The 144,179-nt window shown below is 40.3% G+C and overlaps 1 protein-coding gene across 2 annotated transcripts; it reads left to right on the top strand.

Annotated features, from left to right (window-relative positions):
• Window positions 1–52,261: 52,261 nt before the first annotated feature.
• Window positions 52,262–130,565, top strand: LOC134340611 (MAGUK p55 subfamily member 3-like). Of its 2 annotated transcripts, XM_063038053.1 has the most exons (20): window positions 52,262–52,362; window positions 72,400–72,492; window positions 79,648–79,766; window positions 80,154–80,231; window positions 83,410–83,490; window positions 85,566–85,703; window positions 87,942–88,023; window positions 90,725–90,810; window positions 94,282–94,356; window positions 96,290–96,331; window positions 99,909–100,105; window positions 101,548–101,612; window positions 102,581–102,601; window positions 104,623–104,664; window positions 109,982–110,143; window positions 110,492–110,572; window positions 114,550–114,643; window positions 116,453–116,561; window positions 124,220–124,348; window positions 126,313–130,565. In XM_063038053.1, exons 2-20 carry the CDS (start codon window positions 72,468–72,470, stop codon window positions 126,490–126,492), a joined length of 1,806 nt encoding a protein of 601 aa, XP_062894123.1. In that variant the 5' UTR covers window positions 52,262–52,362; window positions 72,400–72,467; the 3' UTR covers window positions 126,493–130,565. The 2 variants fall into 2 exon arrangements, with proteins under 2 accessions (XP_062894123.1, XP_062894124.1); XM_063038054.1 differs by lacking the exon at window positions 96,290–96,331.
• Window positions 130,566–144,179: the final 13,614 nt, after the last annotated feature.

Below are 144,179 nucleotides of genomic sequence, written 5' to 3'. Positions count from 1 at the left end.
GCATCTTTGCTGTCCAGATGTTCCAGGGTTGTGTGAACTGCCAATGAGATGGTATCTGCTGTAGACCTGTTGCCTCGGTAGCCAAATTGGAGCAGATCCAAGTCGCCACTCAGACAGGATCTGATATGTTTCAACACCAGCTTCTCAAAACACCTCATCACTGCGGATGTAAGTGCCACTGGGCGATAGTCATTTAGACAGGTTACCACACTCTTCTAGGGCACTGGTATGATTGAAGCCTGCATGAAGCCGGTGGGTACCACACACTGCCAGAGCGGGAGGTTGAAGATATCTGGGAGTACACCAACTAGTTAGTCAGCACATTTCTTCAGTACTCGGCCAGCTACTCCATCTGGACTGGGTGCTTTCCTTGGATTCACTCTCTTGAAGGCAGCCCACACATCACCTTCAGATACTGAGACCAAAGGATCATCGGGAGACATGGGGATATATGATGGTTGTGCCCTGTTCTGGTGGTCAAAGTGAGCATAGAAGGCATTGAGCTCATCTGGAAGTGAAGCTCTGCTGTCTCCTATGTCACAAGATTTAACCTTGTAAGAGGTTATGGCATTCAAACCCTGCCAAAGCTGTCAAACATCCCTCGTTGATTCCAGTTTAGTCTGGGATCTCCACTTTGCTCATGAGATGGCTTTCTGGAGATCATACCTACACCTTTTGCAACATTCTTGATCTCCAGACCTGAATGCCTCTGATCTGGCTCTTAGCAGGTTCCAGGGATTCTGATTACCGAAAACCCTGAACGATTTTGTGGGGACACACTCATCCACAGCATTTTTAATAAAGTCTGTAACGACCCTGGTGTAGTCACTCAGGCCGTCGGATGAGCTCTTGAACACAGCCCAGTCCACTGACTCAAGGCAATCTTGTAAACGTTCCTCAGCCTCCTGTGACCATCTCTTGGTTGCCTTGATCTCTGGAGCCTTGCTGTTTAGGCTCTGTCTGTATGCAGGTGGTAGGAGTACAGCCAGGAGATCCGACTTGCCAAAACGCGGTCTCAGGAAGGCATTCCTTATCATGGTGTAACAGTGGTCTAATCTGTTGGGACCTCTAGTGCAACAGGTTACGTGCTGGTGATAATTGGGTAGGGTTTTCACCAAACTGGCCTGGTTAAACTCACTGACTATAGTTTGAAATGCATCAGGATGAGCTGATTTTTTCCTGCAGACAACATCGTGCAATTTCACGAGCGCTTGCTTATAATCAGCCGCTGGTGGTATATAAACTGTGGTCAGAACTCCCGAGACCAAAAGAATGGTCTATATTTAATCATTAGTTGTTCTCAGTCAGGGAAACAAGAGGTCAACATAAACCCCACATCTGAACACCAATGAGAATTGACTAAAAAGCATACACCTATTTCCTTACCAGAGTTCACAGATTGATCTATTTTGAAAATCGTAAAACCTTCTGGTCGTATCCCTGCATCCAGTGTGTTCGCTGTTAGTCAAGTCTCAATGCAACAAACAATTGAGATCTCCTCATCTGCCCCTGATACAACAGCCTTGCCCTGAGATCGTCGATCTTATTCACCAGCGAACGGACATTCACTAACAAGTTGCTGGGTAGAGGAGGCCTCGTCCCTCTGTGCTTCAGGCTAGTTCGAATACCACCTCTCCTGCTGCATTTTCAGCACTGAACAGCTCTGCTGGAGCTCATGACGTCTGCTCCCTATTCGATTGTCAGTCATGAGATCTGGAGATCTGAAGATCATTGATGTAATTTTGTAGCCCATTGTTAAGAGGAAGTTTACAGTTTGCAGCAAAAGTAATTCAAAAGGATTATATTTAAGAGGAAAACAGGTACAATTTTTTGCAGCCTACAGAGAGTCGCCAATGTATGCTAGTGCCATCTTGCCCTTAATTATGGTGATGACTTATCTACATGCGCCATAATGTACAAGTGCAGTATGATGTGGAGTTAAAAAAACAATCAGGCCAACTAAAACCCAATGATGTAAAGAAACACACAAACAACACAAACACACCCACACATAGAGAAAGAGAGAGAGAGAGAGAGAGAGAGATGATGATGAGTGAGAAAGAGGGAAGAGGGAATGGAGAGGAGATGGAGAAAAAGAAACAGAAAGAGATAGGAAAATGAAAGAAATAAAACAAGTAAGGTAGTGATAGGCAGACATAGACAGAATGTCAATGAAGAGACAAAGGTCCTGAAGGCTTCTTGTGGACAGCTGTTGATGCTCAAGTAACATCATTAGCTAAAGAAGGCTTTGAGGTGCAAGGCAAATTCTTAACCATTGAATGGTTCTCCATCACACTTCAACATGTCAAATGAAATTTTAAAAAAATAGAAAATAACTGAGAACTTTTGGCACACCATTTCCCTTAGAAGACAAGAGACATTGTATATTTAGTCAAAAAGGAAAAGGAAGCATTCGTGTAAGGTTTAGGGTTGGGGTTAGGATCAATCATACAAGCCCTTGAGGAGTATAAAGGAAGCAGGAAAGAACTTAAAGAAGGAATTAAGATGGCTAAAGGTGTTCATGAAATGTTCTTGGCAAGCAGGATCAAGGAGAATCTAATGCATTTTAAATATATATTCAGAAAAAAATTGGAGCAAGGGAAAGGGATTGTAGAGCCAGAGGAAATGGCCAAAATCCTAAATTAGTACTTCTTGTTGGTATTCGCCAAGAAGAAGGACACTTCACCTAGAATATTGTGAACAGTATTTTTGCCATAATCCAGAAAGGAATATAGTAGCATTGGAGACAAACCAAAGAAGATTTACCAAGATAATATCTGGATGAGAGGATTGTCCTATCAAGAAATGGTTGACAGTCTGGTTCTGTATTCCTTGGAGTTTAGATGAAAGAGGGGTGACTTTGTTCAAGCATAAAAACACTTTTGACATCTTGACAGGGTGGACATTGACATTTTCGTGAGTCTCCCACTATTGAGAGCAAAGGGACATACAGTAGCTACAAAATAAGGGAGTGATCATTTATATCTGAGATGCATGGAAACGTCTTCTCTCAGAGGGTGGTGAATTTTGGAGCTTTCTACCTGTAGGGTGGCAGAAGCCAGATCGTTAGATATATTTAAGACGGAGATAGAAAATATTTGAAAGATCGAGTGTTATGGAGAGGAGTTGAGGCCAGTTTAAATTAACCAGGATTATATTGAAAGGTTCATGAGGCCCAGTAGGCTACTCCTGCTCTTATTTTGTTTGATTCTTATGTTCTGTGATTGGAGAGATTGGAGATACTGTATGTAGTGGAATCTTTTAGTAAGGGGCAGCAGATGGCTTTTCCTTTGTTTCAAAGTTCAAGAAGTTGGATGCACAAATCTCCTCAGCAAGAGCTACCCACCCCAAACTTAAAAATCAGTCTGAGACTTTTAAAGCCAGTTCTCCTAATGGACTCAAATTTTTAGTGTATGTGATGAAAGTGAAATAGGTGTATGGGGTATAATGGTGAATATTGGCCCTCTTCCAAAACATTAATATTGAATATGAAGAATGTGTGAATAAAGCTAATTAAAAACAATGTTAATTATTAAAATGTGGATGTCTCATTGGAACATAATTTTCATGCTTCACAGTACACCATCTGCTGTAAACCTTCATATACTGCTGCAGTTTATTCTGACAACAGCTCATTATCAGCTTTCAGTGAAATACAAATATCACACAAAAAACACAGTAACAAATGCCAGATTGGGAATAGTACCGCAATATTAACTGTATGCCAAATCCATATCCATTATTGAACATTTTTTCTTGATGTGAACATTTAATGGATCAATCATAAATGTCCAAAATACCACAGATGCTAGAAAAGAAATAAAAATGCTGGAAGAGCTCAGTGGGGTTTGTGCAGGGAGGAACAGAGTTAAATGTTTCAGGTCAATTACCTTTCAGCAAGAAACAAATGCAATGACTTTTGCTCATCTTATTCACTGATAGACATTAAGGGGTAATTCAATTGTGATGTTTAAGATGTTATAACATTTGATGGGCAAAATATAAAAAGCTTACCTGTAAATGGTAGTACACTCTTATACAACATGTTATATCATTTTAATGGAGGCAGTGTCATAATCATATTAGATTAAATTGTTTTATCAGCAATGTTTAAATACGGTTCTTCATAAAATCTGCAACAAATTCCTTTAACGTACATTACCTGGTGTAGACTGGAAGACAACATTGGGTAAAATGCTTGAAAATGTGGCCCGCAATAAATTTCATTGAGTCTTAAAGAAGAAAAGGGAGGTGGGGGTGTGGTGCTATTTGAAGAAAGAATTCCAGGGTTTTATGCCTGAGGCAGGCTAGAGGAGGCTACTGGAATGGAGAGGGTTGCAAGGACATCAGAGGGAAAGCTGAGGTCAATGACACTACAGCTGTGGGCTCATCACCAACAATGTTGAGACGGCCTGCAGAGAGGAGGTGGAAGAGCTTGAGGCCTAGTGACAGGCAAATAGCCTCTTCCTTAATGTCAACAAGGCGAAGGAGATGGTTATCGACTTCAGGAGAACTTGCACCACTCATAACCCCCTTTACATTGGCAGCATAGTAATGGAAACTGCAAACTTCGGGAAGTGCACACACAACTTCCCATCGTCCCAGAACACATGCTACGCAGTCAGGAAAGCTCACCAATGCTTCTACTTTCCGAGGAGGCTGCAGGGAGCTGGACTATGCACATCTACACTCACGTTATTCTACAGATGTGCAGGAGAGAGCATCCTAACAAGCTGCATTGTTGCATGGTATGGAAACAGCACTGTGGGGAACTGGAATGCTCTACAACGGGTACCCAAAACTGCCCAATGCATCAACTACTCACCATCAAGGACATATATATGGAAATGTGCCAGAAAAGGGCCAGTAACATCATGAAGGATCCTACACACCCTGCTCATGGACTGTTTGTCCCATTCCCATTAGGGAGGAGGCTACGTACATAACATCTGCACCAGAGCCACCAGACGCAAAAACAGTTACTTTCCCCAAGCAGAAAAGCTGATCAACACCTCTACTCACTAACTCCACCACTACTATATTATTTCCTGTCAGTCATCTTATGTAAAGCCTAGCGTCACTTTATGGACATACAATCAATCTATCTATAGAAGCTATTGGCCTGAAACGTCGACTGCACCTCTTCCTATAGATGCTGCTTGGCCTGCTGCGTTCACCAGCAACTTTGATGTATGTTGCTTGAATTTCCAGCATCTGCAGAATTCCTGTTGTTTTTTTATATATTTATATTTATTGTGTGTTTATTACTATTATTATTGTGCTCTTTATCTTTTGTATTTTTTGGGCTGCATCAGATCCAGAGTAACAATTATTTTGTTCTCCTTACACTTGTGTACAGGAAATGTCATTAAATATTAAACAATCAAACAATCGATTACAGGCCCAGGGCCAAAGATGGGTCATGAAATCAACAGAATGAGCGTAGCTTAAGGAATCTGTCGTCCACTGCGACTATTTTCAAACTGAACTCCTACTGCACAAACTTCTGTAATCGGAGAACTAATTAATTAACAAAGACAAAATTTTGTAATGGAGACTAGGAATCAATATGCTCAGTATTTTTTATGTATCAGTTAGAATGTTAGCCATTAATGGTAACTAAATTCAAACACATTCAATGGTGCTTTGGACTCTGAGTGCAAGATAGATTTGGAAACAGTAAGTAATCCATTTGCTCTGGTGTAGATTCAAGTGAGAACACAAGGGGATTTGTTTATCAACTCTTATCTTGCATTGTGAGTGGCAGCTAACAGGTATGTAAAATCGGTCCCTCAGATTTATTCTGCCACTCTGCAGAGACATAATGGATTCAACTCTTAATGCACTGCAATGGACCAAACCTCAAGACAGCAATTTGTGCAGAGCCTTGCACTACTTCAAATCCTTGCTAAATAAAGTACTTCTGAGGTATAGTCATTGCAGCAAAGTACAAATCACAGTGAAAGAACAAGGAACTTCAACATCACAGTCAATAACAAGATTATCTGTCTGAGTTACAGCGACTAAAGGATAAGTATTTTCAGGCCATTGGGAAGAACTTCTTTGCTATTTGTTGAATAATGTTATGAAGGTTAAGATTAAGATTAATTTATCACGTGTACATTGAAACAATGAAACATGTAGTGAAATGCATCATTTCATATCAACAACCAACACAGTCCAAGGGTGAACTGGGGGGCGGGGCAGCCCGCAAGTGTCGCTATGCTTCCACCGCCAACGTAGCATGCCCGCAACTTACTAACCATAACCCGTATGTTTTAGAATGTGGGAGAGAACCAGAGCAGCCAGAGGAAACCCACATGCTTACGGGAAGAATGTATAAACTCCTTACAGAGAGCGGTGAGAATTGAACCCCAGTCACTGGTGCTGTAAAGCGTTATGCTAATTGATAAGCTACCGTGCCTATTGGACCTTTTACAGATGTACAAGAGGACCCATTTTAATTTCTTCATCTCAGGACAACTCTGGAGGTGCCTGACTGATCTGCTTTGGGCTCTACAGCAGAACAGTAACTCATAACTTTCTGGTTTAGTAGTAAAGCTGCCACCAGTGAGCCAAGGTGAACATACCAGACAGCATCAACTCCAAAAGAATTTCAGATTACATCCTTGTAGAAACTTCTACGTGTGCAATCAACATTTAACTGTTTAATAGACAGGCTGTAAAATGAACATTAAAGTTAAAGCAATTACTAAATCCCCAAAACAATAATGGAACATATTTAAGATATTCTGTTATTAGATCCTTCACTGATGTGAGGCTAACAGGTCAGGTCTTTCTCTATCTTCCCCCGCCTCCTCTCTTAAATGTGGTTAATACTTGCCCTCATCAAATCCATAGGAGCAATTCCAAAATCTATAGAACTCCTGAAGATGGTAACCAAAACATTCACTATCTCTAAATCCATCACTTTCAAAACTCTAGGATGTAATCAATCAGATCCTTGGGTTTTGTCAGCTTGAAAACTCACTAACTTTGCTAGTACTACTTTCTGAATAATATTTACAATATTTTCTTCAGATCCTTATTCTTGTTAGACCTTTACTCTCTAACTAGACAGGTTTATGCGCCTTCCCTGAAAACATAAAGTAATCATTGAGTTCTATTCCCCATTAAGAATTCTATCACTGTAACAAACCCACACTTACTCTTGGTAATTTATTCCATTTTATACACCTATAAAATCTTTCATATTTTTAATGTTTTTCCCCTACTTACGCTACCGTTCTAGCTTGTCTTTTTTTAAAATCAACTTCTTGGCCTTCTTTTGCTGAGAATCAAAAAGCTCCCAATCCACAGACCTGCTATTAATTCTGTCAAATTTACAAATTTCTTACTTGGATTTAACACTATGTTTAATTTCTCATCTCCATCATTGATGAATTGTTTGTTCAAAAAGAACAACTTGCATTCAAAAACTCGTCTTTAAAACTGTAAAATTTCAAGTTCAAGCTTAATTATCATTCAATCATACATTTGTACATAAATATTGCTAAACGAACCAGCATCCCTCTGTGGCCAAGGTGAAAAACACGTTACACACAGCATACTACACATAGCACATAGCACAAATAGCTCATATAATTATGAATTCAGAAAAACATAACAGTCACAAAGGAAAAAAATATAGCCCAAGACCCTGAGTGGCATGACTGGCTTGGCATGGTAAGTTGTCCTGGTCTAGCTTGTTCTTCCACCAAGTGAACGCTGGAGGGCAGCACCGAGCAAAAACCAGAGGGCAACACTGACAGGTATGTCATAAAACTAAACTTTAAAAAAATCTACAGATGATGGAAATCTGTAAAAAGACAGAAAATACTGGAAAAACTCAGCATGTCAACATGATCTGTGCAGAGTTACACACACAAAACGCTGGAAGAACTCAGCAAGTCAGTCAGCATCTAGGGGTAATGAAACCGATGGATTGCTCGATTGGGAGTCTGTATGGACCTAGTGGGCTGAACAGCTTCCTCAAGTGCTGTAATAAATAAATCACTATTTGTAGGAGGTTGCAGAAGCCATTTGGAATACATTGTTCCAATCTCTAGTTCACACACTAATTATAAGTAATTTCAAAAGTAAAGTCAAAAATAAAGCATCAATGAACAGTCCAGTCAAGCAATATTACATTTGCCTAGATTCAGCAGTGACCTGTAGTTCTAGAGAACAGTCATTCATTTCAACAGTGTTTCTGCTATTTTTTTGGGGGGATAATTACATGTTACATTTTACTTCTGTTCAATGCTTTAATCCTGCGTGTACATGATAGATCCTCCTTTAAATTCAAGATCTTTAAATAGTTCCCAAGGTTGAGAAACACCCAGAGGAAATCTCACTGCAACCTTGTCTCCAGCTGCAGTCGCCATTACCAGCTGAATATTAAATGTGATTTGCAGAACCACATTTAACATTTCATTTTCCTCTATTAAAAAAAACACAAAAAGTACCCAGATAGTTTCTAATCACATTTGACTCATGCAAACTCTTTAACTTTGGGAATAATGAGCAAGGCACTAAAAACTGATTTGCACATGAGAACCTTCAGAACCCTCTAGTCACCCGCTCAGCTCTTCAACATACGGAGTGATAGCTCAGGCAAGTGCAACGATGCAGAATAGGAGGGTGAAACAGTGTTGCAGTGGTTGTAAAGAACTGGATGATACATGGACAATGCAATATTTAAACACAACACACACACGCAACGCTGGAGGAAATCAGCAGGTCAGGCAGCAACTATGGAGAGTAATAAACAGTCAAACAAGCTTTTCAAAAATAAAAAAATCTGACTTTACACAAAATTTTTAAGAGCATTGAGAGATAAAGTATGCATCCATAGAATAAACATTCAAGATTGCTGTAGTTTTCAATAAAATATTTAGTATTCTTTGTATTCAATGATGGAACATGTGGTAAGTTTACTAATACAATAAAATGTAACATTTATTGTGCTCTTAAATATATAGCAAGGTGTAGGTGCCATTGTATAATCGAACAATAGAATGTACTGTTCCATTTAAATTGCGCAACATTTACAGAAAAATTAGCAAATACATGACCTTAAATAGAAAGGGGAAGGGGGAGGGAAAAATATTACCAGGAAGAGAAGACAATTTTGGAGGCTACCTAGACAGAATATTAGGTTTTGCACCTCCACCCAGAGGGTAGTCTCAATCTGGCAGAAGAGGAGGCCATTGACTGACATGTTGGAATGGGAATCGGGATAGGAATTAAAATGGTTGTCCACCGGGAAATTCCGCTTTCGGCAGATGGAGCGGAGGTGCCCGACAAAGTGGTCCCCCAATTTATGTCAGGTTTCACCAATGTAGAAGAGGCCGCATCGGGAGCACTGGATACAACAGATGACCCCAGCAGATTTGCAGGTGAAGTTTTGCCTCATCTGGAAGAAATGTTTGCGGACCTGAATGGAGGTAAGGGAGGATGAATAAGCAGGTGTAGCATTTCTATTGCTTGAAGAGATATGTGCCAGGAGGGAGATTAGTGAGGAGGGATGAAAGGGCAAGAGAATTATGGAGAGAGCAATCCCTGTGGAAAGCAGACAGTGAGGGTGGGGAGGTAAAGATGTGTTGGTGGTGGGGTCCCATTGAAGATGGCAGAAGTTGCAGACAACAATGTGTTGGATGCAGAGGTTCATAGAGTGGTAGGTGAGGACAAGAAGAACTTTATCCCTGTTAAGGCAGCGGGAAGATGGGGTGAGCATGGATGTCCCGGAAAAGAAGGAGATGCAGGTGAGGATAGCATCAATAGTGGAGGAAGGGAAATTCCATTCTTTGAAGAAAGAGGACACCTCAAATGTCCTGGAAAGGAAAGCCACATCCTGGGAACAGATGCAGTGGAGACAAAGGAACTGAGGAAAGGGAAAATCATTTTTACAGGAGACAGGGTGGAAAGCGGTATAGTCAAGATAACTGGGAATCTGTCGGTTTATGAAAGATCTTGGTCGACAACTTGTCTCCAGAGATTGAGATAGAGAGATCAAGAAAGAGGAGAGAGGTGTCAGAAATGGACCAAGTGAATTTAAGGGCAGGGTGGAGGTTGGAGGCAAAATTGGTGAAATTGATGAGCTCAGCATGGGTGATGAAGCAGCATCAATGCAGTCGTCAATGTAGAGCAGAAAGTGTAGGGGAGCATTACTGGGGAAGGCTTGGAACTGTTTTACGTAGCCAACAAAGAGACAGGCATAGCTGGGGCCTATGTGGGTACCCATGGCTACCCCTCCAGTCTGGAGAAATTGGGAGGAGCCAAAGGAGAAATTGTTGAGGGTGAAGACCAGTTCTGCCAGATGGAAGAGGGAGGTAGTGGAAGGGAACTGGTTGGTTCTTTTATTGAGAAAGTGAAGAACTTTAAGGCCTTCTTGATTGGGGATAGAAATGTATAGGGACTAGACATCCAAGGTGAACACGAGATGGTCAGGGCCAGGGAAGTGAAAGCTAGTGAGGTGATTGAGAGCATAAGTGTCGTGGACGTACACTCATCAATTTCATCAACTTTGCCCCTGACTTCCACCCTGCCCTTAAATTCATTTGGTTCATTTCTGACATCTCCCTCCCAATCTCTCTGTCTCCATCTCTGAAGACAAACTGTCGACTGACATCTTTTATAAACCAACCGATTTTCACAGCTATCTTGATTATATCTCTTCCCACTCTGTCTTCTGTAAAGATGCTATTCTCTTTTCTCAGTTCCTTCGTCTCCGCTATATCTGTTCCCAAATGAGGCTTTCCCTGAGAGATATCCTCCTTCTTCAAAGAACGGGATTTCCCTTCCTCCACTTTTGATGCTGCCCTCACCTGAATCTTCTCCATTTCCTGACATCTGCACTCACTCCATCTTTCCACTGCCTCAAAAGTGATAGTGTTCCTCTGGTCCTTACCTGCCACCCCATAACCTTCCACATCCAACACATCATCCTCTGCAACTTCTACCATCTTCACTGGGATCCTACCACAAAATACATCTTTAATTCTCCCCCTCTTTCTGCTTTCCACAGGAATTGCTCCATCCACAACTCCCTTGTCCATTTGTCCCTCCCTACTAATCTCCCTCCCTGCGGATCTGCTGAGGTCGTCAATTGTGTCTGGTGCGCCCAATGCGGCCTCCTCTACATTGGAGAAGCCCACCTTAAATTGCAGGACTACTTTGTCTGGCCTCTTACCTCTTCTCACCTGCTTATCACCTACCCCTGGTGCCCATTCTGCTTCCCCTCCTCCTATGGTCCACTCTCCTCTCCTATTAGATTCCTTCCTCTCCAGCCCTTTACCTTTCCCACCCACCTAGCTTCAACTATCACCTTCTACCAATCCTGCTTTCCCTCCCCCCACCTTTTTATTCTGGCATCTTTCCCCTTTCTTTCCGGTCCTGAAAAAGGGTCTCGCCTGAAACGTCAACTGTTTCCATAGATATTTCCTGATCTGCTGAGTTCCTCCAGCATCTTGGGCATGTTACCATGGTTAAAAGTCTTCCAAGGTCACAATGCTCAGTTTCTTGTTGTTTATTCGTCAGCCAATTTTTTTATGGCACCACTTTCAAAATATTGATTGACCTCTCAGTCATTTAATAATAACTCACAACACAAAAAGCTGGTGATTTCTTTGTATCATAGACTAATTCCATTATCTTATGGCAGTGTATCAATTCTGCCTCCAATTTCCAATTTATGTGTTCAAGTACAATCATTTGTCACCTTCAGGGGTAATATTAAGACAAAGTGTTTTGTGTACTTTGGGTATCAGTGTTGGCTATGAGTTAGCTCTCTGAACTCCGTTTTTTTTCATCAGCATTCAGAGAGGCGGGACTGCGCAGGCGTGTGACGTCGGGTAGTGAAGCACCGGAAGATTTAAAAGGAACACAGCCTTATACAGTGGGCAGCGTCATTTATGGGCTACGGAGTGAGCCGGGAGCAGAGTTAAGGCTTAAGGGCTTTGGCTCAACAGGTTTAGGCGGAAACGGGCGAGGCGAGGAAGGTTTGGTATTCATTTTTTGCTGTTATTTGAGGAGAGGGGTAAGTATGAGCGTGAGAGCAGTTTGTTGTTCTCGATGTCGGATGTGGGAGGTCCTGGAGTCTGCCAGCCTCCCAGACGTCCACATCTGCTCCAGGTGCGCCGAGATGCAGCTCCTAAGGGACCGCGTTAGGGAACTGGAGCTGCAGCTCGATGACCTTCGTCTGGTCAGGGAGAGTGAGGAGTTGATAGAGAGGAGTTATAGGCAGGTGGTCACACCGGAGCCACGGGAGGCAGACAAGTGGGTTATGGTTAGGAGGGGGAAGGGGAAGGGTCAGGTACTAGAGAATACCCCAGTGGCTGAGCCCTTTGACAATAGGTACTCCTGTTTGAGAACTGTTGGTGGGGACAGCTTACCTGGGGGAAGCAACAGTGGCCATGCCTCCGGCACAGAGTCCGGCCCTGTGGCTCAGAAGGGTAGGGAAGGGAAGAGGAGGGCAGTAGTAATAGGGGACTCGATAGTTAGGGGGTCAGATAGGTGATTCTGTGGATGCAGTCAGGAGACCCGGATGGTAGTTTTCCTCTCTGGTGCCAGGGTCCGGGATGTTTCTGATCGCGTCCAAGATATCCTGAAGTGGGAGGGAGAGGAGCCAGAGGTCGTGGTACATATAGGTACCAATGACATAGGTAGGAAAAGGGAAGAGGTCCTTAAAGGAGAATATAGGGAGTTAGGAAGGAAGTTGAGAGAAAGGACCGCAAAGGTAGTAATCTCGGGATTACTGCCTGCGCCATGCGACAGTGAGAGTAGGAATGCGATGAGGTGGAGGATAAATGCGTGGCTGAGGGATTGGAGAAGGGGTCAAGGATTCAAGTTTTTGGATCATTGGGACCTCTTTTGGCGCAGGTGTGACCTGTACAAAAAGGACAATATTTTCCTATATGAATCCTAGGGGGACCAATATCCTGGCAGGGAGATTTGCGAAGGCTACTGAGGAGACTTTAAACTAGAATGGTTGGGGGGGTGGGAATCAAATTGAGGAGACTAGGAGAGAGGAGGTCAGTTCACAAATAGAGAAAGCTAGTAGACAGTGTGTGAGGGAGGATAGGCAGGGGACAGAGATCTAGAGCACTCAGACCAAAGATGTAGGGGAGAAGGAAGAAAAAGATAACAAAGTTGTTTGTTCCATTGAGGATAAACAAAGAGTAAGAGGTGGAGAGTTTCTTAAATGCATCTATTTTAATGCTAGGAGCATTGTAATAAAGATGGATGAGCTTAGAGTATGGATTGATACCTGGAAATATGATGTTGTAGCTATTAGTGAAACGTAGTTGCAGGAGGGGTGTGATTGGTAACTAAATATTCTAGGATTTCGTTGCTTCAGGTGTGATAGAATAGGAGGGGCAAGGGGGGAGGTGTTGCATTGCTTGTCAGAGAAAATATAACAGCGGTGCTCTGGCAGGATAGATTAGAGGACTCATCTAGGGAGGCTATTTGGGTGGAATTGAGGAATGGGAAAGGAGTAGTGATGCTTATAGGGGTGTATTATAGACCACCTAATGGGGACCGAGAACTGGAGGAGCAAATTTGTAAGGAGATAGCAGATATTTGTAGTAAGCACAAGGTTGTGATTGTGGGAGATTTTAATTTTCCGCACATAGAATGGGAAGCCCATTCTTTAAAAGGGCTGGATGGTTTGGAGTTTGTCAAATGTGTGCAAGATAGTTTTTTGCAACAATACATAGAGGTACCAACTAGAGAAGGGGCAGTGTTGGATCTCCTGTTAGGGAATGAGATAGGGCAGGTGATGGAGGTATGCGTTGGGGAGCACTTCAGGTCCAGTGGTCACAATACCATTAGTTTCAATATAATTATGGAGAAGGATAGGACTGGACCCAGGGTTGAGATTTTTGATTGGAGAAAGGCTAACTTTGAGGAGATGCGAAAGGATTTAGAAGGAGTGGATTGGGACAATTTGTTTTATGGGAAGGATGTAATAGAGAAATGGAGGTCATTTAAAGGTGAAATTTTGAGGCTACAGGATCTTTATGTTCCTGTTAGGTTGAAAGGAAAGGTTAAAAGTTTGAGAGAGCCATGGTTTTCAAGGGATATTGGAAACTTGGTTTGGAAAAAGAGAGGGATCTACAATAAATATAGGCAGCTTGGAGTAAAGGAGGTGCTCGAGGAATATAAAGAATGTAAAAAGAATCTTAAGAAAGAAATTAGAAAAGCTAGAAGCAGATATGAGGCTGCTTTGGCAAGTAAGGTGAAAATAAATCCAAAGGGTTTCTACAGTTATATTAATAGCAAAAGGATAGTGAGGGATAAAATTGGTCCCTTAGAGAATCAGAGTGGACAGCTATGTGCGGAGCCAAAAGAGATGGGGGAGATTTTGAACAATTTCTTTCCTTCAGTATTCACCCAGGAGAAGGATATTGAATTGTGTAAGGTAAAGGAAACAAGAAGGGTAGTTATGGAAAGTATGACGATTAAAGAAGAGGAAGTACTGGTGCTTTTATGGAATATAAAAGTGGATAAGTCTCCAGGTCTGGACAGGATATTCCTTAGGACCTTGAGTGAAGTTAGTGCGGAAATAACAGGAGCTCTGACAGAAATATTTCAAATGTCATTAGAAACGAGGATAGTGCCGGAGGATTGGCGTATTGCTCATGTTGTTCCATTGTTTAAAAAGGGTTCTAAGAGTAAACCTAGCAATTATAGGCCTGTGAGTGTGACGTCAGTGGTGGGTAAATTGATGGAAAGTATTCTTAGAGATAGTATATATAATTATCTGGATACACAAGGTCTGATTAGGAACAGTCAACATGGATTTGTGTGTGCAAGGTCATGTTTGACAAATCTTATTGAATTTTTTGATGAGGTTACTAGGAAAGTTGATGAGGGTAAAGCGGTGGATGTTGTCTATATGGACTTCAGTAAGGCCTTTGACAAGGTTCCACACGGAAGGTTAGTTAGGAAGGTTCAATTGTTAGGCATTAATATCAAAGTAGTAAAATGGATTCAGCAGTGGCTGGATGGGAGATGCCAGAGAGTAGTGGTGGATAACTGTGTGTCAGATTGGAGGACGGTGTCTAGTGGTGTGCCTCAGGGATCTGTACTGGGTCCAATGATGTTTGTCATATATATTAATGATCTGGATGATGGGGTGGTATATTGGATTAGTAAGTATGCAGATGATACTAAGATAGGTGGAGTTGTGGATAATGAAGTAGGTTTTCAAAGCTTGCAGAGAGATTTAGACCACTTAGAAGAGTGGGCTGAAAGATGGCAGATGGAGTTTAATACTGATAAGTGTGAGGTGCTACATTTTGGTAGGACTAATCAAAATAGGACATACATGGTAAATGATAGGGCATTGAAGAATGCAGTAGAACAGAGGGATCTAGGAATAATGGTGATTAGTTCCCTGAAGGTGGAATCTCGTGGACGGGGTGGTGAAGAAAGCTTTTGGTATGCTGGCCTTTATAAATCAGAACATTGAGTATAGGAGTTGGGATGTAATGTTGAAATTGTATAAGGCATTGGTGAGGCCAAATTTGGAGTATTGTGTACAGTTCTGGTCACTGAATTATAGGAAAGATGTCAATAAAATTGAGAGAGTACAGAGGAGGTTTACTAAAATGTTGCCTGGGTTTCATCTCCTAAGTTACAGAGAAAGGTTGAACAAGTTAGGTCTTTATTCTTTGGAGCGTAGAAGGTTGAGGGGGGACTTGATAGAGGTATTTAAAATTGTGAGGGGGATAGGTAGAGTTGACGTGGATAGGCTTTTTCCATTGAGAATGGGGGAGATTCAAACAAGAGGACATGAGTTGAGAGTTAAAGGGCAAAAGTTTAGGGGTAACATGAGGGGGAACTTCTTTACTCAGAGAGTGGTAGCTGTGTGGAACGAGCTTCCAGCAGAAGTGGTTGAGGCAGGTTCGATGTTGTCGTTTAAAGTTAAATTGGAAAGATATATAGACAGGAAAGGCATGGAGGGTTATGGGGTGAGTGCAGGTCTGTGGGACTAGGTGAGAGTAAGAGTTCAGCACGGACTATAAGGGCCGAGATGGCCTGTTTCCGTGTTGTAATTGTTATATGATTATATGGTTAGATTAAGTTAAGACAGTCATAGTTCTTGTGTTAGTGAGGGTTTAGCTCTGATTCCTCACCCAGTCTTATTGTCCCTGCATCAGGAAACTAAGTGTTCCTCAAATGCAACGAATAGGAAAGACTATCTAATGTGTACTGTTACAAAACATACCAAGATTGCATTACAAGCTTTCAGCACGGTTTTATTTAGCATATCTCATATTTTCTCAACACGGTGAAAAACATAAAAGGCCATTCGGCCCATCAAGTCTCTTGGGCCATTTTCATCCGTTCCCATTCCACCACTTACTTTCCCTTTCACATGCCCACTGACTCTCCTCTCAACTGGGGCAGCTCATGTATGTCAATGGGCAAGGAAACCAGGGTACGAGGAGGAGACCCACACAATCTCCCTGCAAGCTATACACAGACCCCATTCAGATGTGCACAATGCACTGAGACTGTTGGTCATAGGATTAAAGATTAAAGATTAAAGTCTGTCACGAGCCTTGTGACTTATCAGGCCAGTGCTTATGCCGGTTTCCATGGCGTGAAGCGACTGAGACTCCCCCCCGGATAGGACGCCAGTCTATCATGAGGTTAACCCGCAGCATTTTTGCCAGTAGCCATTCTCAACTGGGTAGACTGGAGCATTGTGTGGTTCAGTGCCTTGCTCAAGGACACACACGCTGCCCCGGCCGAGGCTCGAACCCATGACCTTCAGATCGCTAGTCCAACGCCCTAACCATGCACCAGAGTACTGAGATGATTGTGTCTTGCCACACATTCCTGTGTGTGGCAAGGCACAATCATTTCAGTACTCTGACAGATCACAACAATTGCAAAGGACCATATGCACATGAGGAATGTAATTGATTATATATGTATACACATAAAATCAAATAAGTAATGCAAAAAAAGAGAGGCAAAAAGGTACTGAGGTAGTGTTCATGTGTTCATTGTCCATTCATAAATCTGATGGTGGAGGGGAGAACAGAAGAAGTTGCTCCTGAAATATTGAGTGTGTGTCTTCAGGCTCCAGTACCATCTCCTTGATGGTAGCAATGAGAGGAAAGCATGTCCTAGGATAGTAGTCACCAACTTTTTTAAACCCAAGATCCCCTATCTTGACCTCAGTGAAAGGCAAGATCTACCTACTAAATCGTTTAGAGAAAAAACAGCTCAGATTGTACTTCCAATTTGAGGCCTATTATTTGGGCGAATTGTATTTGAATTACACAAAATACCTTTGTCAAACTTTCAAATTAATTCAAACAAGAAAACACGGTAACTAGCATATCAAACAGGCCATAGCTATCTTTCTTTAAGAATATTACATACTTCACACGTTTAATTCTAAGTTTCATTATTTAATTTTATTTCAACACGAAAAATAAATGAATAAAAATTGACTGTTGCACTCAGTGTGATGACTGGGCTGAATACTCTGCTAGTTCCCTGAAATTTGGCTCATAACTACAGACAGCCAGTCTGAGACAGTCTGTGAGGTGTAGGGTTGCCAACTGTCCCGTATTCCCCCTGCTAAGGTAGAACGTTCCTATGAAACCTTTCGTGCTGAAATGCTTTACACCGAAGAAGCAATTACCATTAATTTATATGGAAAAAAATTTTGAGCTTTCCCAGACCCAAAAAAATAACCTACCAAATAACACATAAAACCTGAAATAACACTAACATATAGTAAAAGCAGGAATGATATGATAAATACACAGCCTACATAAAGTTGAAATAATGAAGATTAAGCCAAGACCGATTCGTAGGGTAAAAAAAAAATTGGCACGTACGCGCATGTGCACAGAGGTGCCTGCGCAAGGCTTCATGGTCATGGTAGTCTTTCTCGGGGTAAACACAAATGTCCTGGGATTTGACTGCTACTTTTGTCCCTTATTTGGAAGTGAGAAAGTTGGCAACCCTAGTGAGGTGTCTGTCAGTAAGTCAGCTCTTGTTCTTAGATGTAATAATTTTCATCTGTGAAAATGCATTTTCATATAGATAAGTAGACCCGAAGTAGGCACTGACTTCTATTGCTATAAACCAACGCACACACCGCACATTGCTCGACCCCATCAGTAGTAATTGCCACCAGTTTATGAATGGGGTTGTCATTTTCACTGACTTTTTTTTAACTCATTGTAAATATCCTCACCTCTCGTTCTTTCCTTTAATTGCAAAAGAGTGAGGAAGTCCTCCTTTATTGTAAAATCCTGGAAAGCCATTCTGACAAATACAAGAAGCTGAGCTGTTTGCATTACATCCAGGGATTCATCGAACTGTAGTGAAAAATATCCATGTCCTCTGACAGTGACTCTACCCTCCTTGTCACTGTTGCAGGGCCAAGCGGTGTATTACGTATTGCAGTTGTGATGCCATTTTTGTTTTTAAAATCATTAAAAACAGTCTCTGCGGTAATGACCATTGCTTCCTTGAATAAATCGCCATCTGTAAAAGGCTTCTTGTGTTTAGCCAAAAGGTGACTTACACGAAATGATGCTTCAATAGCAGCCTTATTTTGAACAGCATGTTTTGTGGAAAACGATTGCTGGGCCTTCAACCCCGATTTCAGCTCAACTTTCCAGGCACGAATTGCGCTCTTTGGGGGGTAGGTGTCTTTAAATTCCTGGTGGTTGGTGTTGTGGTGCCGCTCCAGATTCCCTCTTTTAGTCAGTGCTTGCGTTTGGTGGCACAACATACATACACACTTGTCTTTCACCAAGGTAAATAGAAATTCCTCTTCCCATTCTGGATGGAATTTGTATGTTTTCGCCTTCTTTCGTGGAGCCTCCGCCATGCTATCAGGATATCACGAGCGATTGCCGATCGCATCGCCTCTGATCTGGGCCGACATTTACATGCTGGGCGGCACTTAATTAATTAGCTTGTTTATTTCCGCTTTTTTTCTTAAAAATTTGCTGTGTGCATCCTGACTATCACTGCACCACTGCATGCTTCGCGGCCCGGAGGTTGGGGACACTGCAGTGTATTGATGTTTGCGACAGTCTGTACTCTTATCTAACCTGATTGGTCACTTTGATGCAACCCAGGCTACGCTGAGAATGCGGTGCATGGTGGGGGAACTACACACATGCGCACTGGGCAGAAAGAACGGAACTAAACCCCCGCAACCCAGAAACAATCTCTCTTTACAAACAGCTTTATAGCGAAAGTATTGCTATATTACCATTATCCTAATTAGCATTACTTTTATAATGCTCACATTACAACTGTATTTGTGTATTTATTTTTAATTTTTCTTTGGGATCTACTGGGAAAGTCTCAAAGATCGACCGGTCGATCGCGATCGATGGGTTGGTGACCCCTATCCTAGGAGATCGGGATCCTTAATGATGGATACTGCCTTTTTGAGGCGTTGCCTTTTGAAGGTGTCTTCAATGCTGGGGAGACTAGTACTCATGATGGAGCAGGCTGAGTTTACAACTTTCTGCAGCTTTTTCGGGTGGCCCCTCCATGCCAGTACCACGTCCTCCATTGGGCATTGTAAATGTGACAGTAAATGGATGTGGGAAGTTTCACAGAATGTGTATTTGATTGTGATAACATCACGTCTCGGATCACAAATGGGCTCTAGGGTTTTTAAGCAAGAAACATACGTGATAGAAAAGTCATGAATAAACCTAACTTCCCATCGGAGTATGTATTCGTGCACTTTTTCCAGTCTTTCCAGTTTACTGCATTAAGTTACAATGAAATATATATCTGTGTAACAAAATCATATGAATTTGAATATTACATGTAATCACAGGATTTCTTTAGTCTCACAATTATTCACCACTGTCTAGAATTTCATCTCTGTTCAATGGCACTAAATATAATATTTATTCATGTTAGTGAACTGCACACTGTCTTTAAAGTGTGTTGTAGTCGTTGAATTAAGGTAGAACATACTAAATAACCATGTGGTGTGTTTATTGCTTATGTTCTTAGTAATATTTTTTATTTGTACAGTTTGTCTTTTTTTGCACTTTAGTCATTTGTCAGTCTTTGTCTGTTTAGCAGCCAGAGAACTGGAAATGAATACCAATGAATTGATCCACTTGACTCGAAACAGGAGTGCGTGGGCCATGGCAGTCAAAGCTCAAACTGGGCACGGAACCTGATGATGATGATAATGTCTGTTTATGCTTAGCTTTTGTAAGTTCTGTAGTTTTTTTCTTGTAAATGCCTGCAAGGATATGAATCTCAAGATATTATATCATAACATATACTGTGCATACTCTGATAATAAATTTACTTTGAACTTTGCTAGTGATGAGTATCTTGGCAAACAGTTTTTAGAACAGTGGAACCTTTGTCCCCATTAATTGCACTAATTTTCAGATCATTCTCCAGAGATGTCTTCAAATGTTGCTGGAACCTAACTTGCTTAGAAGCATTCCCCAGGTGCTTGGGACAAAACTTTACCATACCTTTGGAGAAAACATCCAAGTAATGTCCTATTCTAATTTGAAAACTTCTGCCTTTAGGAATTGGAACCATGTACAAAAATGACCAGCTCTCTTGAATTAGATTCCATTGAACACCCCTCCTCCCTCTATTTTCAAAGTGAAAAACAAACTTCCTTAAACTTTCCTTTAACTTAAAGTTCTTCATACTTAGAAAATTCTTGATTCTTTCATGAATAACAACATCTTAAATGTTACAAGGATTAGAATACTGACAGCATATAATATTGTTTTGGTATGATTTGTCACACCACACATTAGATAGACATTCCTATCCATTACATCTGAGGAATACTTAGTTTTCTGATGCAATGACAAGAAGACTGGGTGAGGAACCAGAGCCTAAACACTCCTTAGCTAATTAAGTCAATATTTTTGAAATGTTATCCCTGTCCTAATGTAGGAAAAACTGCAGTCCATTTGTACATGTCAAGGTCATGTGTGGTGGATAGATAAACTGTTCCTGTGTTGACTGAGAGATAAACACTGATTAGTGCTTCAGGGCAAACATTCCCGCTCCTTCAAAATAGTCACAAGATCTTTTATCTACCTAAAAGAGCAAAAAGTTTGCACAAGTGACAGCAGCACTCTCAGGATTAAGGAGGAATGTCAGCCTAAATTTTCTGCTCAAGTCTCTAGAGTGGAACCATCGACTGACTGCCTCCAATGCTGGAGTGCTACCAGAGTCAAGATTTATGTCTCTGTTTTACTGAAATGTTTGTAAAGGGCATATCCCTCATTCCCAAGTCAGTATTATTAATACCGATTTGGGAATGGGGAAAGCAGTGCATATATTCCGGAGAGCTGTTCATACTAATTTTAATGAGAATTAATGACAAAGCCAAAACGTTATAGAGGAGACAACCAGAGAAATTATTCTTGACTGCAGATACCTTACATTTGTGTCCCAAGTATTAAATAAAACTGAAAATAATTTTTAAAAAGGACTTGCTGTCTGAGAAACTCTAATCATTGTACAATGTGTACATATTCTACACAATAACATTTTGTTGATTAACTGATCCCTTTATGGTGAGGGGGAAGAATTATGAGGAACTTGAGAGGTAATTAAATAAGAGGGTGGTATGGAATGAGCTTCCAGAGGAAGGTACATTAACAAGCTTTCATAGATGGACAGGTACATGGATAGGAAAGGTTGAAAAGGATGTGGGTAAATAGGAATAACTTAGATGGGCGTCTGGTCAGTATGGACCAGTTGGGCTGAAGGGCCTGTTTCCAAGCTGTTTAACTCTGTGGCTCTATGACTCTATAAATATTATACTTTATACTTTATTGTCGCCAAACAATTGATACTAGAACGTACAATCATCACAGCGATATTTGATTCTGTGCTTCCCGCACCTGGATTACAAATCGATAGTAAATATGAAAAATTTAAGTTATAAATCATAAATAGAAAATAGAAAAATGGAAAGTAAGGTAGTGCAAAAAAACCGAGAGGCAGGTCCGGATATTTGGAGGGTACGGCCCAGATTCGGGTCAGGATCCGTTCAGCAGTCTTATCACAGTTGGAAAGAAGCTGTCCCCAAATCTGGCCATACGAGTCTTCAAGCTCCTGAGCCTTCTCCCAGAGGGATGAGGGACGAAAAGTGTGTTGGCTGGGTGGGTCGTGTCCTTGATTATCTTGGCAGCACTGCTCCGACAGCGTGCGGTGTAAAGTGAGGAAATTCCTGCATTGAACTTGATTCTATAATTTTGCTCCCAAGTCCTCAGTGCTTCGTACCTGCTAACGCAAGGGCCTGCCAGTTTACAATGGTATTCAACAATGTGCACCAAGTACCTATAAGCCCCTTCTACAAAATTCATTTCTGTATGTGCGGCCAGGAAGGGAGCAGCAGCTCATTCACATTTACGAAGCCCTTTACAACCAATGAGCAGCTTTGCTGGTGAAACACAAAGGAGCCCCATCTGAGCAGGCCCCAGGCTGTAGATCCTGCTTCTGGGAAACTACAGCAGACAGGTGCCCTTTAAGCTAAGCCCAAGACCATCACCTGCATCTCATCATGTGTCCAATGCCTGCCAGTAGTATCGCAGCCCTTCCTGATGCTGTGATCCCTTTCCATGTCCCAATACCCTTTACCTTGCTTCATTACTGAGACTTAGCCCAGTCCCCATATCCTGAAGGGGCAAGGCCTATTCTGCTGTAAATAATGCTCAGGCCCTCAAACCCGATAACATTCTACAGGAATAAAGTCCCTCACACTAAACATTCATCGGTTTGCTGTATATTTAAAGGCCATCCTCAGGACTAAAATATTTATACAGTTGGCCATTATATCAGTCCAGATGAAAGTTCTCAGCCTGAAATGCCAACCATCCATTTCCCTCCATTTGCCTGACCCACTGAGGTCCTGCAGCATTTATGTGTTGCTCCAAATTCCACTACCTCTTGTGACTCCATTATTCTAGTCTGTTGTACATAGAACACACCAATTTATTGTTCTTACTAAACACAGAACAGTACAGAACAGGTATGGTCCCTTAGCCCGTGATGACAGCCCTAGCTATGATGCTAATCTAAATTTAGACCATAGACCATAAGACATAGGAGCAGAATTAAGCCATATGGCCCATTGAGTTTGCTCCACCATTCAATCATGTCTGATCCTTTTCTCCCCTCCTCAGCTCCACTCCCCAGCCTTCTCCCTATAACCTTTGAAGCCATGTCCAATCAAGAATGTTTTGAGCTCTGCCTTAAATACCCCCAATGTCCTGGCCTCGACAGCTGCCTGTGCTAATAAATTCCACAAATTCACCACCCTCTGGCTAAAGAAGTTTCTCCACATCTCTGTTTTAAATGGACACCGCTCCAGCCTAAGACTGCGTCCTCTTGTCCCAGACTCCCCCACCATGGGAAACACTCTTTCCACATCTACTCTGTCTAGGCCTTTCAACATCCAAGAGATTTCAATGAGATCCCCCACCCCCTCATCCTTCCAAACTCCAGCAAGTACAGACCCAGAGCTACCAAGCATTTCTCTTATGCTAACCCTTTCATTCCTGGAATCATCCTTGTGAATGTCCTTTGAACCCTCTCCAATGCCAGCATATCTTTTCTAAGATGATGGGCCCAAAACTGTTCACAATACTCAAGGTGAGGCCTCACCAGTGCCTTATAAAGCCTCAACATCACATCCCTGCTCTTGTACTCTAGACCTCTTAAAATGAATGCTAACTTTGCATTTGCTTTCCTCACCACCATCTCTACCTGCAAGTTCACCTTTAGGGTATTCTGCACAAGGACTCCCAAGTCCCTTTGCATCTCAGATTTTTGGATTTTCTCCCTGTTTAGAATATAGTTTGCAGATTTATTTCTACTACCCAAGTGCATGACCATGCATTTTCCAGCATTGCATTTCATTTGGCTCTCTCTTGCCCATTTTCTGAATCTGTCGAAGTCCTTTTGCAGCCTACCTATTTCCTCAACACTACCTGTTCCTCCACCAATCTTCATATCATCTGCAAACTTAGCAACAAAGCCATCTATTCCATCATCTAAATAATTGACATACAGCACAAAAAGAATCAGTCCCAACACCGAACCCAGCAGAACAACACTAACAACTGGTAGCCAACCAGAAAAGGATCCCTTTATTCCCACTCGCTGCCTCCTACCAATAAACCAATGCTCTAACCATGCCAGTAATTTGCCTGTAATACCATGGGCTCCTAACTTGATAAGCAGCCTCATGTGTGGCACTTTGTCAAAGGCCTTCTGAAAGTCCAAATATACAACATCCGCTGCATCCCCTTTATCTATCCTACTTCTAATCTCCTCAAAGAATTCCAACAGGTTTGTCAGGCAAGATTTTCCCTTAAGGAAACCATGCTGACTTTGTCCTATCTTATCCTGTGTCACCACGTACTCCATCACCTCATCCTTAACAATTGACTCCAACATCTTCCCAACCACTGAGTTCAGGCTAACTGGTCTATAAATTCCTTTTTGCTTCTTACTCCTTTCTTAAAGAGTGGAGTGACATTTGCAATTTTCCAGTCTTCTGGCACCATGCCAGAGTCCAATGATTTTTGAAAGATCATTACTAATGCCTTCACAATCTCTATCACTACCTTTCTCAGAACCCTAGGGTGTAGTTCATCTGGTCCAGGTGACTTATGTACCCTTAGGCCTTTCAGCTGGTTGAGCACTTTCTCCACTGTAATAGTAACTGAACTCATTTCTCTTCCCTCACAGCCTTCAACATCTGGCACTACCTGCCTGTCCGTAACTCTACCCTATGTGATTCTAGTATTTCTACTGACAGCTGGTTCTAGACAGTACCCTCTGTATATAAAAAAAATGCCTCATAAATCTGCTTTAATCTTTATCCCTCTCACCTTAAACTAGTGCCTTCTAGTATTTGATATTTCTGCCCTGGGAAAAAGAGTCTGACTGCCTGCCCTATCTATGCCAGTCTCTAAGCATCTACCCGATCTATTGACTTAAATATTATCAACCAGGATTTGTTTTTGATAGTGGTATACTTCACAGAATTAGATTAATGCCTCCATAAGCAAAAGAGAATCATATTGTTTCTCCAATATGCAAAAAACATTTAAGTCATCGAAACTTAACTAAATGATTAATGAGGTCTTGTTGCTGGAAAGCCTTCTTCAAAGATGCTTTTTGTCTGCTCCTGTTGACTTATCATTTGAAAGTGAATTTACTCCCCAGAAAACATACAGAAAATATATTTCAAAAGCAGTTCTGAAAGGTTGGTACTCCTTCAAGAATTGTGGTACTGTAATAGTTTTTTCCACACAAAAAAAATAGTCTGACATCTGCATGCATCTAAAATATAAGATGTAGGAGCAGAATTAGGCCACTTGACCCATTGAGTCTGCTCCACCATTCCATCATGGCTGATTTGTTGTCCCTCTAAACCCCATTCGCCTGTCTTCTCTCTGTAACCTTTAACGCCCTGGCTACTCAAGACCTATCAAACCCCACTTTAAATATACTCAATGACGGCCTCTACAGCCACCTGCAGCAATGAATTCCACTGATTCCCTACCCTCTAGCTAAATAAATTGTGGACAATGTTATCATATATTTTGTATTTAAAATTACCTTGGATCTTACACAAGAGACTGTAAGAGAATAATTTATCAAAATATTTCTTTAGCTAATAGATTATCCAAAAATAGTACAAATTCAATTTTCAGAACCAGAATTCTTTTCTTTAAAAACAGCGCATAACATTGAGCCTTTGCAAGGATATGAATCTAGTGACAAGATTGGACTGGAAGATTTAATTTAGTAGCTGGGATTTAGTTATTGCTTCATCTGATAAAGTAGCCATCTGCACCCTCATGTGGACTACAGCAGAAGAACTCCAGTTTAAAGGCAATTATACAGTCAGATAACACAAATGACCCCAAGCGATTTAGTGGCATCACCTGAACAGTGTTTGTTTGTTCCACCATGATAATTAGTTAAGCATACACTCCTCATTGCTGCCTGGTTAACAAGATTTTTAAAAAGCACAGACTTAATCACACTGCAGTTCTGCAAACTTTTGTTTTTTTTATTTTAAAATTAGAATATGCAGTGGATAGTCATTGTATAATTTCACACCTTCTTACTTATTGCCGCAAGTGTGAAGTTCTGTATTTCTAACACAGCTTCATAGCTTAACAAAGGCCTACATGGCAAAATAATTTTTAAAAATCCTGTGGTATCTTGCAGGGGAACTGATGCTTGTTTGAATTGTTTTATTTGTTTTATTTAGGGAATCAAAATCAGAATCATGTTTATTATCACTGGCATATATCGTAAAAATTATTGTTTTGCTGCAGTAGTACACAGCAGTACGTAAAAAATTACTATAAGTTACTATAAGTTAATATATTTTTAAAAAATAGTGCAAAAGAGAGCAAAAATACATAAAAGGGAAACAAGCCTAATGATGGTAAATGGGAGATGTAGATGGGTGGATAGGCATCACAGTTGGAATATGGGCGAAGGGCACATATCTCATGGTCATCGACCTACAAATTTAAACAGATTCCCACTCTACAAATGCTGCCTGACCTGCTGAGTGCTTCTGGTAGTTTCTGTTTTTAAGATGCGAAATATTGTTGCATTTGCACATTATTCTGTTTCAAAAATGATATTTCACTGATTTCAATTGAACCTATTTTTGGCACTGGGTTACAATGCATAAATTCTGCTGTGAACCACACTCACTTCTACTCTATTCTTCTTCTTTTTCTTCTTCTTGTGTTGTTATATGGCGGTTGGCAAACCAGCTTTAAGGTGCATTACCACCACCTGCTAGACTGGAGTGTGGATCGTTGGATCAACAGGAGAAGGGAAAAGAATTGCATTCCCTATATTCTATATAATAAACCTGAGTCTTTCAGATACTTCATGATACGGATCTGTATTTCTCTTGAATTCCCACTTAAAATGTCTTCTATACCCACATCAGTTTTTTTGTTTATCTTAAGTACTCCTATCATCTTCACTCTTTCTTTTTGATACTTCTGACATTTTATCAATACATGTTCAACTGTTTCTGGTTGATTACAGTATTCACACAACCCAGTTGGATGTTTCCCTATTTTGTGTAATGTGTAATTAAGATTAGTGTGTCCAATTCTCAAACGACTGATGATCGATTCTGTCTTTCTATATCCACTTGACAATCTTTTGTATCTGACTTGCCTCTGTATTTTGTACAGTTGTCTCCCTGTTTCACTCTCATCCCAATGCTTCCGCCAGGTCTCCTCAATACGTGTTTTAATAATGCTCTTGACTTCCGCTTTGCTAAGAGGGATCTGGACCTCTATTATAGACGATTTCAGTGATTATTTAGCTATTCATTACCCTCCACTCCACAATGAGCAGGAACCCAAAGAAAGCTTACTTCTATCCCATTTTTGGTCAGTGTATATAACTTGTATAAAATCTCCAATAAAATATCCTGTCTACTTTCTGATTTTCTTGATTTGATCGAGGTTAATGCAAATAAAATGTCTGAAAAGATTACAGCCTTATTGATATTATTTTCTTCTATCCAAGATAATGCACTCAATATTGCCATTAATTCTGTTGTATACACTGATAAATGGTTTGATGTTCTTTTCCTGATACTAGTTTTGCACTGAGGCATATAGACTGCAATACCTGTGTGGCCAGATCGAGGGTCTTTTGATCCATCCGTAAATATTACAAGTTCATTTCTAAAATGTGAGTCTATATATTCTTGTTCTATCTGTTTGATTCCATAGTTAGACTTCTTTTTTAAAAGTTGTTGCAGGTTTTTATCTACTGTATGCATTGTAAAGAGCCATGGAGGAACATCGGATATTGGAACTGTAGGGCTATATTCCATTTTCGTGTAGACCATATTTTTGTGCTGCTGCATCCCCAATCCATCCAAAGCTATTATAACTTGACTTATTATGTTCCCAGCAGTCTTTTAATATAGCTTTAGCTGGATGTGAGTGGTTATGTCTCATGATGTTAACCCAGTGATTTAGCATTAGCTTTATTCTTCTAAGTCTTCATGGCATTTACCCCATTTCGATTTGAAGAGCTGATATAGGTGATGTTCTGAATGCACCACTACATATCCTGAGGGCCTGGGCTTGCTCAATATCCAGCATTTTTAAATTACTTTCTGCAGCTGACATGTACGCTACACTTCCATAATCCAATGTAGCCCTCATTAAAGCTTGATAAATATTTAATAGTGATATCCTGCTCGCACCCGGCAAGACCCCTCAGTAAGTTATTTATTTTTTTACATTTGTTTGTAATTTTCTCAATTTGCTTTTTCCATGTAAGTTTCTCATCAAATAACAAACCAAGGAACCGAATTACCTTTACCTGCTCTAATTTTTGTTCATATTATTTCACGGAAACTGTTTTGTGACTTCTTGAGAAACGTATCACTTGCGACTTACTTGTAGACAATTTGAAACCCCATTTATTTGCCCACTCCTCCACTTTAGTTATTGCATCTTTCATTTTCCTTAGTATACAAATTAAATTTCTTCCCCTCACCCATAAAGCCCCGTCATCTGCATATAAGGATTTCCCCACACTATGTTCAACTTGCAGAAAATATGTCATTTATCACTATAGAAAATAGTAATGGACTGCAGACACTACCTTGTGGTGTTCCATTTTCAACCAAATATGTCCTGGAGTACTCCGTTTCCACCTTGACTTGAATTGTTTCACCAAAAAGATAGTCTAGAACCCAATAATACAATTTTCCTTCCACCCCTAGTTCTTTCAATTTAATTAACACTCCCTCTTTCCAGAGTATATGGTATGCCTTTTCTATGTCAAACAATACCACCAGGACCATTTCTTTATTTGTTTGAACCTTCCTAATTTCAGATTCCAAGCTAAGTATTGAATTTACTGTAGTTCTTCCTTTACGAAAACAGCTTTGGTAGGGAGAAATGAGATTTCTTTTTTTTCTTTTTTCTAGAAAGTATGTAAGTCTATCAGTTATTACTCATTCCATAAGTTTACCTAGCTGTGAAGTTAGTGCAATTGGTCTATAATTTGTTGGGTCTGATGAATCTTTACCAGGTTTTAATACTGGAACAATAACAGAATGTTTCCATGTAGTTGGTAGTTTACTTGTTTCCCATATTTTATTCAACAGTCTCTGTAGAACTAGAAGTGCACTTCTTGATAAATGCTTCAGCATTATACCCCATACTTGATCCTTCCCAGGAGAAGTGGGCCGCACATTCATAATGGCTCTTTCTATTTCTGCTATGCTAACAGGTGTATCCAGCACTACTTCTGAGGTTGCTATTTTGTCTGTAATTCCTGAATTTTGCTTAAGCCTCTCCTCCCTTTGCTGTCTAGCCTCAACTGTCAAATTCTCTGAGCTATGTACGTTTACAAAAGTTTTTACCAATATTGCTGCTTTTTCTACATTGTTAATTGTCATTTTGTCCTTACTTTTTAGCACAGGAATCTCTTTACTACTACTTATACCATTGATTTTCCTTATCATGCCCCATATTTTGGACAGTTGAGTTTCTCTTCTTCCAATTTTGTTACAATACTGTCTCCAAAATGCTCGCTTTGCTTGTCTGATTGTTTTCCGAACTTCTGCTTGTGCTCTTTTATATTGTATTAATGTTTCTACCGAATGTTGTCTTTTTAACATTTTAAATGCTTTATTTCTTGCTTTTATACTTCTACTACATTCACAATTCCACCATAGAACATTTTTCCTCTTTCCTGTACCTTTACTTTTCGGAATAGTTTCTTCTGCCGAATTTATAATTGCTGTGACCAATTTATCATTCATTTCTTCTATATCTGATATATTTTCATCTAAAATCTTTGTGCATCTTACTTCACTTCTTTTTTGAAATATCTCCCACTCTGCCTTATTTAGTTTCCACCTTGACACTCTAGATCCTATATTTTCTTCTATTTTAACCGGAATCCTTGTGAGTAAGGGATAGTGATCACTTCCTACTGTAGTTTGTTTTAATACGTTCCAAGTACTGATTCCTGCTAATTCTCAACTTACAGATGTTAAGTCTATTGCAGTTTCTGTGTTTTGGGATATATTATATCTCGTACCTTCTTCATTATTTATACATACCAGTTTTTCATTAACTAGAAATTCTTGTATCACTAATCCATTTTCATCCACATTTTTACATCCCCATAGTCTACTGTGTCCATTGAAATCCCCACACCATATTATTTTCCCTTGCATCCTACCACCCACTTTGCTTAATGTATCCTTGCTTAGTCTTCTACATGGATTATAATTTATTATTACCAAGCTTTCTCTGTCTATCCATATTTTGATTATTATTGATTCATACTTCTGCCCTATGTTGACTATATTATATCTCATCCCACTGGCTATAAATATTGCTGCTCCTCCACCATTGCCATTGCTTCTATCCCTCCTAATTGCTGTATATCCTTGTAAAACAAAATCTAATTGTGGTTTCAACCATGTTTCTTGTATACATAGAATCTGAGGTTTTCCCTTAAGTTCTGATACATATTTCTTAAATTCTTGACCATTTGCAATAATATTCCTTGCATTCCATTGCAATATATATATATTGCCATTAAGATCCCGCCTCCCCTACCTGTGATCTGTTTGATCCTCCATTCAGCGTTTTTTCAACTGCTTCCCACCTAAGCCCTGTAATACCAAGGTATTTTTCTGCAGACTTGACTACAATTTTAATTTTTTCTGTTCTTTTGTCTGTTTGCGCTGTGACAACAAACCAAGTTATCAGAAGATTGATGCTGATGAGAAATATAAGGGAGAATGCAGAAACATTCAAAATGCTAATGAGAGAGAAGACAGAGATTAACGAGGAAGAAACACATTTCAGAATATTGACAGACCGGTTGCTTTGAACCTGAACGGTTTGAAGTTTGATGGACAGGCGATACCCCAGCAGGGGGATAAAAAGAACAGGTTCGCTAAGGCACGACACACACCACAAGATCACGAGATAACGGGACCCTGGAAGAGTGGTGTGCCCCCACAAGTTGGTGAGAGTTTGGAGGTCTGGTCGCAGAAACCAACCATAGACGCACGGGGTGAAAGGGTACGATTGGCGGGAACCTGGTGTGTGTGTCCGCCCTTGCCTGGATGCTGGGTTCACCGTGGAAGAACGGTCATATCTGGAGCGGAGCGGTCACAGTCGGTGACCACAGAAGACATAAAAAAAGGTCCGCCCGAAAGCTAACTGCGAAGAACATCAAAGGTCTGTTTGAATCAAAATTTGCATTCTCTCTCTCTCTCTCTCCAACGGCACAACAGCGATTACTGCGAACTGTACTAAGCTGAACTGAACTCGGCATCACTTGAGACTGATCACTTTACCCCTAGACTGTGATAGAGCTTGGTTGATTCCTATTACCCTAGTTCCTGTGTTACTTATTTCTTTAATAAAACTTTACTAGTTTCTGTTAAACCAGACTCCAACTAAGTGGTCCATTTCTGCTGGTTTGGCAACCCAGTTACGGGGTACGTAACAGCGCTGAACAGTTAATTGCATCTACCATAAACAGTACAAAACCTTTTCTATTCATTATTAGTGTGTCCTTATTTATCGTATTACAGCCCTCACAGTTTACCGGTTTATTACTCCCTGTATTTGTTTGCTTAGTAGCTTTCTCCTTTTCAGCGAAACCTTTCACTGCCTCAGCATAACTAATCCCTTGAGGTACTTTAACATATTGTATCTCAGCTACACACAAAAAATGCTGGTCAACACAGCAGGCCAGGCAGCATCTATAGGAAGAGGTACAATCGATGTTTTGGGCTGCGACCCTTCGTCAGGACTAACTGAAAGAAGAGATAGTAAGAGATTTGGAAGTGGGAGGGGGACGGGGAGGTCCGAAATTATAGAAGACAGGAGGGGGAGGGATGGAGCTAAGAGCTGGAAAGTTGATTGGCAAAAGGGATATCCCTCGTCACAGACAAGGTCAAATAGAGAGAATGATGGCACTGACCAGAGACTGTCACAGCTGCTTAATGATAATCAGAAGATATTTGAGAAGGGAAGAGATAAACAGATCAAAGTCTTGGCCAAAAGCTATTTGAGATGCCAAAATTTCAAAATACACACCACCTCCCGTCCCGTGATCCTCTTCCTTCTCCAGCCTCGTATCCCTTTTGCCAATCAACTTTCCAGCTCTTAGCTTCATCCCTCCCCCTCCTGTCTTCTCCTATCATTTTGGATCTCCCCCTCCCCCTCCCCCTCTCCCTTTCAAATCTCTTACTAGCTCTTCTTTCAGTTAGCCCTGACGAAGGGTCTCGGCCCGAAACGTCGACCGTACCTCTTCCTATAGATGCTGCCTGGCCTGCTGCGTTCACCAGCACTTTTTATGTGTGTTGCTTGAAATTCCAGCATCTGCAGATTTCCTCGTGTTTGTATCTCAGCTGCCGTCTTGCTAATAATGCACCCTCGATAAGCTGCACTGTTGGTCCTCGCCACAATTGCGACATTTCAGCCTAGCTCCCGCCTCACACTTCCCGCATTCATGTTCTCCAGTGCATCTCCCACATCTTTGTTTCCCTCTGCAGACCGCCGCAATATGCCTAAGATTCTGACATTTAAAACATCTTAAAGGCGGTGGTATATATATTCTGACCTCATAACACATATACCCTAAATAAACTTTAGTCGGCAATCTCTCCATCAAAGTTGATCATCACCGATAAACTATTACACTTTTTTCCATCTCTTGTAACTTTCAAACATTTGTCCTCAATAATCTTTGCTCCTTTTATGTTGTTTAATCTCATCCATTGTAACTTTTGTTGGTGTCCCCGAAATAACTCCTCTAGTCCACTTTCTATTGTCGAGTATTAAGCATAGTACTTTTTTGCTATTTTATTTCATCTTATCACTTTGCCTTGCTGAGCGCTATTCCGACATATCACTAATAGCGATCCATTTCGTAATACCTTGGCTCTTTTGACTTCACCTATAAGTTTGTTGAATACCTTCGTCAAATGAATCGGGTTCCAATCCCCAAAAGATGCCCCATCTTCGCTCAGTTTTATAATTGCTTTAATCTCATCTTCTTTCCATTCTTTTGCTATCCTTTTTTGATCATCCCCTGACCCCTCAGAATTTGACTGCTCATACTCCTGTTTTCTTTTCTTACTCTTTATACTCCATTCCTCTTTCCCACCATCTTCCATCTCTAACTCACTTCCCAAATTGTCACTTCCTCCTGCCATTCTCCGTCCATTCACAGTCTAGTTGTTTAGCCAGCCGCCGTCGTCCTCCGAAACACCAGCAAAAATCCAAAGCAAAACACTGCAGGCAGAACTCCAGTCATCTCCCCTTCTACTCTATTCTGTCTGTCTGTATCTTGTTTTACGGCGGTTGGCATCCAGCTTAATGGTGCATTACCGCCACCCTCTGCTCCGGAATGTGCACTAGACATACATTCTAAATCCCTTCACCCAACCACACACACACACACAAACCTACACTTCACCCTCCCATCTTTGACCATCCTAGTGTCCTATTCCTGTTTATTCGTCATATCCTATAAAAAAAAACCCTGTACCCCTTAAAAACGCTAAAAATACCTGGACTTGTGCTCTCTCCCAGCAACCCTTTTAATGTGAATTCCTGCATCCCCAACTCCCTTAATTTATTTCTCATCATCTCTCTCTGTATCCCATACTTCCTGCAACACAAAACTACATGTTCTACTGACTCTTCCTGACATTCCTCACACAATCCTGTCTGGTGTTTCCCTATCATTTTCAATGTTTTGTTTAATGCACAGTGCCCCAGCCTTAACCTAGTCCACACAATTTCCTCTCTTCTGTTTCCATTACCTACCCTAGTAACTGCAACACTCTTTTGTATTTGATATAAATGCCTCCCTTTCCCCTCCCTGTCCCATCTTTCTTGCCACATTCGGTTGACTTTTTCCCAGATTACACACTTAACCTCTGCTTTACTGATACTAATGTGCATTTCCACATTTTCTTTCTTTAACGCCCTCTTTGCCAACTCATCCACCCTCTCATTCCCCTTCACCCCTACATGTGCTGGAACCCATAGAGATTTTACCTGACCTCCCTGATTTGCAATTCTTGTAACTAACTGAAGGACTTCATAAAGTACATCTTGCCGACTGTTTGTGTGAAAAGACCTTAAACTTGCTAGAACTGAGGATGAATCTGAACATATCAATGCTTTGACTTGTCTGGCTTTCTGCACCCATTGCAACGCAACCAACACTGCCAGCATCTCCACTGTATACACCCGTAACTTATTAGATGTTCTTCTGCTGATTCCAATTTCTTTTGCTGGTATTACCACCCCAAACCCTGTCACTCCTGTTTCAGGTTCCTTCGCACCATCCGTATAAATGTGAGTATAATCACTATACTTTTCCATCACATGACAGTTAAATGCATTTACCAAATCTGTTTTATATCTTCCTTTTTACCTCTAACAAATGCCAGTCTATGTCAGGCCATACAAGCTTCCATGGAGCTACAACCGGATAAACTACTGAAGGACTTATCCTCAGATCAAATACTCCACATTCTTTCGCAATGTCATTCCCTACCCGACTAAAGGTATCCCTCTGAAACCTCCCATTTTCCCAGCACTCCTGCAACACTCCTTTAGTAGGGTGAGAATCATTGTGCCCCCGCAAGTTAGCCCAGTAGTTTGCCATCAGTTGCATCCTTCTTAGTTCCAAAGGCATTATTCCCATTTCTACCTGTAGGGCTGACACTGGTGACATTTTAAAAGCCCCACTGCACACTCTCAAGGCCTGAGACTGAATCACATCCAGTTTCCTTATAAGAGACCTAGCTGCTGATCCATATACTATATTTCCATAATCCAATACAGATCTCACTAAAGCCACATACATTCTCTTCAAAGCTGAACAACTTGCTCCCCATTCCCTACCAGTCAAACATCTCATCACATTTATTACTTTTTTACATTTCTTCTCAACTTTCCTGATATGGTCTGCCCATGTTAATCGTGAATCAAATATAACTCCCAGAAATTTAAATGATGCAACCCTTTCTAATTCAACCCCATACATCCTTAACTTCTTCCCTACCTCAACCCTTTTCCTGGTAAAAAATACAGTTTGAGTTTTATCTACTGAAAATCTACATCCCCAATCATAACCCCACTCCACCACTTCATCAATTGCTTCTTGTAGTTTCCTGATTATATGGTCCATGTTCCTGCCTCTTTTCCACAAGGCCCCATCATCCGCAAACAGTGACCTACCTATATCCACTGGTACCTTTGTGAAGGCATCATTGATCATAATGATGAAAAGTAACGGGCTAATCACACTACCTTGAGGTGTGCCATTTTCCACTATGTACTGTTTTGATAATTCTGATCCAATCCGAACTTGAATTTTTCTACCAAACAAAAAATCTTTAATCCAATTAAAAACTCTCCCACCAACCCCCATCTTGTGCAGTTTAATTAATAATCCTTCCTTCCACATCATATCTTAGGCTTTTTCAATGTCAAAGAACACTGCCACTACTGACTCTCTATTTGCCTGGGCCTTACTTATTTCAGTCTCTAACATTATCACTGAGTCCATGGAATTCCTTCCCTTTCTAAAACCACTCTGATAACTGGCCAGCGTTCCCCTTTTCTCAAGCTCATATGATAACCTTTCTGTTATCATCCCTTCCATTATCTTACATATACTTGATGTTAATGCAATTGGTCTGTAGCTAGTGGGTTTTGACAGATCCTTGCCAGGCTTCCTTATTGGAATTACTACTGCTTCTTTCCATGCACTTGGTAATCTTCCCTCCTCCCACACTCTGTTATAAAAATGCAGCAACTTCAAGAGCGCTCCTTCTCCTAGATTTTTTAGCATCACAGAGCATATCAGATCTTTCCCTGGGGAGGTTGGTCTCGATCTCTTTATTGCTCTCATCATTTCTGCTAATGTAAATGGATCATCAATTATATCATCTGTTCCTTCCCTCCTGCTTAACACACCTGGGTGTTGGCTCATTATTCTTTCCCTTCTTCTTCCCCCTTCTTCAGACAAATTTTCTGAATTGTGTATCAGTACAAATGACTTGGCCATGACCTCAGCCTTATCCCTACTGGAGACTGCAGTTTCCTCCTCAGATATCATTACTGGATATTCCCATTCCCTTCTATCTCCTCCCATCCTCTTAATCATTCCCCATATCTCTCCCACAGGTGTTGTTCTTCCTACCTTGTCGCAAAAACTCCTCCAACTTGCCCTTTTAGCTTGACATATAGTTCTTCTCACCACTGTCTGTGCTTTCTTATATTGGACCAAATGCTGCATATTATGGGTTCTTTTAACTAGCCTGAATGCTCTATTTCTGTTTTTCACAGCCTGACAACATTCCTTTGTCCACCATGGTACCAGTTTTCTATTCATCCTATTTTTACTTCTAGGTATAGATCCTTCTGCTGCCATGATAATTGCTGAAGTCACCTGACTGTTTAATTCATCTACATTTCCAGAAATATCAATCTTTGTCAACCCTTCTTCACTCAACTTCTGGAACTTACCCCAATCTGCTTTTTCAAACACCCACTTTGGGGTTCCGCCTCCTGGTCTTACTTCAACTCTTTCACCCACTGAACACAAAACTGGGTAGTGATCACTGCCTACTGTTGAAGCAGTCCAAACCCCCCAGTTACTAACGCCAGCCAAGGTATTAGACACTAACGTAATATCTAACACTGACTCAGTTCCTGTTGTTATATCTATCCTTGTGCCGCTACCATCATTCATACACACCAAATCCCTTTCTTCCATCAAATCTTCAATTACCTTTCCATTTGGATCTGTAATCTGATCCCCCCATATTGTGCTATGAGCATTGAAATCTGCACACCACACTACTTTATGTCTGTGTTGTCCTTGTATCTTCAATAGGCTGTCCAAATCCAACCTTTTACATGGATTGTAGTAGTTAATTATAACCGCCCCCTCCCCTCTCTCCCACACTTCCACCACTATGTATTCCTGATCATCTCCTTTTTCCAGTACCCTATATTAATTCTATATTAGAGAATTTTAGTCTCCCGTCTCACAACCGTTGCTTGATTAACATAGCACAACCCCCTCCTCCCCCTAGATTTCTATCTTTCCTTATCATTGTATACCCATATACCACAAAGTCTAAAGTTGGTTTCAACCAAGTTTCCTGAATACACACTACATCCGGTTTTACAACCATTTCTTTAACAAAGTGCTTGAATTCCTGGCTATTGGCCAGTAAGCTCCTTGCATTCTATTGTAAAAGAATCACCATAATTAGTATTAACCAACACATGACACTTCCTGGCTTGACTGATTACTGAGGTTCTCCCTCACTTCCTCCCATGTCAGTCCTACTAACCCTAAATGGTTTACTGTTGCTTTTACCACCAGCTGAATGTTGTCACTTTTTGACTTTACCTCAGCCGTACTATTAATCACTCCTGCAATGAATGTTACTAGAGCCTTTTTGTCTACATAAATCCTGTCATTTGTTCTTTGTTGCATCTCTCGTATCCCTATTGCTCCCTGTTCATTAGGAGCATTATTCTGTTCTCTTGACATTCTTACAGCTTCTGCATAAGTGATCTTTCTTTTCACTCTTATTTCTTGAATTTTAGTCTCCTATCTGACAACCTCACACCCACTATATGCCACATTATGAGCTCCTCCACAATTGCAGCATTTTGGTTGAACTCCTGTTCCGCACTTTCCATATTCATGATCCCCCCCACATCTAGCACATCTCCTCTGCCTTTTACAGTTTTTAGCCACGTGTCCAAACCTTTGACAATTATAGCACCTCAGTGGTTTTGGCACATACACCCTTACTGGGTAACTCATGAAACCCAGGAACACCTTCCTTGGCATTCTTTCTTCTTCAAATTCAATCAATACAGATTCACTTTCCTTTTTCACTCTCTCCTTTGTTGTTTTCAGTCTTTGAACATTCATTACTTTCCCTCCTTTGATATTCCTCTTTAATTCCTCCATATTTATACTCATTGGTATCCCCGTGATCACTCCTTTACAACCACTATTTTGTGCTCCCACCCTCCCAGTGTATTCCACCTTGCATTTTCCTATCTCTTTTAGCTTGAGTGCTTTCTCAAGTTGTTCCTCATTCACACATCTTACCAATAAGTTGCCATCATTAAGGACTTTTGCAAATACTATTTCCCCTATCTTATTTGTCAGAGTTGTTGTTAGCAAACAGGTTAATTTTCTTCATATGTCCCTGAGCCTTCTCATTAAACCTAATTATGACAACACCTCCTCTCTGAGCTTGTTCATCTTCCTCACTTTCAGAGCTTTCTCCACTATTATTTCTTATTCTTTTATTCCCTTTGTCTTGGTTTTTATTCATCCAACCCCTCACTACCTCCTCATTCCCTTTATTTCTCCCTTCACAATAATCCACCTCTCCCCAGCTGCCTACCTCTAGTCCCAAGTCTCTATCCCTCTCCTTCTCCACTTTCTTTCCCTCAACCCCACCTCTTATCTTGTCCACCATTACCAAACCCACACAACCCCCTCCCAGCAATTTCTATTCCTTCCCCACTCTCTTTCCCTCAACAGGTTCCAAAACACATTCACACATCAAGCAAAACACAGCCAGCTTCCAGTCAAGCCAACTCCCTCCACTCATCATTCAAACTTCACACCCCCAGGCCCATCAATAGATGCTGCATCCACCAACTACCCTTCTACTCTATTCTGTCTGTCTGTATCTTGTTTTACGGCGGTTGGCATCCAACTTAATGGTGCATTACCACCACCCTCTGCTCCAGAATGTGCACTAGACATACATTCTAAATCCCTTCACCCAATCTCTCTCACACACACACCAATGGTTGGGCAGAGAAATTATTCACTTAATAGCCAAAAAATGTCATACAAACTCTCAGCATTTTATTAATGACATTAATAGCAAATTGCATTAACAGTGTTTTCACTAAGTCAAGTAACTCATTGGCAAATATAATTTGTGGTGAAATCCATCTTGCACAAATGGCTTTTTAGATCAGCTGATCTACAATCATTGGCACTTTATTAGGTACACCTGTACACCACGCATTATTGCAAATATCTAATCAGCCAAGCATTTGGCAGCAACTCAAAAGATAAAAGCAGTCATATATAGTCAGGAGGGTTCAATTGTTCAGACTAAACAGTGGAATAGGTAAGAAATGTAATCTAAGTGACTTTGACTGTGGAATGATTGCTGGTGGTTTGAGAATCTCAGTAATTGCTGATCTTCTAGGATTTTCATGCACAACAGTCTCTGGAGTTTATAGAGAATGGTGTGAAAAACAAAAAAAAATCTAGTGAGTGGTAGTTCTGTGGGTGAAAATGCCTTGTTAATGGAAGAGGTTAGAGGAGAATGGCTAGACTAGTTCAAGCTGACAGGAAGGTGACAGTAACTCAGATGACTACATATTACAACAGTGGTCTGCAGAAGAGCATCTCTGAATGCACAGCACTTCAAATCTTAAAGTGGATAAGATTGAAAGAGTAAAGAAAATTTACCTTTCACCCTTAACCCATGACCTGTGTAGTCCCACACAACTTAAGTGGAAAAAAAACCTACTTGCACTTACCCTATCTATACCTCTCATAATTTTGGATACCTCTATCAAATCTCCCCCCAATCTTCTATGTTCTAGTGACTAAAGTCCCAACCTATTCAATGTTTCTTTGCAATTTGGGTCCTCCAGTCCTGGTAACATACTTGTAAAAAATTTCTCTGTATGCTTTCAATCCTATTTACACATTTCCTATAGGTAGGTGACAAAAATTGCACACGGTACTCCAAATTGGCCCACACGAACATCTTATGCAACTTCAACTTGCAGCCCATCCCAAAGCATCATTGCGTCATACTTCTCAATCCTATTTTCTATCAGTTTTAAAACATTCGTAGGTGTGCAACACTGGTATTTGAAGCACAAAATTGTTCCATTGCAGTAAATATTAATGGAAGAATATTCTCTTCAAACTGTAGATGTTTTATAAATTGTGTTAAAGCAACACAAATTTCAGATTAAGTGACAAAATCACGTAAGTACATTGAATGAATTACAAGCATGTCCATGCTTTAGTGGATTCCCAAAGCAGATGTCCAGCATATATTGACCATGAAGGGTTACACATGGTTTTGTTTTATCATGCATCCATAAGTCAATTTATATGCAAGTTTAAAAAAATATACCCAAATTACTTGATATGGTAACCATACTTCCACCATATTGTAAGAAATTGTATCAAAAGTACATAAGACTGATAAGAAAGATCAATTACTAAAAGTGAAGGGAAGAGAAGAAACTAGTTTTACCATTCATTGGAGAAAAATTAGACTTTTGAATTTAATTATATTAGGGAGCTCACTCATTATGTGTAGTTGTCAACAAATCGGGGACAGCCTGTTTTGGTCTTCTGGATAAGTTAATTGTGACTCCAATTTCATCAAACACAAAAATAACTAATAAGACAGAATTGCAATGGTTCACTGAACATTTTTGCTCCAAGAAATATTGAATTATTCAATTATTTAAAAGCAAATTACACAATGTGAGAATTAAGTACTAACAATCTGAGTCTATGGATTATTTAGCAACATTGGTATTTATTAGAAATACAGTTTGATTGGTCCACAGAGATAACATTTCGGCAGTTTTAGAAGGACCAAGCCCAAGGGATGAACCTTCAAAGGCTAAGTGGCTTTAGCACTGACACGCTGATATTTGCAGGCAATAATAGAGTTTGGGTGAGTCCTAATGCATCTGAATTTTCATTACTCACTGAAAAGTATTATGCATAAATGTACTTATTTTTATAGAACTCGCAAAATAGTCAATAAGACAATTTCAGATGTGCAGCCGTATTTCACATATTCCGATTTGCAAGACATAATGAAATAGCGTTTTCTTTCCCTCTTTGAATGGAGCTGAAGGAATGAAAAGGAACATCAAACATGGGCATTTAGTGTACAATTTCACTAAGACTGCAGCAATTCAATAATAGTTTTCTTCCTCAGCCGATTAAATAACTCTGTGTTCAGTGCTTTGTATTGTGGCCGATCTGATCTGTAATAGCACTAAACTGAGAACAAAACAAGCTGGTCTGTGCATTTTCGTTCACCAGACCATTTCGTTAGAAGAGACTGCAGTGCTGGAAACAGAATGTATCAACAATACCGCCATAGAAATAATAACCAAAGCCAAAAACCAACAAATAATGGTTTCAATTATGACAGTGTCATAATTGTCCAGATCCTTTGCTGGAGCAGGAGCTAAGAGGAGCAGATCTCAGAGTGGAACACTGCAGTTTTCAATGGGAAAACCCAGCCTGCCAGTTTCAGTCTTGAATAACACACCAGGCTGGGTATTTGTATTGGCTTATTATAGTTCCCTGCACCAAGATACAGTGAAAATCTTGTCACGTATAATGGTTACACAGATCAAATGATTACACAGTGCATTGAGCTACAATAAGGTAAAACAATAAAAATGCAGACTAAAGTGTAAAAGCTACTGTGCAGATAAAGTGAAAGATCATAATCAAGTAGTTTGTGAGGCCAAGAGTCTATCATACCTAGAAGTCTGTTCAAAAGTCTGATAACAACGAGATAGAATCTGTTCTTGAGCCCAATGGTATGGGTTTCCAGGCTTTTGTATCTTCTGCCTGATGGGAAACGGAGGAGAGAGAATGTCAAGTGTGGGTGGGGCCTTTGATTATGCTGTCTAATCTGGACCCACTGCTTTCCATAGAAGGTACAGATCAGACAGGGGGGTTATTATATCCAGGCTGAATATTGAGCTGGGGTGCTCTCAGCTGGTCAAAGTTCTGGGACTGGACGCTCTGTGTAGGTCCTTGCCCAGGCCAGTGTTGGCCAGGGACGAACAGCCAAAGATCAAGATCCACCACAAGAATAATTACTGCTGGTTAAGCTACAAAATATTTTAGGGGTACACAAATGATAAACATGGTGCCCAGTAACAACATTAGGGAACCTTTGAGCAATCAAGAGCAAGATGAGTATCTTATTTTAGTCAAGTTTTTGTTCAATTGTACTGCATTTCAATACAGCATGAAAAGCATAAATAGTGGAGGGTAACATAACTGGGGGAAATGTACATAATTCACAACCCCCGACATTGAGTTGGGGCTTCGTTTTAAGGGACTAGTCTGACGTGTTGACGTTGCTACATAAGGATTTGTAGTGCGCTTGGGTTGTGTAGGCTGTGCAGTTCCATAAAATGTTATGGGTTTCATTAAACATAAAACGTCTCACGTGGTTTTATTTGTGTAAACCTACGTTGGTGACCCTGATGCTCCAGATTCCGGAGTTATTGAACTTGTCAACCCATGCAGTTGCTCTGAAACTGCCGGAGTGTTGGAAGTAAAATGCTCTCGCTTGGTTCATACCAGCCGAAGCTCAGTTCGCTCTGCGAGAGATCTCCACTGACGACACCAAATTCTACTACGTGGTGGTATTACTCAGCAACTCCATGGTGCACGACAGTGGTGCGTCTGCTTAAACACCCAGCTGAACATGATAAATACCAATCGCTGAAAACTCACCTTTTACAGACTTTTGGACTATTGGAGTCTGAGTGTGCCAAACAGTTGCTGTCCTTACCCAGTCTCGGCAATGCTAGGCCTTTGGAGCTAATGGACCACATGATGTCTCTCCTGAGAAATCACCACCCTTTTTTTAAATAACTCTTCATGCAGTAAATGCCTGAGCAAGTTCATATAATCCTTGCTAATGTACCTATATAGAGCTTGCTAAAATGGCTGATAGTCTACACTTGCATCATTCCTCCTCCTTTCTCTATCTCAATAAGCCTGGTCAGCAAGACTCCACCCCCCCCCCACACCCCACCATAAGGATGCCTGCGGCTATGAAACAGATGATGGCAGGCCTGTGTTTTTACCATAAACAACAGGAATTCTGCAGATGCTGGAAATTCAAGCAACACACATCAAAGTTGCTGGTGAACCTGATGGCATGAACATCGACTTCTCTAACTTCTGCTAAGGCCCCACCTCCCCCTCGTACCCCATCTGTTACTTATTTTTATGCACACATTCTTTCTCTCACTCTCCTTTTTCTCCCTCTGTCCCTCTGAATATACCTCTTGCCCATCCTCTGGGTCCCCCCCCTTGTCTTTCTTCCCAGACCTCCTGTCCCATGATCCTCTCGTATCCCCTTTTGCCTATCACCTGTCCAGCTCTTGGCTCTATCCCTCCCCCTCCTGTCTTCTCCTATCATTTTGGATCTCCCCCTCCCCCTCCAATTTTCAAATCCCTTACTCACTCTTCCTTCAGTTAGTCCTGACGAAGGGTCTCGGCCTGAAACGTCGACTGCACCTCTTCCTACAGATGCTGCCTGGCCTGCTGCGTTCACCAGCAACTTTGATGTGTGTTGCCTGTGTTTTTACCATGTTCACTTTGGTACAAACACTAGGAAGTGCCAACCCCCTTGCAGCTTCAACGGTGCCAGCATATCTCACATGAATATTTATACACCAAATGAAAATGATGCAAAATTTTTACAAGAAGCTTTTTTGAATTTGGCTGAAATTACAAAATTAGAAAAAATCTCAAAGGCATACGACAGAAGAAAAACAAAGACAACTTGTCAATAAGAAGTTACAATATAATATGCTTCAGACATATAGAATGGAAAAAGCAATCATGAGAACTAAGCAAAGGTATTATGAGTTAGGTGAGAGAGCACACAAAATTCTTGCTTGGCAGTTGAAAACAGAACAGGCTTCCAAAACGATAAATGCAATTCGAACAAGTGCAAATAAAATTACTTATAAACCTTTAGAAATTAATGAAACCTTCAAAAGTTTCTACTCTGAATTGTATCAATCGGAATCACAAAATGATGTTAATGAGATAGAAAGGTTTTTATCACAAGTAACTCTTCCAAAATTGAATTCGGAAGAACAGAAGGGATTAGATATGCCTTTTACATTAAAAGAGGTTGAAGAAGCTTTAGAATCACTTCAAAGTAATAAATTTCCAGGAGACGATGGTTTTCCACCTGAATGTTATAAAAAGTTTAAAGATTTATTATTTTCTCCTTTTATGGAGTTAATACATCAAGCGGAAAAAACACAATTTCCCAGAATCTTTCTCAACAGCGATTGTAATAGTATTGTCAAAAAAAGATAGAGATCCTTTAACACCAGCATCATATAGAACTAATTCTTTGTTGAACACGGATTATAAAATAATAGCAAAAGTTTTATCGAATAGTTTATCTAAATATTTACCAAAATTAATACATATGGATCAAACAGGATTTATTAAAAATAGACAATTAGTAGATAATGTAACTCAGCTACTCAGTATAATTCATTTGGCACAAAAAAGGGAGGAGATGAGTATAGTAGTAGCCTTGGATGCAGAAAAAGCATTTGATAGATTGGAATGGGATTTTTTATTTAAAGTATTAGAAAAATATGGGTTAGGAACACCATTTATAAACTGGATTAAAACTTTAAATACTAACCCTAATGCTAAAGTAGTGACAAATAGTCAAATTTCAACACCATTCCAGTTAAAAAGGTCAACTAGACAAGGTTGTCCATTATCACCTGCTTTATTTGTATTGGTGATAGAACCATTAGCAGAACTAATTAGAATTGATTCCGATATTAAGGGTTTTAGAGTTAATCAGGAGGAATATAAAATTAATCTATTTGCTGATGATGTTTTGATTTATTTAACAAACTCACAGCATTCGTTACATAAATTATCTTCTAGATTGGATGAATATGGGAAAGTATCAGGGTATAAAATAAATTGGGATAAAAGTGAAATTTTTCCTCTTACTAAAGGAGATTATAGCCAATGTCGATTAGTAACCCAATTTAGATGGCCGGTAAATGGTATAAAGTATTTAGGTATAAGACTTGATAATGATGTAAAGAATTTGTATAAATTTAATTATTTACCACTATTGAAAAAAATTCAAGAAGATCTTGACAAATGGATGATACTACCAATAACATTAGTGGGTAGAGTCAATGTTGTAAAAATGAATATATTTCCCAGATTACAGTATTTGTTTCAAACATTACCAATACAAGTGCCACAGAAATTTTTTTAAGAGTTAAATAAATGTGTGAGAAAATTTCTTTGGAAAGATAAGATGTTAAGAATATCATTGGAAAAATTGACATGGAAATTTGAGTTAGGAGGGTTACAACTTCCAAACTTTAAGAATTATTATAAAGCAAATCAATTTAGATTTATTGCCTCTTTCTTTGACGAACAAAAACCAGCATGGATTCGAATAGAATTAGATAAGATAGGAGAAAATACACCCAAAGATTTTATATATAAATGGGAATCTAAATGGATACGGGAAAAGAAAGAATCTCCTATATTAAAACATTTGATTGATCTATGGAATAAGATAAACGTTGATAATGAAATAAAGAAATCTTTATTAGCAAGGAGACCTTTGATTCAAAACAGACTTATTCCTTTTACAATGGATAATCAATTTTTATATAATTGGTACCAAAAAGGGATTAGATCCATAGGAGACGGTTATGAACGAGGTATATTGATGTCATTTGAACAATTAATGAATAAATATAAAATATCAAATAACACTTTCTTTTGTTATCTTCAATTAAGGGCTTATTTAAAAGACAAACTGGGTCAAACAATGTTTTTGCCAAAACCCAATGAAATTGAAATTTTAATTCAAAAAGGAAAAATTTTTTAAATTATTTCTTTTATGTATAATTTGATTCAAAAACAGACAATTAAACAAGGAATCCACAAGTCAAAACAAAAATGGGAAACAGATCTGTATATTAATAATGATGAAACAAATTGGTCAAGACTGTGTCTTGACAGGATGACAAATACAATAAACATATGACTTAGATTAGTACAATATAATTTTTACACCTATTATATATTACACCCCAAAAAATAAATAGATTAAATTCAAACTTATCTGATCAATGCTTTCGATGTAATCAAGAAATTGGTACTTTCTTACATTCTATTTGGTCTTGTTCCAAAATTCAACCTTTTTGGATAAATTTAAGAGTTTTATTGGAACAAATTACTGGAACTCAACTTCCACATAACCCTATATTATTTCTATTAGGTGATATTGAAGGGATAAAACCAAAACTTAAACTGAATAAATATCAGAAAGAATTTATAAAAATTGCATTGGCAGTAGCCAAGAAGGCTATAGCAGTTACTTGGAAATCGGATTCCTATTTAAGTATGGATCATTGGAATAATGAAATTTCTAGTTGTATTCCACTCAAAAAAAATTACTTATAATTTAAGAGATAAATATGACACATTTTTGAATATTTGGCGCCCATATTTACAAAAGATAGGATGGCACATTTAGTTGCTCCGATGATAAAGATGTTGGTCCCTTGGGGAAAGTAATAAATAAATATACTAAATTTATTTTGAATCCCATGGAGCATGTGGAAACTTTCCAATATCCAGGCAGTTCTTCTTTCTTTTTCTTTTTCTTCCAGGTAGGGGTATATATCGGAGGGAAGGGTTAAGGGGAGGGGGAGATTAGATATTATCTTTCTATGTAATCTTTTTGAAAATTTAATAAAAATTATATTTAAAAAATAAGTGCCAGCATATCAGAATATCAAAGGTGTGTGAACACCGTGGGTTCCAGCTACCAGGGTTGCCTACTGTTCATTACGGGCACCCTTCCAGGGTGACGTATCCTGTGTGACATGGGTGCTTAAGTGAGCGTGCTGCCAGCATTGCCTATTGATTAAAAAGGTAAAGGGCAAAGAAACCTCGCTGGAGGCTGCCAATGCAGCAAGATCCAAACTTACAGGACACAAGGGGTGACGCTCTGCTTCAGTGGGCAATGTTACACATGGGGACTTTGTCCTGGCTAAAGTGGCGAGACCTCTGCTCGGTGCAGGTTTCCTGTGTGCCCAGGAAATGTTAGCCAATCTTAAGAACTGCCGGCTTGTGGATGTTCAAGGACTTTGGGTCATTTCCCTGCTCCCCCAGTAAGTTCCCTACAACGGCTCCCTCAAGCGCATGCACCACTACATGTGAGTTTATCTGACTGCTGGGAAAATTCCCAGACCACACCAAGCCCACGTTCTCCACCACAGTCACAAAGCATGGGGTTGAGCACCACAACTGGCCCAACAGTCCATGCCTGCACACGTAGACTGGACCCAGAAAAGCTGACAACCGTGAAAGCTGAGTTTGCCAACATGGAAAGACTTGGCAGCAGAATATCTCAAATCTTGGGCCAGTTTAAGATGATCTACCGAAATACATTCAGGTTTACCCCTTTTATCGATGACTAAAGTCTTATCCCCGTTCCAAAACACAGAACGGACTATTGTATGGGGGCCTAAGGGAACGCTGGGGTGCATCATAGCAGACAAAAACAAACGGGGCAGAATGTTGGTCAACAGAAACCCAAGAGCACTGTACGCCATGATGGGAGGTAGGAATAGGTGGAAAGGAATTGAATTTACTGAGGAGGGTGGAATACTGTTGAGAGGCCAAACAGGTGGTCATGGCGTCAGGAATGAAATCACCTGGCACTCTTCATAGCTGCCCTTATACTAATTTAGCTGTGCATGACCACAGGTCCTCTTTTTGGAGCAGTTCTGAGCCCCACCAAGACCCGTGAGAGACGATTGGTCAAGGAAGCCCTCAGAGCAGTCTTTAAGGAGCGGTGAAACCACTCACGTAGGCCATTGGACTGTAGGTGATATGACCCGTGAGCACATAGTCATCTGATGGTGGTCCCTAACTAAATCAACTTTGGAAAAAATTAACTTTCTGGCTAAATGTGCCAACAAGGTTTGAATGTGAATGGACCGGGTAATGATCGGGGGCGGGGGGGGGTGGTGACCTCGTTAAGGTGTTGGTAATTACATGGGCGGCAACCACCATTGGACTTGGGGACCATATGGACCAGTGAAGCCCAGAAGCTATTTGACTGGCATATGATGCACCTGGATCTCTGGAGCTGTCATCCAGTTATGGAGCTGTCCAAACTGAGAAGGTGCTGGATGCGGAGGCTGATGGGATGGTAGGTGAGAACAAGAGGAACCCTATCCCTAGTGAGGTGCTGGGAGGATGAGGTGAGGGTAGACATGTGCTAAATAGGAGAGATGTGGTTCAAGTTTTATTTAGTTCCCTCACATAATCATCTCTTTCAAGGTAGTTCCCCCAGTGAGGCCATCAATTGATTTTATTTTGAAATTTCCATTAAATAAGGTGTTAAGATCAAAGAAGAAAGCTGACGATTCTTCTCAGTGTTAATTACCTAATTCTTTGTAATATTTCAAATTGGGACCCAGTGCCTGATGCCATAAAAAAAAACATTAAACAGGAAGATGAAAGGCAATTTTGCAACTTCTTTAAAACATTCAGCCAATCCCAAACCTCTCCAGCCAAAGAAACACATTCAATGTGCAATCAATATAAAACACACAAAATGCTGGAGGAACTCAACAAAGCAGGCAGCATCTATGGAGGGGAATAAACAGTTGATGTTTTGGACGAAGACCATTACTCTACCATGATATTCTTATGTCTGCCAGTTTGTTTTTTTTAAACTGGGGCTCCAGAATGGGAGAAGTTCTCAAGATGGCAGCATTCTGACGAAGGGGTGGGGGGGGAAGAAAAATAATGATCCCTCGTGTAGGGTCTTGAAAGTGAGTGGAATCAGTTCAGGGTAGAGGTAAATGAACTCATCCACTTGGGTTCAGGAGCCTGATGGCTGAAGGGTAATACTGAATGTGGGGACCCTGGAGCCAAATCTGAGGAAGGTGCTATGTGGCCTGATCCGTGTGTTCTAACTTAATTTCAGATTCACAGAAGTTTTCATATGATTTAAGATACTCAGTGTATCAATTTCATAAATTAAACCTGTTGTCCAACACATACGAGTTTTGCTGGTCCTTAAGAGGCAGAGAAAAAAGATGGGCAAATGAGTTTTTTTTTGAGGTCGAGGGTGGTGGGTGGGGAGAGAAGGTGGAGGGGTGGAGTTGTAGATAGTGCCAGAGGGCGACTTCTCCCAGCCCATTCAGCAAAACAGTTAAACTCTTCTTCTAATGTCTCAATTTTCCTTTTCAAGGTGGCTGGGGTCCTACTGGGATCTTTGATCTACAGTGGCATTTAAACTGCGTTGTGTACCAATTCTTGTAGCTCGCCAATCGGCTGCATTTTCGATATGTCCAGGTTCAGACTGAAGTCAGACACCTTCGCGGTGCGGTCTTGCGCAGCCCTGTGGACACAAATTCTTGCCTGTGTTGTAAACTTATTTTTTTATATATTTCAAAATATACCTTATTCAAAAATATAATTATATACAATACACCATTCAATAACTTTCCATCCTTTACATACATTTCCATTATAGTCACTACATATCCATACTTATAGCCACCCACATGGCACTCCAGTTGTTCACCTTACCACATCATTGTTGAGGGGTATACTCCCCACCACCCGACCCCTCACACTCCCGTGTGTGGAGAAACCTATACCGTGGTCCTTCCCCACCGGGCCCTTGCAGTGGCTGCACCAAGTTTCAGTGCGTCCCTCAGCACGTACTCCTGCAGCCGAGAATTTGCCAGTCGGCAGCATTCTCCCACGGACATCTCCATGTGCTGGAAGATCATCAAGTTTCGGGCCGACCAAAGGGCGTCTTTCACCGAGTTGATAATCTGCCAGCAGCACCGGATGTTGGTCTCTGTGTGCGTCCCCGGGAACAGCCCGTAGATCAGAGAGTCCTCTGTTACGCGGCTGCTGGGGATGAAACGTGACACTAACCCGTCCATCCTCCTCCACACCCTCTTTGCGAACTGGCAGTGTGCAAAGAGGTGGGTCACAGTCTCCTCCTCATTGCAGTCCTCCCATGGGCAGTGGGGTGCGGAGACGACGTTCTGGGTGTACAGGAGGGCTCTGACTGGGAGGGCCCCTCTCACCGCCAGCCAGGCGAGGTCTTGGTGCCTGTTGGTGAGATCTGACGATGAGGCATTTTGCCAGATGAACTGGACGGTCTGCTCAGGGAACCACCCCACTGTGTCCATCACGTCCTTCTCCTGCAGTGCCTGCAGGACACTACGTGCCGACCACTGCCTGATGGCCCTGTGATCAAAGGCGTTCTCCTGGAAGAACTTTTCTACGTAGGACAGGTATGGCGGCAACGACCAGCTGACTGGGGCGTTGCACGGGAGTGGGGCCAGAACCATCCTTCGTAGCCAGGGCGACAGGTAGTACCTGGGCACATAGTGGTACTTGGTGCCCACATACCTGGGTTCTACACACAACCTGATGCAGCCACATACGAAGCTGGCCATCAGGGTGAGGGCGACATTGGGGACGTTCTTGCCCCCGTTGTCCAGGGACTTGTGCATGACGGTCCGTCTCATCCGCTCCATCTTGGATCCCCAGACGAATCTGAAGACAGCTCGGATGATTTTCGAGCTGTAGGAGCAGGGGACGGACCACACCTGTGCCAAGTACAGCAGCCCTGAGAGCACCTCACACCTGATGACCAGGTTCTTGCCCGTTATCGATAGGGAGCGCCCTCCCCACAGTCCCAGTTTCTGTTTCACCTTGGCAATCTGCTCCTGCCAGTTCCTGTTGCACGCCTCAGCCCCTCTGAACCAGATCCCCAACACCTTCACGTGGTCAGACCTGATGGTGAAGGGGACACTGGATCGGTCGGGCCAGTTGCCGAAGAGCATGGCTTCGCTCTTCGTGCGGTTGACCCTGGCCCCTGACGCTAGCTCGAACTGTTCGCAGATGCTAATCAACCTGCGAACTGACCTCGGATCAGAGCAGAAGACGGTGACGTCGTCCATGTACAGGGAGGTTTTCACTTGGGTCCCTCCACTGCCAGGCAGCGTTACCCCTCTTATGCCCTCATCCCTCCTGATGGCCTCGGCAAAGGGTTCTATGTTGTAAACTGATGCATAGAGGGAGCCAGAGCATCCAAGACAGTGAGAGTGGCTGTTGGAGGCCTCTGCACTAGTTGATCAATCACCCTCTTTCTCTCGATGATGACTGAGAGTTTGCTGCGAATTCACAAGTCGGGGAACTCGAAATAAAAGCAATGCTTCAGGCTGACTAACATCAAAACAGTGATTGCTTGTCTTCCGTTTTACTGTGGAAGGAGCGATATCTGTCACTCCATTGTTAGTGAGAGAGAGGGGGCCTGTGGGATGTCAAAAATGTTGGAGTGAACAGTTAGTTTTTGATGTACTGCAGACTACGATCTCTGTTTGGAGGCTTTGCTGTTGTGTGCATGGTGGGTGGTGGGAATGCTGATGCTTTATACTAGAATATGTGGGGGGAGGGGGGAGGGGGCTTTGGGGTTCTTACGATTTTTTTCTGCCATTCATTCTTTGGGGTTTTTCTTGTTTTGTGGATGTCTGCGGAGAGTAAGAATTTCTGGCTGTATATTGTATATATTTTCTGATATTAAGTGGAGCCATTGAAACCATTGAATATCAAGATCTGGCTAATCCTGGGCGAGAACAGCAGTGCAGAAAGAACATTTCCCCTGTTAATAGGGACCACAAATCAGCCAGGATTTCCCTTGTGTTCTGAGATGTTTGCAAAATTCGATCGGGTCACGATGACTTCTTCCCTCCTCCTGAGCAAACGATCTTCACTCAAAGCAGCCAGTTGCCCAAGTGCTCCTGCTGTGGGGGAAACAACAGGAAGAACAGAGGAGAAAACAGACAAGAAAATTACTTGTAATTGAGAGTGCATCATTGCAAGCAAAATTTCACAATCTCCCAGCCCAAATTGAATGTTAAACGTAGCAGAAAAATGAAGAATGTTTATTTAATCAACAAGGTTTCAAATGCAAAAGACACTAACTGGGGCAGTGGGGGGGGGGTACATACCTGTGCTAAAACAGTTAATTAGCCTTCTCTGCATAATGTGCTTTGCACCTCAAAGGGTTAACACTGCACAAGTGCTAAACTGTGTTACAGTAAACAGCAGAGTAGAAATGCTACATTAGCTCCTGCCATAACAAGTCAGATTGTGACGTAGTAAGCTGTTCTCGTGGCCACGACCCAGCCCTCTCAGATGAGGATGCCTTCCTATAGGAAAGCAGAGAGATTTCACTAATTACCCGGGATAGATACACAGGAGGATTTATTTCACTTTACTGTGACTGTGTGATGTACAAAGCTCATTGAAATCTCAGGCTGATTATTGCTGAAAATACCACAGGCTCTTGTGAGTAACAGTTTTCTCCCTTTTGCATTTTGGTGATTTTTATAAAGCAGAATGCTGACAAAATTCTAGCTACCTGTATTTTTTTCTCCTCCTAAATTTAGCTGATCCTAAATGCTACAGTTTTAAATAATGCAGCAGCACTGTTAAATCTTTACAGAACCAATTTGGCTGAGATGAGTGATGCAACACATTAAATTCAGGTGGAGGGGGAGAGTATTTTAATTCAGCTTGGGGGAGTCTTAATGTCTTCAGTTTTAAAATACAGAGTAATGATGCAATCCCAGAAAGAAAACAGCCTGAGAATCGAACTGGTAGGTGGCAAAGGGCCCAGTTTGAAAATGTACCCATGGACTGCAAATGACAGTTTTGCTCTCTCTCCTAGAAAATGCCTGCATGTTTTGTGGTCTGCTCTGGCAAATACAGTACCTGCTTATTTTACTGCTCGAAGGTTTAGATAGCAAGACTAAAATGTTTCATTTTCAAGATTTACAAAGTTCTGCAATGCCTTCCTGTGAAATCTCACTCTCTGCAAGAAAACTATGTTTTATTTAGGAAAGCGATCTGCAAGCACAGTGCTGTGGGGAGTCAGTTTTAGAACATAGAACAGTACAACACAGTACGGGCCCTTTAGCCCACGATGTTGTGCTAACCCATATAAACCTTTTCCGTGATCAATCTAACCCTTCCCTGCTACACAGCCCATAACCCTCCATGTTTCTTACATCCATGTGCCTATCAACATCTAAAACTTGTTACACTTTTTACATTTTAAAAATCAGAAGAAAAGCTTGTATATAGAAACGTTGAGATTGTCTCAAATAGTGAGAATGGTGTAGTTTCTGCAGGTATAATTTCATTTCTACGAGTACTGTTGTTAGCCTTTTGAATGCAAGGATAGAGGTTTAAGGCTGGAAACCAGATGGGAGGGAATATTTTTAAATACAGTGGATTCCGGTTAGTTAGGACACATTGGGACCAGTACATTTTGGCCCAATTAAGCGGCTGCCCAATTAGCTGAAGTTTTGTAGAAATAGGTTAAGAGGTATAAAAAAGACAAAATGAGTAACAAATGTGTTTCAGTGAAATACAGAACAAATTAGAACACTACCAATAGTACTACAGTACTATAAAACTATTATTTCCTAATAGTTATCGACAGAGAGATTCATCTAATGTATGTAATGAATAAAATTAGCACAGACACCTAGTGCAGATAAAGGACTGCTTTCATACAGTGCTGTTGATAGTTGCATCCTTTAAATCTTCATTTTAATTGCAACATTCAAGATGATTGTTGATACCTTCGAATTCTTCATAGTATCTAACTTGTTGAAGCAGAGAAATTGTTTCATTTTCACTCCCCACTCTTGCTGGCATCTCCAAGCCAGAATGCTTGAAACCACAGTGAGCAAAACAGTTCGGAATTGTCTTACTGCTTATTTCTCGCCAACAACCAATGAGAAGAATCACTGCTTTTTGAACACAAACATATGGAACTGATGCTATCTAAAAGCTGTTTGATCTAATGACCACACAAGAGCGCGTGGCTGACGCTAGTTAGAACCTGTTCAGCAACAGTCTCCTGTCCCAATTAAGTGGTATAGGGGCCCAAATAGACAATGGGAATCCCAGCAATTTTCTCAATTAGTTTTTCTTCTTTAAGAGTTGTCCCTAGTAAGTGGCTGCCCTGACTAGTCAATTGCCCAATGAACCAAAATCCAATGTATCTTAATTCATAGGATACTTTGCGTTCAAAATCCAACATTAGCATCACAGCATTATTGGGGAGGACAGGACAGCTAGTTTTCAGGGGCAGATTTTATTTCCCAGCTGTATCTTATGATATCTGATGTGGCCTAGGCCTTGCTGAAAGTGTTAAATTTGTTCAATATTGGGAACATTCATACTTCAATGATGACGAAGGGCGTTTCTCCTTGTTGGTCAACAGTTGAAATGAAGAGAGTTCAGAAAAATGAGGGGTAATTTTGTTGAAACTTATTGAATATTGAAAGGCCTAAGTACAGTGGACATGGAGATAATATCTCCTATAGTGGGGGAGTCTAGGACCGGAGGGCACAGCCTCAGATTAGAAGGACATCCCTTTAGAACAAAGATGAGGCTGGTGAATCTGTGAAATTCATTGCCACAGATGACTGTGGAAGCCAAGTCATTGGGTATGTTTAAAGCAGAGGTTGACAGGTTCTTGATCAGTGGAGGCATCAAAGGTTATGGGGAGAAGGCAGGAGAATGGGCTTGAACAGGATAATATATCATTCATGATGGGATGGTGAAGGAGACTCAAGAGGGTCAAATGGTCTAATTCAGCCCCTATGTCTATGGTCTTGAGAGAGAAATATATCATGCAGATATTGTGGGCCAAAGGACTTCTTCCTGTGCCATACTGTTCTGTGTTCTATTCTATGATACAATCTACAATGTTGGGTTATAAGGTAGTATTTATAAAAGCTTCTTACACTGTACTGAAACTGGAAAATAAGCCCAAGAGATTCTGCAGATGCTGGAAATCTTGAGAAGCACACAAAATGCTGGAGAAACTCAGCAAGTCAGGCAGCATCTATGGAGGGTAATAAACAGTTGACATTTGCAGTCAAGACCATTCATCAGGACTTGGAAAGGAAGGGTAAGATGGGGGGGGCAGGAAGAAGTACAAGGGGCAGGTGATAGGTGAGAGCAGGTGAGGGTGAAATTTAGTAATAGACAGCAAGGCATTGCTTGTGAGCTCCCCCTTCACCCCCATTATTTTAAGGGGCTTACAGATTAATAAGGGCTTTAGGTCAAAACTTTGAGCTGTGCAGTCTCGTACCTGCCAGCTTCCATGCCATATCCACCTGTTTATGATTGTTACCTTTCTTTTTTTGTATTATTATTCAACTTAACCTGCCACAGCTCAACTGCTACTGAAGCTCCAAATGTGTCTTCAATCTCTAGACCAAAGCAGTTCCAATTGACCTCCAGTCTACATAAACTTGAGCTAATTAAAAAATACTATTGCCCAATTTGCAGCAAACTCCATTCCTTTGCTCAGTTTCCATATGATCTCCAAGGCAAACAACAGCTTGAACTTCAACTCTCTTTATGATCTCACACACTGTTTCTCTAATGGACTTTAGCCCTCCAAGACTATTGCCAGCCTCAAACTCTTGCAAATGCTCAGTTTTAATTGTATCCTCGGTAAACATGAATCCATCAGCCGAGTTCTCTGCCGACACTCCTCTGTCTTTTAGTAATTCTCAAGAGAATGAAAAGGAGGGTTGAGTTTGTTATGGATCAAATCCCAAGGTTGACTCACTTGGTTGCCACTTAATGAGTATGTACAAGCAATGGATAATGATGTGGACTAACATCATTGGGAAGTTTTGGTGGCAATCTGCCTGTGTTCACACTTTTGTAGGATGCCCAGTTAGGTGATGTATCAGTGGAGCTGATACTGGTTGGTAGGTGGGTGGAGGAGGGGATAGGGCTATTAAAACACAAAAACTCAACACCATCTTGAAAGCTTCTTCCCGCAAGCAGTTAATCTGATCAATCATTCCAGTTAGCCACCCCCCTCTATTACCTCAGTCACTGCAATGCACTGTAAACACTTTAAACCAATTTTCATAACTGGTTTCATTGTAGTTATGCACATTTTATTCCATTTATTTTTATATAATCTTTATTCTTTATAATAATTGAATGTTTCTTGTTGCATGTCGCGCCAACACATCACAACAAATGCCTAATACATGTAAGTGTATGGCAAATAAAGTTGATTTTTGAAATGTAAATACTGGATTGGATTAATATGAGGGTCTTCAGGAGGATGTAGGCCTGAGCCTTGGGAGGAGAAAGAGGACGGAACCTATGTCAGCTGGGGGTTGGGAATGGGGGAGAGGAGACAGAAGTATGAAAGTTAATTTAAGGACTTGGCAGACAAGGTTCTCAATCTAGCTCTGTGAAGCTCAGGTTATCCCAGTACCAACCAGCAATGATCACCTTTGGAACTCCTGAGCCAAATGAGGCTGAGATGCTCCAAAAGGAACTCAAGGGGTCTTAAATTCAAGAGTCACCCAGTGGGAGCGTGGCTGGGCTTACCTGTGTAATACACACTGAAATTGATGATGTTGGTTTCAAGTAGCATTCTTTAGTGATGATCTTGCAGTTCTTACAGGTGACAGATTATTTTGCAAGCATAATAATCCATAATAATCCATGCAACATTCTTGCAGCTGCAAGGAGAGTGTTACCACAAACCAGATGGACCAATGATGAGTGAATGGATTGTGGGAATGTGCCCCTAGGGTCCAGAGAGAGCTGGAGAAGCTGTAGATGTTATATTCCTAATGCACGGAGCTAAAGACTGCTTCCAGGGCAGCATTGCCAGGGAGATGACCAAAGAGGCGTTAATGAATACCTGTAATTTGTGGGAAAATTAGTGAAGTGCCTATTCGTGTGGAGTAGTCAAAGTCCCCTCAATGGAGAATTTTGGTGGTTTCCCTAATGTAGTGAGGAGAAATGGCAGAAACAGCAACAGAATCTAGAATGATTGAGGTAGGAAGCTGAAAAAGATCATGGGCAAAGCAGTCAGGGCATATGTGGTGATAGTCAGTTATCTCAGTGAAGAAAAAAATGCATTTAATGACTGACTTCAAATACTTTGGCTTCAGAGGAAACAAGATTGGTAGCAGATAGACAGGGTGGTGGTGAAGGCCTCTGATCTTCATCATTCACAGCATTGACTATAGAAGTTGGGAGTTATGTTGCATTTGTATAAGATATTAGCGAAGCTGGTTTAGTCACCCGATCACCCTATCATAGAAATGATATCATTAAGCTGGATAGGCTAAAGTCAGCATGGTTTCCTTAAGGGAAAACCTTGTCTAACAAATCTGTTGGAATTCTTTGAGGAAATAACAGGCAGGATAGACAAAGTAGATTCAGTGGATGTTGTGTACTTGGATTTTCAGAAGGCCTCTGACAAGGTGCCACACATGAGGCTACTTAACAAGATATTAGCATTAGCTGATTGGCAGGACCCAAAGTGGGAATAAAGGGATCCTTTTCAGATTGGCTGCTGATGACAAGTGGTGTTCTGCAGGGGTCGGTGTTGGGACCACTTCCATCACTGATTTCAATGATGGAATTGATGGATTCATAGCTGCTTACAGACAATACGAAGGTAGGTGGAGGAGCAGGTAGTGTTGAGGAAGCAGAGGGTCTGCAGATTAGGAGAATGGGCAAAGAAGTGGCAAATGGAATAGCGTGTCAGCAAGTGTTTGATAAGACTTGCCCTCACTAGCCACCAGTGCAATGACTTTCACAGATTCAACACTCTGGCTAAAGAAATTCCTCCTCATCTGTTCTAAATGGACATCCCTCTATTCGGTCGCTGTGCCCTCTGGTCCTAGACTCCCCCACTATAGGAAACATCATCTCCACATCCACTCTATCTAGCCCTTTCAATATGCAATAGGGTTCAATGAGATTCCCCCCTCATTCTTCTAAACTCCAGCAAGTACAGGGTCATCACATGTTAACCCTTTCATTCCTGGAATCATTTTTGTGAACCTCCAATGGACACTCTCAAATGCCAGCACATCTTTTCTTAGATAAGGAACCAAAGCTGCTCTCAGTACTTTAGTGTGGTCTGGCACACTTATAAAGCTTCAGCATCACATTTTGCTCTTATATCTTGGAAATGAATGCTAATATTGCATTTGCCTTCCTTACCACCGACGCAACCTGCAAATTAACCTGCACGAAGACTCCCAAGATGCTTTCCACCTCTGCTTTTTGAATTTTCTCCATTTAGAAAATCGTCTATGCCTTTATTCTGTCTGCAAAAGTGCATGACCATACACTTCCCCACACTATATTTTATCTGCCACTTCTTTGCCCATTCTCCTAATCTGTCCAAGTCTTTCTACAGACTCCCTGTGTCCTCAACATTACCTGCTCCTCCACTTATATTTGTATCACCTCAGACTTGACCACAAAGCCATCAATTCTGTCATCCAAATCATTGACATATAACGTGAAAAACAACATTCCCAATATCGACACCTGCTGAGCACCACTCGGACGACAGTCAACCAGAAATGTCCCCCTCTATTCCCTCTCTTTGCCTCCTGCCAGTCAGCCAATCTTCTAAATCTGGTGCATACAAAGTTGCCAAGAGTAGTGGGAAACTGGAAGATTGGGAAAACTTTAAAAAGCAACAAAGTACCACTAGGCGAGCAATAAAGAAAGGGAAACTAGGTTATGAAAATAAACTGGTACAAAATATAAAAATGGATAGTAAAAGTTTTTATAATTATATGAAGTGGAAAATGGTGACTAAAGTGAATGTAGGTGCCTTGGAGGACGAGAAGGGTGAATTGATTGGGTAATGAGGAAATGGCTGAGACTTTGAATGACTATTTTGTGTCAGTCTTCACAGTTGGAGGCACATCTAACATGCCAAAGAGAGATGATATTGCTGCAATAGGAGGTGAGGACCTCAATACAATCACTATCACTAAAGAGGTAGTGCTGAGCAAACTTGTGGGCCTGAAGACAGACAAGTCCCCTTGTCCTGATGGAATGCATCCCAGAATACTGAAAGAAATGGCAGAGGTTATAGTAGAGGCTTTGATGATGATTTACTAAAATTCTCTGGACTCTGGGCAGGTCCCAGTGGATTGGAAGATGGTGAATTTCACACCACTGTTCAAAAAAGCTTGTAGGCAAAGGGCAGGTAACTATAGGCCAGTTAGTTTAACATCTGTAGTTGAGAACATGCTTGAAGCTATCATGACAGGAGAAAAATCGAGGCATCTGGAAAGAAATGAATCCATCAGGCAGATGCAACATGACAGCAAAGGCAGGTCCTGTTTGACAAACTTACTGGAGTTCTTTGAGGATAAAACGAGCGCAGTGGATAGAAGGGAACAGATGGACGTTATTTACTTGGATTTCCAGAAGGTGTTTGATAAGGTGCCACATAAAAGACTTATCCATAAGGTAAGGATGCATAGAGTTAGGGGTGATGTATTAGCATAGACAGAGGATTGGTTAACTAATAGAAAGCAGAGAGATGGGATATATGGGTGTTACTCTGGTTGGCAATCAGTGGTGAGTGGTGTGCCACAGGGGTCAGTGCTAGGCCCGCAACTGTTCACAATATACATTAACAATCTGGAAGAGGGGACCGAGTGTAGTGTATCTAAGTTTGCTGATGATATTGAATTGAGTGGAAAAGCAAATTGTGCAGAAGATACAGAGAGCCTTCAGAGAGATATAGGTAGGTTAAGTGAGTGGGCAAGGGTCTGGCAGATGGAATACAATGTTGGTAAATGTGAGGTCATCCATTTTGGAACAAAAATGAAAGAGCTGATTATTATTTAAATGTTAAAAAATTGCAGCATGCTGCTGTGCAGAGGGACTTGGGAATGCTTGTGCATGAATCACAAAAGGTTGGTTTGCAGGTGCAGGAGGCTATCAAGAAGGCAAATGAGATGTTGGCCTTCATTACTAGAGGGATTGAATTGAAGAGCAGGGAGGTTATGCTGCAACTGTACAGGGTACTGGTGAGGCTGTACCTGGAGACCTGCATGCAGTTCTGGTCTCCTTACTTGAAGGAGGATATACTGGATTTGGAGTCGGTGCAGAGGAGGTTCACCAGGTTGATTCTAGGTATGAGGGGGTTGGACTATGAGGAGAGATTGAGTCGCCTGGGACTGTACTCACTGGAATTCAGAAGGATGAGAGGAGATCGTATAGAAACATATAAAATTATAAAAGGGATAGATGAGATAGAGGCAGGAAAGTTATTTCCACTGGTGGGTGAGACTAGAACTAGGGGACATAGCCTCAAGATTCGGGGGACTAGATTTAGGACGGAGATGAGGAGGAACTGCTTTTCCCAGAGTGGTGAATCTGTGGAATTCTCTGCCCAATGAAGCAGTGGAGGCTACCTCAATAAATATATTTAAGACAAGGTTGGATAGATTTTTGCATAGTAGGGGAATTAAGGGTTATGGGGAAAAGGCAGGTAGGTGGAGATGTGTCCATGGCCAGATCAGCCATGATCTTATCGAATGGCGGGGCAGGCTCGATGGGCCAGATGGCCTACTCCTGCTCCTATTTCTTATGTTCTTATGTTCTCATGTTCTCATGTTCCCAATCCTCTAATTACCCACTAGTTTTTGCTATATTATATGAACTCACTTTTGCTTTTATGCTGTCTTTGATTTCTCTTGTCAGCCACTGTTGCATCATACTCCCTTTAGAATACTATTTCATCTTTGTGATGTGTCTATTCTGCGCCTTCTGAATTTCTCCCAGAAAGTCCTGCCTTTGCTGTTCTGCCATCATCCCTGCTAGTATCTCTTTCCAAACAACCTTGGCCAACTCCTCTCTCATACCCCTGTAATTCCCTTTACTCCACTGTAATACTGATACATTTGACTTTAGCTTCTCCCTCTCAAACTGCAGGGTGAATTCTATCATATTATGATCACTGCCTCCAAAGGGTTCCTTTACCTTAACCTCTCTAACCAAATCTGGTTCATTACACAACACCCAATCCAGAATTGCCTTTCCTCTAGTGGGCTCAACCACAAACTGCTCCAATAAGACATCTCGCAGGCATTGTACAAATTCATTCTCTTGGCATCCAGCACCAACCTGATTTTCTCAATCTATCTGCATATTCACAGGCCAGTGATGTTGTGGGGATGGAACTGGACTCTCTGACGTTGGTGTCTGAAAAGAGGATGCTGTCTAAGTTGCATGCCATCTTGGTCAATGTCTCCCATCCACTACATAATGTACTGGGTGGGCACAAGAGTACATTCAGCCAGAGACTCATTCCACCGAGATGCAGCACAGAGCGTCATAGGAAGTCATTCCTGCCTGTGGCCATCAAACTTTACAACTCCTCCCTTGGAGGGTCAGACACCCTGAACCAATAGGCTGTTCCTGGACTTATTTCCTGGCATAATTTACATATTACTATTTAACTATTTATGGTTCTATTACTATTTATTATTTATGGTGCAACTGTAATGAAAACCAATTTCCCCCAGGATCAATAAAGTACGACTATGACTATTGAAATCCCTTGTAACTATTGTAGCATTACCCTTATTATATGCCGTTTCTATCTCCCATTGTAATTTATATGCCACATCCTGTCTACTGCTCCGAGGCCTGTATATAATTCCCCTAAGTGTCTCTTTACCTTTGTAGTTTCTTAACTCTACCCAGAAGGATTCATATCTTCGAATCCTATGTCACCTCTTTCTAAGGATTAGATTTATTTTTTTACCAACAGTGCCACCCCACCCACTCTGCCTACCTGCCTGTCCATTCAATATAATGTGTATCCTTGGATGTTCAGCTCTGATCTTCTTTCAGCCATGACTCAGTGATGCCAGTCTATCATATTATGTGCTATAATAGACACAAGAGTCTACACCCCCCCCCCATGTTTCTCTGCCAGTCAACAAGACCAGGGCTAATATTTTATCTTCGAGCCTCTTCCCTGGATTAACCCCAGAACCCTTTTATATCTGAAAGTCACTCTGTATCTTCACTATAGTCAGGGACTAAATTTCCACAACGCTTTTGAAAAGAGAATTCCAGAAATCTCCAGGTAAAGGTCCAGTTGTCATCTAACTCCTGAAGGGCAAACCAATTACTTTGAGATTGTCATGCTTGAGTCAGGATACCCAGCAAGGAGATGTATCAAATCTGCACAAGTCCAGTAAGGACTTGATCTTCAATAGATCTCCTCTTTTTGTTTTTGAAACAAAGATCTACTATGATATCAATGCTGAGTTTGCACACTCTCCCCATGGTCTTGTAGCTTTTCCCATAATATCCAGAAGGCCATAAGATATAGGAGCAGAATTAGGCCATTTGGTCCATCAAGTCTGCTCCATCATTTCATCATGGCTGATCTGTTTCTGTCTCAGCAGCAATCTCTTGCCTTCTTCCCATAACCCTTCATGCCCTGACCAATCAAGAATCTATCAACCTCTGCCTTAAATATACCCCATGACCTGGCCTCCACAGCTGCCTGTGGCAACAAATTCCACAGATTCTCTAGCCAAAGAAATCCCTCATCTCTGTTCTAAATGGACCTCACTCTATTTCAAGGCTCTGCCTCTTTATCCTAGACTACCCCACCATAGGAAACTTCCTTTCCATATCCACTCTATTGAGGCCTTTCAATATTTGATATGTTTCAATGATGTCTCCCCTTATTCTTCTGAATTCCAGTGAGTACAGTCCCAGAGCCATCAATCAGTCCTTATTTGGTAACACACATTCCTGGAATCGTGCTTGTGAATCTCCTCTGAACCCTCTCCAATGCACATCCTTTCTTAGATAAGGGGCCCAAAACTGCTCACTGTACTCCAAGTGAGGCCTTACCAGTGTCCTATAAAGCCTCAGCATTAATATCCTCGCTTTTATATTCTAGCCCTCGCAAAATAAATTTTAATATTAATTTGCCTTCCTCATCAGAGATGCAACCTGCAAATTAACCTTTAAGGAATCCTGTACAAGGACTCACAAGTCCCTTTGCACAACAGATTTTTGGATTTTCTCTCCACTTAGAAAGAAGTTTTATTACCTCTATCAAAGTGCATAACCATACATTTCCTGACACTGTATTCCATCTGTCACTTCTTTGCCCATTTTCATAATCAGTCTAAGTCCTTCTGCAGCCTCCCTGCTTCCTCAACACTACCTGCCCTTCCACCTATTTTTGTACTGTCTGCAAACTTGATCACAAAGCCATTAATTCCATCATTGAAGTCATTGACCTATAATGTAAAAAGTGGTCCCAACACAGACCCCTGTGGAGCACCAGGAGTCACCAGCAGCCAATCAGAAAAGGCTCCCTTTATTCCCACCTTTTGTCTCCTGCCAATCAACCACTGCTTTATCCATGCTATTATCATTACTGTAACACCATGGGCTCTTATCTTGTTAAGCAGCGTGATGTGTGGCACCTTGTCAAAGGCCTTCTGAAAATCCTTTTATCCCAAAGGCATACAGGTTAGTTTGCTAAGTTGCAACTGTAAATTGACTCGTAGAATGGAAGGAGAATATAGATCGCAGAGAAAGTCTAGATGATGAGAGGGATTTCCTGAAAGCTGGTACAGAACTAATGGGGTGAATGGCCTGCAAAATCCTAATGCGTGATTAATTAACTTTGTTAACTTTTAGATTTAACCTTCAGTGCTTATTTATACAGAGCACACAATAACACTATTTAGGAAGATACTATAGTGAAATTTAATATTTTATTGAATGATAGGGTAAGCATTTAAACTCCAAATTTAACTCAAAATAAGCATTATAAAAGGTTTGGAACTTGATAATTTATGAAAATAGTGTAATACATTATATTGTGCCTTTGGGAAAATTATTAGTTCAGTCCTCCAGCATTGATGAATAATTTAATCTTCATACTTTTCTCTGAATCTACAAGACAGCACTAATTCCAAAGACTTGTATATCTGGTATGCAATTTAGCAAACCACTGTGTGGTATAAACATGAGAATTTAGGTCAGATTATTCACTGAACAGCGGAAAGAAGATTATGAATTAAAATCAAAAATCTGCCAGTGCATGAAAGATGAATACAACAGAAAATGCTGGAAACACTTAGGAGGTCTGGTAACACCTGAAAAAAAGGGAAACAGCATTTCACATTAGAGACATAAGATATTGCAGATGCTGGAAATCTGGAGTCACTTCCCCACTTCTTTTTAAACTCTATCCCACCAGCTCTGATCACCCCTCACCTGTCGATCTGCCCATCACGCACACATTCCTCCACCAGTTCCCCTCTTCACCTCATGGTCCTCCGTCCTCTCCTATAAGAGTCCATCTTCTCAGCCCCTTGTCACTTCCACCTATCACCTTCCAGTTTCTTACATTATTCCCACTTTCCTGCTCCCTTGCCTGCCTAACAACCCCATCCCGCGCCCCCCCCCCCAAATCACCTGGATCCACTTCACCTTCCATCTCTTGCTCCACACCTTCCCCAACCTTTTCATCTGGTTTTCTCCCCTCTTCCTTTCCAGTCATGTTAAAGGATCTCGACTCCAAACATTTCCCTCAATAAATGCAGCCTGACCTGCTGAGTTCCTCCAGGACTCTTGCATGTTGCTAACATTTCAGGTTTGGAACGTCCATCAGAACTCAGGAATTGAAGACAGTGGGTAGCAGAGAAGGTGGCAGAGGGATGGGTAGATCAAAGGAAATATCACTGATATGGTGAGGCCAGGGTGGCTGATAATTATGGTTAAGATCTAATTAGTAATTTAAATTTGTGTAATGTGCTGCAAATGATAGAATTGTGGGGCATTCCCAACAGGATAGACAATAGAAAATAGATGATAGGCAGAAGTGACCGATTGCGGTACAGACAGAAAGTTTCCTAATGTTGACAAATTCAGTAGAAGTTTACAAATGCTCTGAAACTTGTGCTACAGTGCAACCTCACCATAAGAGTTTAGGAGGCCACAGAAATCAGTGTGAGAGTGGGATGGTGAATTAAACTGGTGGGCAACAGGAAGCAGATCACCACAGCAGATTGAAGGCAGGTGCTCTGCAAAGAAGATGTAAGATGGTGACTTGCCCACACATTCACTGTTACTTGGTGGCCACGATGTGGCTGAGCTGTTGTGGTTGCCTTAGAGGCCGACTGCTACCTCCTGAGTAAAGGAGAAGAAAGATAGGATGTTTACCTGTTCCATCCTCAGCAGCTGATTCTTTCATTCAGTGTATTTTTCTTCTGGGATGAGTTTGTTTGCCTATCTACTGATAACAGAAGAGTGCTTTGCACATGAAACAACAGGACCACAATGAGAAATTAATGAACAAATACATGTGGATTTGTGGATGAAACTGCTTGGGAATACAGTGGATTCCAGTGAATTGGGCCATTGGTTAATCAGAGAGCTTATTTGGGACAACTCTTAAAGAACAAAAACTAATTGAGAAAATAGCCGGGATTCCCTTCTTTAATTTGGGACACTGTGCCATTTAATTAGGACAGGAGACTATTGCTGAAAAGGTTCTAACTAGCATCAGTTACGTGCACTTGTTTGGCTGTTAGATGCTATACTATGCTTAGAGCAAACAGTTTTTAAATAGTGTCAGATGTGTGTTTGTGTGATGTTTGTCACTGATAGTTGGTAAGCAAAAAGCAATTCAAACTGTTTTGCTCACTGTGGTTTCAAACATTCAGGCTTGGAGATGCCAGAAACAGCCGAGAGTGAAAATGAAATAACTTCACTGCTTCAATAAGTTAGGAACGATGAAGGATTTGAAGGTATCAACAAACATCTTGAATGTTGCAATGAAAATGAAGATTTTGAGGATGCAATCATCGATAACATTGTATGAAGGCAGTCCATTATCTAAACTAGGTGTTTGCGCAAATTTTGTTCATTGTGTACAGTGCCTCAATTCCTCCATCGATGACTACTAGGAACTAATACAGATTTATAGCACTGTTGTACAATTGGTAGTGTTCTAATTTTTCTGCACTTCATTTAAGTACAAATGAGTTATACATTCTATCTTTTTAAACTACAGTCTTTCAATGAATTGGGGTAGATGTTTGATTGGGCCAAAATATACTGGTTTAAATATATCCCAATTAACCAGAATCCACTGCAATTCAAAATATGAAATTAACTTTGCATGTAAGTTGAAGATGCCACGTTTATGTGTCCACCAATTGAATTGATAAATTTCCAAGATCATTCATCAAGTCATTATGAAGATTCATAGAAACATAGAAAATAGGTGCAGGAGTAGGCCATTCGGCCCTTCGAGCCTGCACCGCCATTTATTATGATCATGGCTGATCATCCAACTCAGAACCCTGCCCCAGCCTTCCCTCCATACCCCCTGATCCCCGTAGCCACAAGGGCCATATCTAACTCCCTCTTAAATATAGCCAATGAACTGGCCTCAACTGTTTCCTGTGGCAGAGAATTCCATCACTCATGTATGATCTTGGGCTGTATTATTTTTTGTGACTACATTTTCCTGCTGTTCTAACTATATGTGCTATGTTTGACTGTTGGTAGTATATTTTGTTGTTTGACTCTGAAGGAACGCTGTTTTGTTTTGCTGTATACACGTGTATGGTTGAATGACAATTTAACTTGAACTTGACTATTCAACACTTCAGTTACCAGTCCTCTCACAACAGACCAACAATACTATAACATTTAACACTAATTAGATGGGCACTAAGCAATCCATGCCAGTTTTCCATCAGTCCAATCATATGTCCGTTGATAGTGTAGTGTCTTCATGGTAACAAATGCCTTTTCCAGTGCATTTATCCCCTGCCTGACAACCAGCTCAGTACATCAACATTTTTCAAGACCCAGGTCCACATTTAAGAAAAAAATTCAAAGGAAATTTGAATAGAAGTCTTGGAAACAGATACAGGTATATCAGGCAGAGTGAAAGAGAAATACCAAGGAGGACTCATTGGATTAAACAGTAGTTGCTAAGTTACCCAATTATTGTTCTGCAGAGTAGCTGTGATCTCAAATTGTGATCTGAACATTAAGTAAAAATGCAGGAATACAATAGCTATTTCTTTCATCCAAATCATTGTATCAGACTATTGGCTTTCATTGGCTTCTTGCCCTGTGACCCTTTTGTCTTCACCCATTTTGAAGGAATGACTTTCGTGTGAATACAACCCAAGGTATGGTCAGGCTACCCAAACCAATTTATTCTTCCCAAGAAGAAATGGCAGTAAGTAACCTATTAAATGGTGGCATATCAGCAATTAATTCCACATTTCCTTTGACATTAAAATTTCGCAAGGCACTCTCACATGATTCTCAAAACTGTTGTCAAGCTGCAAAAACAGGTATGGGAGTAGGTGACCATAAAGGGGATAGAGAGGCAGTGGCTTTAAGTGTTGAGTTCAAGGGCCATGGTGACTAACAGCAGAACTACCAATGATGAAGTGATTAAATTCAATGTTGATCAATGGACTGTGCAGGAATTTGCATATGAATAAGAATTCAAGTGAAAGTGTTGCTTAAATGAAAATCAATGTAGGGCAATAAATTTCAGCTCTTTAAACAGAACTTTGTACTAATTAGAACAGGGAACAGTTGTTTAACATCTACATCTTAGTTCTCTACAGAGAAAAAGGTATAATAAACAGAACCAACTCTTCATACCTACATTGATATCCATGAAGTTCTTGGCTGAACTTTTACTTCAACACTAACTCAAAAGTGCAAAGTAAATTTATTATCAAAGTGCATGCATGTCACTATATGCTACCATGAGATTCATTTGCTTGCAGGCATTCACAGTAAATAGAGAAACAATAGAATCAATTAAAAACTACATAGAGATGGACTGACAACCAATGTGCAAAAGACAACAACTGTACACAAATAGAAAAAATAAATATTGAAAACATGAATTGTAGAGTCATATTCCTGGTTTGCCCCCATATCCCTTAATATCACAAAGTCTATTACTCTGCCTCGAACATATTGAGCAACAAGCATCCACAAGCTTCTTGGGTGTTGAGTTCCAATGATTCACCAGCTTCTGTGTGCAGAATTACTTTTTCTTATCTACCCTGAATGGCTGCTGGTTTTTAAAGGTTGTGGCCCCTAGCTGCAGATAGCTAGAAGAAATATCAGCTGCACATCTGCCTAATCAGGTCCTGTAGGAGTTTTATGTTTTCATGAGAGAACCTCCTTGTTGTAAACTAAAGAGAGCTGAAGCCCAGATTGTCTGTCCTCTACTGAACAAATCCACCAGCTCAGAAATTAATCTGGTATATCTTTGCTGCGCTTCTTCTGTGGCAAGCCTGAGATTTGCAGGGTAGGAAGCAAAGAGATCTACACTAAATACCTGATGTATTCTCACCAAGGCCCCATATAACTGGAGCAAGACATCAGCACCCTTGTATTCAAATCTTATTGCTATAAAGGTCAGCATTATGTATCTTTCTAGTTGCTTGTCAAACATGCATGTTAATTTTCATTGTTCCATGTATAGGACATCCAAATCCCATGACATCACTATTTTTTAAAAATGCTCAGCTTTATTTTTGGATAAATTGCCTCATTGTATTCGGTCTTGCTCTTGCCATTTAATAAGCCGGTCTTAATCTCACAAAGCTTATTTACATCTTCCTCAAAGCCAACATTGCCAGTTAGCTTGGCATCTGCAGCAAACTTGAATTTGCACCTCTAGTCCAAATCATTTTGAACAACAATAATGTACCCACACCAAAAAAAATCTCCAGCCTTGTTCCTCCTCCCCATTTTTGTCTGCAACAACTCAGTTTGAGATGTAGGACACCAGCCAGACATCACTCCCACCTAGCTCTAGATCACCCTGGAAATAATCCATCTGCTAAGAACGTCAAATAAAAGCCGAGATGCACCACAAATTGGCCTCGTCAAATGTCCATATGCTGTATCTAAATTAACACACACCTTTTTTTATTGGTGGTTGGCAGACCAACAAAAAGATGTATTACCACCACCTAATGAACTGGAGTGTTAGGAGGATTCAGAAGAGTGGTCCTAACATCTACCACCACTACCCCCCTCCCCCCAAGAAGAAATAATACTAATAAGGATAATAATAACTAAACAAATGTATAAAACACCAAATGCTATTGACTTGAATTGTATTTAAAAAACAAGTTTCAAGAAATTAAATACTTATGTTTCTCTCATACTTCTTGCCCATACTCCAATAAACTATACAAAGTAACAATATTGTTTCCCAGGGTCTGCTTTCTCTCCCATTCACATGATCTATGTTCCAATAACATATATGAGACTGTTCTGGAAGCTGACACTATCTACATTCACCTGGTATGTTTACCAAGTCTAAGCAATGTGGCATTTTAACTAGTATGGCTAAGTCTATGGCAAGTAATTATAACTTCCTCCCTTCTAGGTCCTCCTCTCCTCCAAAGTGAAGTAACCTTTTTCTGAATTCCATATAGATGCCTCCCCTTCAATTGTGTGTCCTACAATCCCATCAGATTGAGAGAACATAACCTTTAATTAAAACCTGTGCCTCCCCCTTACTTAGTGGAATGGGAACATCAATAGCACTGACCTTCAGAGGTTGTTTAGCCAACCTATCAACTACTTCATTTCCTTCCACCCCTGCTTGAGCAAAAAGCATACTTCTACTCCCAAATACTGCAGCAGATATAATATTTGTCAAACTTCCAACAAAATGTCTGGACTGCTATTGGACACACCCACCTTAAGACTACACAATGCAGAGAAGGAATCACAACAGACAATAACACAATTAGGCTGTGCATTCCTCTATCCACTGCAATGCAAGGATTGCCACCATTTCAATAGTATAAACTGAAAGCTCATTAGACAACCATTTTCTATTTGACACCTGAAATTTGGGGACATAGACTGCTGCGCTGGTGTTATGAGACACTGGGTCTTTCGAGCCATCTGTAAGTACTGGGACCATTCTATAATATTGATGATATACATACACAGTCACCACCACCTCTTCAGTTACACACCAGGCACATTCTGAAAGCCTCTCCTGAAGAGTGAAATCTACCTTAGGTAAAGGAAATAGTCAGGGAGGAGTAATGGATAAAGCCACACTAGGAGCATAGGTCATACTAGACAGAGCCACATTCTGTCTGATGATTTCCTTCACACCCAAAACTGCAATCTTGACATTGCCAACAATCCTTCGATATATTCTTAGTTGGATAATCATCCTCACAACCACTGACATGTACCAATAATTCAAGGCCACTAGCAGTCATCACAAATACAATGGCATCTGATCCATTTCTACTTGCAGAGCAGAAAATGGAGAAGACCTAGCACTACCACAACACAGACATAAATCCTGGGTTCCAGCAACATCCAGCTATTTCAAAGAGGGAGGAGGACAATGCACTTGCTTCTCAGTGAAATAGTTCTGGCTTTCATCCCAGTCAATTACTGAACTAATTGATTTCTATTGAGAGCAGCTGATGTCAGTATAGATGCAATAAAAAGGGTGAGAAAAATAAGGCAAAACATACTTTCTAATTCTTACTTTCCAATCCACTATTGGAAAGGTGAATCAATAAATTAAAAATTAACATAACTGAAAAATGTTCTGTACTTTTTCAGGATAGAGTTAATACTTTGTAACAAACCTTTGCATACATGTTTGAACAAGACTGCAAGTTAGTAAAAAAGTACTGCCGATATCCACCTGCTTAAGCGAATGGGTAGAGAACTAAAAGGTGGCAGCTTTGGAATGGTAATGATATCTTTAATGACTTGGTCCCTTGAAAAGAAAAAAAAGGAGAAAATTATCGATCTTTTTTTTGAAGCATTCACCATCAATGTAGCTGGACCAAACACCTTCTCATCAATGCTCTTCTTGCTCAGATATAAACATTACATTTTCTGTTCAGTTTACAGAATGGCTTGGATTTATATCTCATGAGCATGGAAACAACTTGTCACATCAATCTGTCTGTTAACAGTTCTGGCACAGGAACTGTTCTGAGGGCTTCTGTTGTGTAATGCCAATATAAGCTGCTTTCCCCCCCCCAGTTACCTGATTCATACAAAAAATATCTCCCTCGTAGCCAAGGTTACTACGTGTATTTAGTTCAGGGGTCCCCAACCTTTTTTGCACTGCACTGCGGACCGGCCGACCGGGGGGGAGAATTGTTGCCAACGTACGAGAGGAGCGGTCAAATACGTTGTTTACCAGATAAAACTACAATGACCATGAAGCCTTGCGCGGGCACCAGTACGCACGCGTGCACGTGCCAATTATTTTTCTACAAACCGTTTTTGGCGATTCTGTTCGGGGGCGGGGTAATCATGACCGGAATATCGGTAATAAGTGGCTAATACACTCAATTTCGTTTCTAAAAGGGGTTATCTAACGAATTTAATGTTAAACACACAGAGCATATTTTCCTCGCATGAATATAGTGATAAGTCAATTATCAGGGGAGCTTGAAGTAACTGTTGAATGAACTTCCAGTAGAAGTGGTAGAGGCAGGTTCGATATTATCATTTAAAGTTAAATTGGATAGGTATATGGACAGGAAAGGAATGGAAGGTTATGGGCTGAGTGCAGGTCGGTAGGACGAGGTGAGGACGGCGTTCGGCACGGACGAGAAGGGCAGAGATGGCCTGTTTCCGTGCTGTAATTGTAATATGGTTATGTAAGTAAGTCAACAGCATCATAGCATTTTAAGTAACGTTTGGATATTAAACACAGCGCATATTTTCCCCGTATGAACATACCAATACACCAATATCGCTGAATCAGTGGGAGCCCTGGGCTTGTTTTCCTGCAACAAGACGGTCCTATCGAGGGGTGATGGGAGACAGCGAAACTCGAAGGGGGTTCCTTATGTCCAGTCTATTCCGCAATTTAGTTTTCGTTACATTCATTGCAGAGATATGTTGGAAATGGAAGCAACGTTTTCAGTGCTTTCGTGGCTATCTCAGGATATTTAGCCTTGACTTTGATCCGGAATGCCGGCAGAGATGTTATGTCAAACATACTTTTCAGCCCGCCGTCATTTGCAAACTCGAGGAGTTGATGTCCTTCCTGCGCTGACATGGATGACGCGCAGGTAATGACCTCGCGTTCGTAATAGCTCAACAGGGGCGTGACAGGGAATGAGGAAAGGTGCAGCTGACTCATATCACCAAATCAGATTGTTTCCTCGCGGCCCGGCGGTTGGGCACCGCTGGTTTACAGAATGGCTTGGATTTATATCTCATGAGCATGGAAACAACTTGTCACATCAATCTGTATGTTAACAGTCCTGGCACAGAAACTGTTCTGAGGGCTTCTGTTGTATAATGCTAATATTATGAGTTGTTTCCGCCCCCCCCCCCCCGTTACCTGATTTATACAAAAAATATCTGTGTGGTAACCAAGGCTACCTTGACAAATGTCTGCTCATTAATACATTCTTTTTTGATCTGCATCCTCTGTTGCAGGGGTCTCACTGAATTAAACAATAGTATCCTCAATCGTGAAAGATCTGCCCTCCAGCTTTAATGCAACCATGCCAGCTCTGTCTACTGCAGCAGGTATTTAAAAAAAACATTCATTTTGTGAAAACTCTGGTGAAAACAATTTCAACTGTTGTACATTTCTTCTTTAAAATAAACATAATTTTAATGCAAGGTTTTTAAGACAACTTTTTTTGCCTAAACCTTCAACCAGAAGTTGAGCTGTGCAATAATATAGTGAAATACAATGAATATTCTAAATGTAATATATAAGCAGTTAATCAGTTTGAACAATAACCTGACAGGAAATGGTAACAATCTGACATAGGAATAAAGGAGCTGGAGTTATTCAACAGCATCTACGGAGAGTGCAAAGTAAAGTCAATGCTTACAAATAATGTTTTTTCATCCTGAGCAGCTGAGTATTTCCTGTAAATTTTATGCTTATTTGTTTAGAGTTTGGTACTCTTAATACTAGTATCCTTATACTTATGAACTTGCTGTGTTACCACTGCAAAGGAGATTAGAAAGGCAAGTCTATATCTGAAATAGAACAAACTGTGTTGCTTTCAATACATGACCTGTAAATTTATGGAAGCACATGCCTCTTTCCAAAATTAAGAACTACTAATCTTCAATCTGCAGATGATCAATGTTCAGTCATACAATTAACTATCTCAGTAAACAAGAATAATGGTAGTAAACAAATGAGAAGATCCCATGTGGGAAAATCATTGGGCTGAAATTGAGTAGACGGAGCCAGTGCACCATGCTGAGGTGCGCAACATCCATTAGCTTTGTAACTATTTACAACATGATATATCTGAAATCAAGTTCCCATTTTGGCAACTATCTGCATACATACAGCTTTTTTAAAAAAACTGCTTGGTCATAAGATGTGGACGTCATTGGCAAAGCCAGCTTTTAATGCCCTTCAAATGAAAGGCTTGCTAAACCATTTCAGAGCGAATGTAAGAGTCATCCTTTTTAGCAGCTGTTCAGTCATATTTACGAATTGCAGATTTGTTTTCTTAAGTATTATGGACCAAATAGATTTTTAATATAGTAATTCAGACACTCATGATCAACATTACTGATACTAGACTTTTAATTTTGTATTTTTCTTATTGACTAGTGACCAAGTTCAGATCAGAATGGAACCTGGATCACTGGAGCACTGAGTATAGAACATAGGATAGTACAGCACAGGAGCAAGACCTTCAGCCCACAATGTCTGCACTGAACATGATGCCAAATTAAACCATTTTCATCTGTCTGTATATGATCCATATGCCCCATTCCATGGATATACATATGTCTATCTAACAGCCTCTTAAACACACTGTTAATCTCCCGTCAATCTCCAGTGCTCTAGAGAAAAGTTTGTTCTAACAGCTGATACTCTCTAATCCAAGCAACATCCTGGCAAACCTCTTCTGGACCCTTTCCAAAGCCTCCACATTCTTCCTGTCAAGGAGAACCACAACATGGGCATTGTGCTGCCCTCAAACACAAATGCATGCATTTTAATTAAGAGTATCTTTTAAAAAATAAAGAAAAAGATTAACAGAAACTGTTATAGCTGAGAAAGTGGACTTCACCTTTCTTTGATGTGCCAAAACGTTAAGATTAACTTTATTTGTTGCATGCATATCAAAACATATAGTGAAATGTAATTGAACATATAATTCTCCGTAACTTCCACCACCTCCAACAGGATCCCACCACTAATCACATCTTTCCCTCCCTCCCCTACTTTCCATAGGGATCGCTCCCTACGCGAGTCCCTTGTCCATTTGTTCCCCCCCCCCATACCTTCCCACCAATCTCCCTCCCGGCACTTATCCTTGTAAGCGGAACAAGTGCTACACATGCCCTTACACTTCCTCTCTTACCACCATTCAGGGCCCCAGACAGTCCTTCCAGGTGAGGCGACACTTCACCTGTGAGTCGGCTGGGGTGATATACTGCGTCCGGTGCTCCCGATGTGGCCTTCTATATATTGGCGAGACCTGACGCAGACTGGGAGACCGTTTCGCTGAACACCTACGCTCTGTCCGCCAGAGAAAGCAGGATCTCCCAGTGGCCACACATTTTAATTCCACGTCCCATTCCCATTCTGATTTGTCTATCCGTGGCCTCCTCTACTGTCAAGATGAAGCCACACTCAGGTTGAAGGAACAGCACCTTATATTCCGTCTGGGTAGCCTCCAACCTGATGGTATGAACATTGACTTCTCTAACTTCCATTAATGCCCCTCCTCGCTTTCGTACCCCATCCATTATTTGTTTATTATTATCATTATTATTAATTATTATATAATTTTTCCTCTCTCTTTCCTTTTTCTCCCTCTGTCCCTCTCACTATACTCCTTGCCCATCCTCTGGGCTCCCCCCCCCTTTCTTTCTCTAGGCCTCCCGTCCCATGATCCTCTCCCTTCTCCAGCCTTGTATCCCTTTTGCCAATCAACTTTCCAGCTCTTAGCGCCATCCCTCCCCCTCCTGTCTTCTCCTATCATTTCAGATCTCCCCCTCCCCCTCACCCTCCCACTTTCAAATCTCTTACTATCTCTTCTTTCAGTTAGTCCTGGCGAAGGGTCTTGGCCCGAAACGTCGACTGTACCTCTTCCTATAGATACTGCCTGGCCTGCTGTGTTCCACCAGCATTTTGTGTGTGTTACTTGAAATTCCAGCAGCTGCAGATTTCCTCGTGTTTGCATATAGTGAAATGTATTGCTTTGCATCAAATCAAATCAGCGAGGATTCTGCTGGGCAGCCCGCAAGTGTCGCCACGCTCCTGGTGCAACATAGCATGCCCACAAGTCACTAACACTAACCTTTATGTCTTTGGAATGTGGGAGGAAACCAGACCACTAAGAGGAAACCTTTGCAGAGAACTCCTTACAGACAGCAGTGGAAATTGAACCTCACCATGCCAATGTCTAAGCAGCCGCAGTCAGTTCATATCCTCTAATCCACAATGACATTTTGGTAAATCTCTTCTGTACTCTTTGCAAAGCCTCCACATTCTTCCTTTAAACAGGGAGGAAAGCAAGAAACAATATGGTGGTTTCAGCAAGAGGTTCTACCTGTACTGACATAAATTGGAGCAGAAAGATGGAGTGTATAAATGGAGAAGAAATGAAAGATGGAGTCCTGAGATATGTGCTGGAGAGCTGGAAATCCAGTCCTTCTAGCAAACTGACTGCCTCAAAAAGGCGTCATCCATCATTAAGGACCCCTATCACCCAGGGCATGCTACCATCATGGCGGAGGTACAGGAGCCTGAAGACAGCCACTCAATGCTTTAGGGACAGCTTCTTCCCCTCTGCCATCAGGTTTCTGAATGGAAAAAGAACCCGTGTACACTACCTCAATATTTTTTTACTCTATTTTTCCACTGCTTATTTAATTTTTTTAATGTATTTCATTTTGTAATGTATAGCTTTTTATTATTATGTATTGCATTCTACTGCTTCCACAAAGCAACAATATCATGACATATGCCAGTAATACTAAACCTGATTCTAATTCTGATCCAGCATTACTGCATTATCTCCACTCTAACACTGGGACTTCATTGATAATATAAAGCTCAGCATATAATCTGCTAAATAATTGCAGAAGTCTAAAACTATTTTTAAAATAAACTTTCAGATTTTTATCATCTATTAAAATTGCAACCAATGGAAATGTGGCCAATGTTACAGAGCCAATTGTGCATCAGATGCTCCAGCAGATATCATGATTACTAACATGAACAGAAGAAGAGAAACTAAGTCAGTTATCTAGGGTTCACCGTAATTATCCAAATTTATGAGTAAAGTCAAGGTAAAAGAATGTTTCACTTCGTACATAAAGTACACACAAATTTGCTTCTGCACTGATGCAGAATGAAGATTATACCAGCCACCTGGAGAGGAACAAATGATAATGACTGCGACTGTCCCATTTTGACTAAACGATAGCTTGATCTGCTAAAATGAAAATGATCAAATTTTCAATTTTGAGGAATTTAGAATGGTAACTTTCAAGGACTCAATGTCTGGAATTTCAAACTTAGAAAAATATTTTCCAAACAATTATTATAATATGTAATTAGTATTATACAATAGCAAACAAATTTTAAGTTCAGAATTCATTTTAAAAATAATATTTTATGCAAGCTTCCTCAAAAGTATTAAAAGATAATATTTTTAAGAACATAAGCATCTTCCAAGTTTTAAAGTTCAAAAGTAAATTTATTATTGAAGTACATGCTGCTTTAAAATAATTGTTATGTGCAGATTGATTAACACATTACAATGATGACTTTAGTTCAAAAGGACATCCCTGGAGAGTTCTGAGGTGGAACAAGTAAAATTGCGAGTTTGTTGGCTTAAATGTTCCTCCCCCCTCCACCCCCCGAACAATAATTGAAACAAACCACTCTTCAATAAAGTTGATGTAAAATAGTCATTATCTTGAAGATATATATCTAATGCTAGTTTTTGATACAAATCAGCAATTTCTTTCTACATCTTCTTGACTTATTAGTAACTTGAGGCTCATGAGAGAAGTAACTAATTAGCATGCTAAATGCCTTTGACCGTTTTGAACAAGGGCACTGCTGGCCCACTGGGAAATGATATAGGTCTATGCAGTTATGATTACAACTGCAGTTGCATCACCTTAACTGTAAGCACAGCAAAGTCATAGTACAAATGATGTTTTCTCATTATGACAGATATCAGTATAACTTTTATATATTCTGAAGAAGGGTGTAATTTTAATTATATCTTCTTTGCTAGGACCAAATTTCATGGCCGCAAGTGAAATATTTCTGACGTTTGATCTGATGCAGCAAATTTGTGGTCAGTTATAGTTAAAACAAAGCTGAAATTAAAATGGAAACATTGCTTGATTCAGACTGTGATTTAAAGCTATCTAATTTTGGAATTTTGGATACATATTTAGGTTATAAATTCCCAAGATATTTTAAAAAGTGACAGAAGTGCAACAGCATGTTGTAAACTCAGCTAGAAATTAATATTTTCATGTGCTTCATAACAAACTTGTATTCATATAGGATTTTTCACATATGCAGGATATATTCAATGCATTGTCTTCATTATTGCCATGTGACAGCCTAAGTATATACAACAAGTTCTCATGAAGTTCTTCAATCTGAAACAGTAGCTCTGTTTCTCTCTCCACCAGATCCAGTCTGACCTGCTGATTATTTCCAGTATTCTCTGTTTTTTATCTTATACACAGTAAGATCTGGCAAACAGCATTGAAATAAATAATGGATAATCCACTTTAATAATATTGATTGAAAACTAAATGTTGGGTGTAAAACAAGGGTATCAGTGCCACTTTTAAGAGATTCAGTCTGTGGTGAAAAATTGTAGACATTTTATCACACTAGATCCCAAATTTCTCATATTTAAGAAATATTATCTCATGTTCTTCTTAGCATTAATGATGTTATTGTCGCTGATTTTTTTGCGAGGGAGTGGATTGAGGGTTTGATGTTACCATCACTTTTTTTTTGCAAGGGAGGGGGTTGGGGCTTTGGGGTTTTTGATATTCCAGCTGCCATTTTCTATGTGGGTGATCTGTTAGTTATTTTGTGCGAGGGAGGGAGTGGGGGTTTTGACGTTTGTGAGTTTTGCTTTGTTTTCTTTTTTGTTACGGGAAGAGTTCATCTTTTCTTTCAACAAAGCCAATGGGTTTTTCTGTATTTCATGGCTAACTAGAGAAGACAAATATCAGAGTTGTATTGTTGAGCCTTTGAACCTTTATTAAAGGATATTATTTATAATAATAAATTAGTTAATTCCTCTCTGGCAATCCCACAGGATTGAGGGTGTCTTGCTTTGCCTAAGGACTTAGGCCAATGTGAGAAATGCAGACTCTTTCACTGTTAGGGGCAGGAGATATCTGTTAGGGTAGGTATGTGAGCAGTCTGGAAAGTAGTGCTCCCCTTCCAATGTTTATACTCGGACTCAGTCTGCTCTGTTGCATGGCCATTTTGAAGGAATATAGGCCAGTTTGTCCCAAGAGTCAATTGGAATGTTGTACCTTTTCAAGGAAGCTTTGAACATATATTTCCTCCATCTGCCTATTAATATCTTTCTGTAATATGGCTTAGAATATAGTGCCTGTTTTTGGAGTTTCATGTCAGACATGTAAATGCCATGGCCTGCTCAACTTAGTCATCTGAATGCAGTTAGGGCCTTAATGCAGACACTGATGTTAGTTCATTCATCCATTCACTGAAGGAGTGCACAGTAAATTTCGGTTCATTTATAGTAAAATGTAAAATGAAATTACAATGGAAGTGTTCTTTGATTGAAGGTCTTCGTTAAAGTCTATCCACTCTTTTGGGCAGCTCTTCTTTATGTTAGAAGTCGAATTTATAATTATTGATGTGCTAATGTGAATTCTGCACAAATAATGTTGTTGGTATCTTTCCAAATCTTTAAGGTGCCTACTGTAGTCGGTCCAAGTCCCAGAAATTTATAGGTGAAGGATCACTGCTACCTAGTAGACCACAGGTTTTGTCCCAGATCTGAGGTCTTGATCTCCAAGTACCCTTTTCTCAATCTACCAAAGCTGTGCTGGCACATTGAGGTTCAAAGTGGATTGCATGTCTCATTATAGAGAGGTGGTTCCTGAGATACAAGAAGTGGGTCATGTTTTCCAGAGTTTTACTGTGAACGCTTATTGTCAGAAGTATTGAAATTATTGGCTGGTTGGTAGAGATTTTTTGTATTACAGATGTTAAATATGAGGCCCATCCTCCCAAGTGCTTCAGTGAATGAGTCAAGGATGTTTTGGAGCTCGGTCTCCGAGCATGTTAAAGCCACAGAGGTTTAATCGCTGAGGGACAAGATCTAATTCGGTGAAACAAAGATTGACTTAAAGTGGTGGCAAGTGTACATTTTCGATTCTGAGCAAAAGCAAATGTTCCTAAATGCTTAATGGAAAAGGATCAAGAATCCAAGACAGAAACAATAATTCAATAACTCCGCAGGTCTCTTAATGGTACTTACTATGACAGTTCCATGGCACTTAATTGTGGTCTTTTCTCTGACAATCCCACAGTCTATTATTATAGTGTTTTCTATGACAATCACATAGTGTATTATTGTAATGTTTTCTAGGACAATTTCATAATATATATAGTTGTGCTGTTTACGACAACAATGCAATAGGGAATTATTATTACAGTATTTTTTGTTGCAGGATTACATGAGGTGCTAGCTCTTTTGACTGCACAGCTAAGGCCGGATGCGAATCTCACAGCGGAAATTGGCTTCCTTACCGAAGTCTTTAGCGAAAATAGTTTTAACTCACTTATAAAGGTACAGTATTGCAATGCAGATGCATGAAGCATTCACATTTACTGCAATATATAGAATCCCTTCCTAGACCTGGCCTCAGAAGGTCATCAGTTAAAATGCAATTTGCAGGAATAAATGGAAACCACATTAAAGAGATTGAGTGGACTTGACTGAAAGATTACTGCAGAATAATATTGCTGGCCACATGTTGTGAATTGATCCATAGTAACCATAGAATTGGATAGCTTGCAGTCTCGCACTTGAGCATGACAAAATGTCAGTTCTTTACACAGAAGATAAATCAAATATTAACTTCCACAGCCTGGTTGCTTCTGAATCTCTTTGTGTAAGTGTAGAATTCGCAGGAAAGAGCAAAACTGGGGTTAACAGTTTTCATTTGTATTACAGATTCATCAGAAACTTCAGCAGTACATCCGGCAAAGTCCATTGCCTGCTATACACAGCGCAGCAGCTTTAGCTGAGAAGGTGAGTAGCTATAGTCAGAGGCCTAGGTAGCTTCGAACAAAGTTGTCTCTCCTCAAGGTCAGGCATTGATTACATTGAAAAATAGTTCGACTGTAAGTAACTTTAAGATCAGTGGAAAAGATCATTTTTAATGCTGGAAAGTAACATTTCTCTGCACTGAAGTAAAAACAGAATACTGGAAGTAGGATGTCAGGCAGCATCTGCGGAAAGAGAAACTGAAAAATAATCTGAATTATCAACTCTGTTTCCATTTCTACAGATGCTGCCTGATGACATTTGCAGCATTTTCTGGTCTATTTTAACTTCTGCATTTGTTTATTGATTTTCCAATTCTCCATATTGTTATTTACCTGTGATCAGCGGGGTGACAATAAACCTGATGCTGGCAGTTTAGGGGGATATGAGATGAACCATTCAGTAATTGGATGCCAGGATGGAAGAAACCTTTGAACACTGCCTTACTGTTTTGTTCTCTTTATGCACTATTTATTTATTTTTATATATTTCTTATCGTAACTCCTAGTAATCTTTTATGTGCTATATCACTGCCGCAAAACAACAAAGTTCATGACATACGTCAGTGACAGTAAACCTGATTCTGGTTCTAATTCCCTCCCACTCAGCCTGTGCATTTCTGATATCACCCTCTGGGTGTAAACGTTTTTCTTCATATCCCCTCCAAACCCTCTTACCTTTACCCTAATCATTGAAAAGCAGGGACTCTCACAACATTCAAAAATTATTGTAATATGCACTTGATTCACCTTCAATAACTTAACTGCTATGCTACTGTTCCCATGGTGAAGGTTAAAAATGAAATATTCTAAAATACTATACTATAGGCGTCCGTTAGTCTCGTGAGACCATGGATTTGCGCCTTTGGAAGGTTTCCAGGGCTCAGGCCTGGGCAAGGTTGTATGGAAGACCAGCAGTTGCCCATGCTACTAGTCTCCCCTCTCCACGCCACCGATGTTGTCCAAGGGAAGGGCATTAGGACCCATACACTTGGCACCAGTGTCATCGCAGAGCAATGTGTGGTAAAATAGACATTGAAATAAGCAGCCATTCAGTAATCTAGCTAAAGATTAGCCAAACAAGCCACCAACAAACTATATATTCTTCTGAAGACTAAATCGATGGGCTCCACTTTTGGCAAGTGCAATTAAGTGACTCGGTAAGTGACACTGTGATGGGTGCACAGGCATCAATGATTTATGATTTATATTTATAATTACACTGCTTATATTGAGCTAATTAATGTAAGGTCAATGTTTGCATTATAGCTGGGCTGTTGATTATTCTCTCGGGAAAACTGTCTTAGTTATTTTTGTCATAAGCAAAATTAGTATCATAAATTACTTTTCTTAAAACTATACAGTTTAGCTCATTCACTATAAACTTCATAATGCTATTGTTTTTATGCTCGTTATTAATTTTAATATAATCAGTTTTGATTTAAAAAATTAAGAATATGCCAATTAAAGATATTAACAAACCAAGGAAATTATGTAACCATTAAATACTTATTAGTTAATATTAAGATCAAAAGCTGTAAAATCCCGCAATTCCATTATAGCTGATGGCTATTAGACCAGGAATCTAGTAGGAAGCCACTAGCAGAATTACAAGCAAATTTTCCTCTTGTTGAGAAATTTTGACGATTAAATTGAGTGATAAGTCAAATCAACAATTAATAAGAGAGAAAAATGCAGTTGCTGATGGATGGGGCTGGTTCTTGCCATTGTCTAAACCTATCCTGTGCAGAAGTTTCTTCAAACTTTGATTCATTCAGAAGTTTAAATCTGTAGCAAGCCTGTGATGGGGTATCATAATATTTAGTAATGCTGAGACTAAGAGAATTGGCTGGTTGGATTCAATCACTTTTTATTTTGGTTTTAAATAAGCTTTGTGTACATTGTACCAGTGGATGATATATCAAAATCAGAGACTAAAATGGGCCTGACTTCATCAGGGGAGGCAATCATAGTTCTGTAGCATCTCTCCTTTTATGTGTGCATTTTCCTGGATGATCTGCTTTGTTTTCTTCTAAGCATTTCCTTCAGATTGGAGAAAAAGTTTAAATTTTTATCCGTATAGTTTAGACAGCTATGGTTAAGATAAGAAGAGAGACTAGCATGATGATATAGGGAGCATACTTTCCCTATCCTACTGATACCTCCTTCGATCATATTGTTTTCTCTGGACTATCTCCATCCTTACAGGGACAGTTGCTTAATTTCTGTTTGTTACTTTTATGTTAAGTAAAATTCTACTAGATATCACACGGAAGTCAAAAGTTCCTTCTGGGTTTTCGTAAGAAGACCAAATAAGTTTTCCCATTTACTCAGCCAACTTTGTACACTACAGCTTGAGCAGAGATCACGTCAAGCTCAAAAAAAGTAATATTCTTTTAAAAATTACAAGCTAGAATCTGCATGAGGTGATGAGTGATAGATCAGAACCCTTATCTGTACTCCTTGTCACCTTCAGTTTCTAAGAGTAATGCTGAATATAAACTGTTTGAAGGGTGGATAAAGAACAGTTTCATTTTAGCTTGTACGTACATCAGCAAGACTGCAGTGTGACTATGTGTGATTCAATGAAACTGAAAGATGGGTGAAGACTAAAAAGTCAAAATCTAGAAGTTGTGATTAGGCATCACTTAAGAATTAAATAATATATACGTAACATTATTCATGATAACTAAAACTTTACCTTAGATCCATGTTTCTGATTATCTGTAAATTTCCATTCAAAACTAACTTAGAATTTTTACCCTGTATTGCATTCTGCTTGACCCTGTTTGACCTCTACACACAAACATCACTATCTGTTTATATTACTACTTTCATAGATTTGCAACTGGTTACACCCATAAAGAATGAACAAGTGTACTGAAATTGCTATGTACTGATGATTTGTGACGCCTTTCAATGTGTACCATAGCTGGAGTCATTGTAATGTTGTGTCACTTCCAGGCCTATAATGTATGTTGGGCCTTTACTAAGTATGGTCCTAAATGTGACCAACGAATGACTTTGCAGAGAATCACTGCATCCCTGATTCATTTTGTATTAAGATTAATGACTTTTAGGATGCATTCCTAAAATTCGGCTATAAAGTGGTATAGAAATTGCATGATGCTCTGTCATAGACTTATTTTTAAAACTCCTTTTAGATAACGGAGGAGCTGCAAAGTGGACCAAACAACAGTGACATAAGAGAATTGATACATTTACTGGCCAAACCACACCTTCAGGTAAGAATCATGTGTAATGCAGAAGCAACACATTCTATATTTCAATTAAAACACATCCATTTCAACTTTGGACTTTCAATCTGGCATCTTGCACTTTAATGCAATTAGTTCCTTGTAGAATCCTAGGGGTATACTCAAATCACAGGCGTATGCAAAAACAAAAGGTTAGAAATTAGGAGGGAGCAACTGTGGCTCAAAGATCTGAAGCAAGTTGTTAGCTAAGAAGCTGCAGCTTTAAAAATAGCTTTTCTTTCCATGTCTTTGCCAATGGCATTCCCTCAACACCAGCAGTGAAAGTTATGGAAGTACACCTCTAGAAAGTAATGAATAATAAGTTTGAAATCAGCTCTAAAGGTAAACATAACGACCTACCCAAGATTGAAGCCTATGAATTCACTGGGTAACAGAAGGACTGTAACATGGTTTCTGCTACTTAAAGAGCCACTACAGTTGCTAGAGGAGTTTTTGTGAATTTAGTTAGAGCATCTCTTATCTGACTAAACAAAAGGAGCTAGCAACCTCCTCAGTGCTTATTCCTCTTATAGGCTACCACAATCACCTATAAATATTGGTGCCCTGCAAACAATTATTCCTATAGACTGCCTGTAAATATTTAGAAATCAATAGATGCTGAAAACAATTGTGTCTTGAAATTAGCCCCAGAGTTCCCTGCTCCCTTATTGTCACATCTTCTTGACATCCTCATTCACAATTATTGTCTTTTTTCAGACTGATGATTCAGTTCTCTTAGGTTGGTTTTAACTTCACTGATCTTTGTAGCTGTGTAAGCAAATAATGTGGGCCCAGAAACCTGTAGCTGATTCTACAGGCATAAATAGTAGAGGGAAATGTTACCCATGTAAAACTCTAACAGGTAGTACTTACTTCACAATATGCTGTATTATCTGCTAACAATAGGTGAGGGGTTAGATGGAGTCAAAGGACAAACACTGCTGAAATAAGGAACTCATACATACATAAGCTCTGTTTGCAACTTATCATCAGTTCTGAGTTAGAAGCTAAAAATAAAAAGTCAACATGCTAGAAACATTCAACAGACCAGGTAGCATCCACAGAAACAGAGGCAAAGCTAATACTCCAGGATAGCCACCACTAACCATAAAAGGTGGAGGGGCTGGTGAGATCACCTTTCACAAAAATGAACATTTGTTAGAAGGTTTGCAATCAGAAGCCATTTAAATACCAATATACCAAGTATATATCACATAGTTTGGCTGGTATGGTACAGGTTGGTTGACCAACTCAAATGGGTGTTTTCCCATTTGTTCAAATAATCATGAAAGTTTTAGGTCCAAATTGTGTTTATGGTCAGATAATGACCAAAAGCCTGTACTTAGTTGATTTTTTGGACTGCAAACTGTTTTTAATGTTTAGTGATAACCATTCTGGATGAAGAACATAAGAGAAAGGAGTTGGAGTAGTGCATTTACCCTGCTGATGTAACATTCTCACAAATCGACATTCCTGTCCAGGCACTTTAGGTGTCTTTCCTTTAGGGAAAAAATGCCATGAAGGGCAAACTTCCTGCTCACTTCTCGGTAAATGCAGCATTTGTAACTCTCTGCCTCTCTCTTACACATCGCTCAGACACACAAAACCACATACAAACATTGCAGCGCGATTCTACGGTTTGTATCCGTAATTTGAACCCCAAGAACTCAAATCAAGCAATTATTAATCACCCAATGATACCTGAGAGGAGGGTCCAATTACAGAGTTGGAGCTATTCTATGCTATCCATTGTAATCATACGACTAATCTACTTCATCTTTAGATCTTTTACAATAAGTATCATTGCTGATTGTCAGTGATCACCATCAGACTGATCCCCAATATATTAAATGTTTAATGGATGGGACACAATCAATGTAATTTAGTCAACTCAATCAATAATTTCAGATTCTGAAATGAAAGTGCTAATAGCATTTATAAAAACTGTAAAATATTTGGAAGAGTTTGTTCACTTCGTGATCTCCAAGTGTGGAACACATTGATGAGGATCTAGAGATGCTGCTGTATCTGATACAAAAGCAAATTTTGTTGAATATTCACAGGCTGTACTCTCAGCACATGATACGATTGCACGCAAGGCCTTTGGTCCAGTTCTACCACCAATGCCAGATGATCTGGAAGTTGAGGATGAGGAGGAATCGATGAAGATTGTCCACCTTGTGAAAAACAAAGAACCATTGGTATTCAGAATTAATATTTAAAATTTGATTTGACATAAGTTGTTTGAATTCAATCCCAGGATATGGACGTGGCTGGTTACGACCAGCCTTGCCTGCCATCCATCAACTGGGAGGAGGGGGGATCGTTGCTTTGCTGCTGCTTATGTGTGGGTGGGGAGAGCTGAGGGGGGCTTTGGAGTTCTAACATTTAACTGTCATTCATTCTTTGGGGCACTTCTCTGTTTTTGTGGATGGTTGCGAAGAAAAAGCATTTCAGGATGTATATTGTATACAGTACATTTCTCTGACATTAAATGTACCTTTGAAACCTTTGAAACATTGGTGGCACTGTCGTCGCATTTCCTTCCCTGAGGGGAGATGAATGAACTATTCATTCAAACTTGGGTTTTAATGACAATCAGATACAAAATTAACTAACAACAGCTTATTTGAGTAAATTTCTTTATACAAGTAGGTTGTTTTAAAATGCAATTAAAATCCAAGCCCAGAATAAATGTTCACAATAACTTTGGATCTATATCTTGGAAAATAAAATTCATGAAGACTGGTGCAAACCAGCACATTACTATTCCCATCCCATCAAATTTATCCTGTTACTTTTTCATGTCACAGTAGCTTCCACTATATTCTGCAACAAATCTGGATGAAAGATCATGCTGAATAATTAACTATACTTAATAATTCAACTGTAATAATTTATATCAATGTTTAATGCATCTGAAAGTGCAGATGGAAGATAACAGATGTGAATGATATACTAAATAAGAACATTATTGCATTTTACCTTGAGAAAGCTGTCCTTAAAAAGAAGCCAAAATAGTACAGTTTTAATTCAATGGAGTGATTAAAAACCTGCAGTTTAAAATGTCATTACACTTGACATAGCTAAGCATTGATTTGGACAACTTTTTTCCTGAAAGGCTAATGTAATAGGGAGCATGGGAATTGGATGTGTGAAAAATTGGTTCAAGAAAATGAAGGCTTACTTTCTCAAACACGAGGAAATCTGCAGATGCTGGAAATTCAAGCAACACACATCTTTCTCATGGGCAGTTTGTAGAGCTGCTACCTCACGGCGCCAGAGACCTGGATTGGATCTTGACCTTGGGTACTCTCTGTGTGGAGTTTGCATGTTCTCCCTGTGACCACGTGGGTGGTCCAGCTTCCTCCCACATCCCAAAGCCATATGGGTTGATATGCTAATCAGCTCTTGTAAATCATTCCCAGTGTGCAGGTAAACGGTTAAATCTAGGGGGAGTGTTAATGAGAGTAAAATGAGATTAGTTTAGAATTAGTGTTGATGGTTGGCATGAGTTTGTTGGGCCGAAGGGCCTGTATCCATGCTGTATCTTTCTATGACTCTGTATGATACATAGAACATTGAAATGGTTGAAACCATCTTTTTTTTCCTTAAGGAAGTTCCAAAGCAAAACTCTTTCATAGCAGACTAGGATAACAATTAAATTAACAGCAATCAGTACACACTGCAGTACAGATTGCTTACATTTTAATTGCATTTAATTGGACTGAGGACAGGTTAACTGCTTCTAACTAAAAGCATTAAGAACTCTGCCATGGACGGTTCCAAACCTGGCTGCAAAAGGAGGAGGATAGGGCATGGAGCTAGCAACCTCATCCCATTAAAAACCCAGAGCCACAGAAATGCCAACAGAAGCTCCAATTATGTCAACCCTGGGAAAGGAAGAATTTGGAAGAATTTTCACCTTGAAGACATATGAAATCATGTGGTGAAAGTGGAAGCCATAGGGCCAATCAGCCTTCAGCCCAGGACAGAGGACTCTGATGAGCTGCTGCCGGTGGCATATGCCCCAGTAGGGGTGATGGGCTTAAGAAGGAGAAGAGCATTGAGCATTATCAAAGAATGGCATAAAACTGAGACTAAAGTGGTTATTTTTTGTGGTAATGTGTTAAAATATAATTATATTTGATGATATTCTTTTGAAAGATCTTAATATTCTGATAGATGTTAATGCTTAAAGCACTGTATGATATTGATGGTTTAAGGTTAAATTTTAAATTTCTTTGCTCAGACCTTCAACTTAATAAACACATTTACCCATTGGCAGAATAAGTTCTTTGTACCTGTCATGCCACATTGTGGCTACACTAGGGCAATGATTAGCTGATAGAAAGAAATATAGGAATGAGTAAAACAAGATAAAATGCCAGAACAAACTTCAACCCTTGTCGTTTAAAGCAACTATTTTTCAACAACAGGGGGCGACAATTAGGAAGAGTGAGCAAACAGGTGCGATTGTTGTGGCTCGGATCATGCGAGGAGGAGCAGCAGACCGTAGTGGTATGTTTTTTCTCACTGTAATGACGGTTGCTATTCTCCTTCGGCAAATATCAGTAGAATAGTACAGCAAAGAAGGATGCCATTTGGCCCGACTTACCCGAACTGGCACTTTGGAAGAGCTGTCCAATTTGTGCAACTTATCTCTATAAGTGCTTCCCCTTCAAGCTTTTAACCAACTTCTCTTTGGTTACTTGCCACTATTAGAGAATGGTGCTCTGTAAATACAGAACCAAGGGAAGGGTTTGTGTTTCTTTTACCTTCCCAGCTCTTTCACCATGATCACATGATATCCTTGATGCAAATCCAGGAGAGTGGAGCAGAAGATTCTCTGGCAGCTTGAAACAAGATAACTGAGGATGTGACTGGGAGTGTGGAATATGTCCATGTTATTTAGGGCCAGGACATGCCAATGCAGATGAATGGAAAGTATTACCCATAGCATTTAGCCAAGGAAACACTTGAGCTTAAGCGAAGGTGGAGCCGACTTAAGGGATTACTCAGTCCATGGGCAATATTTAACGTACCATAATACTAGAACGTTTACCACGTGTCAGAAAAGCAGGAGTACCATCCTGTTGCATTGGATTTGGTATTTGTTATTGTACAAAATTCCAACTACTTTCCTATTAACTGTTTTTCCATCCTCAGAGAGAAGATGTCTTCACCTTTCCATTCTCTAAATTCTCCCTTCCTCCAGTCATTGCTCATCACTTTTGCCTTGGCCTTCATCTCATGATCTCCAGCTTCTTTTCACTTGCTTCCTTGTTTCTCTACAAACTTTGCACTTTCTTCCTCTCTAGGTCAGGGAGACTGATAGTTGTAGAACAAAAAAATCCTCATTTTGCCTTTGATAAATTCCACGTATTCTACCAACTTAAAAGTGATCTTCACCAGCATTGAAACTAATGCCCAATAATAATAACCAAATATGGTTATTTGGAGCTTTATCATAGTCATTTTGACTAATTGACAGCAATTCTTTTTATAGTGCAGAATTTTAGTTGCTGTTGTTTATAACACACTGCTTTTGATTAATTTATAAAGGTCATAGGCAGTAACTGGAAGTGTATTATTGAACTAAAAGAGCAGTATTGAAGAATTTTATACCCTTTTTTGTTTTCTAATCTTTAAATGCCAGGGATGTTTGCACAGTTCGCAGTATAGAGATCAAACTCAAACCCCTTGACTAAGTTGCTAGTTTTCACATGTGAGTTGGCACAGTGACTGTTAGTAAGTATGTTGGACAGTTTCATAGCTGTGCCTAAAATTATACACACAAAAGTTAGAGGAACAGCACCTCATATTGCATGTGGGTAGTCTCCAACCTGGTGTAATGAACGTCAAATTTTCAACCTCCCCGTAACTGCTCCCACTTTGTCGCTTTTCCCAAATATCTTTCTTTCTGTCTCCTCTAAATCCAACTGACCTCCATCACCCTGTGTCTTCTGCCTCTGCATCCCCCTGTCACACACTCCTTCTACCAATTCCCTTCCCACTTCCTTCTTCAAGCTTCATCATCCTCTCCAATCAGATTCCATCATCTTCCACACTTTGTCATTTCCACCTATCACCTTCAACCTTCTGAGATCATTCCCGCTTTCTCCCCCTCTCATTTGCCGATCACTTGACAAGGCATGCTCCATCCCTTCCCTCCATCTTTATAGACCAACTATCTTCTCCCTTTCTGTTAAGAGTCTCATCCTAAAACATCGACTGTCCGTTTCCCTCCATAGATGCTGCCTGAATCGCTAAATTTGGTGCTTTTTGTGTTGCTCCATTCTCTATTTGCAGGCTCTTGTAGAATCATGCTTTCTGTCATTAAGAGAGCCCTAGAATAAGATAAGACAGAATCAAAAAAAACTTTATTTATCCTGAAGAAAATTGTTGCCCGGTTGTTCAGTCAGAAATCTATACTTTAAAATACAAAATGTAAGCATTGAGGTACGAAAAAGATGCAAAACGTGCATTAAAAAGTGGTAGTGCTAAATACAGATGTGCTATGAAACCATGTACAAGTGAGGAGGAGTTGTAGTCTTATAGCCACAGAGAGAAAGGATCTCCTGTGGCGTTGCATGGTGCACCTCGGTGGAATCAGTCTGTTACTAAAGGTGCTCCTCTGTTTGTCATGGAGGGGGTGAGAGGGATTGTCCATAACGCTCCGTAGCTTCTACAGCATCCTCCTCTCAGACACAACCACCAGGGAATCTGGTTCCACCCCCCAGACCAGAACCAGCCTTCCTGATGAGCTTATTAATCTTCTTGGCATTAGTTGCTCTCATTCTGCTGCCCCTGCAGACTACAGCATAGAGTAGAATGCTGGCCATTACTCAGTCGTAGAACATCTGCAGCATAGTACTGTAGATGTTGAATGATCGGAGCCTCATCAGGAAGTACAGTCAGCTCTGTCCCTTCTTGTACACAGCCCCTGTATTTTTAGTCCAGTCCAGTTTATTGAGTTGTATCTGAAGTCCGAGGTAGACAGTGCATAGGAAGGGGGACAGGACAGTCCCCTGAGGTGCCCCTGTGCTGCTAACCACAGTCTTTGATACACAGCTTGATTGAATATCTCCTCACTCCTCCTTCATTACCATTCCCTGGAACCAGTTTGTTTAACACAGGGAGGGAACTACTGATTCTGGGTGCCAAGGATTGTCTCTAATTTTTACAAAGATGGTCAATTATTTTGATTTTGTTTCTACAGGTTTAGTGCATGTTGGAGATGAACTGAGAGAAGTTAATGACATTCCAGTTGAGCACAAGCCACCAGAAGAAATCAGTCAAATACTGGTAGATAATTTCTCTTTGAAAAGAAACTTATAATAAAAGAATTTTTGCGTGACCATTAAAGCATTGCATGCTCAGTCAGTTACTGCAAGATTCAAGATTACTTAATGTCATTTCCTGTACAAGTGAAAAAAGAAAATAATTGTTACTTCAGATCTAATGCAGCACACAAAAAAATAATAAAAACAATAAATATAAATACATAAAATAGTTTATATTCATAGATTGATTTTATGTCCATAAAGTGATGTTAGGCTGTGATAAGGTGACTGGTGGAAAATAATATATTAGTGGTAGAGTTCGTGGGTGGAGGTGTTGATCAGCCTTTACTGCTTGGGGAAAGTAACTTTTTGAGTCTGGTAGTCCTGGCCTGGATGCTACATAGCCTCCTCCCTGATGGGAGAGGGCCAAAAACTCCATGAACAGCAGGGTGGAAGGGATCCTTCATGATGTTACTAGCCCTTTTCTGACACCTTTCTGTATCTGTCCTTGATGGCGGGTAGGCTGGTGCCAGTGATGCGTTGGGCAGTTTTGACTACCCGTTGTAGAGCCTTGCAGTCCGCCGCTGTGTAGTTTCAGTACTACAGCCTGTCAGGATGCTCTCTACTGCGCATCTGTAGAATGACGTGAGTATGGATATGCAAAGTCCAACTCTTCAGCCTCCTTGGAAAGTAGAGGCATTGGTGATCTTTCTTGAGTGTGTGGGATGTGCTAGGAATTTAAAACTGCTTGCAGCTTCCACTACCGTGCCACTGATGTAAAAGGTGGCGTGAGTGGTTCAAGCTTCCTGAAGTTGATAACCATCTCCTTTGTCTTATTGACATTGAGGAAGAGGTTATTTGCCTGGCACCGGGCCTTGAGCTCTTCCACCTCCTCCCCATAAGCCATCTCTTCGTTGTTGGTGATGAGCTCCACCTCATGTCATGTGAACTTGATGGTGTGATTGCTCGGGTGTTTGGCCATGCGGTCATGTGAGTAGAGTGTACAGCAGTGGGCTCAGCACACAGCCACGGGCGGGGAGGGGGGGGCGCCCGTTTTCAGGATGATGGGGAGGGAGGAGCGATTGTGTATACTGACTATCTGAGATCCGTTTGTTAGAAAGTCCAACACCCAGTTACACAGGGGTGTACTTAGAGTGAGGAGTAGGAGTTTGTTCACCAAGGTCTGTGGGACAACAGTGTTGATTGCTGAACTAAAATCCAGAAACAGCATTCTGTCACAAGTGTTCTTGTTTTCTTGGTGTTTCAGGGTCAGGTGCACGACAGATGCTGTGATATCTGTCGTAGAGCAGTTCTGTCAGTAAGCATATTGGTGAGTGTCCAGTGTGGTAGGAATGGAGTTGCCATTACCAGCCATTCAAAGCACTTCATAATGATTGGTGTCAGTGCCACTGGGCGGTAGTTGTTTAGCTCTGAAGGTGTAGAGTTCTTTGGTACAGGGATGATGGTGGCTGATTTGAAGTATGTGGAGACAGCAGCCTGGATGAGTGAAGTGTTGAAGATGCCCATGAAGACATCAGTGAGCTGGTATGCACATTTCCTGAGTGCTCAGCCAGGGATTTTGTCTGGCCTGGCTGCCTTATGGGGTTGACTCTCTGTAGAGTCCTTCTCATGTTTGCTGCTTTTACAGACAATGGTCACTCACCTGAGAGAATGGTAGCTTTAGATGGCTGGCATTGTGTTATATGTCTCAAAGCATGCATAAAATTGTTTAGTGTGTGAGGGAGGGAGGCATCACTGATACAGTCAACACTGTTTTTCCTTGCATAGTCAGTAATGCTCTTGATGCCCAGCCACATACGCCAGGGATCATTATCAGACAGGTATTCCTGAATTTCTTTTGTGTAGGTGGCCTTTGCCCTCTTGATACCTAAGAGAAGGTTACCCCTGGCTGCTCTGAAAGCTGCTCTGTCACCAGAAGGCAGCATGCTGGGCCTTTAGTAGGGAGCACACCTTAGTGTTCAACCAGTGCTTCTGGTTGGACTAGGAGATGACAGTTCTTGAGGTACCAACCTCACCTACACACTTCCTGATGTATCCGGTGACAGATGAAGCCTATTCCACAAGGTCTGTGTAATCCATTTTGTGGTCGCCTCGTTGAAAATTTTCCAGTTAGTCCATTCAAAACAATCCTGGAGCATAAAGATTGCCTCATTAGGCCAGACGGAGATGTATGGTAATATCTAAAATTTGGTGTTGTGTCAGGCTTTTCCTTCATATCTCTTTATTAGCACATGTTTCACTGTCAGACCGATTATATAAATGTTATAAAACACCTTGAACTAGTTGTAGGGTTGGATGCCAGATGTTTGCCTGTAAACCTTGATAACCTTAGCTGTTAGTGAAATGCTCACTTTCCTTGCTGGTGCTGATGTATCACACCAGCAGGTTATGAGAACTACCGTTGACTAATTTCAAATCTACATCTGGTAAAAGAAACATTGTTCCTCTTGATTCACTTGCCCTGGGTTGTGGAGAAGAAGACAAAATGGCAAAGCAAAGCAATTACATGAAAATCTGAGGCAGCCTATCTTAGCACAAAAATCTGGAATTAAACACTTAAATGAAGAGACAGGCTTGATAAAACAAACCTGTTTGTAAGATTACATCCATATTACACTAAAATTTATTGCGCATGATGTATCTAAATTAAAGTTTTATACAAATTACTTTCTCCATTTTCTTGACAGTGTCATTAATCAAACTGAATAGATTAAATCAATTGTGAAGTTGCAAATATGTGAGTTTAATAATAGGTGGAATAGAAGGATTAAAGGTCTAATCAGGAAATGCCAAGGATAGACACTTTTAAAGAGGTGATGACGTAAGTTTCAGGCTTCCCAACCTGGGGTCTACGAACCCCTTGCTTAACAGAATTGGTCCATGGCATAAAAACGGTTGAGAACCCCTGAGATAGATGAACTTCACAGGCTAGACACAGACTGTTTTATTGTTTACTTCATGTAATCTGACCCCATTACAAACTGGAAACCTAATTTGATGTGGGGTTGGAGCAGAAGAGGTTGAGGGGAGGCCTGAAAGAGGGGTACAAGATTACAGGGGGTGAATAGTGAGAAACTTCTAACCAGAGCAGAGACATCTTAAACCAGAGAGCAGAGGTTTAAAAAAGATTCAAAGGGATCTGAGGAAAACTGTTTTTGTCCAGAGGGTCAGTATGATCCAGAATGCACTACAGTACTTGAGAAGGTGGCGGAGGCAGGTACTCTCGCAATATTTAAAAAGTGTCTGGACAAGAACTTAAATTTCCAAGGGAAAGAAGACTGCAGGTCAATTGCTGGTTAAGAAGAAAGATTAGAAATGGGTACTTGATGATTAGCAAGGACATAGTGAGCCATGGCTCTGTGATTTATTGTAGTTAACTAGTAAATGCAAAGAAGCCTGACATTCACAGAATTGAATGTAAGCATTGAAAAGAACTGACTGTGTTCCCCTGGTGTCACTTTTTGTTTTTCAGGCCCATTGTCAGGGTTCAATAACCCTGAAGTTAATCCCAGCAGTCAAAGAAGAGGATCAGCTGAATGAAAGTAGGGTAAGGACAGCCTGTGAACCAGGTACTCGCTCAAGCTGCTGTTAAGTAAACTGCTCAGTAATACTGCAGGAGCACAAGGCCTAACCAAAGATTTTGCAAGGATTTATCTGAGCAATTAAAGAGTAGCAATATTAATGATTGAATAATTAAATCTCTGTCCAACAGCATGAGGTTAACAGGAGGGTAAGCCAATGAAAGTTTTCTAAGTAAGAAAGAGAAATGACAAGGGTGATCTTGACCCAAGGAAGGCAAATTTAAAATGAGGAACTGCTTCACAAGAAGGACAATAAATATCAAATATAAGGAATAACCAAGGAAATGAATGATGTAAGTGGTTTTCTGAGACTGTTGTTTACATTATACGGAGAGGAAGGATTGAGATAAATGTCAAGGAAAGAGAGTAAGTGGGATTTACATTAGCGTCTTGCTTGTTAGCCCTAATGGATATTTTATTTTATAAATAATTCTTGTGTTCTTTAAGCAATTGTACCTAGAAACTCACCTTTAATCAGTTGCTGTCAATATACAATATAATTGGATCTCGACATTATATTCCACTTGTGAAATTCAATCCAATGAAGTCAATGAAGTGAACTTCTGGCATAGAATCCAATGCACTGACCAAGATCACAGTGCATTGGACATATTGGACCAAGGACAATTTCTGGGCATTGGTGCCTTGAAGAAAATCATCAGCAAGATAATAATTTCAGATATGCTTTCTTTCCTCCAATAAGAAACTTGGTCCCATTACTGATATATCTGTTTCTATGATCCTATGTCTGTCAACTAACATGGAAAGTTCATTTATTATCGTCAAGTCTGACACTTTACCAGGTTCCGTTGCATACAATATCTGCAAAATTTCTGCACAATACATCTTTAATTGATTAACAACATCTGAACTTTATATCATATGGAACTATAGTTGATAAATTCTATAGAAAAAGAAGCTTGATTAAATGCAGTTCTTCCTTCATAGGTTGTCTCTTCGGTTTCTACAGAAGTTGCCCTCAGAACTCTGTACTCACTGGAATTTAGAAGGATGAGGGGGATCTCATTGAAACATTTTGAATATTGAAAGGCCTAGACAGAGTAGATGTGGAACAGATGTTTCCCATGGTGGGGGAGTCTAGGACAAGAGGGCACAGCCTCACGATAGAGGGGAGTCCATTTACAACAGAGATGTGGAGAAATTTCTTTAGCCAGATGGTGCTGAATTTGTGGAATTTATTATCACAGGCAGCTGTGGAGGCCAGGTCATTGGATGTATTTAAGGCAGAGCTTGATGGGTTCTTGAATGGATACGGCATCAAAGGTTATGGCCAGAGAGTGGGGCTGAGGAGAGGAAAAAAAGGATCAGCCATGATTGAATGGTGGACTGGACTTGATGGGCCGAATGGCCTAATTCTGCTCCTATGTCTTATGGCCTCATAATCTAATGATGCACAATGTTTTGTAGATTAGGTCCAAAAATCCTAGTTCAATATACTTTAAATTTAGAAAATGAGACAGCAAAATGAGAAAATAGTTGTGGAGGCTGAATACTTTTTCATGGGAGTGTACATAGATCAGATGGGGAAATAGAAGAGGGCAGGGGATTGGTTGTAAACACCAGAGCACACTTGAGACCCTATTTGGTCTATTCCTGATCCATTTCTTATGTTGATTTGAACTCAGAAAAGTGTAGGTATTTGATGAAGAAACAGTAAGCTAGATACAGAACTGGCAACTCAGTGAGAAACGGCCGCTGGAAACATGTAAAAGCTGAACTCCCTGTAGGAGATCATGCATCAAGGTAAAATTAATGATCGCTGAACTTGTAGTCAAATAACATGAAGTAGTAGGATAATTTTCTTGACTGTGTACAGAGTTGCATAAATATTCAAGTTAAGCAGATTTATAAGTTGATATTTTAATCTTGGATTTTCAGAACGCTTTTTACAAAATCTCACGACGTCGATTAAGGTCAAAGGTAAGGAGTCACAAAACAGGAGTTAAAGTATTGTGCTGGTTAAACAATTAGTACAAAATTAGGAAATACAGTTGCTATAAATGGGATGTGGCAGGTTGCAGAGGGCTAGAGGATAGAGTACTCTAAAGTCCAGTCAATGGTAGGCGGTGTATGATAATTGGTCTGTACCAAGAAACCGATGGAGATAGTTGTGTTAAATGGAACAGCAGAGTCCTGCCGATCAGGAATGCAATCAACAATAAGATTATTCCAATCTCTCTGTATCAACATTGTTATTCTGTTTATAATTTTGGAAAATTAATAAAACGATTTAAAAAGAAAAAAAGGAATGCAAACAGGAAGTAACAGTAGATAAGCACTAAAACTATTAACCAAGTGCTGAGATATGGGGAGGGGGGATGTAAACAAACAATATAAAGGATTACTTTTATCGAGTGGTGTTGACAGGAGAGATGTAGAGAGTATGTTTCTTCTTGAGACAGGATATGGATTTAAGGGTCACTTGTTTAACACGGATTTAAGGTCAAAATATTATTCTCTCAGAGTATTATGAATCATTGGAACACTCGTCCTCAAAGAGTGGAAGCATTTAAGCAAATACATTCAAAGTTAAAGTATAGTGCACAACTATGTTTGGATACTGGAAATGTGTCCTTATGGAATTCACAAATCACTACCAAAAACATTTGAGGTATGTAAAAAAATGCTTTTAACAGAATTGATGTGAAAAATTTATATAAATAAAGACCAAATGTATACAGAGAACTGAACTTGTTTATGTAGGACACGTCAATTCACAGCAGGAAGCCACTTCAGAAGTTTGCTTTGGAAACTGACAGATCAATTTCTGCTATTGATATTTTATCAAAAAAAGTAACATTAATTTATGATTAATTAAAACAATTATTTTTCTTCTGGCTACAAGACAATCAGAAATTAGCTTGCCTATAAATAGTCATAGTCATAGTCATACTTTATTGATCCCGGGGGAAATTGGTTTTTGTTACAGTTGCACTATAAATAATAAATAGTAATAGATCCATAAATAGTTAAATAGTAATATGTAAATTATGCCAGTAAATTATGAAATAAGTCCAGGACCAGCCTATTGGTTCAGGGTGTCTGACCCTCCAAGGGAGGAGTTGTAAAGTTTGATGGCCACAGGCAGGAATGACTTCCTATGATGCTCAGTGCTGCATCTCGGTGGAATGAGTGTCTGGCTGAATGTACTCCTGTGCCCACCCAGTACATTATGTAGTGGATGGGAGACATTGACCAAGATGGCATGCAACTTAGACAGCATCCTCTTTTCAGACACCACCGTGAGAGAGTCCAGTTCCATCCCCACAACATCACTGGCCTTATGAATGAGTTTGTTGATTCTGTTGGTGTCTGCTAACCTCAGCCTGCTGCCCCAGCACACAACAGCAAACATGATAGCACTGGCCACCACAGACTCGTAGAACATCCTCAGCATCGTCCGGCAGATGTTAAAGGACCTCAGTCTCCTCAGGAAATAGAGACTGCTCTGACCCTTCTTGTAGAAAGCCTCAGTGTTCTTTGACCAGTCCAGTTTATTGTCAATTCGTATCCCCAGGTATTTGTAATCCTCCACCATGTCCACACTGACCCCCTGGATGGAAACAGGGGTCACCGTTACCTTAGCTCTCCTCAGGTCTACCACCAGCTCCTTAGTCTTTTTCACATTAAGCTGCAGATAATTCTGCTCACACCATGTGACAAATCGTTGCATTACTATTGGAGGATTGGCATCTCCAACAGGGGAGTCAATAAAATAGAAGGTTTGCATTACAGAAAGTCACAAGATGGATTATTTTCAAGGAAAACAGCTTCTCTGTAATGTGGGGTTTTCAGTGTAGTAGATTTAAGAAGGGTGTAAAATATTACCAGGGTTACTTCAGGGTGTGAAGGGGAGGTTACAATGAGATCAGCCATGTTCTTCTTAAATGATTGTAAAGGTTCAACGGGCCAAAGGGCCTATTCCTGTATGCAAGTCATACACTCATGAGCATAAAATAAATTATGTTGTTGTATAAGGTGCTAGATCTATTTGTAACTTCCATTGTTCTGATCACTTAATCAAGAGATGTTTGGCGATGCAACTTAATGAATAATACGAATCATCCTGGGTATAATAATGCTAAATAGAATTTAAGGAGTTCGGATATGCTGACTAAACATTTTTGCGTGTCCTAATGCAATTTTTCAATGTTTATTAAAGAACTTTTTCTCTGAAGTGAAAAGTTTGACTATCAGGAAACAGACTGTAAGTTAAAATTAATAAAAGTAAAATCATGAACAAGAAAAAAATCTGCAGATGCTGGAAATCCAAGCAACACACACAGAATGCTGGAGGAACTCAGCAGACCAGGCAGCATCTATGGAAAAAAAATAGTACAGTCAACGTTTTAGACTGAGACCCTTTGGCAGGACTGGTGAAAAAAAGATGAGTAGATTTCGCAGGTGGAGGAGGGGAGAGAGAAACTCAAGGTGATAAGTGAAACTGGAAGGGGGAGGGATGAAGTAAAGAGTTGGGAGGTTGATTGGTGAAAGAGATACAGGGCTAGAGAAGGGGGGAAATCTGATAGGAGGGGATAGAAGACCATGGAAGAAAGAAAAGGAGGGAGGAGCTCCAGAGATATGCAATGGGCAGGCAAGGAGATAAGGTGAGAGAGGCAAAGGGGATGGGGAATGGTGAAAGGCAGGGGCCATTACTGGAATTTCAAGAAATCGACATTCATGCTATCAGGTTGGAGGCTACCCAGATGGAATATAAGGAGTTGTTCCTCCAACCTGAGTGTGGCCTCATCGCAACAGTAGAGGAGGCCATGGATGGGCATACCGGAATGGGAAATTGTCTCCCAATCTACATCGGGTCTCGCCAATATACAGGAGGTCACACCAGGAGCACCGGACACAGTATATAACCCCGTGGCCTCCTCTACTGTCAAGGTGAGGCCACACTCAGGTTGGAAGAACAACACCTTATATTTCATCTGGGTAGCCTCCAACTTGATGGCATGAACATCGATTTCTCAAGCTAACTGGTAATGCCCCCCACCCCCACTTCACTATTCCCCATCCCCTTTCCCTCTCTCACCTTATCTCCTTGCCTGCCCCATCGCCTCCCTTTGGTGCTCCTCCCCCCTTTTCTTTCTTCCATGGCTTTCTGTTCTCTCCTGTCAGACTCCCCCTTCTCCAGCCCTGTATCTCTTTCACCAATCAACTTCCCAGCTCTTTCAGCTCTTTACTTCATCCCTCCACCTCCTGGTTTCACCTATCACCCTGTGTTTCTCCCTTCCCTCCCATCGCCTTTTAAATCTACTCCTCATCTTTTTTTCTCCAGTCCTGCCGAAGGGTCTCAACCCAAAACGTTGACTGTACTTTTTTCCATAGATGCTGCATGGCCTGCTGAGTTCCTCCAGGATTTTGTGTGTGTTGCAAAGTAAAATGATGGATTTTTTTCAGCTTAGATTTGTAGAGTAGGAGACCTAAGAAAATCACATCAATGTGAATAGACTAAGATAATTCTAAATGACTTTATTCTTTTCCTTAGGTGCATGTGAAAGCCTTGTTTGACTATGACCCAAGTGAGGATAAAGCAATTCCCTGTAAAGAGGCAGGGTTACCTTTCAGGAAAGGAGACATTCTTCAAGTTGTGAGCCAGGATGATTCTGTATGGTGGCAAGCAAAGCGTATGGGAGATGCAAATCTCCGGGCTGGTCTTATTCCATCAAAAAGATTTCAAGAGAAGTAGGTATCTGTGTATGCTTGTTCTTAAAGGTTTGAGGTCAAAAATAGAGTAAAAACTGTCACTAACATTTTTTTTGGTAAACTGCCAAATTAAATGTCTCAGAAGTGGATAGCCAACTACAAGACAAATATATGTCTGAAAGCTGATTACCTCTCAACCTTACTTGCCAAAGTTTGAGCTTGGTCTCAATTAACACAAATTCATTCATGAACAACATAATTCAGTTCTCCAGTTCACTTCAATCGTTCCTTCTGTAACTTAATACTGAATGGGATTAAAGTTAATTGTTCCCCAGATTTCTTTCTCGTCATTAATAATTGGATAAAATTGTCTTGTAAAATGTTTAATTAAAATTTATTATTAAAAAAGTTGCATCTTAGACAAAAATATCTCAAGTATGGCTTATTTAATTCTGCATTTTTATTTACAGTACAAATTAATGTTCATTTACTCTCATACATTTTTGTGAGAGAATACCTAAGAGGAAATCAAGGTTAGATTTTTTGATGTTGGGTTGAACTTTTGCACAACGGTGGATTTTTAAAAAAAATTACTTTTCTATAACAGGACTGGGTGAATGTAGTCCTATTGAAGGATCTCAGCACAAAACATCGGCTGTTTATTCCTCTCCATAGATGCTGCCTGACCTGCTGAGTTCCTCCAGCATCTTGTGCGTGTTACCCACGACATGAGGGTTTTCTCCCCAATTATCAATGAAGGAATACGACACCATGCATCATCCTTAAAAGGCAGATTCCTTGATATAGTGCATCTTAAGGAGGAGCAAGCTATTTCAGACAGCTGTGTTACAATATTGGCTTTTATCTGTGCTGTGCAGTTCTTCGAAGTAATAGTGAGCTCTGTTAAACTCACCATTTTTCTACTGCAATATACTTGTACTTTTTCCAAAATACCAAGTTTAATGATTATTTAATGGGTCAATGGAAATGATGAAATTATGAGCTGGATTTGGTACAAGGATACCCTCTGCTTTCTTAGGTTATGTTATGTGGATCTGGAAGATAGCTTCCAGCCAGTATTTTCAACAATGTGGCAAAGAATATTACTCCTGCTCCTTTTGCACATCCTTGCACAGGCATTTGAGTACAGTAATTAATATGATTACTCTATTTCCCTCTCTAGTTTAGAGGCACAGAAGTCCATTGCAATGTGAAGACCATTGCTCCAACTGACATTAGCCCGCTCAACATTAACCTAATCCCAAATTACATAAATATTTTTGGACAATGAGACCCAATACAAAATGGAATGATGCATTTGCAAATAGACCCACAGAAAGACCTGAAAATAAAAGCAATACTGTGGTTAAAAATGTGAACACCAACAAGTCTAGAACTTGCAGACGCCAGGGTCTTTGGAAAAAAAGTAATCTTGATGAAATACTTTCCATCTCAGTTAAACATCTCTCCTTTAATTTCAGGCGGCTTGCCTATTGGCAAAAGCATGCTACCTTGGAACAAGAGAAAAGCAGCAAAAGATCATCATGTAAGCAGACTTTTTTGTGTCTTATGTTTCTGGTGTTTTCACCGCTTAAGTTCTAATTCAAGTCTGAAAAAGTGCTTTTTTTGCAAGACCGAAATTATGAATGCCTGTAGATGCAAAATTAGGAAAAATCAATTCAGCAAGCTTTGCATCATTGGTCACAATCTATCAACTCCTGTAGAAAGGCCCATGATTCCATTATTTTGTGACTCATTTCCATTAACATTTTCTCAACTGAAACCACTAGAAATGGTGACTTTGGTGAATGTGATTGTTTCTAACATAGAATAACACAAGCCTACAACACAACAACCCATTCAGCCTAAGTGGCTCTTTAAAACTACTATAAAAAATAAAACTACAATCATGCAAAAATTAATGACCCTGCTTTGTGTTTTGTAACCCAGTTCCAACTCAAGAACCTACCCAACTCCACTGAAAATTATTTAATATATTTGCTTCTACCACTACTTCAGGCCCTTCCAAACCTTGTGACCGAAAACATTACTCATGATTTCCAGTGGAGTGTAAACTGAAATAAAAATACAGTGTAAGATATCTGAATTAAGAGTGAAAATGTTCTTGGCCAAAACAGATCTGTCATCATCTGTAAAGAGAAAAGACAGTTTATTCTGTAATTTGTCCATGCAGTTTTCCACAAGGCATTGGGCAAAAGCTTTTCATCAGAATACCCTGAGCAAGGGTATATCAACAAAGTGTCAGTAAATCCCACCTTTCTTCCCATACTTGTGCAGTGACTTCTTCTTTAAAAGGATTACAATTAATAGTTCATTGTTTTACAGGTGAAGTGTTTCTGTTGAAAAGGAAATTTCAGTTTATATGAATCTGAGCACCCTAACATTTTGATTTAATTACTATATCCTCTCTAATCGTATGAGCCAAATCAATTTTTTGGTGACAATAATTTTTTTTTCAATATTTTCCTTTTTCTTTATCAATGCTATTCTTAGATGACCAAAGTTGTGAGAAAGGTGGGTGCTCCACATCTGTAAATTGCATGTACATTTTCACGATATATGACCATGCATAGCTAAATAATGAATGTAAATCTTCAGTATTTACCAATAATATAGAACATATCCACATATTAAGATTTTATTTTTGTTTCCAAGATCAGAGAAGGATTAATGCACACAGATTAAGGTGTGAACAGTATTGTTTCAGATTTATTATCATGCGGTAAAGCACAATTGCATTAAATATTGAACTAGGAAAATTGCTCCACTTTTAAAGTGATTTAAGTGATTAGTTTCTAGCTTGCAATTAAGAAACCAGCCAGTGAATGATCAATAGTGAATTCTTTTTAAATTAATATCTTTTTATAACAACTGTTTCGATGAGAGGCGTTGATCGCGTGGATAGTCAGAGGCTTTTTCACAGGGCTGAAATGGCTAAGGTGAGAGGGCACAGTTTTAAGGTGCTTGCAAGTAGGTACAGAGGAGATGTCAGGGATAAGTGTTTTACGCAGAGTGGTGAGTGCGCAGAATGGGCTGCCGGTGACGGTGGTGAAGGCGGATATAATAGGATCTTTTAAGAGACTCCTGGATAGATACATGGAGTTTAGAAAAATAGAGGGCTATGGGTAACCCTAGGTAATTTCTAAAGTAAGTACGTGTTTGACACAGCATTGTGGGCTGAAGGGCCTGTATTGTGCTGTAGGTTTTCTATGTTTCTATGATTTCAATTCTGAACTTGTCTAAAGAGTATTTACCATAAGAATCGCAACAACTCTCTCTGATTTTATTTAACTTTCTATGTTTATGTTTGAAGCATAAAAATATTTATTTTCATTTAATTGGCAGTGTGGTGCACTAGGCCATAACAGAGAGTAAAGCCGTTAAGAGTAAGCTTCTTTGCTCTGGGTCTGGGTTGCATACCGACTGAACGGATAAGGACAACAGACTTGAATTTAAATTTATTTTTATTTCTCTTAGAAACAACAGCATGATGCTTTTTGCAAACGAGGACCTTGATTACAATCCAGATTCTTCATTGCACTGGAATGGGGTTTCCATTGAACAGTTGCAATGCAGGCAGAAGTGGAAAGCTGGTTGTTTTAATTAGCCTGGGTTTCTTTGTTTTATTATAAATCCTATTGAAACATGTGCTTTTTGAATTAATAAATCAATGGATCCATTTCACCACGCATCTCTCACCTCAGAGCTGGCTGGACCTAACTCTACCGCACCAATGTGTTTGGGGGATATAAAGAAAGTGATGTAAAGAAATATCTTTATGGTATCATCAAAGATGGAGAGCCTTTTAAGATATTCTGCCTTACTTTTCTTTATCAGTAGGATGTGGGCATCACTGGCAAAGCCACCTTTTATTGCCCATTCCTAAGTATCCTTGAGAAAGTGATGATGCCTCCTCTTGAAGCCATGCTATCTATGAACTCCCACAAAGAGGGAAGGAGATCCAGGATTTGAGGTCTATAATAATGAAGGGTCAGTGATAAGTTCCAATGCACATCATATGGGACAATGGTAATAAATCTGATTCTAATTTTGTGTCTGTTGTGGAGTAGAAAGTACAAGTGGGTAATATTCCATGACTCTGCTGCTTTTGTCCTTCAAGACGTGGGAGCAACTGTTGAAGAAGCACGGGATTGCTGTATTGCATCTTGTAAAACGTATACACTACCTCCAATTCTGGAAGGAATAAATGCTTAGGTCATGGATCGAGTACTATTTTCTGAAAAGATGATTGAAACCTAATTAAAATGCAGATTTTTGTAATTGAGGAAATGTGATAAACATAGATAAATTTATAACGTATAAATAAATAATGAGTAAGCACAGGATGTATTAAAGAACTCCTGGAAATGTGGGTTCAGACATGGACCTGCAGCATTTTGCTATTGTTACTCTCCATACTTAGAGTTTGGTGGCTTATTGATTTGCTTTTCTCAAAAACTGATTGGTTTTCTGTTTTTTACTTTCTGATCTTGATCATTCTTTCCCTTTCTATTTGCTGCTTCTCTGCCTCACAGAGGACTGTGATTGTGATGGGTATTTGAATGGGTTGTATATAGGTGAGAATCTAGATTCTGCTCAGCTTCTTATGCAGTTTTCTCAAGGCCACTGTTTTAGAATTTATTGGGAAAAAATTATCAAATTTGATCCCAAAATCTTGGAATCTCAACCAAAAGTGGGATTTAATCCTTCAGCAGTAAGATAAACCAAAACCTTAAGCACAAATTAATGGAATAATTGAATGTAATTGCCCTAAAATCTATGGAAAATATCAGAATCGCAGTTAATATAAACAGGATTTTATTTTACTTAAAATCATAAAACAGTGGTCTTATGTAAATGTGCTTTTCATGACATTACAATGAAATTCCTTTAAAAAAAATATAACATTTTTGTCACCTTCATTTTGCTTGTTGAAATGTATGGGTCAAATTTCAATTAATTTGTATCTGTTTCATAATCCTATGTGTAGTCCGATGCATAGTATCAGTTGAAGGCTTTGGAATAGTGAACCTACTTCATCCTGTGCCTGTAAATTCGAGTATAAATGCTTTTGTTCCTTTCTGCATAATTTCCTGTCCTTTATCACCCTCTCTTAAAAGGCTACATGACCACAATACCATGGGTAGTAAAAGCTATCAAGTTCTTCTCCAAATGACTATTCAGTATTTGTCAGTCAAGAAAGTAAATTCTATGATCATGTTAGTTTAACACTAGTGATGGTCACTCATTTCAAGTTAATGACATAAAACGAAAAGTTTAAATTGAATTGTTAGCATGACACTATGTAGTACAATACTGCTGAGAATCCAATGCACAAAGTTCACTTTTCCAACAGTTAATGTGTAAAGCTGAGAAGCTATGGATTCCTTTCTATCAGTCACAGGAATAATAAACTAATGAATATACATTGCTGAATGTATATACAGAGGGAATGATTGTTAATTCAGAATGATATTCGTATTTTCTTTTTGGAATAAATTGGCATTCATTCTAAATCTTACTCTAAAATCAATACACATTTATGAACATGAAACTGATTTACACCAACACACCCTCCCTATGCATTCAGAGCAAATCAATTAGAACAATTGACAGCAGTAAATAGCTTGCTGTTAAGTGAAAACATGTAATGTATTCTTTGTAAAACAAAATCTGTAGTCTGTGTGAGAACTCAGTCCATTCCCAGTGAACCTAAACTGCAAAAGAAAATAGAAAATGTGAATTACTGTAACCTTCAGCAAAGGTGAAATACAGCCAGCAATAATAAATGATGCTAATTTGTGCACTTAGCTGATAGGAGTGTTTAGTTTAAATATAAATCATAACTTCTAATTATTTCCATCCATTTCCAAATTGCATCCCTTTTAAATTTAATAGTTCTTACAAATTTCACAGGATTTATGGTCCAGTACATTACATGTAACCAGTAATAGTTTATGTTGATCGTAGAAATCCAAGGCTGCTCCTGCCTTCTCACAAGGTCACATTTGTCCAAAAACTGCAAAGAGCCACAGCACAAATATAGTAGTTAGTATCAGTTCTACTTTTGGCCAATCTCGGTCCAGCAATTTATTCTGATTCTATAGCATTTTTGTACCAACCATGAAATCTTTAATGTTTTCTCCATATTATTAAGTTAGAAGTCCATCATAGTGTCTCAAGGGCTGTAAAGAGGAAATGTTCTGTTTCTAATCAATAACAATTCAGCCAATCTGCTAAACCATGATGTAAACCATTTTATCTGATAACAGTTCCTGTCCAATATCCTGTCAAAGTGTTTTTGTTACACATTATCAATTGATGTGGAGTGGATTTTGAGGAAAGCACAATGGTGTAATGTGTCAGAAGTTTGATTTATTGAGAAGGTGAAAGAAGCTGCAGTGATCAGTACTGGTAACTGGCTACTTGCATCCTACTTATCCTACATGGATTCAAAAGTGCCATGCAAATTGAACAAATTCAGCAATAAGATAAAAACAAGAGAGATGTCTAGTGTTATTGACGACTGGGCAGAATAAACTGCTGGAAGTAAAGGAGTGAATCTTCCCAAAATCTGTAAGGGAGGTGAGAGGATCACTGGGAGGAAACTGGGAAAATCAAAACCATATTGATAACAAAAAACAGACAATTAGAATTATGGTTGTATACCGAAAGCAACAATGTAATAACAATACAAAAGTGAAGAGGGAAAAACTAAGATCCTCAGGGTGCATTTATGGTTGAAGTTGATGATGAAGTAAGAAACAATGACATACTAAATGATTTTTCTCTGGAGCCATTCACCCAAAAAGGCATCAGTAGAAAACTATTCATGGAGGCGGCTGAACAACTACAGCAATTTCATCGCCATTTGCATGATGACCCACATAAGCTCGAATGAGTTTTGGGGGATGTTAGTACCCTAAAATACCAATCAAAGTAGAGTTTCATTCCTTAAAGGAAGTAAACCAACCTACTGATGACAGCAAGTCATAGAACAGCTAATGTTGAAATAAATCAATCACAGGAATGAAATCGAGAATTTCTTCCATAATGACTCAACAAGACTATTTTATAAATGGGGAGAAAATTCAAAACTCAGAGCTGCAGAGGGGCTTGGGAGTCCTTGTGCAGGATCCCCTAAAGGTTAACTTGCAGGTTGAGTCAGTGGTAAGGAAGACAAATGCAATTATAGCATTCATTACGAGAGGACTAGAAAACAAAAGCAAGGATGTAATGCTGAGGCATTATAAGGCATTGGTCAGACCACACTTGGGGTATTGCGAGCTGTATTGGGCCCCTAATCTAAGAAAGGATATGCTAGCTTTGGAGAGAGTTCAGAGGAAGTTGAAGAGAATGAAAGAGGTAAGATGTGAGGAGTGTTTGATACCTTTGGGCCTGTACTCACTGGAGTTTAAAAGAATGATGGGGGATCTCATTGAAACCTATCGAATATTGTACAGTAAGTTCCGGATAGACTGGATGTGGGGGGGGGGGGGGGTGTGCAAGAGTAGGCCATTCGGCCCTTCGAGCCTGCACCGCCATTTATTATGATCATGGCTGATCATCCAACTCAGAACCCTGCCCCAGCCTTCCCTCCATACCCCCTGATCCCCGTAGCCACAAGGGCCATATCTAACTCCCTCTTAAATATAGCCAATGAACTGGCCTCAACAGTTTCCTGTGGCAGAGAATTCCACAGATTCACCACTCTCTGTGTGAAGAAGTTTTTCCTAAAAGGCCTCCCCTTTATTCACCTGTTTCTGTCTGTCGGGGACCTGCATTTGTCTTTACCAGTCTTTTCCTTTTTACATATCTATAAAAGCTTTTACAGTCAGTTTTTATGTTCCCCGCCAGTTTTCTCTCATAATATTTTTTCCCCTTCCTAATTAAGCCCTTTGTCCTCCTCTGCTGAACTCTGAATTTCTCCCAGTCCTCAGGTGAGCCACTTTTTCTGGCTAATTTGTATGCTTCTTCTTTGGAATTGATACTATCCCTAATTTCTCTTGTCAGCCACGGGTGCACTACCTTCCTTGATTTATTCTTTTGCCAAACTGGGATGAACAATTGTTGTAGTTCATCCATGCAACCTTTAAATGCTTGCCATTGCATATCCACCGTCAATCCTTTAAGTGTCATTTGCCAGTCTATCTTAGCTAATTCACGTCTCATACCTTCAAAGTTACCCCTCTTTAAGTTCAGAACCTTTGTTTCTGAATTAACTATCTCACTCTCCATCCTAATGAAGAATTCCATCATATTATGGTCACTCTTACCCAAGGGGCCTCTCACGACGAGATTGCTAATTAACCCTTCCTCATTGCTCAAAACCCAGTCCAGAATAGCCTGCTCTCTAGTTGGTTCCTCGACATGTTGGTTCAAAAAACCATCCCGCATACGTTCCAAGAAATCCTCTTCCTCAGCACCTTTACCAATTTGGTTCACCCAATCTACATGTAGATTGAAGTCACCCATTATAACTGCTGTTCCTTTATTGCACACATTTCTAATTTCCTGTTTAATACCATCTCCGACCTCACTACTACTGTTAGGTGGCCTGTACACAACTCCCAGCAGCATTTTCTGCCTGTTAGTGTTACGCAGCTCTACCCATATCGATTCCACATCTTCCCGGCTTATGTCCTTCCTTTCTATTGCGTTAATCTCCTCTTTAACCAGCAACACCACCCCACCTCCTTTTCTTTCATGTCTGTCCCTCCTGAATATTGAATATCCCTGAACGTTGAGCTCCCAGCCTTGGTCACCCTGGAGCCATGTCTCTGTGATCCCAACTATATCATAATCATTAATAACAATCTGCACTTTCAATTCATCCACCTTATTACGAATGCTCCTTGCATTGACACACAAAGCCTTCAGGCGCTCTTTTACAACTCTCTTAGCCTTTATACAATTATGTTGAAAAGTGGCCCTTTTTAATGCTTGCCCTGGATTTGTCGGCCTGCCACTTTTACTTTTCTCCTTAGTACTTTTTGCTTCTACCCTCACTTTACACCCCTCTGTCTCTCTGCACTGGTTCCCATCCCCCTGTTGTGAACTAACCCCCTCACGCCTAGCCTCTTTAATTTGATTCCCACCTCCCAACCATTCTAGTTTAAAGTCACCTCAGTAGCCCCTGCTAATCTCCCTGCCAGGATATTGGTCCCCCTAGGATTCAAGTGTAACCCGTCCTTTTTGTACAGGTCACGCCTGCGCCAAAAGAGGTCCCAATGATCCAAAAACTTGAATCCCTGCCCCCTGCTCCAATCCCTCAGCCACGCATTTATCCTCCACCTCATCGCATTCCTACTCTCACTGTCGCGTGGCACAGGCAGTAATCCCGAGATTATAGTGGGGGAGTCAAGGACCAAAGGGCACAGCCTCAGAATTGAGGGATGTCCATTTAGAACAGAGATGAGGAAAAATTTCTTTAACCAGAGGGTGGAGAATCTGTGGAATTCTTTGCAGGCCAAGTCATTGGATATATTTAAAGTGGAGTTTGATAGGTTCTTGATTAACAAAGGTTATGGGGAGAAGGCAGGAAAATGGGGTTGAGAGAAGCAGCCATGATGGAATGGCAGAGCAGACTCAATGGGCCAAATGGCCTAATTCTGCTCCTATGTCTTAAGTTCGCATGTGTCTTTAAATTGAAAAAACCCTGAGATTCTGGAAGGATAACCAGTGTGAGCCAGGGGAACTTGCTCAGATTAACATATCTCTGTGAAATTTCCAATGGAATTAAAAATTGTATGTATTTTGAAAGGAAATGTTCATCAGTTTGCATTGTGTTTGTATTCATATGAATTGTATGGTAACAATGTCTTATGCATTGAGCCCCAATGAGCTGTTTCCTTCTTCCTCAGTTGTCCTTGTGTCCTTGATGTTGTGTTACAGCTGGCTTACGGAGAAGCTTTCGGCTGAGCAGGAAATGCCGACAGAATAACCAAACTGAAAAACAGACAAAGCAGAATGAGAGTGTGGAATACCTAACCTATGAAGAAGTGGCCATCTACCACCGTCGCCCTAACGATACACACAGACTGGTGGTACTGGTTGGTAAGTCCTATCACTCCCTAAAAGTATCATGATCATGCAAACTGCTTCCAGAATTCTGCAGTTCCACATACAGTAGTGAGAGGGTGTGCAACCGATCAAGAACACTCAGCATGTATAATTAATATCACATAAAGCCACGTCCTATCACTGCCAGATGCTGGGTTGATGCAAGACCCCTTAATGAGTTTTAAAAAAAATTTAAAGCCACTGGAATAAAAAAATGAAAAATTAAATATTTTATAACAATGTACCTATTCTAACATTTTGGTCAAGTATCATAGTGTAATAAACTGGTCAGATCTTATATTTTGTGCCTTTATACCTCATGGATTTTATGCACTTTTCCAGGATCTTTAGGAGCAAAAATAAATGAGATGAGGCAAAGAATAATAGCAGAAAATCCCAATCGCTATAATGTGGCTGTTCCTTGTAAGTACGAGCGTGTTTAAATGTGCACTTCTCTAGTGTGTTTTCATTCAACACAGACTGGTGAGGTTAACTAATTTGCAAATTCCAAGTAATTATTAGAAAATGTTCACACAGGATGGTAATTCATTACTATAACCTTTAGGCTGTTGCACCAAATTCTGACTATGTTAGAGATACACCACTAACAACTAGTGAAGTATATACTTCTTAAATTAATTCAAATTTTAAGGCAAAGGGCAAGCACTCACACCTTGCCCTGTACACTACACATCATAAATGAGGCGATCGTCATCAGTCAGACTTGGAGTTCACAGTATTCTCTGAATCCCAGAGCAGGGGTCTTATGAGTGCTGGTCCTAGGACCACATGCTTTTCCAGGGTTTTGTAAAGGAGTTAATTAGTGGACCTGAGCATATCCCAGACCTTGAGACTCCGGTGCTGGGAACACCCATTAGATAATGTGCTCAGCTGGCTTTCCTTCAAGTTTCCAAATCGTCCTCAAGTTTCAACCCCCATAAACTCATCTGGCCACTCCCTTCCCAATTCTAGCACAAGCTTGCAATCCTTGCCCAAACACCCAATTACCAGTCTGCAGCCCACACTCCCTGACAACTGATCTTTGGCCTATACAAAGATCTACGAACCCTCCTTCCAATTTCTACACAGCAATTTTCCTGTTGGTACATGAACCACCTCACACACATCCCCCTCCCTTTAACCCCCACCCTACCCCTATCTGGGTCTCTCACCTCTTTGATAACACTTCTGTCTTATGCCAGACTTGCCTTGTAAGGCCTGTACAACAGCACTTACAGCTTCTGTCTTAGTGATAATTTTTCAAAACTCTTTAGATTCTGGACTAGTTACTGAGGATTGGAGGGTGGCTAATGTAACCCCACTTTTAAAAAAGGAGTGAGAGAGAAACCGGGGAATTATAGACCGGTTAGCCTAACATCGGTGGTGGGGAAAATGCTAGGGTCAGTTATCAAAGATGTGATAACAGCACATTTGGAAAGCGGTGAAATCATCGGACAAAGTCAGCATGGATTTGTGAAAGGAAAATCATGTCTGACGAATCTCATAGAATTTTTTGAGGATGTAACTAGTAGAGTGGATAGGGGAGAACCAGTGGATGTGGTATATTTGGATTTTCAAAAGGCTTTTGACAAGGTCCCACACAGGAGATTAGTGTGCAAATTTAAAGCACACGGTATTGGGGGTAAGGTATTGGTGTGGGTGGAGAATTGGTTAGCAGACAGGAAGCAAAGAGTGGGAATAAACGGGACCTTTTCAGAATGGCAGGCGGTGACTAGTGGGGTACCGCAAGGCTCAGTGCTGGGACCCCAGTTGTTTACAATATATATTAATGACTTGGAGGAGGGAATTAAATGCAGCATCTCCAAGTTTGCGGATGACACGAAGCTGGGTGGCAGTGTTAGCTGTGAGGAGGATGCTAAGAGGATGCAGGGTGACTTGGATAGGTTAGGTGAGTGGGCAAATTCATGGCAGATGCAATTTAATGTGGATAAATGTGAGGTTATCCACTTTGGTGGCAACAACAGGAAAACAGATTATTATCTGAATGGTGGCCGATTCGGAAAAGGGGAGGTGCAAAGAGACCTGGGTGTCATTATACACTAGTCATTGAAAGTGGGCATGCAGTTACAGCAGGCGGTGAAAAAGGCGAATGGTATGCTGGCATTCATAGCAAGAGGATTCGAGTACAGGAGCAAGGAGGTACTACTGCAGTTGTACAAGGCCTTGGTGAGGCCACACCTAGAGTATTGTGTGCAGTTTTGGTCCCCTTATCTGAGGAAAGACATCCTTGCCATAGAGGGAGTACAAAGAAGGTTCACCAGATTGATTCCTGGGATGGCAGGACTTTCATATGATGAAAGACTGGATCAACTAGGCTTATACTCTTTGGAATTTAGAAGATTGAGGGGGGGATCTTATTGAAACATTTAAAATCCTAAAGGGATTGGACAGGCTATATGCAGGAAGATTGTTCCCGATGTTGGGGAAGTCCAGAACGAGGGGTCACAGTTTGAGGATAAAGGGGAAGCCTTTTATGACCGAGATTAGGAAAAACTTCTTCACACAGAGAGTGGTGAATCTGTGGAATTCTCTGCCACAGGAAACAGTTGAGGCCAGTTCATTGGCTATATTTAAGAGGGAGTTAGATATGGCCCTTGTGGCTAAAGGGATCAGGGGGTATGGAGGGAAGGCTGGTACAGGGTTCTGAGTTGGATGATCGGCCATGATCATACTGAATGGCGGTGCAGGCTCGAAGGGCCGAAAGGCCTACTCCTGCACCTATTTTCTATGTTTCTATGTTTCTGTGAAAACTGTGAAATGCTAGTTCTGCATGAAAAGGTTAGTTGCTTTGTTTCACCTGTCCTTTTGTAGAGCCTTTTAATTTAAAGGTCAAGCTCTTTTCCACAATAACATTGCAGAAGGTGCTTTTCGACATTAATCAGCTAATAAGAACATAGAACAGAACAACACAGTACAGGCCCTTTGGCCCACGATGTTTTGCCGACCCTTTAACCTTCTCCAACCTCAATCTAACCCTTTTCACCCATATAGCTCTCCATTTTTCTTTCATCCATGTGCCTATCTATGAGTCTCTTAAATGTCCTCAAAATATTTGCCTTGACCACGACCCCTGACACCACGGTCCAGACACCCACCACTCTCAGTGTAAGGAACCTACTTCTGACAATTCCTCTACACTTCCCTCTGATATTAGTTATTTCCACCCTGGTGGGGGAAAAGCTCCTGGCCATCCACTCTATCTCTGCATCTTATCATCTTGCACACCTCTATCAGTTCACCTCTTATCCTTCTTTGGTCTAAAGAGAAAAGCCCTAGATCGCTTACCTTTCCCTATAAGATATATTCTCTAATCCAGGCAGCATCCTGGTAAATCTCCTCTGCGCCCTCTCTAAAGCTTCCACATCCTTCCTATAATAATGTGACCAGAACTGAACACAATATATGTCTCCTTGCTTGATTCTAAGTTAAGCAGTTTCCATTTCACGTAATTGTCACATTTATATTGGCATCCGTTAGTCTTGTGAGACCATGGATTTGTGCCTTGGAAGGTTTCCAGGGTGCAGTCCTGGGCAAGGTTGTATGGAAGACCAGCAGTTGCCCATGCTGCAAGTCTTCCCTCTCCATGCCACCGATGTTGTCCAAGGGAAGGGACCCATACAGCTTGGCACCAGTATCGTCGCAGAGCAATGTGTGGTTAAGTGCCTTGCTCAAGGACACAACACGCTGCCTCAGCTGAGGCTCGAACTAGCGACCTTCAGATCACTAGACGAATGACTTAACCACTTGACCACGCACCAACACAAAATTGTCACATTAATTTCATTTAATTGTCACATTTAAACTCCTAAATTAACTAAGTGTAAAATACTTCTCAAATTCCTCTTGTAGAAAGCATATCAGAAAGATCTAAGGGAAACCTTTGTTACTCATAGAGTGGTGAATATCTGGAATGGAGTAGTGAAGGCAGATACAACGTTTAAGACACATTTGGACAGGCACATAGATGGGGGAGACATGGAGAGATATAAACCAAAAGGATTAGTGTAGATAAGCATCATAGTTAGCATGGACAAGGTAGGCCAGTAGTTTCTGTACTAGTGTTGGTGCCTAATATTTAAAAGTATTTAAAAGGGATTACATGGTGTCCAATGCTGACATCCCTGAGCATTTATAATCAGTTATTGTAGCAATGTGCAAGTAATGACTTTTTTTTTCTTTTTGTCTAACTATATATTACCCATCTGAAATACATTTAAATATAAGTGAATTCTGGTGGGATTTAAACCCAAGTCTTCCACATTGAAAGGTGATGTTCAATCAACTAAAATCAAAGGCTGGTATGAATGGCAAAGAATTGGTCCATTGATCTCAACGGAAAGGTTATTATATGTGTAATTGCTTATTTTATTTGAATTCAGCAACAACAAGGCAAAAGAAAGCCCATGAGAGGCAAGGCATGGAGTACCATTTTGTCAGCAAACCCTCATTTGAAGCAGATATTCAGAGGAACAGGTAGGGATGCTTTGTTCACAGGAAATGCCTTATAAAGTTCAGGAATGTCAACTTTTGTTCTGTAACAAAGCCCTCCATTTCAATTTAATTTTGATAGCAAGAATTAAAAATTAATGTTAAGTGAGTTTCTGTGGCAACCAATCCATTGGAACTTCTCTGCATTATGAATATTTTATTGCAATAATTAGTCAGCCACTCTAGGATCATTCATCATTTAGTTACTAGACTGATAGAAGGCAATTGAAATGAGTTTTATTTCATCCAGCAATTTCTACATTCTTAAGGTCTGGCTAAAAGCAAGATTCTAAATCAAATATTTGCTTTTTTATAAACAAGCAGCCTGCAATGCATTTATCTTGTGTTTCTTCACTTCCTGTATCTATCCAAAACACACGGACTTACTGTGGTTAATGTTCCTTTCATTTGTATTCAAGAGCATTCCTAAAAGTGTGGTCTTGGTTTCCTACAGAGCGGAACTGATGCCACCATTTATACTGCTCTTAAGATGCAGTATCACCATTATGTTATTTCTGGGGCAGTTGATTAATATTTTAACACCACAAAGATCATTTTCTTAAGGAATGGTGAAAGCTCCCCTGCAGATCAGAAGCCAAGAATAATATCTCGGGCTGTCTAGAAATTCTGACCTACTCCACCAGCGGGGAAGGAGATAGGAAAGCAGAGAAGAAGGCAAAGAACAAAGCATTTGCCTCTAAGTATTGGCCATTTTGCTGGAGAAGGCTAATACTCCAGCTCAGTCTTAAACATCCTGGACTTGATGCACTTTTTTGTTGAAAGTACCGTGCATTGACTTCCAAGTCATTGCAGCTCCGCCCATGTAAGAGTTAAAAAGTTATTTTTTGTTGTTAAACACAGCATGTGCCTCTGGTTAGTAACACACCAAAATGCTGGAGGAACTCAGCAGATCAGGCAGGATCTACAGAAAGGAATGGAGTCGACATGTTTGGTCGATACCTTTCATTAGGACTGGAAAAGAAAGGGAAAGAAGCCAGCATAAGAAGGTAGGTGGGGGAGGAAGGGGTGTAGTGTAAGCTGGAAAATGATAGGTGAAGCCATGTGCATGGGCTTGGGAGAATGAAGTGAGAAACTGGGAGGTGATAGGTGGAAAAGGTAAAGGGCTGAAGAAGAAGGAATCTATCACCTCCCTTTGGTGCCCTTTCTCCTTCCCTTTCTCCCATAGTCCACTCCGCTATTCTATCAGATTCCTTCCTTTCCAGTCTTGATAAAGGGTCTCAGTCCAAAAGGCCTCTCCTTTGATGCTGCCTGACCTGCTGAATTCTTCCAGCATTTTATCTGTGTTATTCTAGGTTTCCAGCATTTGCAGGATCTCTTGTGTTTATGATGTGCCTGTAGTAACCCAAGGTAACAAAATAGCTGCAGTAACACAAGGTAACAAAACAGTGTACTTGAGAGACATAAAAGACTGCAGATGCTGGAATCTGGAGCAACAAACAATCTGCTGGAACAACTCAGCTGGTTGAACAGCATCTGTGAGGTGAAAGGAATTGTTGGAGTTTTGTCTCAAAGCCTTACATCCTTAGTCATATCATAATTAATTAATTATTTCTAAAATCACAGTCATAATATAGGGGAAATATCATCCAAAATGTGCCAGTAAAGTTTCACAGACAGTGAATGAGTTTCTGCATTGGCGTTGATTGAGGGAGGAATAATTGACCATGTTCAGACATCAGACAAACTCTTGATGCTTCCAAAATATTTCAGACTGAAGATGTTAGATACTGAGTCCAGAGGGTTGATTTGCTGCGTTTTGTTCTTTTGATTTAGATTTGTTGAACATGGGGAATACAAGGACAATCTGTATGGAATAAATGTAGATTCCATCCGCACAGTAATGTTAAAAAAGAAGATTTGCTTAGTGGATGCAAATCCTCAAGTAAGTGCTTTAGTAATCATTGCTTTCTATTCCAGTCAAAGTGAGGTGAATAATTTGTAATGTTAGCAATGATGAATGTGAAAATATTTTCATCAAATAAAGCTTCAGAACAGAATAGAGCATGTCCCTTCGGCCCACCAAGTCTGTCCTGAACATGATGCAAAATTAAAATAAAAGTTATCATAAATCTGAGCTGATTTGTAGTCACAGACTTAATGTTCCAGATTCATTTAGTTTACATTAGACCATGGACCACAAGACATAGGAGGACAATTCAGCTATTCAGTCCATCAAGTCAGCTCTGCTATTCTGTCAAGGCTGATTTAATATCCCTCTCAACCTGCCTTCTTCCTGTAACCTTTGACTCCCTTACTAATGAAAAACCTATCAACATCTGCTTTAAATATACCTAATGACTTGGCCTCCACAGCCATATGTGGCAATAAATTCCACAGATTCGTCACCCTATGGCTAAAGAAACTCCTCCTCATCTCTCTTCTAAAGGAACATCTTTTTATTCTGAGGCTGTGCCCTCTGCTTCTAGGCTCCCCCATTACAGAAATCATCCTCTCTGCATCCACTCTATCTAGGCCTTTCAATATTCGATAGGTTTCAATGAGATCTGCCTTCATTGTTCTAAGCTCCAGAGTACAGGCCCAGAGCCTTCAAACATCACAGAACAATTAAGGGCCCGGAAAACAATAGTTAAACGACAAGATGTTTGATTTAGCAGTAGCATTCCCATCTCTTTGTTAGAAGGTGAACACTGTGTGATTTCCACTAATTAGACACCAGAGCTTGATAAATAAATATCAGATTACTTCCATCTCTTGAGTGCAGGTAGTACATCCTGCCCATCCTGTCTCATGCAATTATTCCAGCAGAAGAGTCTTTGAAGATAAAAATGAAGAAGGCAGTTAGAAATTACTTCACATCTATGTGTCCTTAGTAAGTAGATGCTAGAGAAAATCAAAAAAGCTGCAGATGCTGGAAACCTAAAAGAAGAAGAGAAAATGCTGGAAATACTAAGTGGGTTGGGCCATGTCTGTGGGAAGAGAAACAAAGTGAACATTTCAAGGCAGAGATCCTTCATGCAAACTAAAAAGGTGACACAAAAAGTTTGTAAAGCTGCAGGGAAGGTGGTGAAGGGGTGTGTCTAACAGCCATAAAGAAAAGTTATTCGGTCAGTGAGTGAATGGGCGCTTTCAAAGAGTGAGAACAGAAACAGAAACACCTAGACGAAAGAATGTGTGAGTTATCAAAAGCAAAACAGAACTCCGTGCCTGTCAGATCAGCCTGGTATCTCATACACTCCCAGACAGAAAAAGAGGACAAAAAACAAGCTAAGCTAATATTAAAAATGGATAACTGACACTGACTAAGAAATCAAGTTAGCCAAAGTTGTAGAATTCAGTGTTGAATCCAGAAGGCTGGAAGATGGGGGGCATTTCCTCAAGCTTACTGTGAGCATCACAGTGACCATGTAGGAAACCATACACTGAGAGGGAGGACAGAGAGGGAGTGGGATGGTGTGTTAAGGGGCCAAGCAACAGGAGGCTCGGGGTTGCGTCTGCAGACTGAATACAGGTGTTCTGCAGAGCAATTACCCAGTCCCCCCTCCCCTACCCTCTCCATAGCCTGAAGGGTATGAAGTGATGTGCTGCTTTCGCCAGCTTTGCAGCATTTCTAGGCATGTCTGATGCAGGGACTTGACATTCTTAATATTATCCCAAAAGCTTCTGCACTTTGAGCGTTCAAAATCGAGAAGTTCCCGGGTGTCATGTGGGGATATGGCATTTTCTCAAGAAGGCTTTGATTGTATCCTTAAATCTTTTTCTCCATCTGTCTGGTAGTCTCTTTCCGCAAGAGCTCAGAATAGAGTGCCTGTTCTAGGAAACTGCATGAAAATGATGTGAGCAACACACATCAAAGTTGCTGGTGAACGCAGCAGGCCAGTTAGCATCTCTAGGAAGAGGTACAGTCGACGTTTCAGGCCGAGACCCTTCGTCAGGACAAACTGAAGGAAGAGCTAGTAAGAGATTTGAAAGTGGGAGGGGGAGGGGGAGATCCAAAATGATAGGAGAAGACAGGAGGGGGAGGGATGGAGCCAAGAGCTGGACAGGCGATTGGCAAAGGGGATACGAGAGGATCATGGGACAGGAGGTCCGGGAAGAAAGACAAGGCGGCGGGGGGGAACCCAGAGGATGGGCAAGGGGTATAGTCAGAGGGACAGAGGGAGAAAAAGGAGAGTGAGAGAAAGAATGAGTGTATAAAAATAAATAACGGATTGGGTACGAGGGGGAGATGGGACATTAGCGGAAGTTAGAGAAGTCGATGTTCATGCCATCAGGTTGGAGGCTACCCAGACGGAATATAAAGTGTTGTTCCTCCAACCTGAGTGTGGCTTCATCTTTACGGTAGAGGAGGCCGTGGATAGACATGTCAGAATGGGAATGGGATGTGGAATTAAAATGTGTGGCCACTGGGAGATCCTGCTTTCTCTGGCGGACAGAGCGTAGGTGTTCAGCAAAATGATCTCCCAGTCTGCGTCGGGTCTCGCCAATATATAGAAGGCCACATCGGGAGCACCGGACACAGTATATCACCCCAGCTGACTCACAGGTGGAGTGTCACCTCACCTGGAAGGACTGTCTGGGGCCCTGAATGGTGGTAAGGGAGGAAGTGTAAGGGCATGTGTAGCACTTGTTCTGCTTACAAGGATAAGTGCCAGGAGGGAGATCAGTGGGGAGGGATGGGGGGGATGAATGGACAAGGGAGCGATCCCTGCGGAAAGCAGAGAGAGGCGGGGAGGGAAAGATGTGCTTAGTGGTGGGATCCTGTTGGAGGTGGCGGAAGTTACGGAGCATTATATGTTGGACCCGGAGGCTGGTGGGGTGGTAGGTGAGGACCAGGGGAACCCTATTCCTAGTGGGGTGGCGGGAGGATGGAGTGAGAGCAGATGTACATGAAATGGGGGAGATGCGTTTGAGAGCAGAGTTGATGGTGGAGGAAGGGAAGCCCCTTTCTCTTTTTTAAATTCCACATCCCATTCCCATTCTGACATATCTATCCACGGCCTCCTCTACTGTAAAGATGAAGCCACACTCAGGTTGGAGGAACAACACCTTATATTCCGTCTGGGTAGCCTCCAACCTGATGGCATGAACATTGACTTGTCTAACTTCCGCTAATGCCCCACCTCCCCCTCGTACCCCATCCGTTATTTATTTATATACACACATTCTTTCTCTCTCTCTTTCCTTTTTCTCCCTCTGTCCCTCTCACTATACCCTTTGCCCATCCTCTGGGCTTTTTCCCGCCCCCCCTTTTCTTTCTCCCCAGACCTCCTGTCCCATGATCCTCTCATATCCCCTTTGCCAATCACCCATCCAGCTCTTGGCTCCATCCCTCCCCCTCCTGTCTCCTCCTATCATTTTGGATCTCCCCCTCCCCCTCTCAAATCTCTTACTAACTCTTCTTTCAGTTAGTCCTGACGAAGGGTCTCGGCCTGAAACATCGACTGTACCTCTTCCTAGAGATGCTGCCTGGCCTGCTGCGTTCACCAGCAACTTTGATGTGTGTTGCTTGAATTTCCAGCATCTGCAGAATTCCTCGTGTTTGAAAATAATGTGACCTGTCTAGGGTGTATCGCTGGGGCTGCTGGCCTAGGAGAAGACCATGAAACATAGGAGCAGAATTAAGCCATTCGGCCTATTGAGTCTGCTCTGCCATTCGATCATAGGTAATCTATTTTCCTTCTCCACCCCATTCTTCTGCCTTATCCCCAAAACCGAACTGACATTGGTTTCTTTTTTCTTCTGGTGAACTTGGAGGATTATGTGGAGACAAGTTTGTGGTATTTTTCCAATGCCTTCGGGTGCTTGCCACAGGTGGTCCAGGTTTCAGTGAAGATAAGAGTGTAGGAAGCACTCTTTTCTGGTAAACCATGAGATCTGTGCTTTGATATTCAGACATCTTTTTCCTCTATTAACTAAAGCTGTGCTGGCACATTGACAGAGATGGTGAATTTCGTCATCCAGGTACATGGATGGGAGAGGTCTGGACGGTTATAGACTGGATGCAGGTCAATGGGACTTGCGGAATAGTGTTTCGGCACAGACTAGAAGGGCTGAATGGCCTGCTTTCTGTGCTGTAGTGTTCCATGGTTCTATGTGGCAGCTTCTAAGCTATGAGAAATGACAAACTTAAAACACATCACCTAGAAATGGGTAAGGATCAAACTTCAATTCTTGTTACTGCAGGCAATTCATTATGGTGCATAGAACAGATGCGGAAAGAAAATATTCCATCAGACCAAGTGACATAGTCCAGATGGCAAACTATGAATCAGATTTATTAAAGTTCTGACCTGGAATGTTAATTTAGTTTCTTTTTTCATAGATGCTGCCTAACTGCCTGAGTGTTTATTGAACTTCTGTCTTACTTCCAGATTTTCAGCATCTGTAGTTCTTTGCTTTTTATGATTTCATTAAAGAAGCCCATCTGATTATTGAACTTTTAACTTGAATATTAGAATGCATATGCTCCAAGATAATGTGAAGTAGTGTGCAAAGTATGTGAAAATACTGAAAACTCCAGAATGTGACATTAGTTTAATTAAACCAGGGTTGGACTTACACAGAGAACGGTAGGGCACAGAGGACAGCAGTAGAATAAAGAGATGTGGGAATATAGATCCATAATTCCTAGAAAATGACATCACAGGTAGGTGACATCTTAAAGAGAGCTTTTGGCACATTGACTTTCATAAATCAGAGTACAGGAGTTGAGATGTTATGTTGAAGTTGTATAAGACATTGGTAAGACAAAATTTGGAGTATTGTGTGCAGTTCTGGCCAGCTACCTACAGGAAAGATGTCAATAAAATTGAAAGAGAATTTACAAGAATGTTGCTGAGACTTGGGGAACTGAGTCATAGGGAAAGGTTGAATCGGTTAGGACTTTTTTTCCCGATGCACCTTTCTGACATGGATTAAGGTTAATTATCGAATCTAAAATATATATAGGAGGAAGCATTGGAAAGGAAGAAAGTATAGTACTTAGGAAATTTCTAACTTGTAAATATCTAAAAAAATGTATCTAAAAAAAATATCTAAAAAAATCGGCTATGATTTATAATATTATTATGAAACTTAGGAAAGCTCCATTTGATAAGATTAGGGTAGATTGGGAACAGGAATTGGGGCTTACCATTTCTGTGGATGATTGGGGGCAGATTTTACAATTAGTTAATACTTCCTCTATTTGTGCTAAACATTCCCTAATTCAATTTAAAGTGGTTCATAGAGCACATATGTCCAAAGATAAGTTAGCGCATTTTTACTCGCATATTAATCCTTTCTGTGATAGATGTTCGGGGCAGATAGCCTCTTTAACTCATATGTTTTGGTCTTGCCCTACTTTGGAAACTTTTTGGAGAGATATTTTCAATATTATTTCTAAGGTATTAAATATAGATATCTCTCCTCACCCTATTACTGCTATCTTTGGACTACCTAAAATTTCTAGTAATCTTTCCCCTTCAGCCCGTAGAATGATTGCATTTCTTACTTTAATGGCGAAAAGATGTATTTTACAACATTGGAAAGAGCTTAATGCTCCAACTACCTTTTTTTGGTTTTCTCAGACGATTTTATGTTTGAATCTGGAGAAAATTAGAAGTAACCTTTATGATTCTTCATTTAAATTTGAACAGATTTGGGGACCTTTTATTCGATATTTTCATTTAATGTAATATTTACCCTTCTTGTTTTTTCTTCACTGTTTTAATGGAGGTCGGGATTGAGGACGTGATTTTAAGTTTAACTCTGTTTGGTTTCAAGTTAGCCCATTGCTTTGCTTTGCTTTTAGTTAGTTGCACGGTGGGTTTTTTTTGGGGGGTTTTTTTTTCTTTTTTTTTCCATTGATATATATAAAATCTAGTATACTATTATGTTATCTTGGTTTCTTATGCTTAAATTACATTGTTTGTAGTATTTTCTTTTTGGTATTGTTATCTTTTGGAATTTTATTATACTTTAACATTGTATTAATGTTTATATGGCTTACCTTTTTTGTATACTTACTCAATAAAAAGATTTAAAAAGAAAAGAAAGGACTTTTTTTCCCTGACACAATGAGGGGAGATTTGATAGATCTATACAAAATTATGAGGGGTGTTGATAGGGTAAATGCAAGCAAGTATTTTCAGCTGAGATTGGGCGAGACTAGAACTAGTGGCCATAGGTTAAGGGTGAAAGGTGAATTGTTTAAGAGGAACCTGGGGGTGAACTTCTTCACTCAGAGAGTGATGTGTAGTGTGGAACGAGCTGCCAGTGGAAGTGGTGCATGCGGGTTTGATTTGAACGTTTAAAAGAAGTTTGTATAGGTACATGGATGGGAGGGGTATGGAGGGCTATGGTCCCGGTGCAGGTTGATGGGAGCAGGCAGAAGAACAGATTGGCATGGACTAGATCAGCCAAAATGTCTGTTTCTGTGTTGTAGTGTTCTGTGACTATTAAGATTCTCTTTAAACTAAATACATGCTTGTAGTGATTCACACGTGACCCAATATGTCTGACAGTGATGCCGCGTATAATTAAAATTGTAAAAAAAAACTGTTGATACTAGAAATCCAAAATAAAAACAGAAATCCCTGAAACACTCAGCAGGCCAGGCAGCATTTGCAGAAATAGAAACAGCTGATGTTTCAGGTTCAAGCCTTCGTCCACTTAAAAGGTCTTGGACTTGAAATAGCAACTCTGTTTTTCCCTCTACAGATGCTGCCAGACCTGATGAGTGTTTGCAGCAGTTTCTGTTTTTATTACCCATGTATTCTAGACACAGAAGCAGAAACAGTAAAAGGCTTGACTCACTCTCTCACTCATACAGTGTCCATAAAAGTTAAAAGTTTGCTTCTAATGGACTCATGGGAACTTGCCTGCTTGGGTCAGAAGACACACACTGGCTGAAAACAATAGTGAGACAAAGGGAGAATGATGATGATTGCATCAATAGACACAACTGTTTGCCAAACTCTATTCAACAGTGTGATTCCAGTCCATTTACCCAGCACTTTATACTACTAATATTGATTTTGGAAATCATCAAGTATAGTGCACTATTCTGCACCTTATTGATTTTGAAGTAACATTTGACACTGACTTGTACCTTCTGCCAAATGTAGAACACAGGTTTGAAGAAATCTTTTCTCAGATGACAAATACTATTTTGAACTGCAGCAGAACCTCTAATCTGATTGAAACACTGCACAAGTGAAGGGCAGGTATTTAAATGAAGTTAAAAAAAATGCTAGAAATCAGCAGACAGAAACAATAGCATCTCATGGAACTGTCTTAATGAATATTATCTTTAATTAATGCCAGTACAAGCAAATCAGCTAATTATCAATCTCATTGTTATTTGTGAGATGTTACTGTTTAAAAATGGCGACCATTGATGTTCCAAAGTAAATTTGCATTTTCTGCTTATTGAAAGTTCCAAACGTTGAGGTCTTTATGAGGGAAATATACAAAAATTCAATCTTTTTAAATATTCTGATGTAGACTGATCTCTGGCATAATATCCATTTTGTAGCTACATTCGTACAATAGTTAATCTTTTTGTACAACTGAGTTGCGCTTTTTTCTAAATTACAGACAATCAAACACCTCAGAACAGCAGAATTTAAACCATATGTTATATTTGTCAAGCCGTTTATTCAAGAACCACGGGCCAACTCAACAGCAGCTAAAACAGCAGAGATGGATGTCATTAAGGAATTAGGGGTAAGTCTAATCACAGCAAGGTTACACTTAAAGTAATTTTTGCTACAAAATTTTTTCATGAACCTCACTTTAACCTTACAGAAGAATGTAAAAGAATCAGGAAAATATTCATAATAGCAGAACACTGCTATGTTCTAAGCTCTATCCCTGCAATATTTGTAACTCACTATATTATTTTGGCACCCAATTAAGTTTCCAACAGTATTCACTAAGTTATGAGAAGGAAGTGGTGCAGCATTAAATTGAGAATTGAAACTCACTATGGCAGCTGGGAAATTAAAACTTAGGAGATAAAAAATCTAATATCAGAATTGTAATCATGACATCCCTGGATTATTGTATCAATGTCTTTCAAGGAATGAAATCTGTCAAATATGTGACCAAACCCATAGCACTAAATATAAAAGTGAAAATTACATTCGACTTTTATTGGTGTTATTTATTAAATTGCTGGTAATTTAAATGTTAAGTAATGAGAGCAATAGAAATTGTTTGGTAATGAAATGTTCCGAGTTCAAGGTAAATTTATTATCAAAGCACATATGTGTCACCACATACAACCCTGAGATTCATTTTCTTGTGGGAATACTCAACAAATCTATAGAATAATGACTATAACAGAATCAATGAAAGGCCACCCAACTAGGGTGTTCAACCAGAGAGCAGAAACTGTGCTAATGCAAATATAAATAAATATCAAGACCATGAGATGAAGAGTCATTGGAAGTGAGCCCATTGGTTGTGGGAACGTTTCAATGATGGAGCAATTGAATTTGAGTGAAGCTATCTCTTTATGGTTCAAGAACCTAATGGTTGAGGAGTAATAACTGTTCCTGAACTGGATGGTGCAAGTCCTGAGGCTCTTGTACCTTCTTCCTGATAGTAGCTGTGGGAAGAGAGCATGGCCTGGGTGATAGGGGTCCCTGATGATGGGTGGTGCTTTCCTGGGATGGCTTCTCATGTAGGTGTGCTCAGTGATTGGGAGGGCTTTACCTATGATGGACTGGGCTGAACCTACTACTTTTTGTAGGATTTTCTGTTCAAGGTCATTGGCATTTCCACACCAGGCTGTGATGTAGCCAATCAATATACTCTTCACTACACATCTATAGAAGTTTGTCAGAGTTTTAGATGTCATGTTGAATCTCCGCAAACTCCTCAGGAAGTAGAGGCACTGCCATGCTTTCTATGTAATTGCACTTATGTGCTGGGCCCATAACCGGGTCCTCTGAAATAGTAACATCCAGGAATTTAAAGTTGCTAACACTCTCCACCTCTGTTCCTGATCCTCATATGAGGACTGGCTCATGGACCTCTGGTTTCCCTCTCCTGAAGTCTATAATCAGTTCCTTGGTCTTGCTGACATTGAGTGAGTTGTTGTTATGACACCACTCAGCCACCTTTGATTTGGCCCATGACAGTGGTGTCATCGGCAAACTTGAACATGGCATTGGAGCTGTGCTGAGCCACACAGTCATGTGTAAAGTGAGTAGAGCAGGGGGCTAAACATGACAGCTCTCTGGTGCACCTGAGGAGATGTTGTTGCCAATCTGAACAGGAGCTTAGTATAATACTCAATGTGTATGTAGTAGAGAATAGGTAATGTTTAACTTTTCCTAAAAGCTTAGTCTATTTTTAGCTCTGCAATTTAGTTAAATAGGGGAAACAATGAGATGCTGTTTCAGCAAACTTTTGGATGACTGTCACATCTCAGACAGTGACTTCTGGATTTCATTATTAAGTCTCATTTTTAGACCTTGCTGTCCAATTCCCATGTGAATAGTAGTGATTGTTATTAACCTTGCTCATATTTTTGGTGAAACTCCGGATATGTTAATTGTCCATGGTGCATCAGTGTTGGCATTTCACGCTCCAGTATGAATTTCTATTTCTCACTCATTCCATTTGTTTTTCATTTAGAATGGTTCTGCTCTTCCTGTGCATATTCTGTTTTCTAATTGTAGGAAGATGATTACTGGGAAATGACTCAGTCAGCAGCCCATGTCGAAGAGAAGTATGGTCATCTCATCGACAAAGTGTTGGTGAAAGGCGACCTTCAAACTGCATGCAATGAATTAAAAGTTATTCTGGAGAATATAGAAAGGGAACCGACTTGGGTCCCAGCTAGCTGGGTCCGTTCGTAGTTCTACGAACCAAATTCAGCTGTCATAAAAATGTCCCATCTTCTTATTTTTGAACAAATCAAAAACATTGATCTGAAATAAATTTTATTGTTACTGTTGGTGATAGTTTACACACATGAAAAGCTAATATCTCAGTGCGCATGGCAAATGTGTATAATTGAAAAAAAATGTGTATAATTGAATTGAGTCTCTCCATTCTTAGTTGTGTGTGTATATGCTGACAAGGAATTTATATAAATCACTGAAACTATGACTCTTAACTTAGTTGGAAAAAGTATTTTTTATTCTTAGCAATACTTGAATGGTGGAAATGGGATAAAGAATTTCAAGTTCAATGTTTAAACTTGAGGGCTGTGTAGTTGAGGAGGAGAGTGGGGTTGATGAGAAATATATATGTACTAGGAGTAACGACATTCTCCTACATTCGGCATCCAGAGGCATCTTTCTTCAGCTGAGTTGTACCAGGTAATGCTGAAAAATTCTACTTCTGAGAATTCAGTCTATAAAAATAGACGTACAACGAACTACTGTAGAAATAAATGAAGAGAAACTGCAGCTGGTCAAAGGCCAAAAGGAATACAAAATTAAGTATTTGCACTCCCTGTAAAGTAGGCTGCTGAGCATATAGTCATGACTTCAGCTTGTGTATTGTGTTGAGGGCAGGAATTTGTAGTTGGTCAACTTGCAATATAACAATAGCTGTACATCGTATTATGCATGAAAGATTTATTTACATCGGCTTTGATGGAACTGCATTATGAAGATAGAGATGACATTTTTGACAACTTGCTACCCAGGTGTTTGCAAGCAATGCATTGGGTGAGGTGCACAAAGCTACATTTTAAGATACACTGTTTAGGAAAGCTAGTAGACTGGAAGCCAGAGCTTTAGACTTCTAATCCCAAGACATGAAATCATGCTCCATCAGTCCAGTTGGAGGATTTAAGTTTAAAGGATTAAATAACTGCACAGTGAGTAAACAACAGTAAAGAAGAGCTTATTCATCATATACGCTGGGAACGCACTAGATCCTTTTTTAACAATAAAGGTGACTGTAAAGCTGCTAACTTATTGAAAAAAAAGACCATGTGGTTCAGTAGCTTTGCTTGGGGAAGGATACAATGCTGTCCTTTCCCAATACAGGCTTCATGTAGCTCCACGCCCAATACTGTGATTGACTCTTAATTGCCTCCTCAGTTTGAGGGAAATTAGGATGGACAATAAATACCATCATTGCTAGTACTGCCCAAGTCCTGTGAATAAATTAACAGTCACTTTGCATGTTGACAATAAACCTTTTATAAGAATGATTGTGACAACCGAATAGTTTTTAGAAAACTGAGGTATTTTTGAACTACAACGGACTTTTGTATATACAGTAAATCCTACCCATCAAGATGCATTTCCGTCATCTGATGAAGCATTTATGTGTGTAATTTCCCTATATGATTATAGATCATGGAATAAGCAGACTGAGTCCTACTGCATCCATATTCACACATCATGAATCACATGAATTACGATCTGTGAGTTGAGAATAGGTTACATCTCTGGAAGAATTACCTTTCATTACTTTTACTGTGTGTAAAACAACCAGTTGGAGAGACCAACATTTTGACAAAAAAAATTCAAACTGCTTTTTGTTTTGAAGCACCTATTTTGTTATATGGTTGCTAAGAGTCATTTCCATGAAAGGGAATGCTTGCAATGAAGACATTTAATAAGGAACACTTGTGATGAAGATATTGTTAAAGAAGTTAAGCATTTATTTATTTACTGAGATATAGTGTGCAATAGGCCCTTCCAGCTCTTCAAGCCATGCCACCCAGCAATCATCCGACTTATCCCCAGCCTAATCACAGGACAATTTACAATGGCCAATTAACCTACCAACCAGTATGTCTTTGGACCTGGGAGGAAACTGGAGCACCCAAGGGAATCCCACGCAGTCAAGGGGAGAATGGACAAACTCCTTACAGGCAGTGGTGGGAATTGACCCCGGGTCGCCTGCACTGTAAAGCATTGGTCTAACCACTACGCGACCATGCCAGCCTCTGCACTTCTCATATTCAAATGAAATTTAAGATTAAGTTACAACAATTTACTCTTTACAAGCTGTATTAAGTAAAAGATTCCCCCCCACCCATCCTTCTAACCTCAAGTGAGTACAGGCCCAGAGCCATTAAACAGTCCTCATTCATTAACCCTTTCATTCCCAGAATCATTCTCGTGAACCTCCTCTGGACCCTCTCCAATGCCAGCACGTTTTTTTTCTTAGATAAGGGGCCCAAAACTGCTCACAGTACTCCAAGTGCAGTCCGGCCAATGCCTTATAAAGCCTCCACATTACATCCTTGCTTTTATATTCTTGTCCTTTTGAAATGAATGCTAACATTGCATTTGCCTTCCTTACCACCGACTCAACCTACAAGTTAACCTTTAGGGAATCCTGCATGAGGATTCCCAAGTCCTTTTGCAGCTCTGATTTATGTTTTTATCCCCCATTTAGAATATAGTCTACACCTTTATTCCTTCTACTAAAGTGCACGACCATACACTTTCCCACACTATATTCCATCTACTACTTCTTTGCCCATTCTCCCAATCATTCCTAAGCCCTTCTGCAGACCCCCCTGCTTCCTCAACAATACCTGCCCCTCCACCTATTGTCAATTCAATTTCTTTTTCCCATCCTTTTAAAATCTCAGCAAACTGAAATTACAAGATATGAATGATGGTGCTAATATCAGCATTAAATACTCCAGGTATCACGGATTACATTTAATATTACAGCATAAAAAGGGGCCAATTACCATTCGTATTTACTTACCCCCACCTTAAACTCAGGCTAAAGTTTATTCACCACACTGTCAAACATGCACTTAATCACCTCAGCAGAACATATATCATAATAGTTCTATCTGTACTGATCCCTAACTTATCTGCGGAGTACCTTTCTATGGTCAACTTGTCAGTAAGGTCTGGGATATGAGTGTTCAATCCTACAATCCATAGAGCTACTGTGATGAATAAAATTTCATTATTGGGAATGCATGGATTGACACTGATCTGCAGTGAACATGCTTAACTAAATTATAAAACAATAGAACATTTACAACATATATGATGGGCCAGGTGGCCTCCTTCTTTGTGTTGGAAAATAACTTTCTACCCAGTGGAAATACAATTCCAGCATTGGGTCTATAGCTCTATATGACTCTGCTCCCAGGCACATTTACAGATAGTCTGGTTCTGATTGTATTCTAGCAGCTGTGTTCTGATCACTCAGCAGAATGGACTAACATTACATCACATGGCAAAATGAGCTGCTTTTTCATCCAAAAGTCAAAATGAAATGAAGTAGGTCTACATGGTGCTGTTTGTTGGCATAGGTTTTGAAACTGAAATCAAATCTAGTCTGGTGCTCAATTTTAAAATGTGAATAATAATTTCTCAAAGCAGCAAGCAAGTCATTTGTAAAATTATTATCATCCTAAATTTCAAATAGAGAAATTAAATTCAAGTATTTAAATAATAAGGTTAAGGAAGCTAGTTAATCTCAGTAACAGTAACCACATAATCACCCCAAAATGCCACCATCTGATGTCAATTTCCTGTATTTGTCTCTCAGTTAAAATGGAGACCAAGGCCACCAATTACATCTGGTGTAAACATTTGTCACTTTCCTTATAATCAATAACCAAACAGTTTATAAAAATACTTAGGGATGTATGATGGAATTAAGCTTTACTGTGGCAAAGCAGGCAATATCCTGTTCATTTGGAGATATACAAGTTGTAGCACATCATCACTCAAAGTCAAAATTACCTCTAATTAATATATAATTTTCGTGTGCAATAGAGGATAATTTAATAAGCATGGAACAATCCACAGCTCACAATGTAAACAAAAGCAAATCATTACTTTCGTATGTACTAACACCAAAAAGTGTCATGTTTTTAAAGTGGACAATATTTTGTGGTTGTATTGATTTAATTTGTGTTATAAGAGGTGTGGTTATGAGCTTATGGACAGAAAAGTGTATTTGAAGCACTTTAAAAATCTTCATAAGAATAAAGAATATTAGTAATCATTGTGTGCTGTATTAATATTAATGTATCATATATTAGAAGCTTATCATTATAACTGGTAAAAATGTAAGATCTTTGCATTCGAGAGATTCTCTTGTCTAATTATTTGTATACTCACTGGTAGATTCAAAGGGTCCACATTTACATTCCACCACCAATAGTTATTGTAGTGGTGACTGCGCTATAGACCAAAGGACATCATGAGACAACCTCTTCTCATTTAGTTCACACACACATCTGGCAGGCTGTTGTGATGGAAATCCCCCAAGAATTCTTGCCCTTCTCACCAATTTTACCACTTGTTTCTTTTCTCCATGCTCTAGCCTCTGTAATTTTTTTCTCTTCTGCGTTCATTCAGACAAACTAATTTTTCTCTAACGTTTGCACCCTCCATCCCAATGCAACTGTCTGATGGTTTCCAGAGATTTAATCTTGGTCACTCCTGTTTATCATCTCTGTGCCTTCATGTTATCATCAGCAAACAGGGGATTAGCCTTCAGTTTCTCGTGTGAACCTGGAAATAGATAGTCTGAACCCTGATCTGCAATCCTTCACTAAATACATGTCCCTATATTATTAAAAAATCATTTCATCATGATCTTTCCTTCTATTGAATAGTTCCTGGGTCCTATTGATCTTGGATTTACACACTGATTCCATAGTACGACCTTCTTCTCTCTCATTCTCTTACCTCCTTGTAACACCTTGCTATCTGTTTCTGGGTGTGGAGTTAAATTGTAGCATAAGAAACAATGAAATCATTCTCTTAGTTTATCCTAGTTCTCCAGCTACTTAATGCCATTTCTGGGATTTCTGATCAGCTATTGCAACAGGATTCAAGTTTCAGGTATACTTTTGTCATAGGCATACATGCACAGGATATAAATGCCATGAAAATTAGCTTTTTGCAGCAACAGCATTACAAGCATGACAAATGCATGTTAGCATAAACTTAAATTAACAGAAATTATATGTGGGCGTAAAAATAAGCATAATGATAGCAGCACAAGATTCCCAAAACATTCATAAAACTACAGTCAGATGCTTTATCAATATGTATGATTTCACAAGAATGGCTCCTCCTGAATACCTGAAGACCTTCAAGCATTGTTTCAGGTGAGCAAAATTCTCAACAGCTCAGATTGTACAAATGTTCTTAACATGAGAGTTCCAGTGTAAGATATCATTAATTTTACCTCCTTTGAGTTCTGCCAGGACAGAGTTCAGGAGGAAACTCAATTCTGTTAAATTACTAAACTAAGTGGAAACCCTCAAAACCAGTTGCCAGTTCAACAAGACTTAAATTATTTAGTCAAATTCTTGTTGCAGAGGAGTTTCTGGGCTGAATACCTTTTTCTGTATGCCATTTCCATTCCAGGAACAGAAATATGGATAAAAACCAGGGCAGCAATTAGCAGTAAAGAACTGATTTCTTAAACCACACACAGAATTTATTGCAAACTAAATCGTAAGCAAAACTAGAGAAAGAAAAATGGTAGAGAAATCGCAAGTCTACTGCCTGATGACAGGCGGAAGGTTGGTTGTGAGCTGGCGTTCACATTCTGTGCCTGCAAGGATTAAAATTAGTTTAGATTAAAATAAGTAATTCAAGATTCAAGACCATTTAATGTCATTTCCAGTACACAAGTGTAAAGAAGAACAAAATAATTGCCCTGCATCAGATCCAATTGTTATTGGATCTGATGCAGGGCAAAAAAAAAACACAATAATTAAAAAACACAATAAATATAAATACATACTGTATCTTATACATAGATTGATTATACTTTCATAAATTGATGCTAGGCACAGGAGAGTCTATACAAAAGGTGACTGACAGTAAATGATAAAGTGATGGTGGGGGGTGTGGAGGGGTGAGTTAGTCGGTGGAGTTGTTGATCTGCTTTACTGCTTAGGCAAAGTAACTGTTTTTGAGTCTGGCAGTCCTGACGTGGATTTTACGTAGCCTGCTCTCTGATGCGAGTGGGACAAACAGTCCATTATTGGAAATCAAAAGGTTTTGTTTATAACACTTGTTACAGTGTTGCCATTTCAACACTACAGACCACCAAGGTAGCAGCTAACGTAAATTTTAATCCCACATCCCATTCCCATTCTGATATGTCTATCCACAGCCTCCTCTACCGTAAAGATGAAGCCACACTCAGGTTGGAGGAACAACACCTTATATTCCATCTGGGTAGCCTCCAACCTGATGGCATGAGCATTGACTTCTCTAACTTCGGCTAATGCCCCACCTCCCCCTTGTACCCCATCCGTTACTTATTTATATACATACATTCTTTCTCTCTCTCTCCTTTTTCTCCCTCTGTCCCTCTGACTACACCCCTTGCCCATCCTCTGGGTTTTTCCCCCCTCCCCCTTTTCCTTCTCCCTGGGCCTCCTGTCCCATGATCTTCTCATATCCCTTTTGCCAATCACCTGACCAGCTCTTGGCTCCATCCCTCCCCCTCCTGTCTTCTCCTATCATTTTGGATCTCCCCCTCCCCCTCCCACTTTCAAATCTCTTGCTAACTCTTCCTTCAGTTAGTCCTGACGAAGGGTCTCGGCCCGAAACGTCGACTGTACCTCTTCCTAGAGATGCTGCCTGGCCTGCTGCATTCACCAGCAACTTTGATATGTGTTGCTTGAATTTCCAGCATCTGCAGAATTCCTCGTGTTTGTGAGGACTCAGTTTTTGTCTGGTGTGTACTATAGAAGTAAATACTCTCTAAGCCAGCAAAATACACAAATGAACATAAAATGATAACAACAGAAATTCTGCAGATGCTGGAAATTCAAGCAACACACATCAAAGTTGCTGGTGAACGCAGCAGGCCAGGCAGCATCTCTAGGAAGAGGCACAGTCGACGTTTCAGGCCGAGACCCTCCGTCAGGACACCAGCCTGTCATGCCTGTGGTCAAAAGAGAATCATTAGGATCATTGAGAAAGACAATGGTAAATGATTCCTACTTTTCACTATTGTTGCACTAAGTATATTTATAAACCCTTAAGGTATCTAACTGTAATGTATCCAATTGTAAATAACATTTACAAAAGAACTGAAAGTGACTGTCTTTAACATCAAAACAACACTTGACCCAAGGTGATATCAAGCTGCCAGATAAAACTGGAAGTCAGTGGGCTTCAAAGGGAAAACTCAGCAGTGGTTAGAGTCATTCCTTGCACAAATTAAGAGAGTTTGCAGGAGGAAATCGTCATAGCTCGAGGACATCAGCACAGGAGTTCTTCAGGGCAATGAGCTAAACCCAACTGCTACATCAAAGCCTTCCTTCTATAATAACTTCACAATTGCTTTTGGATGATTGCACAATGAAGAATTTCATTTGCAAATGAAGTAGCCTACGCTTGTATGCAGAAAGACCTGGGCAACATTCAGACATGGACCATTAAGAGTCAAATAACATTCACACAGCAATTTATTATCTCCAAGGGTCTAACCTTCTATCCTTGACACCCCAGTGACATCACCCACTTCCTACAGCATCAATATCCTAGGGGTCACTGATCAAAAATTCAAGAAGAACAGTCATATAAAAAATGAATGCAGCACTAAAAACCACCAAGAAGCTCAACACCATCCAGGATAAAACAGCCTCTGTTTGGAACCCCATCTACCTACCATTCAAGCTTTCTTCCCCTCTGCCACGGATGCAGTGCACATCCAGCAAAACGTTACTCTCGTGAGCACCTCTCCCACTTGCACGCGCTGTGTGCAAGAAGGCCAATAGGAGTAAGAGTACCTGGAAATACCATCTGCAGGTTCCCCTCCAATTTGTACATCGCCCTGACTTGGAAATATATTGTCAGACCTTCCCTCTTGCTGGGTTCAATTTCAGGAGCTTCTTACTGACCAATACTATGGAAGTACTTTCACCAGGACTGCAGTGGCACCTTCTCATGCAGAGTTGGGGTTGCATAATAAATGCCAGCTTTGCCAGTGACTGTTAGTTCCCAAACATGAATTTGAAAAATATAGAAATAAGACAAGTAACTTTTGTTTCGGCCCTATAGGTGATGTTCGACATATCAATATAATTTGCAGCACTAGTAGCAGCAATTTATAGACAACAAATATGAACTTACCAATCATCAGCAACTCAACACTTATAACCTCAGCATCTGTAAAGACATAATTTTTTTTTAAATAAATTCTTGGAATATATTTTAAATGTCATCTAAGTTAATAAGAAAACTGCCAATAAAAGTTTAAAGAGTTCAAAGTAAATTTATTATCAAATTACAAATATAGTATGTCAATAACGACTACCCTGAGATTCAGTTTTCTTGCAGACATTCACAATAGAACAAATAAAAACAATAGAATCAAGGAAAAACTACATACACACAAAGACAAATAAAAATAAGACGAGATGGGCTGATTTTTTGTCAGGTGAAGTTATCAGGAAACATAAAGCAAAGCAGTAATTGTTTCAAGTTGCAGCTGAACGGTAAAGCAAAGTGGCCGAACAAACTTGAGGAGCTGAAAGCCTTTGCCCTGTTCATGTCTGCACTGGAACAATGAACTCTGTTCTGGAGGAACTCAGCAGTTTGAGCAGCATCTGTGGGAGGAAAGGAAATGCTAACTTTTCAGGTTGAAACTCTTCACTAGCACCCAAAAGATCAGCAATTCCTTTCCCGACCACAATGCTGCTGCACCAACTAAGTTCTTCCAACAATATTCCAGATTGTTTGTTCCGATTTCCAGCAACTTCAGCATCTTGCATTTCCTATGTACACTGCTCTATAGCATCACCTCCACGGTTTACTTCTCTTGCTGGAGAATACAGTAAAAAAAAACAGTCTGGCCAGATTTTAAATAGCTATTTTTACTATTATGGTATTGCATCACAGTAATGTAAAATATATATTTTCATGCAACAGGCAGGCAATGTGAATATTTTAAATTATATCAGGGCAGGACGCGGTTTTCCATTCCAGGACATCAGAGGTGTCCTCCTTCTTTAAAGAACGGGGTTTCCTTCCCTCTATGATTGTTGCTACCCTCACCCGCATCCCCTCCATTTCCCATACATCTGTGCTCACCCCATCTTCCCGCCGCCGTAATAGTGGCAGAGTCCCTCTTGTCCTTACCTACCATCCCATCAGCCTCCGTATCCAACAGTTTATCCTCCGCAACTTCCGCCATCTCCAAAGAGATCCAGCCACTAACCGTATCTTTACCTCCACTCACCCCACTTTCTGCAGAAATTGCTCCCTCCGTAATTCCCTTGCCCATTCATCCCTCCCCACTAATTTCGCTCCAGGCACTTATCCCTGCAATCAGCCAAAGTGCTACACTTGCCCATACACCTCCTCCCTCACCTCCATTCAGGGCTCCAGGCAGTCCTTCCAGGTGAGGCAACATTTCACCTACATATCTGCTGGGGTCGACTATTGTGTCCGGTGCCCCGAGGTGGCTTCCTCTACATTGGTGAGACCTGTCATAAATTGGGGGGGGGGGGGGCGCGCTTTGTCAAGCACCTCCGCACCATCTGCCACAAGCAATACTTCCTGGTGGAGAAACATTTTAATTCCCATTCCCATTCCAACGTGTCGATCCATGGCCTCCTCTTTTACCTCAGGGTAGAGGAGCAACACCTTATATTCCGTCTCCGATCTTATTCCAGTGAACACATTTCCCCCACCCCCACCTTCCTCTGTTCCCCACGCTGACCTTTCACTTCTTCTCACCTGCCCATTACCTCCCGCTGAGTCCCCTCCTCCTTCCCTTTCTCCTATTGTCCACTCATGTGAATCCTATCAGATTCCTTCATCTCCAGCCCTTGTCCTTTCCTACCCACCTTGCTTCATCAATCACCTTCCAGCTAGCCTCTTTCCCCTCCTCCCACCTTTTTATTCTGGCATCTTTCCCCTTCTTTCTCGCTCCTGAAGAAAGTTCTCGGCCGGAAATGTCAACTTGTATGCTCTTTTCCATAGATGCTGCCTGACCAGCTGAGTTCCCCCAGCATTTTGTGTGTGTTGCTTTGGACTTCCAGCATCTGCAGACATTTGCGTGTTTGTGAATTCCTAATATTTTTAAATTCAATAATATATGTAAATTAAATAGAAATGTAGAAATTCTGCTGTATGTACTAAAAGCTTGATGCAGTAAAATATGCATGAAATTTCCTTCTGAGTGAAACTGGATTTCAGAAGCAGAATCCACGTATACCTGTATGTGTAATATTGTTCATTGAGTGCTCAGATCAGAGGACAAATTTCCACTCTGTAGATTTAACAAAGGAATGCATTTATGCTGATGTAAGAAGTTACCTTCTGAAGCATTTGATCATAGTAGTACCTTCCAGGTTCGTCTGCGATTATTTCCAGGCGTTTTGCCAAGACTTCATTATGCTCTGCAATTTTTCTCAGTTTATTTTCTTTTCCAACCCTACTTAAACTGAGGAAAATTATGACATAAAGCACTGAAGAACTAGTGTGTATGTACATTAGCGTTATATGTTTATCATTAAGTGTAAATAATTTATTTTAAATAGAAACGTCCTATTGCTCATTATATTAAAAAGCTCAATAACACATAAAGAGGTTATTTTGCGAGTTATGAAAAGTAATCTGATTAACTCTTAAGCACTCTTGAAAATGGCCTAGCAGGGCATTTGGTTGTGCCATTTCTATCTTCTTCACTTGGGAAAGAAGGAATCTGCATGGGCATTCTGGCATCAATCTAACACTGAATTTGGAGTTTAAAGTTGCTCCCATCCATATTGACCTTATTCCACCTCACAAACACCAAGGAACTCAGGAACAAATGTTTAGAAGATTGGGGAAACTTTTCCACAGACAAGTTAAACAAAATCCTGACATTGTGTGCGTGGGCCAGTGTTAGAGCGAGGAGTTTAGTCTTTGGTGAGGAAAGGTGAAGACTGTAGGTAGATTTTCTTTTTTTCTTTCTCATTGCACAGTTAGAGCAGTGGGGATGCAGGCAGGATAGTAAAATGCTCCTCTGGCAGATGTGGGAAGGCAGGGAGACCTTCAGCGTCCCCGAAGACCTCACCTGCAAGTAGTGCATCCAGCTGCAGTTTCTAAGAGACTATGTTAAGGAATTAGAGCTGGAATTGGATGAACTCCAGATCATTCAGGAGGCTGAGGGGTGGATCGATGGGACATTCAAGGAGGTAGTTACACTCCAAGTGCTGGAGGTGTAACTGGGTGACCATCAGGAAGGTGAAAGGGAATAGGCAGCCAGTGCAGACGAGCCCCTGTGGCTGTTCCCCTCAACAGGTATCATTTTGGCCACTACTGGAGGATATGACCTAGCAGAGGAAAGCCACAGTACTGACTTTGGCTTTGGTGCTGACACTGTCTCTGTGGCTCAGCAGGGAAGTGGGGAGACGAGGCGAGATTTATTGGTTAGGGAAACAGACAGAAGTTTCTATGGCGAGAGCAAGATTCCTGGTTGGTATCTTATCCCCCAGATGCTAGTTTTCAGGGACATCTTAGACTGAGCCCATGGCATTCTTCAGTGTGAGGATGATCAGCCAGATCTGTACCAATGACATGGGCAGGAAGGGGGATTGACGTTCTGCAAAGGGAGTTCAGGGAGTTAGATGCTAAGTTAAAGGACAGGACCTCCAGGGTTGTGATCTCAGAATTCCTACCCATGCTACATGCGAGTGAGGCCAGAAATAGGAAGGTTATACAGTTTAACACGTGGCTGAGGAGTTGGTGTAGAAGGGAAGCCATCAGACTTTTGGATCATCAGGCATTCTTCAGGGAAAGTGGGACCTGTACAGAAGCCAGAAGCTTGTGCCTGAACTGGAGGGTGACTAATATCCTCACAGGAAAGTTTGTTAGTATTTAAAGGGGGTGGAGTTGGGGTTGTTGTAGAATGGATTAAACTAGATTTGCAGGGGAATGAGAACCTGAGCAGCAGAGGTGTGGACAGATAGATGTTCTACAGACAAAGTCAGGAATCGAAAGGTTCAGCATGGTGGGACTAATGTTCGAGTTGTGTATGTTTCAGTGCAAGTATCATAGGAAGAGTAGCTGAGTTGAGGGCATGGATCAACACGTGGAATTATGATATTGTAGCCATTAGTGAGAATTGGTTGCAGGAGGGACAAGACTGGAAGCTCACTGTTCCAAGGTTCCGTTGTTTTAGATGTGATAGAGAAGGAGGGATTAAGGTTTCATTTAATGTCAGAGAAATGTATACAATATACATCCTGAAATTCTTTTTCTTTGCAACCTTCACAAAAACAGAGGAGTGCCCCAAAGAATGAATGAAAGTTAAATGTTAGATCCCCAAAGCTCTCCCCAGCTCCCCCGACACATAAGCAACTACACCACTGGGTGTAGTGGACAGCAAGGAAGACTATCAAAGGTTGCAGCAGGGTCTGGACCATCTATAAAAATGGCAGATGGAATTTAATGCAGACGAGTGTGAGGTGTTGCACGTTGGGGGAACAAACCAGGGTAGAACTTGCATGATGAGCAGTAGGGCACTGAGGAATGCAGTAGAACAGAGGGATCTGGGAATGCAAATCTATAATTCCTTGAAAGTGGTTTTACAGGTAAATAGGGTTGCAAAGAAAGCTTTTGGAACGTTCGCCTTCATAAATCAAAGTAATGAGAACAGGAGTTGGGATGTTATCTCAAACTTGTACAAGACATTAATGAAGCCTAATTTGGAGTACTGTGTGCATTTTTGGTCATCTGCATAACAAGAAAGATGTCAATAAGATTGAAGAATGGCAGCAAAAATTTACAAGGACGCTGCCAAGATTTGAGGACCTGAGGTATAGGGAATTGTTGAATAGGTTAGGACTTTACTCCCTAGAGTGTAGGAGAATGAGGGAAGATTTGATAGAGGTATACAAAATTATGAGGGGGATAAATAGGGTAAATGCAAGCAGGCTTTTTCCACTGAGGTTTGGTGAGACTAAGGGTTAAGGGTGAAAGGTGAATTATTAAGGGGAATATGAGGGGAAGCTTCTTCACTCAGAGGGTGGTGAGAGTGTGGAATGAGCTGCCAGCGGAAGTTGTGAATGCAGGTTCGATTTCAACATTTAAGGGAAATTTGGATAGGTACAGGGATGGGAGGGATATGGAGGGTGATGGGACGAGGCAGACTAATAGTTCAGCATGGACTAGATGGGCCAAATAGCCTGTTTCTGTGCTGGTGTTCTATGCCTCTATAGTGAAAGTCACAGAGTCATGCCTCAAAGTCAATGTGCTAGACTCTTCCATCATTATTCTTGGATACTCGGTATACTACTGGGAGAACAAACCCATTGGAAGCAGTGACACTAAAGTATATGGATGGAGGGACTTAACTTCTGGAGACCTCAACATTGATTTCAGATCCCATGGGGTCTCTCATGTCATCTGGTGAAGCAGGAACAAGAATACCTCTTCCTGATTGACATTTGCACTCCTTCTCAGCTCATGAATCAGCTCTAAGCTGAACAACAGATGGAAGCGCTGAAATTGGGACAAGCACAAAATGAACTCTGGGCAGCGAATACAATGTCCATCACCAAGAGGTGATTATTAGCATCGCAACTGGTCAAAATCACTAGGGTCTGAAGGACAGAGTTGGAAGACCTGGTCTGTAGCAGGTATGAATGAGCAAGCACGACAGAAAAACCTACTTGATTTCATATTCAATAAGCTTCTTATTGTAGATGCATCTATCCATGCTTGCATTGATAAAAGTGATCAGCTCACAATCCTTATAGAATCAGAGGGTATTACCAACAGGGTGAATAATGGAATTGGTAGCTATGGTGAAATTAGATTTCCAGAAGGCATTCCATAAGTTGTCACATAAAAGGTTACTGCACAAGATAAATACACACAAGTTGCATTTGTTATATTAATATGGATGGTAACTAATGTGTAACAGAGATTGAGTCAGTAACTGTGGGATCAGTGCTGTATTTCAATGACTTAAATCTACATTGAAGATTCAAGTGAAGGGAGTTGGAAGTACAGTAGCCACAATTACTGAAGTTACAAAGAAAGCTGGCTAGCAAATTCTGAGGACATATAGATCCTGGAGATGGATATACAAACCCCTGTAGATAGGTTAAGTGAGTGAGCCTACCCTGTGATACCCATGAGGACCAGACTGAAATAAGGAATGATATATTTCGCAGCTTATGCCAATGATATTAAACCTGATTCTGATTCTGATTCAATCCAGCTTCTCGGCCACTCACCCCACTGTTGTCCATGACTACAATTTCCATGGAATTGAATTGAACTACACCCACCGTAATCTTAATCACCAACTCAATCACAAGCCCCAATCCACAATCTACATAGGTGGCCTTCTTTCTTCCCAAGGACCCAGACTTGGTCCTGGGCAATACACTTCCTAGTTCATTGAGTGTCTGATCTAATTTCAGTGTACGTCTAGGTCAGTAGAACTGAAGGTCCATGACCAAAATTGCTACCTTCCATCTACCACGGCGTCTGGGTATACTGGAATTTCTTGACATGTTTCTCCTTTAGGTAACTTGATGGCCTTTGGTGGTGTCTTTGTGAAAACTACACATTCTCCTCTGCATTTCCTCTGGAAGTTCTAGGTTCTCTCACATCCCAAAGATAGGCAGGTTGGTAAGTTGACTGCCTAATGTTATGTACTGTGAAGAGAATGGTAGAATCTGGGAAAAGTTATTGAGTCTGTAGGAGAATAAAATGGTATTGCGTAAATAGGTTCTTGCTGATTAGCATGGGCTCATTGAGATAACAGGCCTGTTTCCATGCTGTTAGACTCTGTGACTAGTTGGGCTTGAATTTATAAGTATTTCTGGCTCACTGGACACTTTATTGCATATTTTGTTTATGACTTGTCTTTAAGTTAGAAATGAATACCAGATTTAAAATCAAAGTGACACCTTAGTTAAAAACTGAATAAGAAGTTAACAAAATTTGCTGATAAATATAAGAGGAAAAAAAATCTAAAACCATTGACATACTTCCTTCGTCTTCCGGCATTCTGGCAATCAACTGTTGGGGGCCTCTGTATCTGATGATTCAGTTTATCTACGAACCTCGTATTATCTTTTAGAATGGCAGCTCTTTGTCTGTCCAGCTGAAACATTCCAAACAACCAGTATGAAAGAATTCCATATGTTATAAACTATTGTATCTGCAAGTGGAAACTGTAAGGCTGATTACTTGTTCAGCATATTGACCTTCATTTTCTTAAGTAGTTTATCCACCACATGAAGGATTACATTTGAAAAACTAAAGTGAATATCACCATAAACAAAACCAAAGAAAAGGTAAACTTATCCCTTGATTTCTGTAATTTTGATTATATGCCCCATGTCATTGTGAATATGCCATATACTGCAAGTTACTTTTATTTATTAGTCCATTAGTAAGTAAGACTTTAGTTTGATCTCTGTCCCACATTTCTCTCCTCCTGAAAATGTTCTTGTATCTCTCTCTTTTCCAAATTGAACAAAGGAGCTCATACCCAAAACATCGGCAATTCCTCTTTCCAGAGATGCCACCTGACCTGCTGAATTTTCTGTTCAGATTTCCAGCAATTACAGCATTTTTTAAAATTTTCAAATATTTGTTTCATTTATGTATTAAGTATACCTTGTCCTTAACCAACATGGTAGAAAACTAATGCATTTTTCCTGTTTTAGTTTCAATACCTAAGAGGCTAAGTTGCACCTGAAAAAAATATTTAGCAACTGGAATTTTCGATCGCATTTGGCAATGAGCATAATAAATCAAAGCTCTGCTATGGATGGTCCCAAGCCCAGCTACGAAGGAGGTGGGTTGGGCAAAGGGCGAGCAACCCTATCCTGCAAAAACCCAAAGCTGCAGAAATGCCAACAGTTACATTTTTTTTGAAGCTCTAATGACCTCATCCCTGGGTGAGAAAGCATTTTTGATGGGCTGCACTGAGGGACAGCTCGAAAGATTACCCCAGGACAGAGGTCTCTGGGGAATTGCTATCGATGGCCTATGCCCAGTAGGGATGATGGGCTTAAGACAGAAGAAACAGAATAATGAATCAAGACTTGCATTAATTAGCTGATGAGTTTTAAAAAGTGTATATTTTTACTAATCTACTATTGGATCATTTGATAATCTATTTTCAATAACTCAGTTTTGAAATAGGATTTGTTTACTGCAATATTGTGAAATCACTTCTACACCTGAACATAGAGAACTAGTCTTCTGGTTGTTCTAAAAGGTTTACCTCTTCCTCCCGGGGTGTTTTTCCAAGACACTTAACATGGATCTTGGGTGGCTTGCCATCGATCATTGCTTTTGCTGAAGAAATGAGAGATATAGTCAGAGTAATGATGCAATGTTTAAATGGTTGACACACAAACATGTACTGATATAAATTGGCACACAATGCATAGTCCTAAGGAAAATTGTGTTGTACTCTCATTGATAGTCAAAGAGTTAGTATACACATTCAGGAAACATCTATTAAAAATATCACTTCTTATACATAGTTCTTTATGGAAGTAATAAAATACATTGAAAAGCAAATGTAGCAGAAATTGTGAATGTGAATTCTTAAAATATGTTATGATTAAGAAGGCATATGACATACTTGCCTTCATCAGTTGAGACAATGAGTATAGAAGTTGGGAAGTCATGTTGCAGCTATGTAAAACATTCATCTGGCCACAGTTGGAATATTGTGTGCAACTCTGCTCAACACATTGCAAGATGGCATGGAAACCTTGAAGAGGTTCAGCAGAATGTTGCCTGGATTAACTATAAGAAGAGGTTGGGCAACTTGGATTGTTTTCATTGGGGTCTGAAAGCTGAAGGGAGCCTTGATAGAAGTAAGTAAAATTATCTCAGGCTTGGACAGCTTGGATGTTCTTTTCCCTGTGCAGAAATGTCAAATGCCAGTTGCCTTAAGGACAGAGATAAAAAGGTTTGGAGATTTACAAAGCAAGTTTGATGCACAGAGAGTTTTAGATATCTACAGCATGCTGCCAGAGAAGGTGTTAGAAGCAGATAGATTAGCAATGTTTAAGAGATATTTAGATAGATACATACACAGGGCACAGACCATGTGCAGGCAGATGGGATTTGTCAGATTGGCATCTTGGTCATCATGGCTATGGTGGGCTGAAGGACCAGTTCCTGAACTGCACTGTTGTTGAAAAAATATAACTTTTTGATAATATTGAGGGATCAGATAGTAATGGGAACATGGCAGTTGGCAAATATAATTAGATAATGGACTGCAAGTACTGGTTAAATAATGTTTACAGGGTGAAAATGGAGGTGCAGTGTGATCTGGGCAAAAGTCAGGCACATGTTGATGTGGCATATAAAATACTTACCTTTCCAACGATGAGTAGTGCTCTAGCAAAATCAGTAGCAAAACTAAAAATCTGAGAAAAAGTCTTGTAAGTGAAATAATTAAATCATTGAAAGCATAGGGGTGGAGAAAAGGAATAAGAGTCTATATTCATCTTCCTCTCATCAATAAAATTCCAGGAAATTTCCACAATATCTTCATCTGGATTAATGATATATTAAAAAAAATCTTCATCACAGTTCTTTCTCTCCATATCTAACCAATGAGTCCATATTTTTTTACCAAC

This window comes from Mobula hypostoma, chromosome X1 (genome assembly GCF_963921235.1).
Source record: "Mobula hypostoma chromosome X1, sMobHyp1.1, whole genome shotgun sequence".
In the NCBI taxonomy this organism is placed as follows: Eukaryota; Metazoa; Chordata; class Chondrichthyes; order Myliobatiformes; family Myliobatidae; genus Mobula; species Mobula hypostoma.
The sequence above is the reverse complement of the archived record's forward strand: the minus strand, read 5'-3'. Positions and strand labels throughout refer to the sequence as shown.

Excerpts from the sequence above, each read along its gene's own strand:
- LOC134340611 (XM_063038053.1), top strand. The coding sequence starts at position 72,468 with ATGCCAGCTCTGTCTACTGCAGCAG. Across the intron at positions 79,767-80,153 it reads GTTTTAACTCACTTATAAAG|ATTCATCAGAAACTTCAGCA; the intron begins GTACAGTATTGC and ends TTTGTATTACAG. Across the intron at positions 90,811-94,281 it reads AAGAAATCAGTCAAATACTG|GCCCATTGTCAGGGTTCAAT; the intron begins GTAGATAATTTC and ends TTTGTTTTTCAG.